This window comes from Phaenicophaeus curvirostris, chromosome 3 (assembly GCF_032191515.1).
Source record: "Phaenicophaeus curvirostris isolate KB17595 chromosome 3, BPBGC_Pcur_1.0, whole genome shotgun sequence".
Lineage (NCBI taxonomy): Eukaryota > Metazoa > Chordata > Aves > Cuculiformes > Cuculidae > Phaenicophaeus > Phaenicophaeus curvirostris.
The window spans coordinates 38,161,328-38,305,506 of NC_091394.1; the positions used below are offsets into that span (position 1 = coordinate 38,161,328).

Consider the following 144,179-nt stretch of genomic DNA (forward strand, 5'->3'; position numbering starts at 1 on the left):
CAGCAGCAGCATCACTAATGCAGCGAGAGCAACTCTAAGTGGACACCAGAAGTATGAAATTATCTGCAAAGATACTCATTTCAGCAAGATCAATTAACAGAGGAGCCAAAAGTTATTGCAAGGCAAGTACACTGGATTTCGTACCCCCTGCTTTCACCCCACCAGCACATCACCCTCCCACCTGCCAACTGTGTTGTACTCTGCTGAGGTATGTAAATATTTAGCAATGTATCTGCCTTGTCTGTCTTCCAGGATCTTGTCCCATCTCCCCTTGACCCACACAACACCATTCTTTGGCAGGAGATCCCCAGCTCTTCTCCCCCTCCTGTGAAGGAAGGGGAAAAGCAGCAGGTCAGGAACGTGTATCTGCAGGAGGGGTGGCTATTCTCCTCTTAACACTGCATGAACTGGCCAGTGTTAAAACACGTTACTACCATCCAATCTTCCACCCCAATCATATTGCCCTCCAGCATTTTTACAAAGTACTTTGCATCTGAGCACTATCATATAGAAACAGCTCACTATTTGAACATGAAACCTAGCTGAACCAAATACAAGCAAAACATTTTGTTTTAAATCCCAAGTAAACAGTCTGTATTCTAACACACAATAGGTCTGTACCAATTAAATACAGTATGGCAGTATATAAATTACAGTTCTTTACAGTAAATAGTAAAATATGAGAGTCCGCTTACTGTACACAACAATCAAAGAAAGAACAGCAGCTTTTCAGTAAGGTCCCAGGTATCTCAATCATTCACTTGCTAAGAAACAAAGAAGAACAGATACAGCAGGCCACTCACTTCACTCATTTTTTACCGTCTTACTTTACAAATATTCAGAATGCTTGTACAGGCATCTACAGTATCTACATGTGGAACAACCTTCTTAGGAATTCATGAGCACCAGACACAAATCCCTCCATTATTCCCATTATTAAAATAAACTTTACAGATTAAAATTACTTTAGCAAGTTCTATTTCATCTTGATAATAACCAGCAAGTAACAAGTGCAAAGTTTGCAGTCATGATCCACTTACTGCTGCTTTGATTCCCCATTTTCCCCCTATACCCAAAAAACACAAACCCACCTAGACCCCCCTAATGTTGTCCTCTCACACCCTTGCAGTAATACTGGTTCTGCAGTCAAACTGCCCAGCTGGCTTAGGTTAACGTACAAAATGCCAGACTTACGGCTTCAGGCATTGTTAGTCATTTCAATCCAATGCCAAGACAGCACAGTGGCAGGCCTCAAGGAAGACAAAAATATGAAACAGTTGGATATTTCAGTGTGCTTAAACACAGAACATAAGGCTGCACGGTGCCCAGTGACTAAAAGAAACGTGGCACCAAGTTATCAGTTAAAACATTTACAATAGAAAGATATAAAGAGCAAATGTGTCAGTCTAAAACTAGTTCTTTGGTAATGAAGAACAGCAAACTGTAGCTTTTTTTTTTCCCAAATATGGATTTACATCCTGTTCCCCTCCCCATAAAATACTTTTTGTTGTTTAAAATATATCTCCCAAGTTGTTGTGTAACAAACAGCTCAGTACCTCAGTTATCTACAGATCAGCTTTAAGTGTGTTTTAGTGTGCAGCCATATCTGCCCACTGGCAGACAAACTATAGGTACACATTCATATATATAATATATATATTATTTATAAAAAATTAGAGCATTAAGTCAAGGACTCTAGAGAATACACATTCCATATGGACAGATTAAAATGTACAATAGCTTCAAAAATCCATAAAGTTTTCTACACAGTGATGCGTGTAGTAAGTGCAAAAATACTGCAGTTTAGTTAATCCAAGATTTCCTGTTTTCTTGTTTCCTAGAAAAAGCAGAAGCTGCTGCATCTCCTGAATGGCAGAGGACTTCTCCTGTTTTCAGAGTAGATGATGAGCCTTGAAGCACAGGAATTTTCCGTTTCTCTGATGTGGAAGATGCCTGAAACCGTGAAGAGCTACTGCATTTCCTGTTGGAAGCTGGTGCTTTGCTGAGGCGCCCAGGACGAACAAAGACACCGTGTCGTGGTTTGCAGTGGAAGTACTCTTTGCCTTTTACAGTTCCATCATGCTTCCCTTCAAAGACAATAAATGCACAGAATTATTTGTCTGTGCTTTCATTAGCACATACAGTTGTGGTGTTGAACTGTAAATCTCTTTGGCTCTCCATTAAACAGTCAAGATTTTTAACACCGAGTGAAGAAGCCAGATGCACACCATACTAGGGAAAACAAAACCTGGAAATGAGGACTTGAATTGTGACCAAAAAGATGATTTCCTAAAATATTACTTAGTTAACTAATAGTTTAAAAAGCCAAACATTTGTTCATTTTACAAAATAAACTATCCTCAAAACCACCTGCTTACATATCTCAAAACTTAGCTCCAGAGAAAATTCCAGTATCAGTTTTGATATCTGCTACACTACTAAAACCACGATCTTTTTAAAAGATCTGAAGCGTTTCTGTAAGAATCTCTTAACATTTACAGAGCAGTGACTTTTTCTGGCCCCATCAAATTGAAGTGAAAGAAAACCTGTGCTCTAGAATTAAGCTTTCCTCAGTGGAAAAGAAAAACAAAAGTAATTTTGGGCTTTGCTTGTTTTTCTAGTTTATAAAAACAGATGGGTGCCAACAGGAACTACCACAACATGCAAAAGCATTACTCTGCACACACGCGAACAACAAGGCTTTAAGACAGTTAAAAAACAACCTATAGCGCAGTATACCTATAAACAGAAAGTCTAAAACTAGATGGATCAGATTCTAAGGCTACGTGAAATCTGAGGTACTTCCCAAGACTGAAGAGCACGTGACTGTAGTTTAACTTTAAAACTTGATTATACTAGCTGCACAGATAACTCAGACTATATTCAGTCTTACCTAGCTGTACATGTAGTTCAACTCCAACCCAGATTCCAGCTGAAAAATCCACTGTTCCAATGTATCTCACCGTGCCCATCTTATTACTTCCAACACAGACTTGTTCGCCCACTGCCACCCAGCTAGGCAAGTCATGGGCTTGATCTACAGAAGCACCTTCATCACAATCGGAACCATCCAAGTGGTCCTTCCCAATAAAATCATCTACAGAAGCATCAAGATAAGTCTTACAGTCTGAAGTTTCTTTTTGCAGTACAGAACACAGGGGGCTTTCCACAATGTCTGCAAGTCGGCCACCTGCAACTGCTGCTGCAGAGCCCAGCTGGCCCCCACACATGCTCTGCTCCTTGTCAGTGCCTCGGGTTAACTCTGAGATGCCCACTCCATTAGAGGACACAAGGGAACACGAGTGCAGAGCTGTCGAATGGTCAAAGTCCTTTCCATCTTCAACACCCATGAACTCTGTAAAGGAGTGGTCTTCCAGAATGTCTGTTGTGTGCTCAAATGTCGCTTCACGTGCAGAAAATTCAATTGTACGACAGCTACTTTTGCCATCCAAGGAACTTAAAGCTGAAAATGATCCATCTTGGGGTAACTGCTGAGAATCTCTATCCGTGGCGTTGAGGGACAGTGGTATTCGTTCTGTTAAGGCACTGCTTTCTTTCAGTGGTAACACCAGTAACTTCTCTTTCACTAACTCCTTTTCTGACTCTCGACATTCCTTGTTCAAAGTTGATCTTGAATCATGTGCAAGAGATGATCCCGAGGGATCATTAGAGTCCAGTTCCTTCGTATGACTGGCTAGCTGGTCTGTGCTATCACTACAGGGAACAAGCATGTCAGACAGAGTAGCGTTAGAGGCACTGTGGGAAAAGTAGCCACTAGTAATACTGCTAGTGGTGGGGCTGCGGGATACCTCTTTCTCAAGAACACGTGAACTCATGAAGTCTGATTTAGAAGAAAACCATTCCCTGTTCTCCAGGCTAGCATTGTAAACACTGAAGTCAGCAAACTCCTCCGGTATGTAAGGCCGGAAATGTTGAAAATTTTGTGGACTTATCAGCTTCTTATTAATGGCCTCCAACTCACTGTCTTCCTCCTCAGAGTCCTGCAAAGGAATAGAGCATGGCATGGGATTAGGAACCTACCACAGTAAGGATTTCAAAATAAACTAATCTTCCTTGATTTTTTCCTTTTTGAATATAGAGAAATAAATACCTTTAATATTCTTTAACTGAAGAAAGGAAGACACCTTTGAAAAGAGCTGCTGGGAACATACCCTGTGTAAACTGAGCTATTCAATTTTTAGAAAATAAAGATAAATTCTAAGTAGTTCAGAAAAAAAAGCAAGAAAGTTTAGCATAAGGAAAGCTAACATGAAAAAGCTGTGTGTACACATTTTCCTCACACTGAGTTTTTTAAAGCCACACTTTATAACCTTTTTTACCCCATGATTCACACAAATTAAACCTACTGAAGGTATTCTACGGAGCTAATTGACCACCTAACAAGATAAACATAAATATGAATGGAAGAGGACTTACAGGGTCTCCACTGCAATACTGATTATTAAAAACTATCCCGCACAATGGGATTTTCTCTAAATCTGATACCAGCGTGGCTAAATAATTTTGCTTACCCCTAGCTATCACTCATCAACACATTCACAATGTTTGAAAATAAAGGCAAAAGGATCATACATTACAGTGAATCTTCAAGGAAGCATTTGTATGCGTATATGTACGTGTTTGGATGGAAATAAGTGACACTAAACAGCCTGGCAGAATTTGGAGGTACCTCCATGATTTCCCTTTGATAACGAGTGGTGATGCACTGTAAGCAGCCCACAAATGTGGATTTCACAAAAACCATCTGAAGCTGAGGACTTTGGTTTGTAAAGACGCATCTGAGAAAAAACGCAGCAACATGGCAGGACTCTTCCCCCCAACATACAATACTGCAGGCAGGAATTCACATGGATGCTTTAAGTACTTAATTTTTCATATAAATATATGCACATATAAACATTAAGTATAGATATGCACACATATATTAAAAATTATTAGTTTACAGCAAATTCCTACCAGAAATAATAATATTTTCAGAAAAAAGAAAACTGCAAAAGTACTTAATGTTTAGAGGAACACAAGCACCTATTACTTGAATTCCTTTATCTGCATCATGAATTACAGCTACTGCCAGATCCAGTAGCTGGCAGATCCTGTGTGATGCCTAAAGTATTTCAATGCTTTCATACACCTGCCATGAATCACCGATGAAAAAGGAAAAGCACAATACAGATGATGAATGCATTGAGAACCAATACATCACATTTGAGAAACAGATCCTCTTGAAAATGTTTCCTGTACTTCATAATAACCAAGACCGCTCAAATAACTTTGTACAACAAATAACTGTACACAGCTTAAAATACATAGACAGCAAAACAGGTCTGTCCAGTTTGTATGTCAGAATAATCACAGAATTGCTTAGGTTGGAAGGCACCTCGTGAGTCATTTAGTCCAACCACCTCCGCTCAAGCAGGGCCAGCCAGAGCAGACTGGCCAAGACCACAACCAGTTGGTTCAGTCTTGAGATCTCCAAGGATGGAGGCTGTATAACCTCTTTGCACAACCCATTCCAGTGTCTGACCACACTCACAGTAAAAAAAAAAAAACTTTTCTTTTTTGTGTTCTGATGGAATCTCACGTCATTTAATTTGTGCCCACTGCCTCATGTCCTATCACTGGGCACTAGTAAGAAGTCTGCCTTCTCTTCGTTCCCTCCCATGAGCTATTTTTATGCATTGATAAGATGCCCTTGAGCCTGGCCTCCTCCAGGATGAGCAAGTTAGCAACCTTATTGTAGAAGGCAAGTGAGGCTGGTCAAGCATAATTTACCCTTTGTAAATCCACACTGTCTACTCTATTCACATTGTCCTTCAGCAGTATGGAAATCCTTTCAAGAAGGATTTTCTCAATCACCTTCCCAGAGACAGTAGTGAGGTTGACCAGTTTGCAGTCTGCTGAATGTTTCTTCTTTGTACTTCTTGAAAACAGGAGTAATATTTGCTCTATTCCAGTCTTCAGGCATCTCTCCCAATTGCTATGACATTCAAAGATAATTGAGAGTGGCCTTACAATAACATCTGCCAGCTCCCTCAGTACTTGTGGGTACGTTTACTTAAACAAACGTGCAGTTTGTTTAAGTGCTCCCAACCTCATGATCCTTGAGCAAGGACTTCTTTGGTTTTGGGTCTCAAGGGCTTGGGACTCCTGAAGGCTAGTATTACAGGTAAGGACAGAAGTAAAGCAGGTATCGAGTACGTTGGTCTTCTCCAAGCCCCTTGTGACCACTTCCCCTGCTCCATTCAGCAATGCATTAACTAAAATATTCCCTTATGTATACATTAGGAAACACATGTTTATGTGACAAGATCTTTGGGCTAATCTGAAGGTGGTTGTAGTTTCCCCACACACACACACAGTTCGTGGCTGATTTTTTTGAAAAGAGAACTGTAAGGACGTTCTAAATCACTTCACTTTTTTTTATATCCTGCATTTTTTGAAGGAATCACTACACCCTATGGTCCTTATTTATAACAAGGTCTCATTTTCATTCCTATCATGTTCAAGCTCAGAGCAGATACAATTCAGTCACATTATGCATGCAGAATGGCCTCCTAAGATGAACCAAGACTTCCAATAATATTATAACTTTATTGGCAGAGCAATCGGTACCCGAAGAAGATGCCACCACTTGTCTAAATGTATCCGACAAATTCAACCAGATTTCAGGTTATTAATACTCACTCAAGTAAAGGCTTGGCATCCTTTGCTTAGTAGTTTTTACAGCTCTGCTTCAGAGTTATTTCTCCTAGAAATTTTGGATGAAGGCTTTATTTTGCAATTTCTCTGCAGGGGATTTATAATGTTATGATATGTCACATGAGATTATTGGAAAAAAAAAATTATTGAAAATCTTGTTCAAAATCCAAAATCTACAAATATACCCTTTAAAAGTAAAGGGCAAAATTCATATCTGCTTTGAGACTATGAGTACCTTTCCATGCATTACAGCATTATGCAAAGCATCTTTTTTTGCACATCAGAGTTTAACCGTTGCTAGTTTCTGAGAGACCCTTTCTCAGTTATTCTGCTTACTCCTTTCCCTTTCACCCTTATTACTTATGCAAAAGAAAGTTTTATTCTATGCAGAACCTTGTAGTTTGTTGTTTTATAATATTACAGACTGTCATGTTTATCAAATACAGTGGGTTTAAGATATTACACAAACTCCAAATTGATAAGCTTCTCACAAAGGAAGCATTTTTAGTCGATAACAGCTAAACATACACTTGAAACTAAAATGCCTTTTTATAACAGAGTTCTTAATCTTTCTTTCAAAGCCTGCAAGATTCCTTACTTAACTGAAAAAAGGTCATAGGTCACACAGGGTCCCTGTTCAGAATCAGGCTGAAGAAGAGGCACTGTGACTGAGAAACAGCTCTATAGACACACAGACACTGGTGACTGGATTAGGAAAAGTCACACAGGGTAACCCCACTGCCAGTTGCAATGTCATTTCATGGTTATCTATCACTGTAAATACAACAGCTCAGGTAGAGAGAAGCAGTCTAAGAACATGGGTTGTGAGGAGTGCTGCACATACGCAATAAGGCATAACTTTGTCATAGACAAAAGGTACCACTTGTGAGGACAAGAAATAGTTCCTTTCAAAGCTCCTCTTGAGCTTCCCCATTGGGAAATTCCAGAAACAGAACCATTTCTGAGTTCTTCAAATTCCTGTGGATATAAGATGCGGAGATAAAAAAGAAGGAAACCACCTTGTACTGCTCAAGCTGTTGGTAGAAATAAAGACAAAAATCCTTGAATGCTTGAAGTAAAGAAACTTCAGTGACTTCCCCAGAAAGTAACAGGAAGACTACAATGAAAAACAGATTTAAGACCTGATAACAGTAAGAATATGCCAGTAAGAACTAAGGAGACAAGACTACACATCAAGATTTAGCAATAACAGAACAAAAGTAAGCAAGAATGCAGAGCAGCTCCCCTACACCTGCTTTAAAACCAATACACTGCACAGTTAAAAGTTCAAGTATCCAGGTTTTCAAATCCCTACATTGCACCTCTCAAGGTGTATATATAAATTATACCTCAAAGATGCTACTTCCCATTTTACTAATTTAAAAATCAGTAAATACTTACTTAGTGATTGCACCACTTGTGCCTCGATTTTCATTTCACTTCCCACTAGGAGGACTCGCTCTTAGCCAACCCCGCCTTAGATGTGTTAATTACAGGAAGTATTCAAATACACTCAATACGAAAACATTTCATCTGACCAAAATACATTCCACTGTACTCACATATGATATAAAACATGCTTTTATTTCATGCTGTTTTGAAATAGCTGCGATATTAAACACAGGTGGAAGTACCATCTGAAATTATAGGCCAGTGGAGTAAAAAAAAAAAAAAAATTCAGTTTCAATACACGATGGAGGATGTTGTGATTGAGAGCAGCCCTGCAGAGAAGAACTTGGGGGTGCTTGTTGATGAGAAGCTTGACATGAGCCAGCAGTGTGCGCTCACAGCCCAGAAGGCCAACTGTATCCTGGGCTGCATCAAAAGAAGCGTGGCCAGCAGGTTGAGGGAGGTGATTCTGCCCCTCTATTCCTCTCTCGTGATACCTCATCTGGAGTACTGTGTCCAGTTCTGGAATTCTCAGAATCACTAGGTGGGAAAAGACCCACAGGATCATCGAATACAACCATTCCTGTCAATCACTAAATCATGTCCCTCAGCGCCTCGTCCACCCATCCCTTTTACACCTCCAGGGAAGGTGACTCAACTACTTCCCTGGGCAGCCTGTTCCAGTGCCCAATGACCCTTTCTGTGACAAATTTTTTCTTCATGTCAAGCCTGAACCTCCCCTGGCAGAGCTTGAGGCCATTTCCTCTTGTCCTGTCCCCTGTCACCTGGGAGAAGCTCCCTCCCTCCTTCTCCACAACCTCCTTTCAGGTAGTTGTAGAGAGCAATAAGGTCTCCCCTCAGCCTCCTCTTATCAAGGCTGAACAACCCCAACTCTCTCAGCCACATCTCATAAGACTTGCTCTCCAGCCCTTTCACCAGCTTTGTTGCTCTTCTCTGGACTCGCTCCAGAGCCTCAACATCCCTCCTGTGGTGAGGGACACAACATAAGAAGGATAAGAAGCTGTTGGAGTGGGTCCAGAAGAGGGCTATAAGGATGGTCAGAGGGCTGGAACACCTCTCATACAAGGACAGGCTGAGAGAGTTGGGGTTGTTCAGCGTGGAGAAGAGAAGGCTCCGAGAAGACCTTATTGTGACCTTCCAGTACCTGAAGGGGCTACAAGAAAGCTGAGGAGGGACTGTTTACAAAGGCTTGTAGTGATAGGACTAGGGGCAATGGGTATAAACTGGAGAGGGGCAGATATAGACTAGACATAAGCAGGAACTTGTGCATGATAAGAGCGGTGAGACACTGGAACAGGCTGGCCAGGGAAGTTGTGGCTGCCCCATCCCTGGAGGTGTTCAAGATCAGGTTGGATGGGGCTTTGGGTAGCCTGATCTAGGGGGATGTGCTTATCACAGGGGAGTGGGAACTGGATGATGTTTAAGGTCCCTTCCAACCCAAACTATTCTATGATTTTTTTGTTAACTGCTTTTTCTTTTTCAACAGGTGTCTTTTGAGTACTCAAGAAAAGTTAAGGACAGACCTTCGAGAAACATGAGAAAAAAGCTAAAAATCATTCTCACGTCTCCTTAGACACAGAATATTAACCTAATTAAAATTACTGCCTTCCTGTATGTTTAATTGCTTTAATTCTATGGCATATTTCACATACTGCAAGATGAAATTGGTCATCACACAGAGGCAACACCAATCCTACAGTGATTAATTACAAGTATGAGGCCCTGTAACTTGAAGGAATCATCTACAAAACTGATTAATCATGTGGAAACTTCACTATGAATCAGGAGAGAGAAGCAGGCAACTGAAGTTTCATGTGGAGCCACGATGCTGCCCTAGTATAATCTCTGAACTCATTCTGAGAGCGCTTTTCATCCAAACGTGACACATGTACAACTCCGGCCTTGTTAAAACATAGACTCAGTCCAGCTCTGAAAAATGCAGGGTAGACGAGGAAGCCTACACCTTACAAAGGCTTCCTTCCCAAAGTGATGAAACACCTCAGAAGCTATCATTTTGGTAAACCTGATATCATAAGCTGGCAGGGCTATGCAAAGCAGCTGTTTAAGCCTCCTCCTGACTAGCGGCTGCTAGTTCTTGCCTGCCTCCCTGGCACTCACTTAAGCATCAATAAGGTGATCAGACAGGGAAGTAGGTCCAAATGAAACGTAACTCTATGGTACTGTAGCCACCAACCCAATGGATCAGTTCCCTTGCTCTAAGTTACTATGCAACCAAACAAAAAGCTATGTCAATGCAAGGGAGAAGTCAGTGCAAGAGTAGAAGCAAGCACCTGCGACTTGAAAGAACAGGACTTTCCAGGGCCCCATCGGCCACAACAGGTTTACAGTGTTCAGTGAATTTGTTCCATTCTAATTGGAAAAGCCTGGGTGCAGCATGTTGCCCTTTTCCAGCTCTAAAAGCTTCTTATCTTTGGAAAACAGCACAGGTAAACACCTGCATTAATTCAGGGCACGCATGGGGTAGGATCCTGTTTTTACTACTAAAGGGATTAAAACTGCCCTGAAGCTGCTATGAAAAATTTTCTAACAATTCAGCTTCCAAGAGATGTTTTGCAACCCATTAGAAGATTGTGTCTTACAAATACTTCCATGCTATTTGTATCAGTGACTCCATGTTAGTCAGCATGTAAGCTACCTTATGGAAAATTAAGATGATTGAGAATGAGACAGCTGCTACCCAAAACCAGCAGCCAAGCTTCAAATACACACCAGAATGCCCAGGGTACTTTGGTATAACAACATACAGAATAGCATTAGAAATTCAGAACAGATTTTTTAAAGGTTTGGCTATTTGGAAGGAATGAAAATAACAAGTGAACAGGAAGAATCTATCACTAGCACATTATGGTAAAAGAAGCCTACAATACTTAACAAAAATAATCTGAAGGTACTGGATTTTAAATCTAAAGCTCTGATTAAAGCAAGTATTTACAGCCATGTTCCGCAGCCCCACACCAGAGTCCATCATACAGCCAAAATCATGATGCACCTTTTGTTGAAGCAGCAGTGAGAAAAGGCAAGTGAAGAGAAAAGTAAAAGCCCTCTACCTCAATTCACTGCCTGAATTATGATGAAGACATGATGGAGGTTAATTAAGAGCGGCAATCTGATTTTAGTCATATTACTGCCACATCAGGCACTGAGAAGCTTTTATAGTGTACCCACACCTAAATGCATGGTTACTTACACCAAATGAGATCATTCCAATTACTCTGGGGTATAGTCACAAAATCTGGGTAACATACAAGGTATATTAGAGTGACAACAACATGGTTCACTAAACCACCTTTTACTTGATCATTTGTACCCTGTAGCCTCCCCTCTCCCATCCAACCCAGAGGACAAATCACATAAATATTAAAAGAAGAAAGCAAAAAGCAAACATAAAAACAAATAAAACCCCCCAAGAAAAAAAAAACCCAAACCATACCAAACAAAAGCCCAAAACACAAACCCCCAACTGGGTTAGTTCAAATGACAGATTGCATTTGTAAGCTAGGCAAGCAACTGTTTGTTATAACCACGAGTTACAACCAACCACAAGTGATTATGTCCACATTACACCTTTTTTTCTGCTGTGGAAGCTTAAGCGCCTTAAGCCCATCACCAGGCCTGGTAACAGAAAGTGGCATAAAACTTACAATCTTTTCCTCACGTGCGCTATTGCTTTCTACAGGCACGCTGCTGGCATTGCTTCCTGACGGCACAACACAGCCAGCACAATGCACATGAGACGAAGACATGCTCTGCAAAGGTTAAGACACACAACACATCACACAAACCACAACTCTGACCACAGCACAATGCGTGCGAGTTAGGAAGACGTTAAAAGACACAATGAAAGCGGAACGCCCGTGCTGGCCATACGTACAAAAGAATAAAAGTTAATAGGTAGAGAAACTCAGGTGCTCCCCCCAACAGACTTTTAGGCTGAGGAATAAAGGTCAGAATTATAACTGCCCTAGAACATTGTTTCATAGAATTACTTTTTGTCTTTGTAAAACCACACCAACATCTTGCTGGAGAAAAAAAACACAGATTACTGTTATGTTAAAATAGAACAGAAGTACCCTGTAGGAATACTTACCAGGAAGTGAAAAAAAAAATCCCCTAAACTCAGTATTTCAGGTAAAAAAACCAAACACCAAAACCTCACCACACAAAGAACACCCAGCAGAGAATTGCAAAATTCTATTGCATCAGATGCATGCTTCAAACAATTTTCCAAGTACACAAAATCACTCCATCTCCATTTAAAAATACAGGTGGTTTTCAAAGATTACCTCTTGACTAAGCAGAGGTCGACTTTCAAGTGGAGTCTTCCTTTTATGTTCCTCTTTCACTGGCATTAAGGGTTTGAAAAACTTTGGTGTCTGAGGAGGAAATGCTTTAAAAGGGCTGGCAATTAAAGGATGGGAATTCTCTGATACAGCACCTAGGAAAAAATCAAAAATACTATATTTCTTTTCTACACATCTTGATCACAAAAGCGTAATTAAAAATAATGGAAGGTTAATCCATGCATTTTGCAAGCTGACAGATACAGAAACAATGCCAATATTTCAGCATCCAACCACTGGCCCAAGCATAAGAATCCTCCCTCATAGTGCTCTGCACTACGTCCCTCTGAGGAGCCAGGAAACAGAAAGAAAGCAGTGAATAGCAGTATTTGCCCCCTATTTTCTGAGGCTCCAATATTTCACCTTTTCATCTCAGTCATAAAAACACTGGGAAGTGTCCTTGAAACTGGAACTGATGGCTTTTGCTTCCTGTGCCTCACCTGGCCTCTGCCCACAACACTGCAATTCTGTCCTGGAACCAAGCCAGCAATCCTCCATGAACAGGATGATCAAAAAGGAAATTGTAGTCAAGAAAGTGATGAATGAACTCTCAGTCCCACCTTATAAGCAGCAGCGTCTCTACCTGTACTGCCTGTTCATAGAATCATAGAATAACCAGGTTGGAAGAGACCCACCGGATCATCGAGTCCAATCATTCCTATCAAATACTAAACCATGCCCCTCAGCACCTCATCCACCCGTGCCTTAAACACCTCCAGGGAAGGTGAATCAACCACCTCCCTGGGCAGCCTGTTCCAGTGTCCAATGACTCTTTCTGTGAAAAATTTTTTCCTAATGTCCAGCCTAAACCTCCCCTGGCGCAGCTTGAGGCCATTCCCTCTTGTCCTTTCCCCTGTCACTTGGAAGAGTGTGTTACAATTCAGCATAAAGAAAATAAGGTACCTGTGACACACTGACATGGGAGAGCAAGTATTCAGATCATGTAAAGAACCTCAAAAGGATTTGCTTTAACAAAACCATCTTCATTTTGAAATTAATGAGCCAATAGCAGCTCTTCTTTTTTTTCATGCTCCTGTTTTGATTCACATTTAGCTTGTTCTGCCTTCCTCTCAGGTTTTTCTGGACACCCCAATTCCTTATCCTTTCCCAGTTTTCTTTGTGCATTTCTCCCTTTCTCTCCTATTTCCAGATAATGTTCATCTGCTGAAGAAATAAGCTGGATAACACATTTAGTAAGAGAAGAGCACTGAGAATTTAACTTTCAGTTTAATGCAGTAATCAAAAAACCTCAAACGTTGTCATTACGATACACTTCAAAGCCTCACCGCTGCCATCTTTGCCTTTGCGAGGTGACTCTCTGGGTAAAGTACCATAGCATGATACATCTTGATAACTGGAAGAACAGTCAGATATATCTAGGTGACTTTCAGACCAACCCTAAGAAATAAAAATACATAAATGTGCACGCTCATACTGGCAAACACAGAAAAATTAACAGGTAAACTCTAAGGCACGGGTTTGTTTTTTAAAAAAAGTCAGGTTACTGACCTCAAGACAGTTTCATCTCACACAGATGGATTATTCAAAAGCAAATTAGCTTTTCAGTGAAGTATATTAAGTTTTGCTGTAACCTCCACCCTCTTAAATATTAGTTTCTGCAATTCAAATATGAATTGCAGAGCAGACTATGACAAGGTTTAATTCAAAATAATACGTAATTAATGCAACAGAGTTATAAATACTGTTTTTCTATTTTTTTTTTCAATTTTCAAATAAATCTGACTTCAAAGAGGGAATGAATCTAAGAATGTGCACCATTTGTTTTTCTGAACTTCACATTTACGTACCTTATCATCATCATCACAGGCAGAAAGATCTAGTCGACTACAGGACACCTACAAAACACCATCAGGTAGAATGACAAAATGCATATGTTTATTTATAAAATAAACATATTTGAACATATTTATAAAATATAACATATTTGAGGAGATAGTATAGAGTTTTTAGGACTAAATGATCACACCATCTCTTTTCAGGTAAGATTATAAGGACAGCTACATTTGATCTGTATAAGTGAACGATAGGAGAATGCATAAAATACACAAAAAATACCCCTTACACTAAGAAAAAATGTTAAAGGGGCTTTGAAGCAAAAGTAACCTTATTCAGAGTAGTCATCATTCCAAGCTACCTGCAAAAACAGGAAGTGTTTAGACCAAACCACTTGCTTCCCTGTCAATTTTTTCATCTCTTAGGATGGACAGTTGTGGGAGGGGTTTCTATTAAATGACTGATTCATTTTCATTCAAGATAACTTTTCTACAGGTTGGTTAGTCCTTCCTCCAAAGAATTCTTACGATATCACGTTGTACAAGTATTACAGTAGCAAACAGACACCACCTCCCTGCCCAATTAGTAGTAGTTTAGCAGAGTGCAAAGGGGCCTTACATTGTGGACATTTGGAGTGCTGATGCTCCTGCGGATATTTCTCGACTTGGTAGAGAGTGCTTCTTTGACTGTGACTGCCTGTGTAAAAAAATGATTACACTAAAAAAGTACTTGTATCAAAGATGGACAATGCCATGGTGTGTCCTCGTGAGAAGTAATCAAGCAGTGTGGCTAACAGAACTAACTTAGTCATATATCTATCCATCCAACACCCTCGCTCAAAAAAAAAAAAGCTAAAACCGAAGCAATATTTAATACTTTAAAAATATCAATCATCTCTAATTTCCATAATCCAGTTCAAAAAGAAATGCCTTTTCCTTGCCTGTCTTAGTCGTTCAAGGCTCAAAATGTTCTCCACTTGCAGCACACCACGTGTGTATTTTTCAATGTACGTCTCACCATCAGATGTGCCCTCATTCTCACTCCTTGCGGCCATTAGTGCTAAGGTCTCGCGATCCTCAATTTCTTCTGTAGCCTAAATTACAAGTTACATTATTGAAATTTTTAGATGTTAAAGCATATTGGGTTTAATACATTGATTCACTTATTTTGACGCATCTTAATCCAGAAATTAATTTGAATCAATAATCCTTAATTTAATCAGTAATCCTAATTATAATCAATGATCCAGGACTTTTGAACACAGATCTAAATGATGCTGAACTGTGAAGAGGTGATGCTTGGGAGAAGTTTTGTACATTTATTTTTGCCAATGTACTTTTGTGAATAATGCCTGAACATAACCTGAAACTGCATTTGGTAAGGATTAACCAATGACAGCTTCCTAAGCAAGTAAATGCAACATCCTTCCCAAATCTTAAGATATTCTGTGCAATTATTTTTTTTTAAGTACTACTGCCAAAAAGTGACAATTACATGGTGACATGACTATTCAAGTTTTCGTTTATCCAGTTTGTTTACCTTTAATATAAATATTATAGAACACATGCAATTTGTACAATCTTTCTATAAGAAACAATTTACATACCTGCAAACTCATTTTCTTGGCTATTCTGTTTTCACTGACCTGAACATCTTTCTGAGTACCCTCTGTATTCTCTCTATAGACACTATCCTGACTTCAAAAATAGCTCCACTAGAAGAACTCAGTTAAACACAGTAGAAAAGAAAACAAAATCCCCACGGTTTTCAACTGTTTAAACAAACACAACCTCAACACTGAGCTTCAGGATATACACTTTGGCAAGCTGCCCCCTATTAGCAAAGCACATTTACTTTCTAGTCAGTATCATCCACTGCAGTAGGTCATTCTGTTCCTTTCAGTGAATTTACCAGACATACATGGTAGAATTTACCTTTGGTATATTGGATACTATTTCATAGGTCACTCCACAGGCATAATATATATTTTTCAAGGATATTCTCCTTTTCAGGCTCTGGGTAAAACTCTAGAAACAAAATAATTTTCAATTACTGTTTTGACAATGACTATCTATAACATTCTAAGAAACATAAGTTCACAATGCAAAAAATTATTTTACCACAAAAGCACATTTTTCAGGACTATAATTTACTGAAGTTCTTTTTCACCTTAGAAGATCCTTTAAGTACTCTTTGCAGCCCTGTGCTCAATACACGAGGCTACTAAGTTCTGTCAGTAACATTTTCCTCCTATTTTGCACTGATGCTCTGTACTTGTGTAGTAACTCTTAACTGAGAAAATCTGGCTGTAAAAAGTCTCTAGTGTACAGATATGAACATTTCTCACTTTGTCAGCCACCTGCTAAACAGGTAGAAAACTCCTTTTACAACAGGAAATCATAACTCTGTTTTCTAGCCATAACTGAAATAGTAACCAGAGTTTTCATTGTTGTAATCACAAGCTTAGCATGTTTCACTGCTAGTAATTCTGCCCTTAAAACACTAACTATAAACTTAACTTTCATCTAATATGGGATTTCAAACAATCAAAACTAGCAAAGGGTAATATGCCAAATGCAAAAAGGCATGGAATTCAGGTTGAAAAATGGACAGTTCAGAGGAAAATACAAGAAGTGCACAGCTTCACTTCAACCTGTTATCATTATTTTAAATTTGTCTTTCATAAGACTAGGAGAGACCAAACTTAGATAAAATAAGGCAAGCAGCTATGAAAACACACTCATAAAATTAAGGATATGAAACAAAATTATTAATAAAATAATAATACAGAAACTTATTACCTGCTTGTTATAAATATTGGCTGCAATCCTTTTGCGTAATACCAGTTCCATTGCAGCAGGATGGCTAAGCTGCACAGTAGTCTTCACTATTAAGTAAATTCTCTCATTTTGAGGAGTTATCCTGTTCAGGTGCACTGAATCATGAACAGAAGAGTCCCAAGCAGCAGTGGCTGAAACCTGTACAGACAAAAGAAATGGCAGAAGGAAAGAGAAAATAAAAAAATCAATTAATCTAGCAACAGGTATAATTTGCAATGATTTAACATGGAAGTAAAAAAATTCCTTAATGAAAGAAAAATAAGCATCACTGAACAAAAGTGGGGTCAAACCACTTTTCCATAGTAAGGAATTTATCAGAAGAAGCATAAAAGTCTTAAGACATTGGGAACAAAATTGTGAGCACAATCCCTGAACAGTGCCAACCCTGCCCCAAAAGGAAGTTTTAACACAGCTGGAGACAGAAAGGAAAGTAGAAGCAAGACTGGAGGAAGGAATAAAAATCCTATTGCAACTGTATTAGAAGTTTATTAAATTCCATGACAAACTTTTCCCGTGTTGGATTAGGTTATAACGGCCTATACAGAATAAACATGCTCTCATCATGCAGAACATCTTTTTGATTCCCCCCTACTTCCTCCCCAACTTCAGCATCCCATTTATTCTGAATATGGTCTCTTAAGCAATGGCCTGGCACTGAATGTGGAAGAAATGAGTTAAGAGATTCCAAAATGGATTCAGAACTATAAATTTCCAACAATTCCCAAACTATATATTTAAAAAAGTAAATATGTACTACAAAGAAAAACATTTTATTTAAATACTAAGCTTTGCCTAGTGTGCACAATAAATGAAGTAGTTTTGTCTGAAGAATCAAGAGCCTGAAAGAGGAATGATGAAAGGGTGAAGAAAGAAGAAAAAGGGATTTTGAGTCAGGCAGCTGAATTATTCTATTTTGACAGGAAGAGCTAAGGTTTGTCACTTCAGAATTAAGGCAGAAGAGCCAACAAGTCATATCCTCTTAAATTCTAAATAAATAGGCCAGAAAATGAAGGCAGCACTAGATACAGATGGCACTTCAAAGACAAAAAGATAATAATAATAATAATTAAATACATTACAAATAGAAAATAAAACATAAGAAAGTGTTAACATTAACTGTGTTTGTCAAGAAGGAGGCTAGCTAACAATTTACCTCATCATCACTGTGTTTTATGATCGGCAGATAAAAGAATGGACTCCCATGCTCCTTTGGTAGTATTGAGTTAACTCCTGATGCATGGGGACCTATAAGTTGTTCATTGGCACTGAGGTCATCAGCTAATGAAACAAATGTGCAAAGAATGAAATAGTTTTATACCAAAGGATATTAATATATAGAGGCAAAGTTGTAACATAAAGTTGTAATAAAGTCCTACTCATATTTCATAACACATTTAATCCTGACTAATCTTACTACTATGCAATACTTTGAAGATGATTTCAGCATACAAAAGAAGGGAACCAAAAGCAGGCTAAGAATCAGCCTGAACAAATTTTCACTTAACCTAAACACAATCCAAAATTATTTGTAGGTATTCATGATATTAACTTACCCAGACAGAAAATTTCTGATTTATCCACCTGTCAGCCTAACCAGCTCATCTCTTAGTTAAATCACTTTTGATGTATCAGGAATCTTTAAATTCAGATTAGCAGTTCTGGCTACATTAAGCTTTTAGCTAAACAATAAAAAAGTAGTGCCATGATCCATCGGTGTGTTTAAATAAACTATTCAGTCTTCTGTATGCTAATCACTGCTGATAATGAAAAAACAAATAAAAACATTTCTTGTGAGTATAGGTTAAGAAAAGAAACCTATACTCTTGTGAGTATAGGTTAAGAAAAGAAAAAAAAAAAAATATTAAAAAAATAAATATATTAAAAAAAAATAAATATATATTTTATATAAAGTAGCTCACAGAAGTGCTGGATGCTGCAAGGCCTGTGGATCCTCCTATGTTTTATGTCCAAGTTTATAGCTGGAGATTTGCTTCCTAAACAGCTGTTAAATTGGTGCTAACTCTGATCTCTTGTTGTTTATAGTGTATCTTTGTTCTAAGAATATATCCCAATAGTTTTCTCACATGAAAAACTAAATACCTTCAGAGGCAGAAAATTGAGATTCTGTAATAAAATGCTCACTGTAGTCCTAATACTCTTCATTAAATTAGTTTTTGAAAACCCTACAGATACCTCAGTGGAAAGAGGCCTGGAGGTGTTGGGAGATTCTCCATCTGTGCTTTACTGACAGGCAAATTTGTACATCAAAAAATGAACACAGGATTTTCTTATCTGCTGTTCAATTTAAACAAAGCTTGCCCTCTTATGCTATTTCCTGTTGTATAGCCTATCCCTGTACTCATATGTTCCCCAATTTTTATTTTAAAATAGTTGCGCTTAATTATTCCAACATACAGAACCAGAATGAAGAACATTTCACAAGACATATTAGACAGTGTCATTGCCAGAACTTGTTTGATTTTTCAGACGTTTCAGATTAAGTCTCCAATTTATCAATTTATTGATCCAAACTAACCCCTGCTAGCCAAGTTTCTTAATCTGCTGTTACAACATACCATTCAAATCAAGAAAGAGGACAGGAATATGAGTTTCCATTCCTGCAGGTGGAATCCTGAAACAATACAAGGAAGGCAAATTCATACGTAAGATAATTTGGGCAAACAGATCTCTACACAAGATTCATATTAACTGCAACCAGTGACTAAAGCTGACATTTTGATGGCCAACTTGAACACCCATGTTGCACAGACAACACTATCTGCACACACAGCTAACGTCGTGCTTTACCAAAATTCAAGTCTCACTGCACAGCACAATTCAGTTGCTGCAAGGATGGCAGTTCTAAACATCCTGTTCTGCTCCTTATACGATTAACTGGTTGTAGTCATCTCGTACATAACAGTTAGCAACCTTTCAAGGAATTGGATATGTAACTACTGGCAAGGCACAGTCTTTATATAAATAAACACGCTTCAGGTGGATAAGGGAAATAAAAATGGCAAGGAAAGATTATCATTCATCCAATGAAGAAGAGATATTAGGTATTATCAACGACACCAGTGTACACTTGATTAGAGACATTTTTGTCCATATTTTCCCACATAATATGTTGCATTCCTCATTTTTGCATGTCAGTTCCAATGACCTTAGTTAAAACACAACTCTAAATGAAAGTAAATGACAAAAGAGAACACATCCTTTAAAATCAGAATTTCTTCCTTCCCCACCTCTTATCAATGAAATGAAAATAAGTTCTACCATTCATTTTTCAATCATCTCTTCTTTTTGAAAGGAGCCAAACTACAGGAGAACTCTTAGAATCTTGAAAAAGTGTAAAATACTATGTTAAATTGAAATGTGATTTTCAAACCTTGAGAGCTGTCTCAAAGCTACTTTGTGCAAAGTGTTAACAAACCTTTCTTACACACAAATCAGCACTTCGCCTTCTAGCCTTCTGCCAGCTGAGCATAATCAGCAGTGTTACAGGAAAACATTAACGGCTCTACAAATCCTCAGATTTTTACCTTGCAGCGTACAATGTTCACAAAGGAAAAACTAGCCACTCCGATGTTTTTTCTGGACATACCAATTTGCAGGGGCACCAGGAATTCCGCTGCCTGGTGCTGGAACAAACACCGCATTCCTCTCTTCTGTTAGCCCTACCCACTGTTCAACCAGCCGGGCTTCTCGTTCCAAATCATCCTCAGATTTTTCTGCAGTAAAAGGGATTAATATTATAGATCAGATACATTCTTCATGGTATAGTGTTTAAGTTACTCATGATAGGTTCTTCAGATGTCTAACCTTGTTTATTGCTGATCTTTTGAATCTGCTCATCCAAGTATTCTCTGCGTTTTATCAATGCATCAGACCACCTTTCTCGTACACAGTTTAAATCTTCTTCCTAACGTGGAAAGAGAAAACAAAATTGTAGTCTAAGATTAAAGGGCAGTGAATTTTGTGATAATTTCATCAGAATTGGCATTAAACAGCTTGCATGATGCAGAAAACTTTCTTCCCCGAAAGACATGCACACTGATTCAGTACCTCATCACCCACGAATGGAAGCTTATTTGCTTTCAAGTCTCAAATTCCAACAAGAAGAAAAGAAAATGTGACTGCCTCAGTTGCTGAACAGAATTATATGCCAAAGACTAATTACTCACACAATTGGCAATCAAACTTTTCAACAGCGTATGGAATAAGAAATGGAATAAGAAATATGGAATAGGAATAAGAAAAACAGGTAAGTTCTTCTGAAGATCAGACAGGTCAGTATGCCCTCAAACCTGCATAAAATTCTACAGCTAGCAGTGGCTGTCAGTGCAATTAAAAGATTTTTCATGCAACCAAAACCCATCATGCAATCATGCTTTGTGATATCACAGAAAATCTGGTTCATTCTTCGCTGTGATAGGTCAGGAAGCACATAAACAGCCTGCAAGAAGTTAGTACCTAGCTGGTATCTGAGATTGCTTGTAAAACCTAACACATTATCTTCAGAGATGTCAGCATTTTCACCTAACTGGTTTTACTCCTGTAAAGCTTCCTAACAGAAATAAGACTTGCATGCATAGATCTTACGTGTTTTTACTTTTTTTAGGCATATCCTCTTTTGTCTTTCATTGTCTTATAAGCAGTTCTTTTGTTACGTTTTCTAAATGGTGACTGTCCTATATGGACTTGTCACACAAAAAAGCCAGGCTCAAAGTCTGGTTTTGTGTAGATAAAAAACCTGCTCAACTGAAGCTTCTGTACTCCCCTCACTCACTCTTTCCTCTTTCTCCCACTAGCACCTCAGAAAACTGCACAACTTGCAAGGTTACAATGCTTTCTTTAGCAAACAAACGAAATCCTCTATGCAGTATAATTTGTTTGGGAAAGATGCCTGCAACTGCAGGTGGCTGTTCTTTTCCCTATGATAATCACTAGATACTGTTTTCATTCTGAATTTCTAGGCTTTTATTCACATAGCAATTCATGTAGCCAGTTAGGAGCGCTGACTGCCAGAGAAGACAGCACACTGAAGAGTATGAAGATAAACCGAAATAGCAGTGTTTTATAGCCCAGCTAGCCTCTTAAATGCACAGCGTCTATATATTTCAAAGCCACTTTTGCTTGCTCCAGTTCACTTGTTCATTGGAAAGTTGCTGGCTATTAGCATTAGCTGTGCCCCATGCCACAGGATTGACAGCAACAGCAATACCTGGTAACTATCCATATCACCACCATCATCCTCCTCCTTCTGGTAGGAGAAAATAAATGTCGTAAAACACAAAAAGAACATGCATTTCTCTTAACAGAAACTCACAGAAATATCCCCAAAACATAAATGCAAACATTTCTGCACAGATTTGTAAAACATTAACATCACAACATTCAAAGTCTTATTGACAGGTAGAAACAGACTTTTTTTCATTACAGACTATAGCCTCTCAGCCATGGTTTGAGTATTAGTGAATACACTTATTAAAAAAATTAGCTAGAATACAGCGCCAGAAAAAGAATCGAGCAAGCATATCACCCATCTTCATGTTTTACACTTCTATCTGTATTTAAGGTTATAATTACTTGGGGTTCTGAGTGCAACCCCTCTGTCAAAAGGCACCTCACTTCCCTGGGTGGCCCATTCTGCTTGTTCTTTGCCACTGCCATTAAAAGCATGCTTTATTTCCAATATGAATTTTCCAGTATCAGCCTGAAGCCATTTATATTACTTAAGAACAACTTCTGCTAAATGAAATAGCCCATCCACATTCAGTGATGGCTATTTCTGACCCTCACCAAGTAACAGTTCAGTCCTTTTTGAAAAGATAAACAGCATCTTCACTAGAAGACATTTTCTCTCTTTTTTTTATTCCTGCTTTTCCCCTCCTCATTTACCATCTTTGTAAGAGAGGGAAACTAATAGAGCTAGGAATCTATTATTAATCATCACTACACACAAAGGTAAAAACAATTTCCATATTGCTACTGCTTGGCTCTTCTTCAGTTATACACCGATCTACAAGCCAAAACAAAAGCAGATTTAGCACCCTATGCTCACATTACACGAACATTACTGAAACTCTTGTAAACTGCAATATTATGTAACTGCAATATTATGTAATATAATGTACCAGTGAGCTAAAGTCCCTTATGGAACTATGGTTGGGCTCTAAAACAGCAAAACAAAACGCCAAAAAAAAAAAAAAATTAAAGCATGAAAAAGTAGCTGTCTTACTTGGTAGCTGTCCAGGCCCCTTTGCAGTTTGGTTGATCTGGCAGTCACACCACCTATAGAGACTGAAAGAATTGCTTCTACCATGAGAGGTAACGTTCCCGAATGTTGTACAGGTTTCACAGTCACCTGAACTCTGCGAGAATGACCCTAAACAGGTAATTGAGTGATAAGAAGAAAGATAGAGAGGGAGAGAGAAAAACAGAGAGAAATTAAGAATAAAATCAAGAATAAATTAAAGTATAAATAAGACAACAAGAAAAAGATACATACCTGCCTAAGCTGGAAAATTCCCCCTGTGTTTACATCTTTTGCCTGATGGAGTTCAACTGCAGTATATTCTCCCATTTCATTCAATTCTTGTATGGAAATCCACATTTCTATTCTTCGAGTTACTTCATTCCACCTAAAAAGACATCCCCACAAAACCCAATGGTTGCCTCACCAAATTATATTTTGTGCATCACAAATATTAGAAAGCCTTTGGAAATCTGAATGAAGCAATCATGTAATTTATTTGTACCTGTCTCTCAGCGTCCTATTTTTAGCATGAAGAGAATCAACTTCCCAAGCGGAGTTGCCATTGCCAGTACATCTGTGACCCCATACCTCAATAGCAAGAGCTCCTTCTGAAATGAACTCCAAAAATTCCTCTGTAACATTCACCACATAGTCCTGGCAATAAGAAAAACAAATGACACCCAATCAAATGAAATAACTTTATCTCCTTTACTAGTTTCTAAGGTCACACCAAACAACTAACTTCCTACATGGCAGAACCATACAGTTTGGATCACAAAGCTCAACTCTTGTCAAGGAAGCTGTCAAACATCACAGGAATTCCTGCTTCTGCATACCACATTTCATGCTTTGAAAATTAAAAAGGATGTCACAGCTTCAAGGACCATTTTTAAGCTACTGAGCTTACCAAACTATAAATTGTCATAACCTAAACTATAGCTTCCCCCATGCATTAAAGATGACATCTGAATTTAAAAGACCGCTAATTAAAAGATTTTTTCATTTTGCTGCAGTTTGAAGAGGTGATGAACTATTATGGCATCCTAAAATATGGTCAAACATCATTAGTTATATGACTTGATTCCTTTCTTCACCCAGTGAAACAAGGCTCAAGTTCCAAACAGCTCATCTCAACCATAGCATCCTCCTGGTAACACTATTTCATAATAAACAGTTACCTGACAGTGAGAGAAGGTCACTGTAAAATGGGCATCCTTGCTCTGAGGTGAATGCACATCTGGATCTACCACTGGTGCTGCTACTGTTGGCTTGCATTGATCCCAAAATGTATATTGACAAAAGACAAAGTTGGAGAGATTGGGTGGCAGTCCGGTTGCTTCTTTTATTTTCACCTGAGGAGATAAAACAGGTGTTCTTATAAACACGATTATTTATTCTTCAATTTTAAATCAGTATAAAATTAGTATTTAATCCGAAAGTACCAACAGCCAAGAAAAATTTTTAAAGGATATCTCCAATTGCTTTTTAAGGATGTAAGTATTCAGAAAATCTTATTTTGCATATACAGAAATGCAAATGCAAGGAAAACAGTTAACATGCACCTAACTAGTCTGCCCGTGTACATATTCTCTTTGATGAAGGTGATTAACTGAAGTGAAGAACGAAGCATCACTTCATCACAGCAGAAAGGAAATCCAGACACCACCCATAGATACTCTATTAGGTGAACAAACAAACCACAGGACATGGTTATACAGAAAAAATGTTTTCCCTTATGTGTCTGCCAAGAACAGTCCTTCTAACATCAATATTTATGATGTAGACCTGCACGTAGTAGAAAGTAATGTGAACTCATTCAGCCCCTGCCAACCACAGCCAGACTGACCTACGCCGAACCAGATCAAGAGAATTCTCTCTCTTCTCACTAGAGAATTTTAAGCAAGCAATAATAAACTACGTAGCTTATTACTGTACATCAGGCTGACTACATATTTATGAAGGCCTGAAATAGTTTACTTCATCATGTGTTCTCACTTACCCTGCAGGAGAGCTTTTTCGCTCTATGAATAATTTCTCCATTGTTATCCATGACTTCCAGACTCCCACTCTCGCTGGAGTTCTCAGATGAGTCATCTCCTTCTACTACACGTTCTGGGACAGACCCAGTGACTCGCATTACTTCAACATGCAACCGCCCTGCAACCTAAAGCAAGACATGCACTAAGAACCTGCACACAAGGGACTACCTGAAGCTAACAGATATCTAACCCTAGGAGGTGTGCATAAACAGAACTGAAGAGCTCTAAACCAACAAATGAAAAGCAACAACGTCAAAAAAAGAAAAGAAAGGAATAAAAAAATTGTTTGTATGCAGAGCTACTGACCTTTTTAATACGCACAACAGAAAAGGCTGATGATGTACAGTGTCGCGACTGTACATCAGAACCTTAACGTGTTGGGTTCTGCTCAATTACCTACACGATAGTAGGAATTTCATTCTATTATTTTATTAGGTGGGCAATTGTCAACAATTAAACAAAATACGCATGTAACAATTTGCAGAACACTTACTCCCTGGGAAACAAGATGACCAAGCATCATTTGCTTCTTAAAAATTATGAGCATGCTAAGCCTCAGAGCAAAAATACCCCGGGACCTGTGAGGAATGTGTGAGCACGCAGGAGTGACCAGCCCTGTTCAGCTTTACCTCCCCCTGCTGGCTGATGATGGGCACAGCGTACTGCAGCTTCACATCATAGAAAAGGCACTCCAGAAATACATTGGCAACACCAATTAAGTTGTGATTCTCTTGCGCTTCATAAAATGGATCACCTCTTTTCCCAATCAGCTTCCTTATCTGTTTTAAAGATCATAAAAGTTATGTCACAAATTGTAAGTGTGGGAATCAAATAACCAAATAGTATAAGATTATAGCACAAAAATTACCAAATTTTTCTATTCCCTCCTGTTGCACAAGTAGGAAAAGACTAGAAGCATATCACAAATCTGAAGTGAAATCTTTGAGATGTCCAAGACATTGTGCAATCCTTTCTTTACTATGGGACATAGTAAATATTATGATCTACATTCCATAATGATGCCAAGACAAAGCAGATTTTACCTTGAGCAAGCATGGTGGACATTGATTTCAAGAAATTTCACCTTACTTTTCCGCCCTGTTTATACTTCTTCAATGAGAGGGGAAATCATCTCTAGGTTTAAAAGGCGGGCTGGCTGCTGGGTACCACTAAAAGGGCAAAAGGGAAGGTGCAGGATGACTTCCACTTAAGCCTACAAGTGTTGTAATCATTCCCACGGAGCTGAGATCCCATCTGCAGTATTTCCTATGCGAGTACTCCATACACACCCACAAAGAATTCATGCAGATTCCTAGCACAAGATGCACTCTTCAGTGGACTTGTTAGCTCCTTCTTTTCTCCTCCTCCTTTGTCTTCAACACATGCATTTGACTTACATGTTTCTATGTAGTACATAGAACACATGCAATATGGATGACATGGGTCATGGCAAGGACAATCCTGGCTCAGGCAGATGAAGGATGTGCTATCAGTTCTTACTAAACTTAGCAGCAAAATCATCGTTGTCTTCAATGGGCACAGATGAAGTGCTTGACCTCCCCTGTGTTATGATTTTAGAGATTCCCATTCTCCTGTCCAAGGCACGTAACAAAGGTACAACAGCTGTTCAAACATAATTGAGAATGATTCTTGATATAAGTAATGTAGGTGCTCTGTATCAGCCACGAGACAGCAAGATATACCTTCTACGCACTTCTACCTCTATACTCACAGTATGTCTTCTAGAAAACTAAATCTCATAAGCTTTTGATGAGTCTCACTCTTTTTTCTCAAAGCTAACATATCACTTGAACTGTCAGGAAATTCCACTTAGTTTTGATGGAGATGCTTATGTAGACTAAGTAGCTTAATTGATTTCTGCACCACTTTAAGGTTGGGAGATATACAATGAAATTACAGGATGTTTCAGATTTTAAGATCAAGTTCTACCCCACTAATGTGTTCTACACCTTGAGCGTATCTAAGCAGTGTCCTTGCTAGCTTTGATATTGACTGCAATTTAACCATTTTATTTCTTCCACAGTTTGCTGCTTCCATTCAGAGCTGGTGCCTATCTGCATAGCACCTGTATTATGCCAGCTAAATACACGCTCTTAGTGGTATCATGAGTCACTACCTCAGCACAACTATATCTGACCCCAGCACACTTATATCTGGGAATACAAGTGATAACAGGACACAGTTGTGTTCTATTCTGCATGCACATTTTGAATATTTAGTAGTATTCAGAGTTTGGGGAGGTGAGGTTGCTTGGTTTTTTGGGGAGGAGGGGATGTTAGGGGGTGTGGGTTTTTTAGTGTTTGGGTTTGGGTGTGGTTTGGTATTTTTAAACCACAGCACTGTACGCTTTCATACATGAAACCATTGCACTTTCTGTACAACATATTAAAGGCAGTTAAAATAAACTCTGTCTCTGATCCCTTTCAGAAAACATACACAATACCTCAGGAATTTTCTCCTTCCACTCTTGATAGAGGTCTCTCATGTCAATCAATTTATTCTCTAGTTTCTCAATAGTCCACACTTGAGTACCTTTTCCTTTTCTTCTCACTTGAATGGCAGGCTCACTTACTATCGCACCCCTCTAAATCAAAGGAAAAAATAATCACTGCAGGAAAGGTGCATGTAAATTCCTATAAAGGAATAAAATAGAGAACATACAGCTTTCTTCTGCACGTCAGCCATACTAACTCTGTTCTCAAACACAGCAGACCTTACACATCTCTGAGGATCCAGACTTCTTGGCCCTTCTGAGGCAGCCACCATTCACACAGGGACATCAATACTCTCAATCAAATCAATTATGACATGCATATTATACTAATTGCTATTATTATATTTAAAGCAGCACTACAACTAGAAAATACTGAAGACAAGGAAATCGTAGACATTTTTTAACAAAAATCAGTACATCTTGCAAACATAACTACATCTAAGTTTTACAGCAACAGAAAACAAATGTCTGTTCACAAACTGCATGCACATATGGTGATCATACACTTCAAACAACAGTAAGTGCCTCTACTTAACGCTATGCTCCCACTTTCACTTAGAATTATTCACTTCCAATATATTACAGTCAGGTAGCACCCATATTTTGTCTACAGGTAATGTAACCAAAGTAACATTTTATGTTACTCAAGTTAGATGAATGTTATAAGTATCTACATATTTTAGATTAGCCATGAAACTGCATTTTACAACATTCTTTGCTGTTGTTACCTTTTTGTTGGCACTGAGGTTTTCAGCTGGGATCTGAAGTGTTACTTGATAATCTGTTAGTTTACTCATTTCTTCTGCTAAGAAATTTGCTTCTCTCACCAGTGTATTTGCCTTTACTATCTGCTCACGGAGTTTAGCCAGGCTCTGTCGAAACAATTCATCCCTGTGGTGCAGTAGGTAACATAAAAAATACACAGAAACCTATTTCTATTATTGGAAAGCTGCAAACAGAGGTGCTAAAAAGACTTTCCTGAAACAAGTTGAAGAAGAAATGCTGTATAGCACTATGTCAGCAAACCCAAAACAGTATCAGACAATTTTATTGAGGAAAAACACTGGTCACATATTAAACTATTGTTACTGTTGAGGTAAGTTTGGGACAGTAATGCCCAAATAAAACGGCACAGCACTACAGGAGCTGTTGCAGTGATGATGTGTTAAAAGCCCTAGGGATATTCCTAATTTTCAAAAATTGAAATTAAATAGCTGCTGCTGGTTTTGTTTTTAATCTGGAGTCCTGTTCCACAGAAACTAGCAGTCCTGACATGTGAGACTTCATCTAGATAAAACCCACTTTTCCTCAGATTGTGATGTTGGAACCTGCATTCACTGCAGGCCACAGCTTTACACCATAGCTTGGGTTCCGCAGTGCTACAGACCCCTAGACCTCCCTCCATAAACTTCAGCCATCTCAAGTGTACACATTAAGTAAAAATCTTAAGTCCTATGTACTCAAAGTACCTTTTAAGTAATAGACGAACGTGCACAAGTTAAAGCTTGTGCACTCCATACAGTTAACAGTCTTTGGACAAATCCCAAAAAGATTTCTAAGGCCTGTCTGAGCAAATCTATTCTAGTGTAACACCTGGCAAACCTGCTAAGACACATACTACCCCTACACCTGTGATACTAAGATATGCTCTCACCTGGGACTCATCTTTAATTTGCTTTATAAAAGTATCACGATTATCCACGATTATCCTCTGAGCAAACACAAAGTCACCCTGTCTGCCTTTCTTCATAATCCCAATAGCGGTTACCATGTCTTGTCATCTTCATAAAAACTCATGATCAAACTTCAGATACTTCAGAGACCAGCACTGCCCTGTATGATGTTTCAGCTTTTCTATGCAAAGGCCTATTGAAACACAGTACAGATTGTGCACATACACTTCTCACATCTACAAAACACAGCACATTATGGACAAACGCCGGAGGAACAAGTAAATCCATGGGCTTTGCAGTGAATACAGGAGAAGTCTGCCTATTTGCCTTTATTCAGGTAAGCTTAGATCTCTTGTACGTCTTCACAGCACAAACCTCAAGCAACCGTTAATGTGCCTTCCAGTCCCCAACAAAATTCTTCTGGAGCAGCTATCCTTTTTCAAAGTATCCCAAATAACAGCCTGAGTAATTCAAATTGCACTCTGCTGGTTCCCTGATACCATATCAAAGCGGTAAACAACCAGTATTGGAAACAGTCCTGAATTTTAGTGCCTTCAACATGCCAAAACACACAGCTCCATCTTTCTCTCCTATCCATCCTAAGTTTGCAACAGTGGTGGGTTTGGTGGACCTTAAATAGCTGCTACTACCAGCAGATTTTCAGTCCACTTTTTCCATATGTGCCCTGACGTTTACATGGAAAATTCTTCACCCTCAGCCTCTTGCTTGTGTTATTCAGGCCATCAGGATGAGAAGCACCTCTCTTAGGGGGAGAGGCTGAGTGAGCTCAGTCTGTTTAGCTTGGAGAAGACTGAGAGGGGACCTTACCAGTGCTTATAAATATCTGAGAGGCAGATGTCAAGAGAATGGAGACAGACTCTTAATGGTGCCCAGCAACAGGACAAGGGGCAATAGGTACAAAGTGGAACACGGGAAGTTCCACCTGAACATGAAAATGAACTTTACTGTTAATGTGATGGAGCACTGGAACAGGCTGCCCAGAGAGGCTGTGGAGTCTCCTTCTCTGGAGGCGTTCAAAACCTGCTTGGATGCATTCCTGTGCAACCCACTCCAGGTGAACCTGCTTTAGGAGGGAGGTGGACTAGATCTCCAGAGGTCACTTCCAATCCCTACCATCCTGTGATACTGTATGTAATTCTAGACCACGGGAGTGACACATGCTTCAGACAGCTACAATTGTGGATTCACCCAGAAAACCAAAGTAGAGTCAAGAATTAGCCACTAAATAGGACTTAATACTGAGAGTGCATTACACCTGCAACCACTGTGAGACACCTGCCTAGCCTGAGAAACAGAAGGCAGCTTTGATCTGTAAGTGCTGTAAGAGCCATGGGATTCAGCTACAGCCAGTCCCTTCCTTGATGCGGCGCATCTGGCAAGCTTTCTGGGGAGGCTCCCACAGAATCTAGTCCTAGCTAGATTCTTGAGAAAGGAACGATTTAGGATCATAGGGAGGAGTTGAGTAACTCAGCCAATTACGATAGGCAGTTGTCATTACAGCTGCATTTTTCTGTGTATATAGCTGTGCCAGCACACTTCCAGAAACTCATGCAAATAAATAAAGTTTCAGATAGGTTTTCTCAATTCTTCCCACACAAAACGTATGACAACCTCCATCAGGATATTAACTGCAGCAAATACCCACTGAATGGGAAATCATAAAATAACCATTTAACCCAAACACTTAGAGAAACTTACACCTGACACTCAGGAGATGTCTTTGCAAGCTTTTGGAATTCCTTGTGTCAGATGCAAGCTGAAATGAACATCTGTTCCAAAATACTGCCACTACTCCTCACCCTAACAAATTAAATTTGTGCATAGTTAGAATGGGATACAGTTACAGCAGGTTATAACACCAGGTCAGGCATCATCTGTCCTTCCATAGTCAGCACAAAGCCAGAATAAACTCTGTGCAATGTGTTCTAGCTGATCTGACAGATACAAACATATGCCTACATCTGATACCTATCAAATTCATCTTGCTGGCTGATCTGGTAAAGCTCAGCTTCATTTGAAATGGCAACAGTGTGACAGATAAAACTGCACTCATCAGGTCCCATGCAATCCAGACACTTGGCTTTTTCGTGCATTTTTCACATACAGTCTTCCCATTTTTTTCTGCATTTCTTGCCCTCTGCCCAGTTGGCTGGTAAACACCCTCTCAGCACCACGTTGCCGTGCTTTTATACCAGAAATTCCTAAATAATTTTTCTAGTTTCTTATCTAAGAAGATTTAAAATATTTCAGAAGCCCAAATCTCTCCTAGAGCTATAAATGAATTCAAAGTATACCCAAGAGGTTCTTCTTGAGGACAGGAAACCAATAATTCGTTCTTCCAGAGAACTGCTCATTCAATGACGGTGCCACAAAAACGTTACCAGTCTCCTTACTGATCGCGACAAAGAGCACTCATTCTCCTCTTTTTTACAATGCAGCTAAGTACAGTTTTCAAGAAGTTCAACAGCTGCAGAGAGTAAAGCATTCACCCATGAAATCCAGAGGCAAAAATGCTTGTTCAAAGCACAGCTCCTCCTAAGAAACGTCATACAGTTGCTGAGAAGAGAAGGCTGGCACAACACTTGACCTTGATTTCACTCACGATTCTCATTCCTCTGTGTCATTATATGCTTGGGCTGGTTGGTTAATTTTAAGTTGATCAATTACCATTTTTGCTTCTCAACTCTCAAGGACAGCCTGGAATTTTTTTGTTATTCCCTTTTCCATTCCGTTGCATCTTCTTAGAGGCACGGCTTCCCTTGCCAGTAAGCCCAGTTCTCGCGTCTGCTACTGAAGTAGGTTATCAATGATTTCTTGATGGCCTTGTTGTGCACAAAGCAGTTCTTAATAGCAACAATATCAACTAGCATGTTTCTCATTTTGCACTCCTCCTGTAGCCCTAAAAGAGCCTGAAAATCCCAGTCACGGCTCTGCAATGCTTTACGTTCTGTTCCCAAAGATTCTGTTTTTAGGTCTTACAGGCGCAAACAATCATTTTAATTGAAGCTGAAAAACAGCACTACTTCTTCCTGTGCTCATTATGGAAAATATTCTGGTCATCCCTGGTCAACAGTTTGTTATTTGTTTAGGGTTCCCCCCCCAAGTCGAAGTGGGCAGAAATTACAAAACAAACCTTGCACAAAAACTAAACCTGGATCTATTCTGTTCTATTTCTAAGTCTCTGAATTTGAAAACTACAACACAGTCTTGGCTATCTTTCGTTTAGACCCCTCTTTTGTTCACACAGTTTTTTTAAGTGGTGGAGAATAAAACAAAAATTATCAAAATAGGAAAGAGCACTCAAACACATTGCATATAGTAAAAAGGCTGAATGAATAATAAAGCTTCTGTTTTAAAATAAAATAGATTAAAAAGAAACTTAAAAGAAATTTGTTATTACATCTAGTCATCTTTTTCCCACTGAAATAACCCAATACTCATCTGCATGCTGAAAACTTAAATCATCTCCATTTGCTGCCCCTATAATATCTCTGCACGGAGATGACATCCTTCTCTCCCCAGTGATACTAAGAGCAAATATCTCTCATTGTAAAGATGCAAAACACACATGCTGCTTAAACTCTGCTCACATCTTCCTAGTCTGCTTTTTTAACTCCCCTTGCAAATCTCAGGACAATCTTTCACCAAGGCTGCATTCAGATGTCATGCTAGTCCTTTGTACGGAGGCCTTTTCATCTCATGGCAAGCCTTTTATTTTCTAAACAGCTAAAAAACTCTATTTGACTATTTTATAGTACTGAAATACACAGCAATCCTCTTCTAAAGCTGGACTTACTTTTAGAAACACATACGACATTTATGGCCTCCCATTTCTCTATGGTTTATGGTTTTAGATTGCAAAATACCATGCTCTCATTGTATACCCTCACCACACAATACTCCTTAGTGCACTCCTTAGTCTGAGTTGACATATTTACCTCTGCATAATCTTTACCTTTTTCTGCAGAAGTAGCTTAAGCAATAATTATTAAACTAAAGATTTCAGAAGCACTCTTCTAGTTAGAAAAACCCAACACAACTAAAAAATACTTTTAATCCTAATAAATAAAAGCTAAATTCTTATTTCATGTGTGTTAAATCAAACAGGAAGATCTCATACCCATGTTATACATCAGAACTTAGTCCTAAATGAAATACTAATGCTTTGGTGCAGGCAGATCTTGTACTGCATGTCAACTCTACCAAAAACTATTACCAGTTTCTGACAGATGGTTCAAGCCCCATCTTTCACGTTTAGTAGCTCTTACTGATTTATTTGTTTTAACTCCAGTATTCTCACCTCTCTTCTGTCCAGAGATTTACTTTCTGCTGTGCAGTCTGAGCAGTGTAGGAGAGTCTGTCACTGCCATGCTGATGCTGCCTTTCTGGAGAAAGCTGCTGCCGCAACAGCTCTAACTCACGTTCATACATCAGTCGCTGCTCCTCAAGAGCACTCCGCTTCTCTTCCAAGTACTGTTTCTCCAAGATCTGGACCACATTGTGTACTGGGTCTAAAAAAGAAAGGGAAGGGAGGAAATATTAAAAAAACCTCAAAACAACAGAAAACAAAACAGAGAAGTGAGAAAATGCAATTTTAGCATTACAGAACATGGATTATTTGTTTGGCAACAGCAATCAACATATCCCAGAGTCTTTTCAAACACAAGATGGCCAATCTCCCCCAAATCAAAAGCCAGAATAACATATATTGCATTAAATAAATAAATCCAAACAAGAAAAAGATACAGCATGCAAAGCAACTAGAACAGTGATCAAGAGCCTCATCTACTGCAAACTTCAATACTGTGAAGTTATAGTATTTTCCAGAATCACAGATGGAAAAGGGGACAAATTAGTAAGATGAAAACAAAGCAAAATACAAGGGAAGATGATGCTAACCAGAAACGGAAACAACTAAGGAAGTAAAAATCAATTTGTTTTGTCCATTTTGGCAGAGAATGAAACACGTTGGAGAGTCTCAGTTGAAAACTGAGACAAATAAATTGTCTGAACAGTCACACATTGCACTGCACCGATGTGCTTTACAGCACTGAAGCAGACAAAGTATGTTCTGGAGGGGCCTTCTGCATGTAGCTTTACAAACCAAATTTCACCTCAGTATCAACCTGGAACAGTATCCATTTGGATACTCTGTCCGGAAACAGCAACTGCTTGTGTCAATCAAATTAAAGGAAAACTACTGTCCTTTGTCTGTTCTTGGGTTTAGCTCCAATGCCAGCCTGTGCCCCTGAAAGCAATTCAATGGAATAAGCTCCTTCTATACACATCTGAAAGCCTAACTACAGAAAAGAAGTGGTTTGCAAGAGGCCCAATCTAGATATATATCTGAGTGACACCACATCACCTAACAAACTGCTGATTTCATATATTGGAAGGGGAAGAGAGAGGAGTTCCACAGCTGGAGTGGTAGATTATTACAGGAAGTGACATTACAGCTCTAGGACATGCAGGATTTTCAAATTCAAAAAACTCTTTAAAATAATTGTTTGTGATACCTCTTCCATTCTGCAAATATCTATATTTTAAAAAAGCTGCTGTGACTTCTAAGAATGCCCATCTGACACAACGGAGGCGGAAAAATAAACCTAGATTTAATTACACTTTCCCACTTTGGAGCTGGAAGTGTGCTTCTCAAAGAAAACCCAAAACCACAAAACAACCAAAACCACATTAGTCTGATTTAGTTACGAACCATCTTGTCTTGACCACCAAGACCAGTCCTTATAAGATTTCGTACAAGTTTTCCTGAACACTACTGCAAGTTGCTACTGTGGCCCTGGCCTTTTCCATGGAAGAAATCACTGGCTTCACGCAAAGACAACACCACAACAATGGTTAATTATAAGGCACAAACTTGAAAATCAGTCAGTATAAATAGCAACCAAGTAGCAAACCAGTGATGCATAAAAGTGTATTAAAATAACCAGAAACATTTCGTTTTAGTCCATGACATTCTCAGAAAGATGGTTAGCTATTTTTAACTTTTGAACAGACAGTACAACAAAACCAACTGACTGAACCAAGTTCTAATATCCTAAACTAAACCCCAAATTATTCATGTCAATCTGCACCCTCCTCCTCCTCCTAACTTCTCCAGATAATACCGGAATTACCTTCATATGCATAGGTTTTACTGGATAATCCCTAAAATCATTTTAGTAATATGTAAGAATGGTTGAGAAATCAGGTATTACTCAGAAGACAGAGAAGTGGCATGGAAGAAATTAAAGCCCTCTACTATGTTTGCAAACACAGGAAATGAATCTAAAGCTCACTCATTAAGACGAAGCATTCTTAAACTGCTCGAAGACCTGCTCCAGGTTCAGGGAGCAGATTTCCTTAATAAACATGACCTTTCCAGCCACCTGGATTTACAGGATGACAACCACCACAGGATCAAATTAAATTATGGACAATGTTTGAAACAAGATGCAAGAAGCTAATTTGAATATTCCCAATTTCAACAAATTCCACTACTGTTTGAGAATAAAAAAGGTGGGTTATGCTTGTATCGAAACATAAAAGGTGAAGTTATATTTTTAGAAAAGTCCTCAATTTAACTTTTGAAAGAGTTTACCCAGAAACCCCCAGCTTTTCAGAGCGAAAAAGCAAAATATGGTGTGAATTACAAACCGTCTATAGCTAAAAGATGAAAAAATAGTGTTTTTCACAATTCAAAACAACTACAGTAGTGTTTAAGTTAGATTTAAGCACCATGTTGCACCATTTCAGATTTCTCATGCAATGTCAAACATTAGGGAAGATAATACCCAGTGTCTACTGAACACACAGCAAATTCCATTCAGTGTCAGAAGTCTCAGGTCCCAGTCCTTCACCCATTTACGTGACAAGAGTTCAATCGCTCTGAGAAGACCATTGCTATGCAGTTAATCCTCTACAAAATGTTATACTATTAACACTGAACCAAAAGAATGTACTTTCTCCACATGATGAACAGCTCTTATTACCTTGCTGCGATGTCACTTAATTCACATCTGGAATCTGTCAATCTAGTAACAACAATGCTGAATAAATTCCTTAAAATTTCATATATGTTCATTTTTTTAAGCATTCTAGAAGAATGCTATGATACAGGCTGCTTTGCTAAGTTTTATCAACATCCCCACCCTGAGCTCTAACTTGTTTGCTTAAATGAGAAGCTGCATAACCTAATCGCATCGTTTACTTAACTACTGTGCCATATACAAGAATAAAGTAAACTTCTTTGCTGCATTGTGTGCTTGACCAGCATCACGAGTTAGCAGTACAAAGCTGATCTGGCAGAATCTCACACAGAACATGCTGAAAGTAGGAAAGAATCTGAATGTTTTCTTTACAGCTGTTTTCAAAGTGACACATTTTCCCTCAGAGCTTCTCTGCAGACGGATGCAATATGTGACACTGTTGTTCTGGTTACATGCAATAAAAACAAATGTGCTTGCACCCTGGAGAAGCTATGATATTTATTTAAAGAGGGTTACTGTTCTCAAATAGATCAAGTGGGCAGGGGAACCCAAAATAAAGACAAACCAAAACTTCTTGCTTCGGTCTATATCAAACCACTGATGTGAAAGAAAAATCCCAAACCCATAACACACCTATATAATAATAGTTTTTATATAATAATAGTTTTTAAACATCCCTTTGCTTCCCTTCCAGAGTCTCTCCTGAAAATATGGATGATGGAAATAACTGTCTTTGGTTATTTAGTTATTTCTTCATCCACACCCATATTTATTTCTCATTTTACAGAAGAACAAATAAATGATATTGAAAAAAGCTGATTTACTTCTTCCCCAACAAACTGGAAGCCTGTCTGAAAAAAACTGTATTTCAGCTATACCATTGAGAAGAACAAAACCCGGAAGCACTACCGGGCTTCTAATCGAAAAACCAGCCTATGATCCTCAGCCTCTTGTTTAGTCGGGGTTTTATTATCACTTACTATTCCAACTTACTTAAGCAACACGTATGTGGGAGGAAGCAGAAGATAGAAAAAGCAGAAGAATTTGGTTATGACACGTCTGAAACTGTGCAACATACATGACTGCCAACATTTGCTGCGCATTAGGGAGGAAAGAGTTCTAATGGAACAGTGAGGTCTGTACTGTTCTTGAGCAAAGACACAGAAAACAAATGACCAAGACTAAGTGTTATGGACCACAATCAAAAAAGCCTACTGAACTAAAATGTAAAGACACTTGAAATACTGTAAAGAATCATTTCCATCAGCTAGATAATAGCACATGAAAACCAAAAAATGTGACCCTCCATTCAGAGAACACTAACTCATTGTAGACTGCTACAGTTTAGTCAAATCCTTGGTTAGTGACAAGCAGATCACGCATCAATTAATGCTTTCACATTTCTCCAGCAGTCTCATGCATGAGACATTGAGTTCAAAACCTTTGTCCCAGTTTTGGCACAGATATGGGACAGTTCGAGGCCTTAAGACAGGCAATAGAACCTTCACAAGCGATGACAACACTGAAGACCACCAGGATGGCAGATTCATCTGAAATTGGTCTCCTAGTATGAATGAACCATAGTGAGAATATTTCTGTTATCGAACAGTAATTTCACATCAACTTAAATGACCCAACCATGTAACTCACTCACACAAGCATCCCACTAAAATCAAGCTATAAAAAAAAAAACAACCAAACCCTGCAAACTATTGCTAGGGCATCACACATACACAACCATCATGCTGTATTCAACAGCAAAATAGAGAAAATTAAAGAATAAGGAGAGATGATGGAATAGTAAATACTGCATTTCAACAAGTAAACCATAGCAAACAAATATGGAAATACCGCAAAGATATGAAAAAAAGAAAACAGAAAGCAATGAAACACTATCTGCTGTGTCTTCTTGGTAGCCACCAAAACCCAAGATATTTGCCTCTCAAATGTTGTATATTAAAAAGCCTGCACAAAGCATTCAGTAGACTCCCAAGTTTTTCAGCATTTCTTCATACCATATTATATTGTATGAACCATGAGTTGCTTTCTGGAAATCATTAAAATGCCATATTGTTTTATATATACACCATACCATTACTTTATACATACTATATTTTACTACAGTGTTCTAAAAAGGCATTGCAATAGATTTAACAAAGATTCAAAAAATATTGAGAGCAATCAAGCATTAAAACCAACACTAGCAGACATTTGACTACTGGCTTGTTATCATTTCAGTGTTTTTCTACTTAGGCTAGAATGATGTCAGTAATAGTTGATACAAAAGGAAGGATGAAACTAATTGAGCCATATCTGGAGCACCCTTTTGTCTGCAGTAACTTGGAAAAGCAAGAGGCTGGTAGGAGATAGACAATTATTTGACAGGCGTAAGATTACAACTCAGTTGCACTATAAAGGACAGCAGATGCAGATAGAAAATCGTGTAGTTGTGAATAAACCAACTACCAATCTGTGTATTTATACCCAAATGTAAAGTATCTTTTTCCAAAAATGCTCCAAAGTCCCATGGAATAAATGTACTGCTTGTTGTTTCACATATAAATTAAGTTCCATGTTGAACTTGTTAGACAATCCAAAAGAACATTTTTATCTGGCAGTTGACTTACCATTACTATTCAGTGTCTTCATAATAACTTCCATTTGTGCAAACTCATAGTTGTAGTCTGGTTCTGAAGAAGCTTCACTAGATGCATCCAGATCGTGCTCTCCTAACGAAGTTTCTTTCTCAAGGTCCTTGAGCCAATCTCGTCGTTTCCTCTTTGGCAAATTGATTCTGTGTAAAAATTGAAATTCAGTTTCTAAAAAGTTTATGCAGAACATTGGAAGAAAAAAAAACCAAGTTGAATGTAAAAAGGCTGGAATGTAAATATCGACTATTACCTAAAAAAGTGGTTGTTGCCCCATAATATTCTATCTCCATGCCATAACTGAGTGACAGAACACACCAGTGCACCATTTACACAGGATCTGAAAGCAGAAAATACTTCAGTGAAATCTTTTAACATAAAAGGTTAAAAAGTTACTGCAAGGACTACTGTTTCTTGCATTTTCTGGCAGTGATTTGTATCATATGATGCATAAATCTGCTATGCTCTCATTAAAGAATCAACAGGAAAGTTATGGGTCCAATTTCTACGGCCAGAACTAAACAAAAGACACCTTCCCCGGCTCCAGCTTTGGCTGGAACAACTCCTCAGTAAACATACAGACAAGGCTGCTTTTAGTTGTACAGTTTTCTTTAAATGTCCATTTCTCAAACCGGGTCACTGCCTGTTTCTTATAAACCATCTTCAAACTTGGTTGCATGCAAATCCTACTGATAAAGCTCTCCAAGATATAAGTAAGTCAACACCCGGTCGAAAAACATACTGTTAACATACTCAGCATTCAAACATGAGATAATACCCTTAGATCCAAGTTTCACTCTTTCAACAAATGGAGTCTTTATTATTAACAAGGGTCTATTTTTATGAAATTCTGGCATACTGCTACTCTTGCATTTAGTTTTCTTTGTTTTTAAGTTTCAATCACCAAAAAAATGGAGCTGTTGAATTTTTGTACATGCAAGTCACAAACCAGAACATTTTATCTGAAAGGGGAAAAAACTTAAGTTAAAAAAAAGTCTTTCCAGATGCAGTGTTCTGTACTTCAGCCATCTCTCTCAAGTAAGTGAACACAAACATATAAGAATTTGATTTAAAAGTAGGTCTTTATTTTATTTCTTTTCAATGAAATTCTGGTAACTGAATTTCTGTTGACACTAGCATCTTACGAACAACTACTTAGGCACTGCAGGTCAGGCACGAGTAAAACAAAATGTTTTTTTTTTTCCCACTGACATGTGCCTTTGCTCGTGACAGTCAAAATGACTGATTCCCAGTACAATAACTCCACTACCACAACTGTGAATTCCATGTGTTTGAAATTTTGTACTGCAGGCTGAAAAAGAAAAATACAAATGCCAAGAGGTATTTTTTGAAGGCAGAATGGAAGAGATCAGATTTTTTAAAAGGTGTGTCTCAAACTTACTTTTCTCATTCTTATACTCATCTGTAGATTCAATATGCAGACTTGAGTCTAAAAGTGTGACTGTTAACTAGGACAAAGGCATTTCTCATCACATGCCATTGGAGATGAAGTGACAAAGACATTTAAAATTCTATACAAGAAGACACAGTGCCCCCCAAATGAAATGTAATTAAAGTACAGATGTAGAAAGACAAAAGGAGAAATGTGACCTCACTGCATATTTACTAGATGCAACAGTAATTAAAGACTTAAGAAAGAATTTAAGGATCTTCAGACACCTCTTTCTCACAAAATGCCGAGCTTTATAACAGGAACTGCTCAGAGGCACAATTTATCCTCCCCTATCAAGACACAGTCTACAATCCCATTGCACAGGTTGAGATTGCCTGCAGCATCTCACTGATCCTACTACCACTCAAGATAAAAACAAGGAACAGCTCATTCCTACTGAATACCTTCTTGCAATGGTTTATTCTGAGCCAAACCTCTGGGAATCTGTTATGCTGCAGAGTGGGTGGTTGAATACGTACATGTGGGGGGAAATCTCAGTTTTATCACTGAACTTCACTTCCAAGTATCTGTTTAAGTCACCTAAACTGAAGCTCTTTATCAATCAGAAACTAAGCTGCTCCTGACTATGTAAAATAAAAATGCCTGCAAGTTATCTTCTGGTAAAGAAAAGCAAACACTTCACTGGAAAGTGCTGCTGATCTTCCTTACCTTGCATTTTCTTTGGGTGTGAGCGTAACTTCTCCATCTAAAGCAATATCAATCTCACAGTGTTCTGGTTGGATTCCTATACCAAAGAGCTGTATATCCTGAGAGGTATCTGCACCAACTCTTGTATGATCCTAGAAAATAAGTTGTTACTAGGAGACAAGAAAACTATCACTATTTATATAACTAAGAAAACATTAGCTAAAGCGCAGACTGTACAATCTATGTGTTCTTTGCTAAGCTCTTCTACAGAGCAGAAAAGGTGCCACAGCAAATTTGAAGATAGCAAAGGTCCCACAAACTGTTCTTCTGCCCTGAATTTCACCTTCATATAGTTTTAGATAATGCAAAATGAAACAGCTGACATACAGTTTCTGATCTAACAATATTCCCAGACTATTCTTGCATACAAGCAATAAATGAAGAAAACTAGCCATGTCATATAGGCACATATAAGGAAGGACAACATAAATAATAAAACAAGGTGAATAGAACTGGCTGCTTTTCAGAAAACAGCTATCATAGAATCATAGAATAACCAGGTTGGAAGAGACCCACTGGATCATCGAGTCCAACCATTCCTATCAAACACTAAACCATGTCCCTCAGCACCTCGTCCACCCGTGCCTTAAACACCTCCAGGGAAGGTGAATCAACCACCTCCCTGGGCAGCCTGTTCCAGTGCCCAATGACCCCTTCTGTAAAGAATTTTTTCCTAATGTCCAGCCTAAATCTCCCCTGGCGGAGCTTGAGGCCATTCCCTCTTGTCCTGTCCCCTGTCACTTGGGAGAAGAGGCCAGCACCCTCCTCTCTACAACGTCCTTTCAGGTAGTTGTAGAGAGCAATAAGGTCTCCCCTCAGCCTCCTCTTCTCCAGGCTAAACAACCCCAGCTCTCTCAGCCGCTCCTCATAAGGCCTCTTCTCCAGCCCCTTCACCAGCTTTGTCCCTGTTCTCTGGACTCGCTCCAGAGCCTCAACATCCTTCTTGTGGTGAGGGGCCCAGAAATGAACACAGTATTCAAGGAGCGGTCTCACCAGTGCTGAGTACAGAGGGAGAATAACCTCCCTGAACCTGCTGGTCACGCCGTTTCTGATACAAGCCAAGATGCCATTGGCCTTCTTGGCCACCTGGGCACACTGCTGGCTCACGTTCAGTTGGTCGACAGCCAGGGTTGTTGTGCCCTAAGTGCAGGACCCGGCACTTGGCCTTGTTAAACCTCATGCCATTGGACTCAGCCCAGCGGTCCAGCCTGTTCAGATCCCTTTGCAGAGCCTCCCTACCCTCCAGCAGATCCACACTTCCACCCAGCTTAGTGTCATCTGCAAACTTGCTAAGGGTGCAACCATTTGCTATGTAGCAACTCAACTATATATACTAATCTCTACATAATTTCAAGTCATATTGTAAATTCTGCTGAAATACTTTCCTTTCCTGATGTTAGAGAAGCTGTGTTTTTGTTTGGGTTTTTTTTTTGCTAATGTACAAATATAGAAGCCCTATCTCAGCCATTGAAGCAGAAAAGTAACTGTAAGTCGGGATAGTGTTTCACATCTTATTGACAACAAGCTCGCATTTTCTTACAAACTTATTAGGTTTTATTTGACATTATTTCATTCTGATGTGAGACTATGCAAAACAGAATGGTACAAAAGCTAGCAGCAGTAGGAAAATGTATTTCTGAAAAATTAACAGCACTTTTTTCCCCCGCCTTTGTCTTTTTCTTAAGCTTTCCTGTCATTGAAGACTATGTTTACTCTTACTGATGACTACTAAACATCATCTCTTTATGATAAACCCACTGAATATTTAAAGCAATCCTCAGTGCAGCATCTAACATGAAGCTCTTGCTTCAAGTTCAGCCCAAAAGGCAATTCCATTCATAGCCTGTCTGGAAAAGCAAGAATTTATCTGAACACTGGCACACACTGAGCACTTCTTGCACTGCTGACAACCAGGAGATCAGTTAGGAAAACAATGAAGCTGAACTGCAAAGGGAGAACAAAAGCTTAAACACTAGGAGGACATCTACCCTATTTTGCTGCATGTAGGTCTCAGAATCTAAATACACTCTGAATAACAAATTAAGCCAAGAATTCCAAACAATAAACAAGCGTCCTTTCATGCTGTGTAAACATCCTTCTGTATTCACATTCTTACCTTTAAATAGTAAACCAAAAGCTCATTGAGCGCAGGGTCCGCATTCAGGTTCACCAGGTAACACTTGTCATCCCCAACCTTGATGCCTGAAGACTCAAGGGAAATTCCCATGCTCTCTAGCTGTCTTTGCCTCTCCTGCAATTACAAAAATATGTTAATCTTGTCTGCTGCAATATGGAAAGTATAGCAAGCAAATAAAAGCAAAGCAACTAAAGCTGAAGATGCACACGCTTAACATGCATCCTGTATACCGCTATCAGAAACAGAACTTAAGGAATTGGTCAAGTATGATATTTTTAATAGCTTATGTTTAATATAAAAATAACATTTAAAAAATATCTTTATACACCAACAGTAAAAAATTAGATCTAATCCTCAAACACCTGTTTCCCCAAAGTTGAACTTCCTTACCTAAGCGGCCCTACTGATTTTATGAGAGCTACTCATAAGTAGCACAATGTGGCTTTGAGCGTCTGTGTTAGTTAAAAACTAGGCTGCAATTACTCAGAGAACTCTAGTCATAGAGAACTTGGAAAACAGCATGCCACAGTGTAGGTTTATTGTTTTGCAGTATTAATTCAGATAAAGCACATACTAGCTCACAGGTGTCTTTTTGCTTTGCTACGGTTTGCGTTTTTTATTTGGCTGGTTGGGTTTGATTTGGGTCTTTTTAATTTAAACAGTGGTGGCACCAAAGGAGGCTTCTGGATCATCAGGATGAGAAAGAGAAACCAACAAGACTCGTTCTCCAAGCTACAGATGGTGAAAAATGATAGAGAAGTACACTGGAATCCAGAAGTCTTATTTTAATAATCATCATCATCATCAAACACTATTGAACATGTGTACACTTTTTCCTTCTCTGGTTAAGAAGTCATTAAAAGCGAAAGTAACAAAGACCACCCGAAATTCTGATTCTTTTATAATTCTGAGTTTTCTTAGTCACTTCAAGGGAAACACATCCTAAATCCCACTGTGGTCTTATTTATAAAGTGAACTACCCAAACATATTTTGATGTTTCATTTTAAAATCAAATACTAGTTTTTAACAATGATATCATGACACAGCTACATTTATTCTATTGAAATGTAGACTTAAAATAAACCCAAACACACTCCACCAAAAAAAAACCACCTTACACCCCTAAAATGAGAGGAAATTACAAAGTCCAGGCAAATTTTAAATAGCTGGTGGGGGATACAGCACAGGCAACTAAAGCTCATGAAATTCAGCTTGTTCTAAATGAGTATCTGACCTTTCCTCCTAAAAATTTCTGAAATACCTGTGCAATTTCTTCTGTCTTCCTTAGCTTTTCTTCCCAGGTGACTGTTAACTCTTTTATTAGTTTTTCAGATTCTTCCAATTTTTCCTTCAATTCCGGTGCCTTCATGGCCTAGAAGATAGAAATTAGCAAAAACTTACTCTTCCCACTGCAACGTCTACTTGCACGAGGAAACTGAACACAGCAACATAATATGAAATGCAACCATAGATTTCAACTATACCCCCAGGTTCTTCATGCCAGAAGATAAAGAAACAGGTCACTTGTAAAGGGAGAGGACAGAATCCACCAATCATGGGGCCAGATCTGAAAGATCAACATAGCTCCAGAGGCCAATGGAAACAACAAAATCTCTGCGCCTGACCACTCAAGCTTCAGTGTCGGTACAAAAATATCTGAATATATAAAAACTTAAGTTTTAGATGTGAAGTTCAACTGCAAACTTTCTTCATATACAATTTCCTCTCAATATATAGCCTTCCTATCCTGGTTCCATAAGTGTTCCTAGAGTTGCATTACAGCTTTCAGACTGACCCTGTTGATTATCTTCGAAGGAAGGCATGCTCTGAAGCTAAGAGAGGCTGCTTATTTCACACTAGGAAACAAAAGCAAAGGGCTTGAATGTGTCAAAGTGCCAAGTAAAAATTCCACAGGTTGACCTATAATTCTATATAGCTGCTTTTAACAGAAAGTATAAGAGAAAAAACTTTTTAAAAAACATTAGTAGGACTGTGGACACCTTCCTACTAATTGGGTTCAGCCACAGTTCACCAACATAATTAAGAACATGCTACAATAGTATTTTCTGATCTGAAATACAGGATTAGAACAGATATTTATGAAGAAACTTAATAGCTCCTTTTTCTTAAAGCAGATTTTCCCATTTCAGCCTGTAAAGTCATACAAGGCACACTATTTCTTAAATGAACATTAAGTTTAAACACAACACAAATTTACCCTCAGGCATGGTTCTGTTCTCTTGACAGTAGTATTTTGTGTTTTGCCTTAAAAGATATAAACATTGTCCTACAGTGCAGTTGGATATCAGCACCTATCCTACCCAGATAAGCAGCAATCACACAGTGTTAAGACAGTAAAGCAAATTGCTGATCAGTTTTGATAATTTTTTTAAAGATTTTTCACAAATTTCATGGCTTTTCATACTTTTTCTATATGACATCATTAAATCATATAGTCCAACAACGCAAAAAAAAATCTGCTAATAAGTCTACAAAATGAAGTTGTGCTTTAGGTCTTATCTGTGCTGCATCAATTAGTACTTGAAATGAAGTTCCTCAAAAGGAGTCTATTCTGACAAGGGTCATCATCAGTACAATTCTGTCATTAAAAAGTTACTAAAAAGAAGCAAACGTTTTGTTGGATTTATTTCAGGAAGCAAGGTTTTTTTGGGGAGTTTTTTTTAAAGAGCAAGACTCGACTCTTCCTTATTTTCTAAGCCTTACAAAGAAAGCTTAACCTTCCAGCCAGAGTCTGACATTTCAATGTAAAACTTTGTTTACATTGTACCATGAATAATGTTACCTCGGCTTGCGAGAGCTGCTCTTTCAGTTTTTCAACTTCTTCACGTAATTCCCTGATGACCCTGGCATTTGGATCTTCATTCACCACAGCATGATTAACTATCCTTTTGGCTCTGTCTGCATATCTCAGAGTAGAAAGCGTTTCTTCATAGTTGTCTGCTGCTGGACTAATTGTGGCAATCATGGCAGTTTGGCTGTTTCCTCCCAAGTTGTCCTGTAGAGTGCACCCACAGAAAGTTTGAGGGAGTTCTCTGCTACACAATGTCTTTACAAATATACTTAAAATACAAAGCTTACCATTTGAACACTGACAGGTACTCTGGATATAAACTAACCAGTATGATTTGTAAACATTTCCAGCCACACCCATCAGATTTGATTCCGCTAAGACTGAAAGCAGCCAAATAGCTATTTACATAGAGTAAATTAAGAGAAAATTAACACAAGATACACTTAGCTGTCCACATTAATTGGAACAACTTATAGCTATGACAGCTCCTTACCTCAACTCTTTAAAAAACAGATTATAAATCCACGTACACAGAGGTATGCCACAATGATCCTACAAACTATTAAGCTGACATCTTGTGAACAGAATGAATGAAAAATATTAATTACCTTGAGAAGCCAAGTGAGTACAGAGTCTCTGTAAGGCACAAACTTGCTTTTCCCCTTCCCCGCTGCTTGGTCAGCGAGTGATGATATAACCAAGCCCAGTGTTGAAAGTGATCTATAAATGCAACACAGCAGAACAACTTCAATGCATATTCCAAAATTACAAATCTAATAAAACACAGAAAATGGAATTTGCTAAAGAGTTTAATCTATTCTCTGCAGAACGTCACATTCAATTTTTAAATTATCAGAATAATTTAAGTCGTAAATGGCCAGAGGAGATCAACTGGCCCATTAACCTGCTCCAAACAGGGCAATCTATTTATTAAAGTTACCTATTTGCAAGAAAAAAAAATGGTATCTACAGTGTTTCATCTTATCTGGTACTCAGACCAAGCATCAGGAAGACTAAGTTGAAATATATAGGTATTTAAAATAGTTCAAAAAGTACTGCTGCAGCACATGAGGATCACTGCCTTTGATTAGGCATCTACTTTTTCTCAGAGACTAAAAAAGTTTCTGTCTCCAACACTGATAACACTGTCAGGAGTCAGCAATGGTAACACAGGGAGAGACTCTCCTGTCTCTAGGAACAATTTTGTAAACACTGGCTCAACAACAGACTAAAACTGACCAATTTTCTAGTGATAGGAAGCACCCTCAAGACAAGGTCAGCTAAGGCCCAGGAGAACTAGACTGCCTGGTGAACCAGTAACTAATCAGCCACCACACAACACCGGAGGACTCCTTATCAGAAGAGACGGATTAGTAGGTTCCTTGACAAATGGGTTGACTTATAATTGAGTTGTAGCCTCACTAGCTTCTTGGGAGGGAGGGAATAGATAAAATCTCCCAGTTACAAAAACATTGCACAAGTATGAAAGACAAAAGCACTCCCCCCAATCACTTAGAAGCAGCCAACCTCATCTCCAACACCATTCTAGAAATATGAAGAAAAACCAGACAACTCATCCATTTTGGTACATGTACTGCTTCTACTAACAGGGGTAACTGTATTAGCAATTTGTGCAAACATCTGTGTGTTTTATTATCCAATCACGATATAACCCTGTGACAATTTTAAGTCACATCGGGACTCTTGGGGTGAGCATGTTTAAGAAAATGAGCTGGTTCAGGAGCCTGAGAACATTAAACAGATGCCTAAAGGGTTTTAAAACAATGAGCACTGAAGCCCAAGAGCACACTGGTCCATCATGCTCATGCACAATTATCCACCTACTCTTTATAACTACCATGGAAAACTTCAGTAGCATTGCAATTACATAGTCAAATAAATCTCTAATTTGCTTGAAACTACCAGTGGGTCACAGTTAACATGTAGAAAACAACAAAAATGTTAGAGGAATATTTCAAGGAAGATATCTGAAGGTAAGGGAACAAGAACCATTACATGTGTCACAAAAGATGTCCTGTATTGAATATGGCACAAAGTGGTATGAAGGCCTGAAAGCAAAATTAAAAGAAAAAGTAATTTCAGGAGAGGACAGGCAATCTGTTCTCCCAGGAATGCACTGTTCTGTGAATTTGTCTATAGGGTAACTTTCTAATTCACCTCTGAAAAATTCACAGCAAAAAGGACAGTTTTATCTTGTGACCTAAACAAAAGCCTAACAACCCCTGAAAGCTTGTAGGGGGAGAACAGGGGAGGAAGAACTGGTTCTTGCCTCCAGTCTTCACTGACAGCAACATCAGCATGCTAAACATGTGAAAGCAAACAGCAGGATGCTATGTGCTGCTCTGTAGCAACCTCCTACAACACAATGTTAAAGCACCACCAGCACACTTCCAACGGAGTCCACCTTCAAGGAGCATTCAAGTTAAAAAAAACCCACACTTTGGCCTATTTTCCTCCAGTTTCTCTTTCCCACTTTAAATAAAGGGAAATATGAAAATCAAGGCAAAACACTGAGGGAGAAGGAAGAAAAGGACACTCAGAAAGCGGATGGCAAGAACAGAGATTCTGAAAGGCCTGTCATTGAAAACTGTTTCACTACAGGGCTGTAACAACAATTTGAGTTACAGTATTTTAATGAGCAGGAAATTATAAGGTACAGCTTTACACAGTATTAAAAGATGTAATAATATTTTTGGTCCTCATAAATACCGCTTTTATTTTAGGACTAACTGTTAACACCTGCAACGAAAAACAAACTGGAGTTATTAATGTATTCTGCTTGAGATTTCTTAATACAAAGCCATTTAAAGACTTTAAGGAAAGCAGTAAAATAAATGGCTGCCCAACAAAATAATTACAGGTCTCATCAGCTGCTTTGCTTCATGCTAAATGATGCATCAGAGACCCGTCATTACTTTGATCCTATCTCACACTACTTATATAATGAATCAACCAGAAGGCCTAAGTGCCTGGCAGACTGAGGCAGTTCAGAAGCAGCAGAGTGAACTTAGATGGTGCAAGAGCATGGGAAAATGCCGTTTCTGCACACTTTCTGTTCTCCTCGTTCCTACTCCTCAGGCAGAACCAGGCTGCCCTTGCGTGCAGGTGGCAGGAAGCTCACGCATCCCCATCACAGGCCTGAGTCAGCAGCTTGCGAAGGGAACTGGTGCTTCCTCCCCACAGGGGCAACTCTGTCTCTAGGAGACACCCACTCAAGCTCCTTCTGCACAATTTACAACCAAATTCTACAATGAGCAGAATCAACCTTTCTATTAGCTAAGTCTGAATACAAAAAAACCCCAAACCTCCCTCAAATCTGCTTGGAGCCAGACCTGTCCCAACCCATTCCTTCCCCCGCCTACATTTTAAAGGCTTCTTTTTGCATTCTCATGTTAAAATGACAACAGCTGTGATTTTACTCATCAGAGTTAAAATTGCAGACTGCTCACAGAAAGTATTTTTCTTAGCCACTAATTGACAGCTTGTTTATTCTGCTTCCTCCTACTATTGTATTCTAGAAATTCTTTGACTACACCACAAAGAGTTGTAAAGCAGCTATGTTTCTATGGTCTGTATGGGAACCAGCACATCCTGGGGAGGAACAAGCGCATCCAGCTTTCCTATGAGGTATGGCAAGTACTCCAAAAATCTCAGTAAGTAAGAGAGCAGACACCCCACACCCTCATCAAAGCAACTCTCCACCAGCTCTGAGAAGAAAACTGAAGTAACAAATATTATAACTTTATGAAGCTGTAACAAAAGGACACACTTCTCCCTTGTTCCACTAAGTGGGAGAGCAATCACTTCCCTTCTGCAACATGCTGCCCCAAGATAGAGAAGTGTTTACAACAAGATGAGTTGTGGGACGAATCACCTCCCCCATGAGATTAGCCTAAGAGAGCCAGGCTTGTTCAGCTTAGAGAAGAGAAAGCTGCAGGGAGACCTTAGAGAAGTCTTCCAGTACCTGAAGTGGACCTACAGGAAAGCTGGGGAGGGGCTCTTTATCAGGGAGTGCAGTGATCAGATGAGGGGGAACAGTTTTAAACTGAAAGAGCAAAGATTTAGATTAGCCATTAGGAAGAAATATTCACTGGAACAGGCTGTCCAGAGAAGTCATGGATGCCCCATCCCTGGAAGTGTCCAAGGGCAAGCTGGATGAGGCTGATCCAGTGGAAGGAAGGCCCATGGTAGGGGGTGTGTGGAACTGGTTGATATTTAAGGTTGCTTCAAGCCCAAACCATTCTATGATTCTATGAAGTGGTAGCTACCAGAGCCCTAGTTGGGTTTCATGCAGAAAAGAGCAGAGAAACCAGCAGAAACTAGCTGAATCTCCCACTATACAACTTTGGTATGCACAGATGACTGTACATTTCACCTGCCTTGTAAGTAAAAACCAGATACGTTATTCCCACATTCTTCTTCAAGATAAAGAAACACAGTGCAAGCAGCCAGTTTATTTGCCAGGTAATTTCTTTTTTTTATAAAAGAATAAAAAATAATATAAAAAATAAGCTTACATAGCAAGGCATATGGTCTAAGTAGACTGTATCACTCTTTCCCTATTTATTAAGTTGCATCACACCCAGAAGAAGATTGTACATAAAGTTCTCTGAAGAATTAGTCTGATAAAACATATATTCCAATTTTGAGGCTTCCAAGACAATTCAGACTTCACTAAAGCTCCAAGCAACAGCAAAAATGTACCAAGCACAGAACTAAGAATTCTCTTTAGCCTACCAGTTCCAAAAGAGAGTTCAAATATAGAATGCTTAATAAGTGGACTAAGTAATACAGATTTATACCACATAATCATTTCACTGATTGGAATATGTAGAGCTGGTTATTTTTTTTTTCCAAGTATCTTTTACAGAAAAGTTCAGTCCTTGTATTTGAAGTGCTGTGTTATTAAAGAGGTTCAGAATAAGCAGAAAAAATTTCCCCTGTTGCATCTGAGTAAACCTCCTAGTAGGAAAAAAAGGAAGTCAGTGTTTATCTATAGCTACACTTGCTATTTGTGAATAGCTATTGGGAGAGTTGGTATTTGAATTGTTCCCAAAGAATTAGAATGAAACATTTAATTTCACCTTTGTTTATGCAAAATACAAACACAGTTTCTAGTAAAACCAATCTGAATTTACCTATTAACCTCTGGGATAAAGGTAAAATACCTGCCATTAGGCAAACAGAGCCATTTTGTTTCACAAGAACTATGCCTGCCTGGCTACCAGTATGATGCATTAAATAAAAAGTAGGTCAGAAATTAAGCTAGAAAAACCACACATGTTCAGACTCTAAAAAGAGGTAATTTTAAATCATTTTAAGTATGTATGTGGCATCATCATTACCTTAAAATACCAAAATATTTTGTAACATTTTAAAATTAAATTGGAAAATCAGTACCTTTTACTGTAACGGTTAAACTCTTTCCCAGGAAAATTAGTATATTTAAGACAGCAGTAACATTGTGTTAAATTCTTGCTTTTGGGCAATAACACAGTAATTACGGTAAAAATGTGCCTTGAACTTGTCATTGCTTGAGTAAAAATGCCCAAGGCAATACTAAACTAATCTGATCTGGTTTTCTTAAATTGTGAGTTATACTCTTACATATTTTAATATGTGTTGGAACAAAGCCATTCAACTCTGCAACTTTGCATTCTTCTTTAAGCTGATGATGAGACAAATACATGAGCCTGGGGACAGGGTGTATAAACGAATCACGTAAGGTATATGCTTAATTAAAAGAGTGCTGCTGTCACTTTTTCCAGATAAAATTTTCATATAGCCCTCATCTGAGTCAAGTATGATTCAGGGTCCCTATGCCAATGTAAGGAAACACATGGTGTTTAGCACAGAAAAGCTGAAAGAGCTGTATCAAACTGCTTCTGATGATCCATCATTTGAACTGACTCATGAGAAGCGTACCAAGAGAGGAGGTCGAGGAAACAACAATTCTTACGAGATGAAGCTTTGCAACCTGCATACGCCAATGCCTTACTTGTTTATGTTGCTGCCTTCCTTCAGACGTTCTCCTGCAGCTCCTGTTTTGGATACTCTCTCGCTCCCAGCCAAATCCACCAGGCTGACCTTGCTGACCTTCTCTCCAGAATTCTGTGTAGATGGAACATAGGAGAAAACAGCTAAGAAACATGGGCACAAAGTGCTAACACGTCTGACACTGGCACCATGAAGCAATGTTGTGGGCCAAAGTATCAAATTCAAGATCTGAGAGAAGAAAGAATTGTCAAGAGTTTTTATAGCTCTTCAAGGGAGACTCCTGTATTTTATAGTAAAGCACTAATGAACCAGAATCAGCTGTGTGTTAGCATCAATAACCTTTGCGGCAGAGCAGGCTGTTAAAACATATCAACTTCTGCAACAGTTAAGACCTAAGACAGGTTTCACAGTGGCCATATAATCTTAAAAAGTGATCCAACTGTTTGATTTAACTGGTGTGCTTCCTTATTCTTCTAGGTTTCTCTCAATCTTATGGTCTTGCCAACATTACTTTGATTACTGGACCCCATGGCATTGAAGGCAGAAGCACAGCTGAACAGATAATGTGCATAGAACAGGAAGGAAGAAGAATAATTTAACACAACTTCATAAACTAATCAATTAATTTATCAATTAATAAATACATACACCAGAATGCAGGTCATAAAGTGTCTGAGTCACTATAATATTGAATACAGCATGAGAGCGGCTGCTTTCCTCATTCATGTTGGTTGCAGCAACTGTTCGTGATTTATTTCCCTCTGACATCAGTGACTCAATATCCTAGAGCAAAAAGTGTAAAAAAAATTATGCTAGGACAAAAGCAAGTATTGTGCTTGCTGGAAGGGGTGTGTACATGTGGGAGAGAAGAAGACAGGAAGGCAGAAGTAATAAGACAATTCTCAACACATTTTCAGGTGTACTGGTACAGTGGGTAAGTAACTCCACAAAACAATGTAAAAATCACATCTCTGTTTTAAGTATCGCACTTAAAAGCCCAGCAGCTACATTCCATGCACCTTCTCCTTATCTGCTACTTGAAATACGTTGGCAACATCCACTTTAGAAATCATACTGCTTAATGCCAGTAATCATGTCAGCACAGATCTACTTACACAAATGAACACAACGCGTCTCTTGACTGAATTGCACTAATACTATCTCCACTAAATTGGCTTAAAGGGTTACCTCACCCTGTACCTTCCCACATACGTAAAAAACAAAGACAATTATGCCAAGTCTCATATATGTGCTTGCTGAGTCTTCCAAGAAAGTTTAATGAAAGTAATCATTCAAATACTAGGTACAAACAATTTCTCAGAATTTTAACAAAGAGGGTTTGCTTTCCAAGTCTGAAATCCACCATAAAAGCTGCAAAAGCAGTTTTTGTAACTTTCTAATACACACATGTCAGGAAAATAAAAATCCCCATAAAAAGGCAAAATGGTCCCCACATAATATTATACATAAAATGGACTTTTTTTTTAAAGCAGCATTTCCAAACCAGCTTAATCATAAAAAAAAAAGAAAGGCCTACAAAATTTATATAACTGTATTACATTCATTATTTCTATTGGAGCTATAACAGTTCAACGGCTTCTACAATTTCAATTTATTTGAATGTTTTGGTAACACAACTGGGCTCCAACATTGTCATGATTTAGTTTAGGAACTAAATTAACTGATGTTGAAGCTCCTCATGCAATATACCTATACAAAATAAGAGGTCATATTCAACAACAACATCAAAGGAATTCATGCTGCAAGACTAATATTCCTATTTGGGAAGCCTCACATTCCCTCTGTCAAGGTAACATTGTGTTCTTGGTGTATACTATATGCATTGCAAACTGCATAATAAAGAGATACCACTATTACATCTTTAACCAGCACAAAGGAAAGCCCAATGCTTTTATATGAAATAAACACTCTTGAAGCATTAGAGCAGACCTTTGCAATTGCCAAAGACCATAAACACTCAAAATCAAAAATGCTTGCACAGACACTAGTTTATTAAGATTCCTACTGCTTACGTACATAAGCATTATTTGTAAACTTGTCGTTGTTTCAGATTTACCTCAAAGTTTGTAACGGCCAGCTGAGACAGGCCATCTACGTAAGGTCCCAACACTTTGTGCTCTCGAACCTTAAGGGACTGTCGACTCCTGTGGTATAAAGCAAACTTTATGCACAATCCACTACTGTGAACTTTATTGAAAAACAAGAATTATAATACAAAATCATACCAGTGAAAAGTTAATTTATGTCTTAATTGTAACAGGAGAAAAAATGTCTTCCAGAATAAATTTTAAATCAAATTAACAATAAAGACTGAAATTAGTCTAACCGGTTTTAACCTATATAGATAAATTATTTGTAATGCATCTTCCCACACCAATATTTGTGGCTGGAACAAAACTTGAATTTCCTTATTTGGCAGAGAGAATGCTGACAAAAAAGGAAACCAAAAATCCATGCCCATCTTCCTCCTGTAATTTACCAAAGCTCAATTTTTTTTTGCATTCTCCACACTTTTTTGACAAATATCAAATCTCAAATCTACCTTTTTAACTAAGTTGCATATGGCTTCGCCTAGTGCAATTATGCTCAAGAATCAAAACAGCTACCACATATATCAATGCTCAGCTGAAATAAATATATCGAAGTACCTCTTGTCTAGACCTCTCCAAGCCAGAGAGCGTAACCAGTATTTTTGTGTAGACAACAGGGAATAAAGAGTGCCACAAGATTATTCTGAAGTGTTACCATTCCATATTCAAGAAGTTCAACATCTAACCCAGGAGAAACAAGTTGTAAATAAGCTTCAAACTCCTTCTACTTGATAAAAGTTCTTACCTGAATACAGTCTGGATTGTATGGCAAAAATATCCCTGAATTTACTTGTACATAGTCTTGCTTTCTGGTAGTAAACTATTCCATACAGTATTTGTTTGCATCATTATGATGGTATCCTAACATTTAAATTGATCACATCATTTACTACTTCATATAAAAGCTTTACATGGATATTGTCTTCTTTCCAGTGTATTTGTATCTATCCTTTCTAAAGAAGTCATATAAACATACATTCCTAAAAAGACTTCTCCAGGACTTCAAAAAGCGATTTCCTACTTTATAGTTTAAGACAAAAATAAGGAAGACTGTGGGGCAGAGTGAAGCTACTCACCCTTTTGGGTCAAGCAGATCTCTGACTTTCTCATTGTAGATTTCCATATAGGACACTTCCACTTTAAAAGTATGAGATTCATTTTCTTCCACAGAGATTCTCTGAAATAAAGCACAACAGAGCCGTGGGATCAGACCCAGCTGCTCTGCATTGCCCATCATTGAAAAGGACTTTCCCGAACCTAAAGGAAAAAAAGGAGAAGAAAATGCTTTAGAATGTAGTTTCTGAGCCACTCATTTATTCATGAAGCGCATGTTTTAATTCTCTTTTCATTCCTACAGTAGTGCATATCAGAACAACATGACGTGCAATTCCAGAACGTTAGCTCGCTTGCTGTTCAGAATACAGGGTACACGTAAACAAAAAGAGAAATTATCTTAAAGGTTTCTTTCAGCAGGAACACTACTTGGGACCCTTTTGAACATACTCATACACAACAAAATGAATGAGCCTTTGGTACGAACTACTCCTTTCAGGCTGTGAAAGCAGCCCCCACAGGTAGTAACTAGGAACATATTTACAGAGCTGATTTATGGACTTTACATTGTCACTGTCTGTGCTAAATGTTTTATATTTAACATTATGATATTTCAAAATACAATTCCAAAATATTATCTAGCTTAATATTTATGTTTTGTTCTTCCCACTTCCCATGTGCACAATAAGTCTTCCCCTTTAGCATAGAAGACTCACCTGTCTGTCCATAGGCAAAAATACAAGCATTGTATCCCTGAAAGGCCTTTTCAAGAATTCCTTCTCCAAGGCACTTGAACACCACTTCTTGACCTAGAAAATAATTTTTAAGTTTATTTTAAATTGAGCAACAGACTAAAAATTACTGAAAACAAAGGGAAAAAAAAATGTTTGCAAATTATTTTTTTTTGAGTGCATTGATGAACAAATGATTTAACGTAGAGCTGAATAATAAGTTCAGAACTGTTTCCCCAAAGTAGTGTAGCAGCTACCACCGTGTTTAAATATATTGCCGATTCTCCTATGAAGGGAGCAGTTCTTCAAAACATGCCAGGTAAGTGGAATGCTTAGAAAATGACATAGATGGCTAAATTTTGTGGGTTTTAAGTGTAAATTTTGCAACTAGCATGTATTCCTTAAAAACAAACTATATCAAAAGAGTACTGTAACAGAATTGGAGTGAAACCTGTCTGTGAACTAGGATATTAGAGGTACAATACATATAATGCTAGAAATCATAGAAATCGTGTTGTTCTCTTGGAAATTGTCCTCAGGTTTCACCATAAGCTACCATGATTCACCTCTTCAATCTTTTAGATGTAGAGGGGAAACAGTCATAATGGTTGGATTTTTTTTTTAGCAGCAAAGCCCAGAATTTGTACACCACACAAAGAGGCAATGGGTTTTCTGCTTTGAGTTCAGATCAGATCATTATACCGGTTGTGTGTACACCCCAAACAGGCAGAGCTGAGCTAAAGACAGTATTTACACACCTTCTGGTGTTTGGTTTTAAACCTATTTTTACTGCCTGGTGACCTTCCTAACAGCTGCTTCTCCCATTTAGGTAAGTTAGTTTCAACAGCTGTCAGCTGCAAAAGATTCCTTTGTACAGTGGATGCAACAGTGACTTCCATAATTCTCAAAATGGAACGTACCGGCATAAAAAGCCCCTAGCTATACACTTATACACTGCATGAGAATAGTTACATTCTGTTTTCTGAGAGCAACTGGTAGCCCAAAAAATTCTGCAGAACAACCTGTGGATTGATTGTGGAACGATTTACAGGGATGTAAGTAGGACTAAAAAGTACTATATAACTTTTATTTTCCTTGAACTTGAACCTAATTTTTCTTCTACTATAAAGGAAAACCAGTGCATCAATGCCCTAACAAATAGTCTTCATGTATCTTTCCACTGGAACTGCTAAAATTCCAAAGTTCCTTGAATTATTAATACTGTTTAGATGCTGAATACAGGAATTAATACCAGAGGAGAATCTGCTGTACTCTGGAATAACTCCATCTCCTTCCCATGCACACTCATCCTGTTCTCATTCACTCAAATTAATATCATCTGATCATTTTATGTCTATGTTGACAGCATTGTTCAGCCACAGAGAACATTAAACTACTGAAGAATGGATGAAGAAAATATATCAGCAAATATTTAAACAATAATGTACAGTACACAGAAAACTGCTTTCCAGCCAGCTCCTGAGGGCTCATTTTCAAGCTACCAGGTCTCAAAGAGGCAGGAATCTACTCACTATTTTGCTGAGCAAGAACACAAAAATCAAGCAAAGATTGAAGCTAAGAGTAATTAAGAGAAAAAAAGGACGTACATACCACAGTGACTGTGAGTGGAGAATAAAACAATTTGTCAGGAAAAAAACTCAACTTTTATTAGCCACTTCTGACCAGCAGTAAAACAGCAACCTCCTCCATGTTTCCCAAGAAAGTACAGCTATAAAGCAATGCTATACATGCTATAAAGCAATGCAGAGTCACAGTAATTGTAAGATAGCATACAGAACCTCTTCCTGTTAAATACCAGGAAAGGAACCCAGCTCAAATCTCAAAGGCAAAACTGGATTTCAACTTTTTTTCAGAAGAGATTTACACTGATAGGTAATTTTAAAATGGTGGGTTTATGACAGCTTAGGAGCTCAGCAATACAAACAGACAAGTGAGTCATTAAGGAGTGGTGCTCACAGTAATCAGTCAAATTATCATGGGAGAACATAAAATTTGTTTTAAGTGCACTCAAAAAAGGAGCACAAGATTAAACTTAAATTATGGGTATTTCATGAATTTGCTATTGTAATGCCCTGTTGATGGTAGCAGCATATTAACCATGAGCTTCTGAAATTTTTCATTACGTAACCTTACTTCCCCCATGAATTGTATGAGTGGGTATGCACACTGATTACAAAGTCTGCATTATATAGAACTATGTCTATGTGCACTTATGGTCAAAAGAAATAACCCAGTTGTGTTGTCCGCACTACTACATTTTTCTTTTGCTAAATAAGCCTATACTACCTGCAGTTAATACTTTTGCTTATTTACAGGGCTTTTCTTCCAGATACTTAAGTGTTTAAAAAGGTAAGCAGGGGTTTAAACTCAATTCTAACTGGCTACAACCATACAGCCTCTTAAGAGAGGCAACTAAAGGCCAGACACTGAAACACACCTGTCCTCTTTCTCATCTTCTGCTGAGAACATGGGCAAGCCTTGGGTGACTGACAGACATGCAGTCAACCTGGAGAAAGGACAGCCAAGGCTGTCAGGGATCCCAGGATGAGTGTATGACCTCCTAGTTCTCACAGGCCAAGATCTCCTGCCTGCTCTTCCCTTCGAGAAAAAGGGAGCAAGGTCCAGTGACATTCTAAATAATCTCATTTCCTTTACTTCAAGAAGCAAGAGCATTAACCTGCAATCACGCTGTGAGAAAGACTATCAGACAATGTTGGTGGATGCTCTGTAACTCCAGTTATGGTGCATGTGACAGAGTCCCAAATGCAGCAAGGGGAAACACTTGTTAACCCGCTGTTAGGGATGGGCTGCTAATCAAAACCTGAGAAACACTAGCATGTCCACTCTGTTCCGAAGACGTGCTGGAAAGCGATGTCAAGACAATATGGAAAACTTCTCCACTTTCACTGGACAGCTGCAACTGTCTTCACAGTTTCAAGACATTACCTGTGCATTTTGACAAGTGCAACTGCAAGCCAAATGCCAACAGCAGAAACATCTAAGAAGGATCAAATCAATAATTCTCAGTCCCTCAGAAGGCCAATTTCAGCAGGAGAGTAAACGAAGAATATCTCCACCATCTTTTAGGACTGAATATTTTTACACATTCACCACTCACACACTCCAACACTCTTCCATAAACAAACTGAGATAAGAAACGTTTCCTGTTGAGCAATAACCATACAAAAGATATTGAAGATGTCAGCATTCAAAATAGTATCTGTGACTTACCTGAAAGCTAAAGGAAATCCATCCTCCTCTTAGATTTACATTTTCAACCTATATGTACTCTTGGAGTTTCAAATGCTACGCTTGTGCTACTACAATTTGCCACAGGTGTTTAGTATGGCACTTTAAAGCTACAAAGCCTTTCCACATGTTCTCTGCCTACTGAAATGGCTGGGTATTTCAATGGCAAAAACATGAAACAAAGTAAAGGTAGCAAAGTATGGCAGTGCACAAGTTAATAGTGGCTATTAAATTATTAACAATGTTAAAATAAAACCTTCACACAGAGCTAATACAAAAATCTTAGTTGGACTCTCTGAACCTGCATAAATTATTAGAACACTTAAATTTGGAAAATATGCAAGATAAGGAAAAAGTCCATAAAAATACAAGACAAATACATATGCTGACATGCAAGCATATAACACACAACATTTTCAGAATGAGTTATGTAAGTATTTTCCCTTAGAAATCTATGTTCTTTCTCCTTCTCTTCCTCCAAATCAATCCCTTGTAGTTTCTGAAACCTTAATTGGAAGGTTTGATTTGAGTGTTCCTAGAGAAACACACACGTTGCAGAGGAACCCTAGGATCTGTTCTCACAACTGGTGAAATGAAGCTATTTACAAATAAAGTCTAACTATTCTCAAGTTCACTAGACTAGTGGCAGCAGACAGAAAAGAGGGGAAAAAAAAAAAAGAAGAGGAAAAAGGGCCACACCCTTTCCAACAAAACTCCCCTTTAAAAGGGAGTCAGTTAATTACTGTTTTGCCTAAGATCGCCTCATTTAGTGACAAACACATTCAAGATGTAACAAAAAATAGTTTCAGTGTCTGGTTTTTATATGTCTGGTATTTCTAGTTCACAACAACCTGTCAATCTGAAACAGGGATAATTATCTCATATTAGCATAGATTCATTCAGCCAGGTCATGACTGCAACGTTACGACACAACACTGCCCTTCCTGAAACCCTCTCCCTAACACAGCAAAAATAGCTAAAACTAAATAACTTGTTATGTACAACTCTGCAAAGTCAACTCTCTTACGGCTTAATCTCAAACCCAGAACATTTTAATAAACAAATCTTGACAGCAACAAACTGCAGTTCGTTCCATGATCTAATAAAAATGGTCTGCAGAGATCACAATAATTGAAAGCTCTACTACACTACAGTTTCAGAAGAATCTCTGTAAAACTGGAAGAAAAAAAAAAAAGACATGTAGGATTAATCTTAACAGGAACCTAGAAGCACAACAGCTAGCATAATCTACTAGCTACTGCAGCCTAACACTACAGTATTGAGAAAACACTGGAGTCTTTAATGTTCAAAACTTTAATCCACTAAAAGGTCTGAGTGCTTCAAATTAGATGCTGCAATATCTACATTTTAAGTGCCAGACCTGTACATTACTAATTGGAAGAGCAGTAGTCAGCGTATCCGTATCTATATATGTATGTATATATTTCCTATAAAATTCAAGTATAGCCCAAAGCTCAGTCTCTTGGGACAAAGCAGCCTGCAGAAACATGGATCTGAAATTTCAGGCCAAAAGTGATGCAGCTTAGGGAGTTTTATGAAAAATCCACAGCCAAGTCACTACAGTGTCAGGCCCTTGGAATGGACCTGTCTAAGTGCCACTGTAGTTATTTATATCATCTCTTGAATCCTGCCCAAGCTGAAAGGTTTCTTTCATAGAATCATAGAATCACCAGTTTGGAAGAGACCCACCGGATCATCAAGTCCAACCATTCCTATCAAACACTAAACCATGCCCCTCAGTACCTCATCCACCCATACCTTAAACACGTCCAGGGAAGGCAAGTCAACCACCTCCCTGGGCAGCCCGTTCCATTGCCTAATGACCCTTTCAGTGAAAAATTTTTCCCTTATGTCCAGCCTAAACCTCCCCTGGTGGAGCTTGAGGCCATTTCCTCTTGTCCTGTCCCCTGTCACTTGGGAGAAGAGGCCAGCACCCTCCTCTCCACAACCTCCTTTCAGGTAGTTGTAGAGAGCAATGAGGTCTCCCCTCAGCCTCCTCTTCTCCAGGCTAAACAACCCCAGCTCACTCAGCCATTCCTCATAAGGCCTGTTCTCCAGCCCCTTCACCAGCTTTGTCCCTGTTCTCTCCGGAGCCTCAACATCCTTCTTGTGGTGAGGGGCCCAGAAATGAACACAGTATTCGAGGTGCGGTCTCACCAGTGCCGAGTACAGAGGGAGAATAACCTCCCTGGACCTGCTGGTCACACCATTTCTGATACAAGCCAAGATGCCATTGGCCTTCTTGGCCACCTGGGCACACTGCTGGCTCACGTTCAGTCGGCTGTCGACCAACACCCCCAGGTCCCTCTCCTCCAGGCAGCTTTCCAGCCAGTCTTCTCCTAGTCTGTAGCACTGCATAGGGTTGTTGTGCCCCAAGTGCAGGACCTGGCATTTGGCCTTGTTAAACATCATACCATTGGACTCAGCCCAGCGGTCCAGCCTGTTCAGGTCCCTTTGCAGAGCCTCCCTATCCTCCAGCAGATCAACACTTCCATCCAGCTTAGTGTTGTCTGCAAACTTGCTAAGGGTGCACTCAACGCCTTCATCCAGGTCATTGATAAAGACATTGAACAGGGCTGGAACCAGCACTGAGCCCTGGGGAACCCCACTTGTCACTGGCCTCCAGCTGGATTTAACACCGTTTACCACCACTCTCTGGGCCCGGCCATCCAACCAGTTTTCCACCCAGGAAAGTGTGCGCCTGTCCAGGCCAGAGGCTGACAGTTTCTCAAGCAGAATGCTGTGAGAAACTGTGTCAAAGGCTTTACCGAAGTCCAGGAAGACCACATCCACAGCCTTTCCCTCATCCAGCAGCCAAGTCATTTTGTCATAGAAGGCCATCAGGCAAGTTTGGCAAGACCTGCCTTTTGCGAACCCGTGTTGACTGGGCGTGATCACCCAGTTCTCTTGCATGTGCTTCATGATAGCACTCAAGATCACCTGTTCCATGACTTTCTCTGGCACTGAGGTCAGACTGACAGGCCTGTAGTTCCCTGGATCCTCCCTGCGACCCTTCTTGTAGATGGGCACAACATCAGCCAGCCTCCAGTCCAGTGGAACTTCCCCAGTCTTCCAGGACAGTTGGAAGATGATGGAAAGGGGTTTGGCCAGCACATCCGCCAGCTCCTTCAATACCCTTGGATGAATCCCATCCGGCCCCATAGACTTGTGGGTGTCTAGTCAGGCTAGCAAGGCTCTGACCACCTCCTCTTGGATCATGGGAGCCTCATTTTGCTCCTCTAGCTCCTGGGTTTGTACACAGAGGGAACAACTTTCTTTACAATTAAAGACTGAGGCAAAGAAGGCATTAAGTACCTCAGCCTTTTCCTCATTCCCTGTCACTGTTGTTCCTTCTGCGTCCAATAGGGACTGTATGGTCTCCCTAGTCCTTTTATTGTTTATAGAAAGATTTTTTGTTATCTTTCACAGACTTTGCCAATCTGATTTCTAGTTGAGCCATAGCCCTTCTGATTTTTTTCTCTCACTTCCCTCCTGAAGTCCACCCAAGAGGCCTGTCCCCTCTTCCAGAGCCCATAAACGTTTCTCTTCTTCTTGATATCACTCAAGATCTCTCTGTTCAACCAAGCTGGTTTTCTCCCCTGCTGGCTTTTTATCCAGAACATGGGGATGGCTTTCTCCTGAGCTGCTAGGATTTCCTTTTTGAAGAGCTCCCAGCCCTCATGGGCTCCCTTGCCCTTAAGTATTGTCTCCCATGAGACTTTGCCAACCAGCCTTCTGAAGAGTTCAAAGTCTGCCCTCTGGAAATTTAATGCTACTGTCCTACTAACCACCCTCTTCACTTCACCTAGAACAGAAAACGCTATCATCTCATGATCACTTTGTCCTAGGCATCCACCTACTGCCACATCCCCCACAAGGCCTTCTCTGTTCACAAACAGCAGGTCCAGGAGGGCACCTTCCTTTGTTGGTTCATTCACCAGCTGTGCAAGGAAGTTGTCTTCCACACACTCCAGGAACCTCCTAGACTGCTTCATTTCTGCTCTATTGTACTACCAGCAGATATCAGGAAGATTGAAGTCTCCCACAAGAACAAGAGGCATTGATCTAGAGATTAACCCCAGCTGTTTATAGAAGAGCTCATCAGCTGCTTCTCCTTGGCTGGGTGGTCTGTAACAGTCTCCCATCACAAAATCTACCTTCTGGTGGGCTCCTCTGATTTTAACCCACAGGCACTCAATCTCCTCATTGCCACAATCCATCTCAATGGTGTCCAAGTCCTCCCTTACAAAGAGGGCTACCCCGCCTCCTCTCCTACCCTTCCTATCCCGCCTGAAGAGTTTGTACCCCACCATAGCTGTACTCCAGTTATATGAGTCATCCCACCACGTTTCTGTGATGGCAACGACATCACAGGCTCCTTGCCCTACGACAGCTTCCAGGTCTTCCTTCTTATTCCCCATGCTGCCTGCATTGGTGTAAATGCACTTCAGCTGAGCTGCCGAGCCTTCAGCCCTCTTAGAGGGAACAGAGTTCGGTTCCCAATTGCCTGGTAACTGGAGTAGCTAGCACCAGAGTGTCCTTCCTTTAGAAATGCTCTTCACTGCAGACTTCAATAGGCTCTTACTGTTGTTTAGGCTTATAAAAAGAACTCTTTGTTCTCATCTCTGAGAATTTCTTGGTACCCTCCCCTTCACCAAAATGCAGGGGTGTTGCTAGTGCCTGTGAGCTTTTCAAGGCAAGCAGGTGTGTCTTTATCCATGGACTGACTCTTAACCCATTCAAGTCAAGAAACAAATGGTAATAAAAAGTTATTTTGTTTACTCTCTAAACACCTCTCAGGCAAAGTTTATACCTTTAACGGATCAAGGGAAACTCATTCTGTCCTATAGTCAAATTCCCCTCTGTCCTCAAAAGTCTATTTCATTGACTCATTTTTGGTTATTTTTCTTCCTTTTGTTTAAGAGGCTCACACACTTGCCAAATACCCAACTTTTTCTTTTAGAAATTAATAATCAGTAAAAAAGCTCAGTAGCTAGTTTGGGATGATCAGCACAAACTCAGTATTTGTAATCATTCCTTGCTTGGAGTCACACAACTACAAATCGTTTGGAAACAGTTTTTGGAATAATCCAATTCAGAGGGGGTTCTGCATCTTGCAATCTCTAAGCTGGGATATCAAGTTGGTAAAGAGTCTCTGCCTTATGCAGTGTCTGAAACCAAAGCACCACTTCCACAAAGATCTTGTGAAAGAGCTTACTCCTCTCTTCTGTGCTCCAGACTTCCTGCTGCTTTCATGAGAGATACAGTCCTGTAAGGACAGCTGTAAAGACACCCTCTTTAGATATTTTCCTCACGTGAGAGTAACTTTCAGTATTTATGTTAGCAATATTGCTGGATCATATTTGAATTTAGAACCCAGTTTTCACTTCAGTGCAAAAAAAAAAAAGAGCTAAAAAGCAATCCTGCTACCAACAGCCTACTTCTGTACCATTACCATTAGGAAAAAAACAACCAAAACAGCATAGTTGTGGGGGTTTTGCGTACGGAATCACTGAACTAGAAGTCAGAACCTAAAACCACAGCACTAGGCCTCTCACAGCAACAATCCCCATGCTTTCAACGGCTGGAAAGAGAAGGTAACTTTCAAACTGGAGTAAGATCTCTCATACTTCCTGCACATGAGTTCCAAAAGAAATAAGCCTTAGCTTCAGCCGAAAAAAAAGATGAGAGCATCTCACAGCATGAGTTTAGCATAATCAAAAGAGAAGGCTAATCCCATTTTAGGGTCAGCCCAGCTCCCGCACAATCTGAGAATTATCACCAATTACCCATGTGATTAAGTTTATTGAAATAAGAATCTTGCTCTATGTTCAAACAATATCAGTAAGTGCCCGGAGTATTGTAGATCCATCAACAAAGTGAAAAATAAAACCAGACCATAACCATGTGCGACAGCTTTCAGGATCCTGTAACAAACATACATTTTGAGGAGAGCACAAAGTTTGGTTTCATTATGTCAAAAAAAAGCCCAAACCAACACGGAAGATTTATTCATGCAGGTCAACATAGAATTCAGACATATGTTGTCTGTGGTGCTTACCATTCTCTCAGTTTTCTGACATCCCATTTATCATTCAACCAAACCCAATATAGTATAATATACATAATAATAAATCTAGACAACATAATACAAGAAGAGCATGTTTTGGTTTTGCACTGAGTGTGATGACTTACAGGTTAGCCTAGTACCTGAGAATCTCTTGTTAAACCTTCCACAGACACATCTTCCACTGTATTTCTGTGATGCAGATAAAAGGGTTTTTCAAGTAAATAAATTTATGTCGCATATCTTTTTAAAAGAATTCTACTTAAGCTTGAAGCTTATATATTTAAATTTACAAGCACTCTGGACTTTCAAGCTCTACATGTATTTCCTTTTAATTCTGCAACCAATGACTGCTCTTGCCAATGATGTTAAACCTACACATCCACATAGAGTTACTTTGGGAAGGGAGTATCTAATGCACCTGTCTAGCTTACAGATCCACACCCCTTCTGTAGGCCAGTGCCCAACCAAGAAACTACAGTTTAGCTGAAAATCTCAGCCTGTCAGGTGGCTTGTTTGGAGTCTTAAGCTTGTTAATTCCATAACAGTCCCTGGTACGACCTCTGGACATAGACAACGTGTATTTGCAAGGAGCCTAGGACAACAGGCATTTGTTCCATGAGGCAAAGAAATTATCAAAAAACTCAAGCAAAACCAGTTATGGTTTTTTGTTAAGTACAGTAATTTAGGCCAAGATGTCAAAAAGACTTAAGTCACCTTAATACTACAAGAGTATAAAAACTGAAATTCTGCCATTTCAGCATTTGGAAGGTTGGCTCTAAAACAAGAGACACTACCATAGGATAGCATAGTATTAGTTCACACACAAGTGAACAAGCCAACAACCTAGTAAGTTAGGTCTGACCCAAAAACAGTGTCGGGTTTTTTTTTTCCCAGGCAGGAACATTATCTGAAATGGGCAAAAAGAACCCACCTTATATCTTTCTGCCCATAGATCTCAAACTTTGAGCTATCTAACCTTCAAGATTTACTATGAATACCTTGAATATCCAAACCGAATGTTGGGTTTGGGTTTTTTTTTCTCCTTTTCATGAACCACAGTCTTGAAATCCCAATGTTCAGAGCTGTCTCTATCAAAACAAGTACTTTTTATAAAGTATGAATATGCTAATACACAAATCCTGTTATGAGGAAACTAACTCCTGGGATTACAATCATGCCTGGATTATCCATCTTTTGAGAGGAAGAAGTCATAAAGCTGATCACTCAAAAACACCAGGGATCTGAACGACCAGACTGAAAGACTTGAAAGACCTGAAATAACAACAGGATCTGAGGAGAACATGCTTTTTTTCTCTGTCACGCACAGGAACGCAGAGGACTGAAACCACATGTCATCAGTAGCATTAGTCAGAAGTAATTTGTGATGCAGAATTGAAATTTTGTATTAGGTGACAAAACCAATTCTCTCAAAAGAGAATCTTCCAGAGAATAAAAAAGAACACTATAGCTTAGATGTAAAAGCATCCCTCCTGAACAGTGCACCAGGCACCTTAATGACTGTATACCTTCTAAACTGAGGCACTAAAATTCAGATGACTCAACTCCTGCAAAAACAAGAAGTCTTTCTGTGAAGAGATCACTTAACGATCACAGTACAAGTGCAAGAAAAAAAAAATTCCACAAAACAAGAGCCCAAGCTTTCCTACATTCTCAAATAATTCACACTGTTAAAAGTATGGAAAACAGTTTACCTGCATATTTTGTGGTGTTTGATTCATCCATGGACCAGAAGCAGTGATCAAAGGCAAACACCTGTAGAAGAACATAAAAAGACAAATCAGAAACTGTGGCTACAAGATATTTCTCTTAAAGCAGTAGAAATCCATGACTGTTTCATTGCAGTTAGGCTCTAGTGCTTCTATGAATCCTAAATCACAACTGGAAAAAGGCTTCATGAGCAGGAATATTTCTGGAAAATCCTGAGACTTGCAAAACTGCAATACTTCTTTTCTATCTGTATTATACACAATACAAAATATTCCTTACTGTATCCCTTAATGCAGACTTCAAAACACAGGCAAAAATCTAATAATTAGTTCCACTCTTCTCCATGCACTAATGCTGACAAAGTTTATGCCAACAGTAATAAAACAGAACTGAAAAAACTCAATATACAGAACTTGGCGAGATGACTGTTTAGCAGATGTGAATCCAAGGCACACAGGAGTTTTACCATGAATTTGACTTCTCAATGAAAAGCATTACTGCTTACAAGCCTTGAGGAGCAAATAAATAGTACCAGATTACCTGCCTAAACTAAGAGTACAGTACCGGATCTCAGTAGAGGAAGTTCAAAAACTACAAACAGAAAATACACCTCTAAGTCAAACAAGTTATCAGAGCCTGCTCTAATGAAAAGACTTAGTATCACTTTAGTCAAAGAGTTCCAGCTCAGTAGAAATCAAATGAGATTCAATATTGTGCTCAGTGGGTTTGTTGACCTGGAACAGTGTCTTGTAACTTAACACATGAGGATTTGATCCAAATTACTGCTTCTGCACATTTGAGAACAACAAGTATATATATTTAACATAGTTCTTTAGGCAGCTTTATGTTGCCATAAACACACCTTAAGATGCAGTATATTTTCCATATTTTACAATGGTGGATGAGTTAATAATACATATTCTATTTATTTTTTTCTTTTGTGATTCCAAGAGATGGCGAAAAAACCCAAAAAACTTTATTAAAACTTTGCCTGGGCCAGTATTTCCCTCTGCATGGTCTTCCAACAGCTGATCTCCTTAGTAAGACAAATCAAGCAGGTCAATGTTGAGCAAGACCCACAGGCTCTACTAGCAGAAATGCCAAATCCCCTGTGAGACAAACCCTGAAGTAAGGAAGACTACAGATAACTTCATTTTGGCTTCTGAGGATGTAGAACCTCTTGGATTCCCTGCTATTGCAGAACTGCTATGCAATCTACAGGTATATTGTAAGCTAACTACTCCCAACACGTCTGTTGCTGCAAGTATTTCTGAAGGATAAAACCAAGCAGCACAGTAAACTCATCTCCTTCCCACTCCCATGACTTAAGGCAAAACACATCAAATGGCTTAAGACAAGACTCAATACTGAGACAACACTTAGATCACAATGTCTGAATTCTGAAATTCCCTTCTGAAGGGAAGACAAGCAAACAAACAAACCCATCATAACAGTCTGGCAGGGAGGTCTGAGACACTTAACTGCAGCACAAACACAAAGAGACAACTTCATGAGTCAGGATGTTCCCTGCCGTGACTGAGTCAAAGGAGTAGATTTGCCACTGAACTGCAAGCAAAACGCAGCACTTAGTCCACCATAGCTTCAGATCTCTGTATCATAGCTTCAGACCTCCATATAAGTTTGGGGTGTTTTAAGTTACTTTTGTGCATTTGTTCACTGTGCTTCAAATCATCATCATGATCTCAGTCTTCAATAAGGAGAAGGGTTAGAGCATCAGCCTAAGAAACAGCATTCTCTCTTCTCACATTTCACTTTTACAGAAATTTCTCTCACAGAACTTGGTAACAAGTAGGTAACAACACTTAATCTTTCTACGATCAAAGAGCAAGCAGTTCAATTACAAAAGAAAACCCAATTGTAAGGATCCAAACGTACCAGATGCCCATTCTTTCCCCTTGAAACTAAGTGTTATCTGCAGTGGATCACAGAGCCCAGTCAGAAAGGTTACTCAGCTACATATGCTCATGTGTACTGACTTGAATGTCAATAAAGCAGTACTGTAGGCCAATTTAATCTATTGTCCTAAACATTTTCCACTTGGTTAACATGGAAAATCATGATAGAATTATTCAATTACTTGGAATCTGAACAATGATCTTGCAAAATGACTTCACAAACGAAAATATCTGCTCACAGCCAAGCATTTCTCCTAGAAAAGCAGTTCTTCTTTGGATTTTTTTTTAAATGGTAAATATTGGTCAGACTGTTTTTCACAAGTTCCACCATGATTATGCAATAGGAAGAGAAAATTTCTGTCTCAAGATAACAAAAATGTAAATATAGCTTTTCAGTATTTTTTCATACTCAATGTAAGAAGTCAGGACATGGACTCAGTCTGTTTATAAAATCTGTTCTGGAAAACTCCAAAATCCTTCAAACAGAAGTAATAAGATTACTTAAAAAAAAAAAAAAAGTCTGCAAAAAGAAGTGTAAACTAAAAAGTGTAAACTCCTGGGGCATGCACCATCTGCAAAACATGTGGAGCAGCTGCAGTAAAACTCCCTTCTCTATAGAACAACTGAGCGAAAACTTAAAAATTTCTTTGATCAGTGATGACAAAACAGTAACCTTGAACATTCCCAACAACAGCAGTTTAGCGAAGCACCCAACCAAAGCAATTTTCAGGACAACTCAGACTTGGGGGAAAAGAGATTCCAACTGCCAGAATCAACTGTCTAAGAAGTAAGGCACACAAGAGCAAGAAATTTAGACCCAAATCAGTGAGAGTCTTCCACATGTACATGACAAAGGTATTTTATGGGAAATGTCTGTAGGACAGTGTCCTACCTGAAAAGTGACCCTTTTGATCATCTTTACTGTATGAAGATGATTTATATTTTCCTGATTTCCAGCGAGTTTGCGGATGACACTAAGCTGGGTGGAAGTGTGGATCTGCTGGAGGACAGGGAGGCTCTGCAAAGGGATCTGAACAGGCTGGACTGCTGGGCAGAGACCAATGGGATGAGGTTTAACCAGGCCAAATGCCGCGTCCTGCACTTGGGGCACAACAACCCTATGCAGTGCTACAGACTAGGAGAAGCCGGGCTAGAAAGCTGCCTGGAGGAGAGGGACCTGGGGGTGTTGGTTGACAGCCGACTGAACATGAGCCAGCAGTGTGCCCAGGTGGCCAAGAAGGCCAATGGCATCTTGGCTTGCATCAGAAATGGTGTGACCAGCAGGTCCAGGGAGGTTATTCTCCCTCTGTACTTGGCACTGGTGAGACTGCTCCTCAAATACTGTGTTCATTTCTGGGCCCCTCACCATAAGAAGGATGTTGAGGCTCTGGAATGAGTCCAGAGAAGAGCAACAAAGCTGGTGAGGGGGCTGGAGAGCAGGTATTACGAGGAGCGGCTGAGAGAGCTGGGGTTGTTTAGCCTGGAGAAGAGGAGGCTGAGGGGAGACCTCATTGCTCTCTACAACTACCTGAAAGGAGGTTGTAGAGAGGGGGGTGCTGGCCTCTTCCCCCAAGTGACAGGGGACAGGACAAGAGGAAATGGCCTCAAGCTCCACCAGGGGAGGTTTAGGCTGGACATTAGGAAAAAATTCTTCACAGAAAGGGTCATTGGGCACTGGAACAGGCCGCCCAGGGAGGTGGTTGAATCACCTTCCCTGGAGGTGTATAAGGCACGGGTGGACGAGGTGCTAAGGGGAATGGTTTAGTGTTTGATAGGAATGGTTGGACTCGATGATCCGGTGGGTCTCTTCCAACCTGGTTATTCTATGATTCTATGATTCTATGAGCTGCAGGACATGCAGTCCCAAGAAGGGCACATAAGTCTACTTAGGGTCAAGATACAGAACCTACACTATAATGAAGACGACAAAACCCTCCAAGTCTCATTTAAGATGATCTGTCCTTTTCCCATCCTCACTGATTATTCCTCCTTAAAAACAAAAATTATGTGTATCACCTTTTCTTTCAACAGAAGTATGCAGAATGGTCATTTTCTTCTTAACATTTTTTTGTCCCAAGATCCATTTCCCTGAAGAAGGTATTAAGCCCCCTCTCGATATGACTATCAAAGCTATCAGAAATTCTGTTAATGCCAAAACCAGACTGCCCTAGTTTTGGCTGGGACAGGGTTAATTTTCTTCATAGCAGCTAGTAGGAGGCAAAAATTTTTTGTTTGAAAAGTTTAAAATTGCTATCTGTTATCTCCACTAAGATCTCCTGAGCTCTCAATTATTCTAAGCATTTTGAGTAAGTCTCTGCAACTAGTATTTCTGCTTTCCTGCTGCTCTGATGTCAATCCCATAGCCACCCTACCAGGAAGTTCAACGTATGGTCAGAAGGTAAGTAAGGTAAATAAAACTGGAAAACCACGGAAGACACATATACACCTACTTCAGGCGTCTGCATAGGTTGCCATTCAACCACAAGCACATATTAAATTCACACTGGTGTTGGACATTTCTCACAAATGGACACAAAATTATTCTGGTCTTTTAAATTAAAGAGGGAACTAACACATAAGTCTTAAAACTTTCTTATTTTTTTGCAAGATTCTGCCACACTAGGGCAGTAGCTTCTAAATGAAAAACTTTGGTGGAAGTAAGGGGCCAGCAGGGTGGGGGTTTTCCCAGCTATGTTATTCCAGTGTTTGACATCGCACGGTATTTTCAGGCTGAATGGTAGGACAGCTGGAAAAAAACCTTAGACACCACGTTTTAGACATCTAGAAATAGTCAGGTAACAGACAGGGCTACAAGTAATGGAACAGAAGTCACCAAGGCAGATAGTGCACTAGCGGAAGTCCATGATAAAAATTAAGTATACGAGCTTGAGTATGTACTCATTATATATTCATTATCAGATCTTAAACTCACAAACATTACAGCACAAACATACAAAGGTGGAAAGTTACAAGAAAGTCTTACGAGGTGATAGATCTTGGTACTTCTGTATCCCGATTTACTGTAAGTGTGCACACCACCGTATGAAAAACTGCATGAAAAACACAAGACCTACCACAAGCCTAAAGAAGTACGGAGTGAAAATGTGAAGGCAGCATAGGGCACAGCTTACAAAGCTCAGCTTAGAGCCACCATTCTTTATCATAAAATTACACTAAAAGCCCAAGACTAATAATAAACACAGCATTTGTAGAAACAGCAGAACACCCTAGTATCCTTACATAACTTTTCCTACAACAGCTTCTGAGCTACCAAGTTGAACTGAGATCACAATTCATCCACAGCTGATTGTGAAGTAGGTCACTGAAGAGAATACAAAGAAACTTCCAATATTGAAGAAATTTTGTTACTTAAAAAAAAATCCCAATTTGAAGACTATCAACTATGTGCAGTACTCTAAAAACATATAAAGCAAGAAACATCCAAATCTCATACCACATCTTTACAAACTCACAAAGCTTATTTCCACTTAGAGTAAGAATCTTCTTCAGACTCAAACTGATAAACATTTCACATAACATCTTTGATTTCAGTGTTGTAGCTCCAGTATGCTAATGGCCACGTAACTACATCTAGCTATGATTTGGCATATATGCACAAGCGTGCAGCTGTTATGTTTTTGTCAAAGAAATGCAAGGCCATAATTAACTTTTCACAATGTCAAGAATAACTTCACCTGCCAATAATAGAACATAAATGATGTATTACACAAAATAAGGCTCTTGTAATAAAGGTTTTATGAAATTAGAAAAAAGCAGTTTTTAATAATGACCAAACTCTTTTGAATTAAATATATTAAGCAGGATTGATAGAAGAACTTCATTAAATGTTTTCAAAAAAACCCAAAAAAACAGGTTCATCATTTAAAGAAATTCAGTCCTTTGAGAGGAAAAGATAAATCAGAAAAGCATACCATTTTCAACTCTAACAGTGCTATTAATTTTCACATGCTGTGACCTTAAATTACATATTTTTGTTTGATTTCTTTTCAAATGTGACTACTTAAATTCATGTGAAAATAGCGTTTGATCTATTCTTCCATACCTATTGGAAATAATACATATCACTTAACCAAGCGTTCTCTTTTGACGCAAAATTAATCAAAACAATAGATACTTAAATTTTATGTATTTATGCATAAACATACATATAAAATAGCTGTCTGAATCATATAGTAAATAGATACCCATATAAGACAGATATATAGATCAATAGTCATCACAATTTCTATTCCCAGAAGGCCTACAGTATACTCTGCTACACCTCCAGAACTCTCATCAGACTTGTTTCTTAAAGAGCTACAAATCCAAGGAAATAAAACTCCATTTAGAGCTAACTACAGCCTTCTGCTGTGAAAGGTACCATTCAACAGAAAGAGAAAGGATAAAATTATCATTAAATATCTGAAGCAAAATACCAATACAGTGTTTTGTATTTGCTGACAAGATGTAGTTCACAGTCCTTATCATTGCTACCATCCTTATACCAATATACTATTGGCCTTCCCAGTAAAGCTCCTTCTCTACCCAAATAGATACATAATACTCATTCTCCCCCCCTTCCTTACATTACAAATAACAGAATATTTTCTAGGCCAATTCTGTTGAGCTTCGGTCACTTTTACACAAATCATTAATTCCGGAAGATCATCAGTTACAAACAAGAACAGTTTGTTTCTTACTAGATGTATTTTGCCATCTTTTAAAGACAGTACTTTAACTTTTAAGTAGAATTACATCAATGTTTTACACACAATACTTACCTACTCTTTCAAATGTGCCTATGACTGTACTAAAATCATGACTTGCCCTGGTCACAGCTTTAACAAGTCATGCCTTGCCTTCGTATTAGTTGGATTAAAATGTATTCTTCTGTAACTATGAAGTCTTTAACTTTGAATTATGAGGAATAGATTCTTTTATTTAATGTATTTTCCTGTATCGCATACCATATTGATCACATACTCCAGGAACAAGCCCAAGACTTCTCCATTGCTTGACATTTTCAAGCAGGTACAAAGGCAAAAAGAGAGAAAAAAAACTTACCTTAGGTGGTTTTCTAGATGATTAGCAAAAGGAAAACCAGCAGCAATGTTGCGAAGCATGAAAACACCATTCACATAAAGGGAAGGGAGCAAAGAAAAAGAAAAGAAACAGTCAGTGTACATCATTATGATAACCTGAATGTTTTTGTAATCCACAATGTATTTCAGAATAATCAGATCAGAAGATATTTATATGATAGACCACAAATTTTTAATCAGTAATTAAGTAATTAGCAATGCAGCCCAGCAATAAAAAGGAGGGAAAGCATCAGCTTCATCGTAGGTATAAAAATCTAACAGGGCTGAGTTGCAGAAGGAATACAAGTATCCATTTTCTTTGTTATGGGAGTCAAAACACAGCCCATCTTTTGGGGTAAGCAAACTGTGCTTGGCAGACCAAGGTGCCAGGGTGATGCCCCACAGACTTCACTGCTACGCATGCCAGGCCAAGGTAATAGTCAAATAATGGTTTCTTAAGAAAAACCTGTGTTTTCCCTAGCAAAGGAAGCCAACACAAAACCACCATTACCCTTCACGCACAATTCCAATAAGTGCTTTTAAAAAGAACGCAGAGGCAACAAATTCCCAAAGTAAAGACATCAGCTCAGAGTACTTCAACTTGTCCCTAAATACTTCGATGCTTATGCTGGCAGCCATATGGCCACACAGTTAACTAAATCAGTCTGAGGGTTTTTTAGGGGGATTGGTTTAAAGTCAGATTGCTGCCCTGCCTCACTGTGCAGCCCCCGTGCTTGCAAGGATTAAGTGCAAGGCAAGAGAGAAGTTCCTGCCTTATGTTTAAATTATGTACTGAAATAAGGCTGAAGTGATACTCAGAAAAATTTTCACTTGCTCTTCACCTGAAGGGAAAAAAAGCAAAAATGTGGATGAAGAAAAAACCCACACTACCAGAAAAGTCTGCAGACAAAACAGTGCAAGTAGGGAACGTAGTAAGGTTTTTAAAATAAGGACAAGGATGAAGGGTCTCTATGTACCCAGTAAGATACACTGCATGAAATTCAAAGATATCACGAGGCCACAGTCTCACTGCAGAAATACAAGGGACTCAGCAGTGTTTTCATCCACCCAATTACATTTATTAACTCCACAAAAGAAAAAAAAAAAGCTGGAGAGAAGCAAATCCACAAAGATATCTTATGCAATCTTTTCTGCCTACTCTCAGCTCGTACCTTAGATGACATGTCTGCCTAAACCAGAAGTTACATAGCTGGTACACAGCACTGGGTATAATGCAAACACACTTTGCCTCCGAGCAAAACTGCTCATTGCAAGCCTTAACCTTTCATGAACGGTGGTAACACAGGCTCAGCTTATAGCTTGCTTATGTCCAGGTGGCACATAACTTGAGTAGAATGCACTCTTATCTAACCGAAAAACACATTTAGCTTTACTTTGAATGTTTTTTGCTTTAATCCATTTATCCATTTTCAGATGTGATGAAAGTCAAACTTTATTAGCTTGTCTAGCCAGAGTCCCAGCAGCAGCTCTAAACTTCCTATTCCTATTTGGAAGAGAAGTTCCTATTGAAGGAAGTCGTTCAAGGTTTTTTGGAAAGCTTTTAATACACTCACACTTTTTAATATACTCAAAAAATAATTTTGGAACACATCAGCTTTCCTAGGGAATTCCTGATAGACTGTGGTACAGGTTCAGCAGAAGCCCTAAACAGTTTAATTGAAGTAAAAAACAACAGAAAGTTTATGAACTACTCTTTTCTGATATCATTCTTTAAGGCCCCAATTGGAAAAGATACAGAACATCATTGAAGTAAATAAATAGCCTGATGCATTTCTTAAGACATTTACTTAAGCAATCCGAGCCACTACCTTTTAAGAAGGCTGTTTTTTTCTGATGCCCATTTTAAGAAAAGCATAATAACTTTTTAAACCACTGGTGGACAGCAGAGCTTCCCAGTTGGAAGCAAGATGTTGATTTCTGATCTCCTGGATTTCAAAGCTCGAGGAGCTTGCAGCTTCATACGGTACATCACATCTACTGATCCAAACTCTTTGGCTCTTAAGACTGAACCAGCAACTTCACAAGACACCTGCTACCATCACCAGCAGCAACATGATCAAGGGCCTCTGGAATAAGTCAGCTATATTGGTTTACAGTATAGATTTTCTTAAGCTATTTGGAAATTCCAGTTAACCAACTCACTGTAACTACTATCCTGCCAGCAACGTGGCTTTTCTCCCTATTCCATATAACATAGCTTCATCACTCCACCCACCCCTAGTCAAGTACGTTCAGTAGTGACAGGTGCCTTTAAAAATTAGAATGTAGGTGTAAAATCAGGTACTCCACACTGAAGGCGACAGAGGAAAAAGGCATCTTTGAAAAACAGGTCTCATTCTTTGGAATTACATTTATACAGCCTATTTTGTTCCCATTTCAGCTGTGCTAAGCAGCAAAGTAGGTCATAATTGTACTAGAATTATTTCACATTTTGCAAAGTATTCCGTGCATTCTTTTCCTTTCTCATAATTAGCTACTGAAGACGAGACAACCTTAACAAGCAACACTAAGTAACCACACACAGTTTTTACAGTAGATGATGAATGAACCACATGGCTTCGCAGCTTGCTCTTCTAAGCTGACTACGCCAGAAATCATCATGTCAGACAGTGAGACTGAAATATCTTTTTGCTCTTGTCACATGTGCAGCCACAGCAAATTCGCGGTACTTGCTGTTTTCCCAAATATACAATTAAGTATTTACGTGTAGTGGCCACCTGGTCACTAAGGTACTCCTCAGGATCCCTGCTCAAAAGGATCATTACAAGCAACTACCAATATACTAGAAAAGGGAGAGAAGTCTTCACAGTTTTCATATGTTGAGGTTAAAAACCTTTCTTTCCTCTATAAGCATAAAAATAAACCAATTAAAAAATAATTCTGATAGAAAAAAAAATATTTTTTTACATTTATTTTTGAGCTCTCATTAATAGCATTTGACAGCCACAGTTTCCAAGATTTGGTTTCCATGTGCAATTTATTCTTTTTTAGAATTCTGCAGTACCAGAAAATGAAGGAGTTCTTCGTACAGTTCTACAACCTGTTCCCAGTTACACCAAGTCAGAACAGGTTATCGAACTCATTATGCTTTTACAGATATACAAAGACATAGTTTTGTGCTCCTCCCCTCCTTGATTTCAGCATGATCCCTTCTCTCACCACTGGCCCAGCATCTCTGGAATCTAAAAACCAGCTGTTTAAAACAAATATTCCAGTATTTTGAATGGGGTTTTTTATTTTATTTTGGTTGGGGTTTTGTTGTTTGTTTCTGTATTTTTTTTTTAAAAATCAGGCTACCTTACAACTCAGGCTGAGGCTATTGCCATCAGTATGTATCTGCCTACTCAAAGGCAGAGTGCAAGAGAGCAAACCAGTGGCAGGACCTTCATAATGAGTGCATCCTGCTTTATTCCACGGAGATAACTGTACTGCTTACTGCTTTTTTATCCAGGTATATAATGCTTTCAGAGTGGCTACAGCAGAGACGGCTGACATTCAGCACTCCTAACTGCAAACTATGTAAATTATGTAGAAGCAAAGAGATGATGTTTCTCCTATCCTTCACAGTAAGATCATACAGCTCTAGGACCCTTCTTTGTCTCATCGTTTATCACTGCAGGCTGTTACTTGTAGGCTTGATACCAAGCCTACAAAACAGCATGCCTATACATTATTGATGGGCACTGTGCTACTCAACAAAAGCACCTATCCAGAAAAAGATCGCAGTCCACCACAGTGACAGTTTCAGATGATCATGAACTGCAAACTACTGGCAGCACACCATTTTCCCTAGAAAGAACACAGAAAAAAACATTTATTTGGCCATTTCTAAATGCAGAAGAAGATCAAAGGAAATGATAGGGGCATTGCCCTGAAAGGGAACCGTGTCCCACCTTTGTGCTTGGCTGAGGCACCTCCTGTAGGGCTGACTAATGAAGCTGGCACCACAATTCAATACCAGGATTCCTAGAAGAGTTAACTTATGTACTGTATGAGCACACATCCGTATACAAATATAGACAATTAGTTATTTCATATTATTGCATAAGGTGGGCAGCGCACGTCCTGTATCTGTTTAATCCTTTCACCCAAGTAGAATATGTTCTATAGACAAAACAATCCTCCAAAAGACAGCAAAAGAAAAACATTTTAACAAGTAAAGCAATTTGAGCAAATGCCTGCATAATAACACAGTAGCTGATCCTAATCCACCACCAGAAACAGATGGATACTGTAAAAATATGTTGCTCTCTAGTGCTTTATTGGAATACTGTATCAAGAAGCTGTGCTACTCACTGCAGACCTATCGCATGCAAAGAGAGAAGAGTCAGACACTGAAATCAGAATGACAAATACTGCAAGTGCAAGTTAAACAAAACAGACATTACAGTAGCAGAGTGACTTCCATGACACAAAACTGTAGAAAATTACTAAATATATCACCATAACATGGTCCTATTCCAAGAACTCAAGTTCATTCACTACAGCAACAATGAACAGCCAAAAAAAAAAAAATTTAAAAAGACATCACAGGTTATGAAACCAACACAACCTCATTAAAATAAGTGAAAGGCATTATATTCTGCCATTTACAAGACAGAAAACAAAGTGACAACTGCCCTAGAACACCACTAGTCTCTAACTTTCCCTCACTCCAAGTTCTGCCTATTTTTACTGCCCAAGGCACTGTTATTATTCCAACACCAGCAACTTGTTGACATGAAGTTCCAAGTGCTTTTAATCTTTACACAAAAGCTTTGGTGTTCACATAAAAACAACTTCTGCTGACACCCTGAAAAAGGGCTGATACCTGTCCTACATGCAACAACACACCACTTCACAGTGACTGGCTTAGGAGAACTCACCATCCATACGGAGAAAAACTAATCTAACACTTTGCTAGAAAGTTCATTAAAAAAATGAAAAAAAAAAAAAAAATCTGTCTACCCTGCCACATAAACCAAGCTCAAAAAAAATGCCATTTCAGTTAATTTGCTTAGTTTTATTGAAAAGACAACAACTGACTAGAATCATAATTCTGCTAATGCCCTGTCCAGAACCTACCATGTTAAATAACCTATTTTCCAAAAGTCTTAAACTGTACTCATTCAAAGCTTATCCAAGACTCTAGTTATTGTAGTAAAAATCTGCTACACCTATCCAAAGTACACCATAACCACAATCAATAAGTATATTAAGATTGTTCTTATTAACAACCAACTAGCCTCGTAAAAAAATGCCAAAGGAATGCAATTCTACCTAATGATTCCTACGAGTGGTAGGTACTCACCAACTAATCCTAACATTTTCAAAACTGATTCTTTTGCTCTCCTTTTCAATAAACCTTAACACGAAAGAATCTAAATGAGGAGATATTTACTAATCAGGTTCAGAGGGATGAGGAAAAGAGGGAGGGGAAAAAAAATACAAGGTCTGTTCGCTCTGAAGACTAGTCACAAGTGAATGATTCTCAGCCTGAACGTAATGAAACTACTGTCAGGGAAAACAAAATATATTTTTTTGCAACTCTCATTCACCCGAACAGTCACTTGAATTAGCTACTCCCAGCTCTTAAGTACCTCATATGTCTCCAACTGTCAGTGGAAAACACTCCCTGTCAACACTACTGCTCCATAGAACTTCCTTCTAAAATGCTGTCTATAAGAACCACGAAAACATTAGGCTGCAGTGAAGACATACCACATGTGCCAGTGGTGCTCGATGCTATTTGAAAATGATACTGCTATTTTATCACTACATACAGCATTTATTGCAACACAGATCACCCGAAAAAGCATTTGGAAAAAAATGGGATAAACAACGTAGTATTTCATAAATGGAATCATAGAATCGTCTGGTAGGAAAAGACCCTTGAGATCATCAATTCCAACCATACCTGTCCACTACTAAACCCTATCTCTGAGGACTTCATCCACCCATCTTTTAAATACCTCTAAGGATGGTGACTCAACCACTTCCCTGGGCAGCCTGTGCCAGTGCCTGATAACTCCTTCACTGAAGAAATTTTTCCTAGTATCTAATCTGAGCTCCCCTGGCACAACTTGAGGCCATTTCCTCTCATCCTATCACTTGTTTCTTGGGAGAAGAAACCAACACCCACCTCAGCACAACCTCCTTTCAGGTAGTTGTAGACAGTGATAAGGTCTCCCTCTCAGCTTCCTTTTCTCTTGAATTTTACTTCATTAGTTTGCTCAAAACTCAGACATCACCATTTGCTATGCCGATTAGCAGCTTTGATGATGAGGATCAAGGCATATCTCTAGTCAGTGCAAAGACTATGTACTGGAAAGAACTAAACCATGTATGTTAACTGAATAACTGGATCTGAACCCTAACTTTTGACACCTTACTTTCATCAGTAAATGGAAAATAAAACCAAACCACCCCCAAAAAATCACTATTTTTGATGGGAGATAAGCATTCTTTCTTATTCAGTCAAGATAAAGATATAGTTGAGAAGCTTCTGAAGATGCACATGCAACAGTCCTGACCACATGTTCAGGATGGACAACATAAGAACACTCAAGTATCACTGTCACACTCCTTTACCACAACAGGGAAAACTATCTTTCAAATTTCATCTGGTTTATGTTACTAAGGAGATTCCAAGGAGATGATGATTGGACGTAACACTTCATCCTTTCACACAGCTGTACAAATGCATGTTAGCATTCCTTAAATGTAACTGCAGTACAAAAATGTTGTCTGAGATTCAGCAAAACTATTATTTTCATTTCATCCTAGCATGCATTTTTAGTGACATAAATGTTAAATTAACTGATCAGAAAGAAAATACTGTTCATTAATTTGTTTCCAAAATTAAAACTTTCTCCAGGTTTGATGGCAATACACATTAGCACAGCAATTTCCATTGTTTCACTGGAAAGATACTGCAGAAGAAAGTCTGTCTCAGCTGCTTGGGTGACACTGAGATGACATCATTTTCTTTAACAGGCAGTGTTAACACCTGCTACCATTTGCCAGAAAGTGGACACTATGCAGAGAAAGACTACAATGATTCATGTGATTAAGAAAAAAAAAAAGTCTACTGTGTGGAACAACATACCAAGAATGTAAATTCAAATCAAATTTACACAAACAGACAAAATTAATAAGGTCTCCCAAGTTGTTGCAGATCAACACCTAAAACTACTGACGACACTTTATTCTTGTATAGCATTCATTCAAGGGAGATCTCTCAACTGACTTCCACAAAGCATAGGCAGTTACCTAGTTAGTAGTTATCTAGTTATCCAGTGTGTGCTCCAACTTGATCAGTTAACAAAGAAAGCAACTGCCAAGGCAGCAAGTGGTCTTCACCAAGAAAAGACAACACCTATCAATTTAACTGAATCTAGCAGTGAAAATCTCAACCTAGACTCCTTTCTAGGATCTGAGAATAGGTAATTCCCAGCAAAGGAGGATGGCGACTGTAAAGGTGCTCATGTTTTCCATCCAAGGTCTTCACACAGAGGTTAGATGCCTTTCTGGTAGACACCAGAGGGATGAAAGAGTTACTGGGCTGAATATCTTGTCAGAGAACACATCCTATTCAACACAGGAGGTGAGACAACATGATTTAACAATTTTCTCAGTTATCCATGAATGTTGACAATTTGTATAAATCTTACATTACTTTGAGCCACAAACATTTCATTTTCTTATAGCAAAGCTCACAGGCAAGACTTCTCTAGCAGGCATTACATTATTTATATAACATGCACTTGCTTGTAACGACAACCACCTCCTTGCCACATGCCATACAGTGAGACATAAATGAGAGAAGCAACAAACACTCCAGACTTCCATGCAACCACTGTAATTAGCACTGTGGAAAAAGAAAAGAGTACCTAAATCTTCCCGGACTGAAAAACGAAGTACACACCACTTATGTACAACAAAATAGGAAATAGTTAGACCTGTAGCCACAATAAGAGTCTAACACCTTCACAGGGCTAAAAAAAAAGGATCATCTTATTTCTTATTTTCCTTATTTCCTTATTTCTTATTTTCCAGGCCAGCCTCTGGCCTGGACAGGCGCACACACTCCTGGGTGGAAAACTGGTTGGATGGCTGGGCCCAGAGAGTGGTGGTAAACGGTGTTAAATCCAGCTGGAGGCCAGTGACAAGTGGGGTTCCCCAGGGCTCAGTGCTGGTTCCAGCCCTGTTCAATGTCTTTATCAATGACTTGGATCATTGCATTGAGTGCACCCTTAGCAAGTTTGCAAATGACACTAAGCTGGGTGGAAGTGTCGATCTGCTGGAGGGTAGAGAGGCTCTGCAAAGAGATCTGAACAGGGTGGACCACTGGGCTGAGTCCAATGGGATGACGTTTAACAAGGCCAAATGCCAGGTCCGGCACTTGGGGCACAACAACCCTATGCAGTGCTACAGACTAGGAGAAGTCTGTCTAGAAAGCTGCCTGGAGGAGAGGGACCTGGGAGTGTTGGTCAACAGCCAACTGAACATGAGCCAGTAGTGTGCCCAGGGGGCCAAGAAGGCCAATGGCATCTTGGCTTGCATCAGAAATGGTGTGACCAGCAGGTCCAGGGAGGTTATTCTCCCTCTGTACTTGGCACTGGTGAGACTGCTCCTCGAATACTGTGTTCATTTCTGGGCCCCTCACCACAAGAAGGATGTTGAGGCTCTGGAATGAGTCCAGAGAAGAGCAACAAAGCTGGTGAGGGGGCTGGAGAACAGGCCTTATGAGGAATGGCTGAGTGAGCTGGGGTTGTTTAGCCTGGAGAAGAGGAGGCTGAGGGGAGACCTCACTGCTCTCTACAACTACCTGAAAGGAGGTTGTGGAGAGGAGGGTGCTGGCCTCTTCTCCCAAGTGACAGGGGACAGGACAAGAGGGAATGGCCTCAAGCTCCACCAGGGGAGGTTTAGGCTGGACATTAGGAAAAAACTTTTCACTGAAAGGGTCTTTAGGCAATGGAATGGTCTGCCGAGGGAGGTGGTTGACTCACCTTCCCTGGACGTGTTTAAGGCACGGGTGGATGAGGTACTGAGGGGCATGGTTTAGAGATTGGTGGGAATGGTTGGACTCGACGATCCGGTGGATCTCTTCCAAACTGGTGATTCTACGATTCTATGACTGGAATATATGACCATAACAGATCACAGATTAAAAGACTGAAATGATACATGTAGTATTAAGCAAATTGTTTTTCTAGATCTAACTGAATCCTAAATGATTGAATTCCCGTTCTTAAGGAAACATGGCTTTACATGCTGGTGAATAATTGAATCAGGAAAAAAAAATAAAATATTTAGAAAGTTAAAATTTAGGAACCAGAGCATTTTTCCTGTGAGGACAGCCTGAGAGAGCTCTGCACAGCCTGGAGGAAAAAAAAAAAAAAAAAAGAGCTCAAGGGGGATCTCATCGATGAGTATAAATGTCTGAAGGGAGGGTGCAAAAAGGACTGAGCCAGGCTCTTTCCAGTGATGTCCAGTGAAAGAAGCAGAGGCAATGGGCACAAACTGCAACACAGAAGGTTCACTTTGAACATCAGGAAGCACTTTTTCCCCTATTAGAGTGATTGAGCACCAGCACAGGCTGCCCAGGCACAATGTGGACTCTTCCCTCCTTGCAGATATTCAGAAGTTGTCTGGACATGGCCCAGGGCATCCATTTCTAGATGGTGCTGCTTGAGCAGGTAGGTTGGACCAGATGACCTCCAGAGGTGCCTGGCAATTTCAACCCTTCTGTGAAAAATGTTAAAATTAATTTTTTAAAAGATATTGTGTTGATGCTGTGGAGAGTAGTGTAAGAGCTGATCTGCAAGTTTCTGATTTAGGAATTTGCAGCCATTACTACCATTCTAGATTTGTTTTAATTTAAAAAGAGACAGTAAAAAATATCTCTAAACTCCTTAGATTATGTGCTCCCCACAACAATCCATATGTATCAGTTTAATTGAAAGAAATTTTCAACTCAAAATGTAAAATTCATGGCAGCCCAGCCATCTTCAGTGGGGTTCCACAGCTAGATTTTATAACTGAAATTTCTTCATGTCTCCAAAAATACAGTCAGTTTGCTGTGAAAAACACTATTCATTTTGCCCATAAAGTTACATTACCAGGCAAGGACTGGCATCCAGGTTTCATCTATTGATTTTTCAGTCAATGAGCTTGGACAGCACTACTTTAACACCGCAGCAGCAATTTTTGGTTTGCTCTGACAGATAAAGGAGGGTAATTTAATCTCTGTTTTCCTTAGTTCTAAGCTGATGGTCACAGTCATTTCTAAGAAAGTAACAGTTCTATCCATCTCCAGTGCACATGGAATACTTAAACAGGAACTCTGAAAGAAAACTACGAAAGAGGCAGAAGAATTAGAATAATTCTCCAAGAAAAAAGTTAGCGTGTGCAAGCCACAAATATCATAAATGGTTAAACCAGACAAACCTGATTTACTGCTGACTGTCTATAAAGTTGAAGGAAGACATATATAGCTTTGAAGTGCCTTAGTGAAGAATAAGTCCCCAGCTAAACGCAAGCAATTGTAGCGTATAATTCAAACTTATTATAGCGGCATAATTTTTTTTTTTTTTACAATAGACTTAATTTTTACAACACACAAAACAGTTGGCCTACGTCCCATAAAAACTGCAATTTGTTTGGAAACAAACAGCTATGCTGCAGTCTAAGTCAAAAGTAAAATTCCAGGTAAAGTATTACAAGCAATTCTCAGTATCAGAAATGCTGATTTCAAAGAGTGTGGACATATGAATCACAGAATCACAAGCACGGTAAGAATGCAGTTTTAGTGAGTAATACAAGATAGCATAAGAGAATAGAAATCATCTCAGACTCCACAGACATTGTCTAGACTTTCTTAAAAGCCATCAGAGATCACAATACTGTGGTGCACAAGCCATTAATGCAATCAAAGAATCACCTAAGAACTGAAATGGATTTTCAGTATTTCCCAAAAAGACAGAAACAGAGTTAGTCATACCTTTTCTTACAGTCAAAAAGTGAGATCACATCTCCCAATAAACATTAAGGCAAACAAACACAGAGTATGGATCTCCAGGTCATGTAGTCTGCACAGGCATCTTGGAAAAAGAAAAAGGAAAACTTGGAAATCAGAGATTGTATCTGTAAGTAGGCTGCAGGTAAAACACTTATGTCTGCAGGAGAGGGGGGAGGAGGAGACAACATATAGGGTTTCAAGTGTGCAGGTCTGAGGCAGAATGAATGAACTTCAGATTAACAGGCACTTGCAACAGTTGCCCTGAAAATAACTCACTGCAATTCAAGAAGCAAAGCCAGTGTAAGAAGTTTCTGCTTTTCTCCAGGTTCTTGTTCCCAGCTCCATGCCACAGCCTGTCATGTTCAGCTGTGCCTCTGACAGATAAATGCAGGATGAAGCAGGTCAGAGTATTGGGGGGAGTGTTAGTTTGCTTTCCCATTATTTTAAAAATTATTTTCACTGATTCAGTTTATAGAACCAGAAACCAGCTGCACCATGCAGGGAATGTGCACAGTAAACATCAATGTGCAACTGAGAACACAAATCCAGGGAAAGAGAGGTGAACATCACTGCTAGGTCACTGCCATATCACAAACTGGGCAGCCCCTGCCTCTGACACCCGTCAGATTCTTCACTGAAGCTACCTAAAAAACACAGCAGAAAACTCATCAACAGCCCAGCCCAGCTGCAGACCACAGATGCTCCCACCAGCATGGACAATGATAAAGTTCAGATGGAATTAACTGGTATATACATCAATGGCCTTTGATGATTGTTCTTCTATATTAATTTGCCTAACCACCTTTTAATAACAAAAAATCACTTCTAAAATTCACACCAACCTGTGACAACTTCCAGGGTTTAATTTTGGGCAAATTTATGCATTTGTTCTGAACCCACCTCCTGATAACTTAAAGTCCCACAGTTCCTGTAAGATTATCATTCCTCCTGCTCTTCATGGATGCACAGATCTCTAAACCACACCTTTCCTCTCATAGAATCATAGAATAACCACGTTGGAAGAGACCCACCGGATCATCGAGTCCAACCATTCCTATCAAACACTAAACCATGCCCCTTAGCATCTTGTCCACCCGTCCCTTAAACACCTCCAGGGAAGGTGATTCAACCACCTCCCTGGGCAGCCTGTTCCAGTGCCCAATGACCCTTTCCGTGAAAAATTTTTTTTCCTAATGTCCAGCCTAAACCTCTACCTTCTTCTAGACCAAAGACTTCTTGCTTATTTATTGACTCCTCATGCAAGAAGTGGTTCGTAAGAAGCTCACCACCCTTACAGCTATTCTCCACTTCTTCCACACCTTTCTGAGACAAGAATAAAACACATCAGTCAAGATCTCCTTGCAGCTGCAGAGACACAAAGCTTCCTCCCTCATTCCCAACATGCTTCCCCAGTAGGTTTTAAGAGTCCTTTGCCAGTTTTCACCCATTTGCTGAGCGCTGAGCTGATGTTTTCCTTGAATGGACCCAACTCCAAGACAAGTCTCTTGAGAACAGAGTCCAGAAAACATGACTGAGCTCAGAAGAGCTTTGTGTTTCAGTGAGCTACATGTACCCTTTTATTACTCAATTGCAACCTGTCTCAAGGTCCTCCCACAACTTTCTTACAGCAGCAGCACAGTGCTGCCACCACATTCTGTCATATCAGCATTCACTCCTTCTCCAGTTCATTTATGAAAGAAGAAATACCAGACCAAGCAGAGACCTCTTCAGGATTCAACACAACACGTGCAGAGGCGGGGAGAAGACTTTAGTTGGACACATCCCTACTGAGTCTGTGATTCTTAATAGCCAAGAGAAAGCAAAAGTCACAGCTTGTTGGTTGTGACTGGCTTCTTGTCCTCCAAAACACTTGAAGCACATATATCAGTGCCTTGTCAGTTTAAAAGAACTCATTGGAGACTAAGATTGAGTCTTTAATCTTTCAAAAAGCTTTTTACAAAGAGGCCAGGGAAACTCACAGAAAGTTTCTATGCCTTCCAAATGGAACAAAAACACACGTGATAACTTAGCTAAACTATCCAGCCAATAACATTCATGTAGGAAGTGCTGAAAAGCATTGTAGAAAATAATTAAGTCTGACTCTTAAAAACGCTATCAATACTTCTGCTAGACACTAATTTTTTTAAACTAAATTAACAGTGTTGGGAAGTTAGCTCCTTGATCAGTTAACTCCTTGATGCAGAACTCCTTGACCAGGTTTCTCCAGTTATCTGAAAAGATAATGCTATTACTAACACATCATTTAGTATTGCTTCAGAATAGAGTCGCAGATTGAAAAATGCAACAATTTGAAAAAAGGCCATACAGAAGTCCAAAATAAAAATAACAGTACTGAGTCGCAAAATACAATAAAAATATCCTTGTACCTTAGCACCCATCAGTAAAAACTAAAGCCTGGGACACGAAGCAACATTCAGGTTTTGGGCTTTTTGCTTTGTGGTTGGGCTTTTTTTTTTTTGTTGCTTTTTTTGTTTGGTTTTTGGTGTTTTGGGGTTTTTTTAATACATTGCAAACAGATTTGTGGCATCATCCAACTAAAAAACTGCATCTAAGAAATAACACTCCAGAGAAAAAAAAAATAAGTCTAGACTAGAGACAACATTTTTGCTTCACAACCTAAAGGACTAAAACCACTTGCTTTATTCTCAGCCGCCTCCTCCATAGGTTGCAATGGAAACTCTCACAGGCATCTTACCTTTTCTATCCCTCACTTTCCAAATACTGTGGGTCAAGGTAAATGTAAAACAAAAGCTTCCTACAAATACAGATACAGCTTTCATGTACATTAAGCTGTGAGCAGCTACATTTTGGGATTCCAAGTCTGTTTCTACTGAATGTACCTTGTCCTAGTCCCACAAGAATGCATGTTCTCTGCGGGTCTTACTGAACACACCTGCACCTACTTCTCTCTGCAACACATGTAGCTAACCATTCCACAGAAAAGCAGTTATTTCACATGAAATGTGTCCTTCCTAATCTAAACTCCGCCTTCTTAGGCAGTGGAGCCTGTCACCAACAGACAAAACCAAAACTCAGAAGCTCAATATAACATTTCCTTTAGTTATACATCAGTTGTATAAAAATTACCATCAAGCTAAGTTAAAAATAAATTAACTGCAAAAATACAGATACATAAAACCAATAAGCCTTTAACAGCAACCTAGTTTTTCCAAATGGCACTCTTTTGGACTAATCTGTGTCAAGCTGTTTAGGGTAAGTGCTTCAGTAACCAGGAGAACAGTAACCTCTGACTCTTGGGCTGTTACAAATAGATAGTTTGTGTAGAGCACTACAGGAAACATCAGGAATTTTCAAAATTCTCTCTTATTCAAAAAAATTTCTGAAAGATAACATTGCATACATTAAATTAAATGCAAACCCAGTCTGTCTAACTGAAAAATCATCACTACGATTCTACCTCTTTCAGGAGGAGGGATGGAAAGAATCCCTTCTACATCAAAAAGTCTCATCAGACCTTCTCCTGACTTTGTTTTGATACTGGGGGCCTCCACACTCAAATCTCCTTCTAAAATTAATTAATTCTTTATTTCAAGCATAGTGAATAAATTCCTCAACCTTTTGAGCAGGGATGAATAGGGGATGTGGAGAGTAGGAAGGCAAGCAGAACAGATTTTTTTTTTTTTCCCTTGGAAAAGAAAATTACAATCAGTGGTCATTTCTCCATGTATCATAGTGGCAGACAGCAGAAATTGACAGTGCTTGTTATCTCCACACGGGTATCACATCAAACTTTTACCTCAAGGGATCCCATTGGAGTAGCACAAGCGTTACTGAGCAAAGGTCCCCTGCATCTTCAGTTGAAGATATGAAGAGCCACGATGCATCAACAGCCCTTCAACTGAAGTCTCAACACAAGACTCCACATCGACAGCCCTATGGACTCCTGCTGTGTAAATGCATAGCTACCATCTTCTCCGTATCCCCCCGATGTGCTACTTCTGAGGACTACCTTTCCCTTTGTTAACAGAAGAGACATGTGAAAAGCAACAATAAAACAGTTTCTTCAAATTCTGCACTGACCAGCAATGCCATCACAGCAGTGTGATGCTAAGCAAATGGGAATAGAGCACCTAGGTGCTGCTCTGAAGATCCATAGTTGCGAGAAATCTTCAGAACAGCAAATGTAAAAGCCTAGGCCTAATTATAAATAAATTCCTTTTTTCAAATATCACCTCTACTGTTGTCCTAAGACAATTTGTTCAGTCTTGTAACAATATACCGTTCTAAGAATGGGGAGATTCTACACATAACCAGTAGGAAAAGACATCTCTTGAGTAACTGAGAGCTTAGAAAGAATATTCCTAGTAAAAGTGTGCTTTTATTATTTTTTTTTTTTTAGTTTGGGAAAACTTCTGAAATCGCTTTTGGAGCTTTTATAAAACCAGCTAGAAGAAACGACAGGAGATTCTACAAAAACATTCAACTCCTCCCTTCCATCATTTGTTACCAAGATTAACCTGGCAAGAAAGACAAATGCTTTAAAACAGAAAGTAAGTACTTCAGATTTAAAAGTTGACCAGTAAGATTTTAAGTTCAGTTTAAATTTTGAGAAAAGAACCAGGTTCATCTGCCTGTGAAGTCCATGTTTAAAAGCACAAAAGTACCCTTTGCTGTACATAGGTGCTTCTAGGCCCCTCACTGGGTTATAAATTAAACTGGTGAAATGATATTAGAGAATAAAACTGAAGTTTAGTAATATAGAAGGCAGAAAATTCAGCCCTGAATACTTTACAAGAAAAACACCAGGAAGCCATACCACACTTAACCAGCCAAAGTTCAATATCCTGAAGTGAACAGCAAGTAATTCAAGCCATTTAGAAAGAAGGGCAAGAAAATAACAGGATACACAGAAGAGAGACAGAAAATTCCATTAATCAGCTGACAAAGAAAACCAAAAATCCGGTTTTCACCTTTTTGCCTTGATACGTGTTATTACAACTACACACAAGTGTTACTCTTTTACTACTCTTCCTTTTCTACTGTCCTCAAAGTTGTTTGTTGTTGTTTTGTTTTGGTTTTTTGTTTAAATCACTGTGCTGATGAATTGGAGGGAACCTAAGCTAATAAAACTAAAGAACTCTCTGAAATAAATAGCTGACATATTGCCAACATAAATTTTGGCCTGTATTTTCAACAGGGTCTCACTAACCCAGCTCAAAACCATCTGTGCCTTGGACATTTTCGATTGAACTCCACCGTACTACATACAAACTGCAACACTTAGGTTTCGGTGTTCTGTCTATTCTTTGACCATTTTTCCACGGATATTTTTCAGATCCTGTTTTAACTTCCATGTGTTTTAACATTTGTTGTAGCAACGTGATAATGGAATACAGAAGTCATTACAATCACATAGCTCTTTCAAAAATATGAAGACAGCATTTTTTCCACTTGCAGAGGAGGTACATCCTTGATCTCCAAGCCATGCTTATGTTAAGACACTAGGCATAAAGCTTGGGAAAAGAATTGTATAATGGAAATACTGAGAAGCTCTTTGCCATAGCATCGCTGGCAATATAAATACCCAAGATTACAAACAATATCATTATGTGAGCATTCCAGGCGAGCCTAAAAATAGCAATTCAGAAAGAACTGGCCTCTCACAACTACGGTGCCTCAGGACAACATGAGTCTGCTAAAAATATCAACTTAAATATGTTCTGTAACAGCCTGCAATGAAAACAGGTCCGTTCAAATTTTGTCAATTAAATAGCTGTTTTACATACCATATCTGATTTATTACACTCATGATAATTCACAGGACTACTCTGATGGTGTTCTGATTGACGAAAGGCACACTTTGCACGTGAGTGCTGCCAGTATTTGATTGAACCAGGAAAATGCATATTCACAATACTTTACTTGATAACAAAGCCCTACTTCAGAGCTTCTTCAGAAACTGCATGACTAAGTGGCTGTCATCATATTGTGATCAGAATTTGTGAATCAGAAATTAACTTAGGATTCCAGCAACAAAAGCAACAGGACACAGGATGTTATGCAAAGACTCTTAGAGATAAGATGCTCATCTACATCTGCCTACACAGATTACAAAAACATAATTCAGAGAAAATTATTGCTTTGCACAAGAAAATACAGTTTTGATACTGTTAATTATTTTTCCAGAAAGAACAGCTGAGCAACAGACTCATATTACGGTTGCACTGCATATGTATACAATAGAGGGAGTGGACGCATTCCTCAGGTAGCAGATCAGTAGCATGCAAGGTCTCAGAAACAATCAGAACTTCCTGAGAGATAATGGAAAAGATAATTCATGTATTACACAGGATAAGCTTACTCATACTGCTTTGCCAAAAAAAAAGGAAGGTGTTAGATACTGTCAGGGAAGAAAATTTCAATTTACTTGAAAGTCTTAATGATTTCAAGTTTACCAATGGCCGCAACTGTTGATTTTAGAAATTTATATGGATATAGTCAAAGAAAAATAAAACTACTTGTGTCTCTGGAGCATGCCTCACCCCACTTAGTGTAACAGAAACAGCTGAAGTATAGAAACTATTCTACATGTTAACTGCATCACTGACCAAAGCAAATCAGTAGCAAAAAGAAAGTAAGCTGGATGAGTGAAGGAGGAAAGAAATTGGTTTTAGACATATCCCAAACTCCTTATCTTAATTTAGAGTGGCACTTATCAATCTGTTCCTGGGAACTGACTGCAATCAGTTCTCCTTGTATGCATGTCCCTCAGCTTTTGTCATTATCTTTAAAATTTTAATGGAAACGTGTATGCCAGGCCTTTTTAAAAACTTTTGCAGATCTATTTCTGATTTCACCTCCACACAGAAACAGGCATAGTAAGGAGTGCTCTGAGTGATGACACAGATGAATGCACACCCCTCGGCGAGCAGTGAGCAGCCCCATTTATTTTAAGGCCCAGATCAAGGGTAGATTGTCATAGCTCAGAAACTAGTTCCAAAGAGACTGCCAGCAAAGCACCAACATATGACTAGCAGCACACTACAGAAACCTGTAAGTGTCCCAGACTCACAGCTGAGAACCATGGAGACCGTCAGGGTCAGCTAGCTGGACATTCAACCTGCACTGCAGATGAACCATTGTGCCAGGGAGTGGTGGTGTCCCTTGCAGAGCTACTTATCTCCTCGGTGTTCTCCTCCCTCTCACCTCCAAGTAAGAATCACTGATCTGACTTGCAACCATTACACATTTCTAAATGTAATCTGTAGAGGTAGAAAAGTTGGCTGTTTAGAAAACTAGATACAGGGTAACCTTCACCAAGCAGTTTCTGAAGAGTTAAGGGGGGGATAAAAGACAAGGGATGCAGATCTATGAAACTATAACTCTGAATTCCACTTTTTTAGTCATTAATGAGTTTAATTTATTTACCATACAGCACTAAAGATTTAAACTTACCAGACAAGGTGCTAAGTGTTAACTGGGGAAAAAAAACATAATTAACTATGAAAGACAGAAATCCTTTGAGATCAGTAAAAATGTTGAGGCAATGCTAATGCCAGATAATTTTGCAGCATCCTGGCACATTTTTATAATCTTCTGTTTAGTTGCAGTTACCTATCTGCTTCAGAAACTCAAATATTATACAGACACTAGAGCAATAGAAAATAATTATTAATGTTAACATTAATAGAAAATGATCCCAGGTCATTCTCAGTATTTAAGACAACTTAGTAAGCCTCTGTATGGGACAAAGATAAGTGTAAATAGTAATTGGTTCTTCTTTGACAGATCCAGGCACAGCTTTTAATAGAGTCTAAACCAGCTATCCTTGTAACTACATCAGTCAATTACAGATCCTATTTACAGTAAACAAATAATAGCAGCTTCAAATTGTAGATTTTATTCCTGACTAGCAGGACAGACCTGTGTCCTGTTAGCAAAAAACGTTCTGAAGTAAAGAGAATGTATACGAGATAGTTTCAGTTTCCAAGTTGCATGTTGAAACAGGAATGTGCTCTTTTGTTCTATTTTTTTCCCCCTCATTTAATCATAATGAAGTCACTTGTGACATTACAACGGTTTCCAGAGCAACAGTCCAGTCAGATGCGATGAACAGAAGATAAGGGTGAGCGCAGCAGAGCTCCATAACCTACCAGTGATCTTGATGGGAAATTCAGCATAAATTTGTTTAGGCCAAAGAAGCAATTGGATTTGTCCTCTTCTATATGATACGTGAGAGAGTTTTACATAATGGGATCTCACTTTAGATCAACATTAAAGAAACAGAAAGTCAGAGAACGTTTTTCCCCAAAATATCTGAAAAGGATGTGGAAATCACCTGGTCTGCTCCCTAGGGAAAATACATAATGCATAAAAACAAAGCAGAAAAAGCTACTGTAACAGCACTTACAGTTGCAATAACACGAATGATAATCTAATGTCTGGCTAGACTCATGATTCCTTCAATATCTAGCTACCACTTTCCAAGCACTTGACATGATGCTTTAAGAATCCAGAGCAGAAAGGATAAGATCTAACTAACAACCCTAGATCAAGTCAGGTGCATGTGCAAATCAGACACTGTCAGAAATACAAGAAACATGGAAACTTAAGCATGAGAAACCAAGTCTGAATTTATCCAGAGATATACTTTATCCCATATCTATAGACAAATCACCTTTAGGTGTTTCAGAAGGTGTCTGTGATCTTTCAAAACAGAGAGCTCAAAATGCCATGGGTTAACAGACTCGTGTGTCTGTGTCCTGGGGCATGTTATGTATATATGCTACATATTAATCATTAACCCACAGCACAAACAACATGAAAACTGCAAAGTCAGCATCATCTAAATAAGCAAGGCACAGAAGAGGAGTTTTTCTTTCTTATACTGTAGCAAAACCTTGCAGGTGATTAATATTTTTCCAAAAGATTTTCCTCAGTAAAACATTGATAGACAAACTGTAATCACCTTCATCCAAGCACGCATCCACACCCCCCCCACCCCCCCCCACACCCCCCACCCCACATACCCCCCACCCCGCCGAAGGAACAGCCCCAAACAAGCATTTGAAGGAATCATTATCAGTAAAAGCAATTGTTTCCTTACTGGCTTCGTCTAACTACTGGCATGAGTGCTAACCAGGAATCCTGCTTCAAAAGCAAATCAGTCCTTGAACAATCCTCCAGACCTTTTTCTCCCATGAGAGCTTCATACTTCAGGTCAAACATAATAACATTGAATTGTGGTAAAAGGGAAGCTCTGTGGAAATAGAGCAAAGCCATGAAAAAAAAAAAAAAAAGAAGCCCTGAGTATATAAACAAGTGATGAAATTCAAGTTTATTTATTATTCTAATTAAAGACCAGGAAAAAAATATATATATTGTTAATTTCTCTGTTTAAAAAGTAGAGAAACAAACAACAGATAGCTTCAGAAAAATATCTAAGTTCTGAATAGTGCAATGAGCATGGAAACACAACATTATTTTCTGCTTCTGACGGTACTTTTACCCTATCGTGCAGTCTTCCATTTTAAACAGACACCCATCTACAAAACCAAGTGGCTGCTAGAAAGGGGTGAAATTTCATGTGCCATATGCGGTCCCAAACCAGCATGAACTTTAACTTGAAGTCTCATTTTAACTATTTCATGTTTGGGCATAAATAACTACAACAGACAAGTGACAGAACTCTTGGTATCTAGGTCATTAATTTCCCAAAGGACTAATAAAACCCACCCAACGCTAGCCCTAAAGAGCAGCACAGTACATCTGAAGTGAACCTATCACTACTGCAACATGAGTAGCTAGCTTCTAGCTAAGCTTTCAGAGGGGCATATAAGCAAACCATTGCAAAAGAGGCTGTGGAAACATGTTTTCCTTTGGGGAAACAGTAGCAGGGAAAAGAATACAGTAAGATCTGTGTAAAGTAGTTGTTTCCAACTAACTGAACAGCTTAAAAGTTTTCAGGTTTTTTTTTCAAACTTAAAATCTCTCTAAGCTTCTTTTCAAAAAAATTAATTATATGGTCCATTTGAAGAGCTGTCTCAAAATAGTTTTTTAGAGGTTTGCCATCATCCAACAGCAATTATCTTCCAGAAACACATCTCACATATAAAGAAAAAGGAAAAAGAAACAATAGGAAAAAGAAGCATACTCTATACACGCACAACATCTGGCAATCTGTGAGTTCCCACTGCACTTTCATAGTCAGACGTGAGTTGTCCCCCAGGAAGCCACAGTGAAATACACCCCAGAATTCCCTGAAAGACTGCTCTTCCCACACACCTTACCATGGTACGAAACCTGGCACAACTTGGGACATAAAACCAAAGTTAGAATTCAATCAGTTCACACTACTCGCCTCCAGAAGTGAGGCACAATGTGGCAACGTTCAACAGAGACCCTGCTACCCAACAGCAGCAGACACACCTGCACCCAGCCTACCTTCACTCTTCTTTCATTGCCAGCAGCAACTCTAGAATAACAAGTGGCAGAACTGCTAAGAATTCTCAAACACCTTGTTCTTAAAACTCTCCCAAGATGTCATCCGAACCTTATGGGAACTATTGCCTCTCTATCCCTCTCTTGTGAGACCTCATCTGGAGTACTGTGCTCAGTTCTAGAATCCCCAACATAAGAAGGATATGGAGCTGTTGGAACGGGTCCAGAGGTGACTACAACAAGGATGATCAGAGGGCTGGAGCACCTCCCATACAAGGACAGGCTGAGAGAGTTGGGGTTGTTCAGCCTGGAGAAGAGAGGGCTCCAAGGAGACCTTATAGCGACCTGAAGGAGGCATGCAAGAAAGATGAGGAGGAACTTTTTACAAAGGTTTATAGGGGCAATGGCTATAAACTGGAGAGGAGCAGATTTAGACCAGTCATAAGGAGGAATTTCTGCACGATGAGGGAAGTGAGGCACTGGCACAGGTTACCCAGGGAAGTTGTGGCTGCCCCACCCCTGGGGGTGTTCAAGGCCAGGTTGGATGGGGCCTTGGGCAGCCTGATCTAGTGGGACATGTCCCTGCCCATGGCAGGAGGGGTGGAACTGGATGATCTTTAACCTTCCAACCCGAACTATTCTATGATTCTATGAATTAGAATTCAAAGCAGTGCCACATATAGATGCTTATTCCATTTTACCTGTAGGATTGTGTAAGATGCTAAAGCTTCTGAATGCTGCTTTTTAGCAAGGAAAGGCTTGGTGATTCTTTTTACTGGGAACAATGAAAAAACCCATCTTTGCTTTCCTAGTCTTGCTCAATTGTTTCCTTTCCCCACATCCTGCAAAGAGCTCCACAGTCAAAGCAATTATTTACTGGTTTATTCTTTACTGTTTTATTCTTCTCCATGTCAGAACCGAAAACCAGTTATGTCTGGAGGGTTTTGCCTTAATGAGTTACTACTGCTGCTATGCTAGTCACTTGGTCAAGTGACTAGCATAGCAGCAGTAGTAACTCATTAAGGCAAAACCCTCCAGACATAACTTGGTCAAGTGACTAGACTCTTGGATGAGGGAAAGGCTGTGAATGTAGTCTTCTTGGACTTCAGTGAAGCCTTTGACACAATTTCTCACAGCATTCTGCTTTGGAAACTTTCAGCCTCTGGACTGGACAAGCGCACACACTCCTGGGTGGAAAACTGGTTGGATGGCTGGGCCCAGAGAGTGGTGGTAAACGGTGTTAAATCCAGCTGGAGGCCAGTGACAAGTGGGGTTCCCCAGGACTCAGTGCTGGTTCCAGCCCTGTTCAATGTCTTTATCAATGACTTGGATCATTGCATTGAGTGCACCCTTAGCAAGTTTGCGGATAACACTAAGCTGGGTGGAAGTGTCGATCTGCTGGAGGGTAGAGAGGCTCTGCAAAGGGATCTGAACAGGGTGGACCACTGGGCTGGGTCCAATGGGATGACATTTAACAAGGCCAAATGCCAGGTCCTGCACTTGGGGCACAACAACCCTATGCAGTGCTACAGACTAGGAGAAGCTGGGCTAGAAAGCTGCCTGGAGGAGAGGGACCTGGGAGTGTTGGTCAACAGCCAACTGAACATGAGCCAGCAGTGTGCCCAGGGGGCCAAGAAGGCCAATGGCATCTTGGCTTGCATCAGAAATGGTGTGACCAGCAGGTCCAGGGAGGTTATTCTCCCTCTGTACTCAGCACTGGTGAGACCGCACCTCGAATACTGTGTTCAGTTCTGGGCCCCTCACCACAAGAAGGATGTTGAGGCTCTGGAGTGTGTCCAGAGAAGAGCGACAAAGCTGGTGAAGGGGCTGGAGAAGAGGCCTTATGAGGAGCGGCTGAGAGAGCTGGGGTTGTTTAGCCTGGAGAAGAGGAGGCTGAGGGGAGACCTTATTGCTCTCTACAACTACCTGAAAGGACGTTGTAGAGAGGAGGGTGCTGGCCTCTTCTCCCAAGTGACAGGGGACAGGACAAGAGGGAATGGCCTCAAGCTCCGCCAGGGGAGATTTAGGCTGGACATTAGGAAAAAATTCTTTACAGAAAGGGTCATTGGGCACTGGAACAGGCTGCCCACGAGGTGGTTGATTCACCTTCCCTGGAGGTGTTTAAGGCATGGGTGGATGAGGTGCTGAGGGGCACGGTTTAGTGATTGATAGGAATGGTTGGACTCGATGATTCAGTGGGTCTTTTCCAACCTAGTGATTCTGTGATTTCTCACCTTTCAAAGATAATGGGAAAGGATCTTTTCTGCATAGCAGTCCCACCACAAAGGACAGAAAGTTATTTGAATTCATGGGATTACTGTGGATCAAAAACAATGCTAAAAAAATACTAAGGTGCTAAATATGACAAAGATACAAAATTTAGAATACAAACCCCAAAACTTACTAAAAGCATAAAAGCATGACTACAATGACCTACTTTCTCACATCTTAGAGATGGGGGGCGGGGAATGGAATAAACTTCAAAAAAACAACACACAAGCAGGGGCATTTTTCAGAGAACACTTTTCAAATGGTTTTGCAGTCAGGGTAACCAAAACAGACAAGTTACCTTTAGGAATTTTCTTTTGCAAACAAATTCCTAGAGAGCTTTTAAAAGCCATCTATTCTTCATTACCGCAAAATACTTCCATAATCTCAGAAAACTGTGATAAGGGATAAGTTTACCCTTCCCGAGAGAAACCAGTGCCTTCTGATGCAATTCCAACTAAATCACCTCTTCTAAGCTTCAGTTTGGGTCAGGGGATTTTTTTCTTCCAATGCCAAACACAGACAATTCTATCTGCAACTTCCTGCAGTCCCTATGTGAGATGTTGCCTCCACTCTCCACCTCTGCCACGAGCTGAAGAAAAGTTTCCCAACAATTCCATTTCCACTTTTTCCTCCAAATCAAAGACATAGATGATTCTAACTTACATATACACCGGCTCATTCATTACATCTCATCTTGTTACAAACGTTTCACTTTGTCATCTTGAAGTAAGTTTGTTATTTATTAAAAAGGTGCTTTTCTTAACACCAAGATTGTCCATAATAATGAAGTTCACAGAAATTTAACACCATTCGTTCCTGGACTTGGTCTTACAGCTACTCAACGCATCTTAATAAAAAGCAGCAAATGCATTACTTGGGATTTCTGTGAAGCTCTCCTTCATGTTTACAACAGAACAACCATCTATCTTTGTCCAGTGATGGAAACTATTACCGCCATCTATGCCAACTCCAGCTAGTATAAGGCTAATATAAAATTCTGTTAGCTGCTTTGAGCTGCTTATTCAACTGCCAATAACAAAAGTCAAGCTCTGTAACAGTAGCCTTGTATAGCGAAGTTTCTGCTTACCTCAGAGAGCCGACTAAGCATCTCCAAGAACCTTTTCACCATTTAGACAACTCTATATTTATTTGACATCTGGTTTTAATAACAATCTCAAAATGCAATACAATTACCTTTTCGCCTCCAAACATTTCTATCAAGTGGGCTAAAATTACTTAAAAAACGAAAAGCTGCTACCGTCAAGACAATATACTGTTTCCTGTACACAAACTGAACTAAATGCCTAAATCAGAGGCATCCCTATTGCTTCTAGAGGCAGTTGGAGAAGGAGCACCTCTGAAGGAAGAGGTTAGGAAACAGGTATTTCTATCTCTCAAACAATATTTAATTGAATACTGATGAAGATTTTACACATCCTTTTGTGTTTTAAAGAGATGAGACCTAAATATTGGAGAACAAGCAATCTATCATTTTAAACACATACTGGGGAATTTTATGTTCACCTGCTTGCAAATTGCACAATTTTCTGGGGCTATGATCTGGGAGATACTAAAAATGAAATTTAGACACACTTTCGGTGGGCTTCACATCTTTCCTCCTCCCTGAAGTCACAGCTATGTTATTGTAAACATTGCTAAGCATCAAAACCAAGGAAACAACTTGAAACGTTTAATTGAGCTTGTCCAAATTTTTGGTAATTTCTTTTTTATTAAATGTACACGTGCAGTAGAAATTCTCTTGCGAACTGTCACCAGCTCTTGACTCTATCACGCTCATCCAGAAACTAAGCAACTCTTCTTCCTCATCTATGTATTTCATAACAAACCCTTTTGACACAGATCATAATCCATAATGCTCTTTTGTCCTTTCTACAGTTCCTGTCCAAAGCAGTACTTGTCTCAGAGCAGTCAACATTTTTCTGCCTGCACAAGGCTTCAGTTTTACATATTTCCTAGTAATTTCTGATTCTTAGCTTTCAGTAAACTGTTGAGCCCAAGTACATAGCCAGATAAATACCAAAGAGAAAACCTAGTTTTGAAAGATAGTGGTCTTAGCTGATAGACACGGACAAAGAAAAAAGGTTAATTAATCATCTTATGTTTGATTATCAAAATGTGTTACCACATACTTCTTCTCAAACCTACGAAGTCCCATTCTGTGACTCAGACAAAACTGTTCATTCTTTCATACTATCCTCCTCTTAATTTGACAATACGCACCCCACCAGCACTGTGAGACACAATATTAAAGAAAGAAAACTTTAGAGATGTAGTTCCCGGTACACACTTTGAAGACAAAAGGCATTTTCTGTGACAGCAGAAACCCAGATGACAGCAACCACCTCCCCAGCTTTGTCCAAGGCAGCAGAAGGTCAAAGCCACCTACGTTTCAGAAAGGAGGATAACTTATCTCACTCATCATACAATTCAGAAAAAGGATAAGCAAGAGACGGTCAAAGGCAAAAGGAAACACCTATCTTGTTTCCTCAAGTTTGCAGCTACATTCTTTCTTTCCTTTTGCAGTTTCTTCCAGTAATTAAGTAACCATGCACTTCTGCTCCTCCTTCACAGGCGATGAACTTTTAGCCATTGGTACATCAAGAAACCTTCTGTTCCCAGTACCTTCTGTTCATCAGTGAAGTTATTAATTTATAATTCAGCAAACTAAAATACCTATTTTTTATTTTATTAAAACATTTTTTAATATCACAGTTGAAAATAAATTAATTTAAAAGCTACAAAGCACCTCTTCCAGGGGAGAGCTACTTAACACTGAAATTAACTCTCAGGGTACAGTATGAAACAGCTGTAGGGTAGTAATATCTACCATCGCTTCAGCTGATGTGCAGTCATTACCTGATCACACCCTTGAGTTCAAGGTCAGTGGTTCATCCAGCCTAAGTTAGCTGTCTACAGTTTCAATCACTTCTCTGCAGAAAAAGTTTGAAATCCTCAATCCTCAGCAAGTTGTGCAGTATTTTATTTTAAGAAGCTAAAAGCAAGAAGATGCCCAGAAGAGATCTAGCTACTATGACAATTTAGCTGCTATGACAAAGGAATCCAGCTTCTCATCAATTCCAAAGAATTCACTAGCAGTGCACCTTCACATGGACTAACTATATGGAAAAAAGGTACAATACTGAAGGAAAAGGTAAAGCTTTTGCTAATAAATGAATGTTGTCATTTACTTTTCTTCATGTGTTTCTACTTTGTTACACATATCTCATGCACCATAATAGATTTGTCAGCATTTTGCTCCCATTTACAACCAACTTATAAGGTAAATACTATACAGAGGCAACTGGAACATGCATTAGGAAAGTGAAAACACTTAGGAAAGTGGTAAATACACTAACTATGTGTTTACCAGCAATAAATATCTTTCAGCCTTTGAAAATATGCCACAAACCAAAAGCAAGAGTCAGATCGTGTGGTTTTTATTAAATGAAAGTTAAATGAGTGTGGATTCTTCTCTATTTTCAAAGGTTTTCCTTTTTGCATTATGAAATCAGAATGTTTTTACTAGTTACTAATACACTGACAATTACAGAATAAAGTTAAATACAGGGAAATCTTGTGGCTAGGTTTAAGAATCTAAGTTGATGAACACACTAGAGAGCCACCATATCTTATAACTTCAGTTATGTCACACATTTAATTCGAAGCTACTACATCAACCTCCAATAAATCTGCACTGATATTAAGGACTGACTTCTCACACGGCAATCCATTGTGATGCCTTGTAAAAATGCACCTCCCCCAGCTAAAGTATTGCTGCTAACACCACAAAGAAATGTCAGTTAAAACTTAAGTGACCGATGAGTCTTTTTACATGCCTAACCAACACAGGTGCAGTGCAGTCTGAAAAGTAGCTGTGCACTTTATTTTGTAGGTATGGAAACTGAAAGAAGGCAATACCACTACCAGAGGACTAACCAAGCTTGCCAGCTTCCATTCATATATATTCCTCAGTGCCCAAGTTAAATGACCACACTCCCAAAACTGATACACAATAACCTGAGCAAGAAAGAGAGAAACTTTTATCTAAAGTCACTGTGTCAGCAACAACAGATTTCAATAAAACGTCAACATAAAGTGTGATAAAAGAGGAAAGCTGTGATTTTAACAACTGAGAACTCCAACACAATAGAATCTAATATTAAACCTCTGTATTATGATTTGGGGAACTATCATAATCATCTTATTAAAACAGGAAGCTGCATTACCTATGGACATCTAAAAGGGGTCAACAGAAATGAGTGAGGAAGAGGAAGACTTCCTTAAAACAAATTTAAAGATTTAACGCTACGCAAAACTAGTGCTCAGTGCATAAACTGCCTTCAAAAAATATTACCTTCACAGATATTCTGCATAATTTAGTATACACTGTAAAGTAATGATCGTAAACAGCTATTAATTGTCTGTATCTCAATCCTTTTAATAAGCTCAGACATGATGAAGCTACCAACAGTAAGCCAAGCCACAGAAGCTGCAAACAGTAATTACAAGGTAGCAAAGTTTGTCTGGCTCACAGATACATAAGACACCTCAAAGCACATACTGTGAAATTGTTGCTTTTGATTGTTGTTTTCTGTTACATTTTTGCTAATTTCTGCTTCTGGCAGCTTTAGAATTTTGGTTTAGCAATGATGCACAAAAGAGCTTGGAGGCCCAGGCTTCCTTCCAGTTTTGCGTAAACTATAAAGCTACAGCTGTATAACTAAAATTAGTTGTTATCTATTCCCCCCAAATGGTGTTATTTTATACTCACTGCTATTATTTTATACTCACTGCTATTAACATGTTGCAGCAAGAAAAGAGCAGGAAAAAACCTTACTGGATTGTTGACATGTGCCTACCAGGCAAGGCTCCCATAGCAATTTGTGAATTGAATTAATTCCCAAGAGTACAGAGTATTTTACCTTCGCAGGTTCCTGGAAAAGAATTAAGCAAATGGTTCTCCCCCATAATCTTGCAAAACATCCAGAGGATGCCACTTTGACAAATCATTTTAAGCCCTTAAAAATGCCATATTTCTTATTTCAAGGTCACGTGAAAGACATTGCAGTGCATAGGGCATAAATTATGAGGAAAATTTTGAACAGATTTTTTTGTTAAATTTCAGCACTCATTCACATCTTGATCTTCTTAGCTCTAATGTTCAACATGAAAAAGCATCCACAGCATGTTTTTCATCCTCAGAAACAGAACGTTAGGTCCGATCTGCCATATGCAGCACTATTAGACTACAATAGATGTTTTAATCATCTTAGCTTTCAAAAACAAAACCCGCAGATCATAATCTGATTTGCCCCATTAATTACTTGTAATTGACGGTATCTTTACTGGATAAAGACAGCTGGAACACTTTGCCCAAGGAAACAGGGAACATGATGAAAAATACTCTTCTAAGAGCAAGAACATGCTCAGAACTGATTATTCTTCACCTGCCTTTGAGTGCTCAGAAAATGCAGTTGTAGAAAAGGGGCAGAAAATAGGAAGTATTACTTAAGGAAAAAAAAAAAAAAGGAATGCCTGAATGCCTTGTTTTTACAATCTTTTGACATCAAAACTTGTCTAAAACCTACAGAGACCACTAAAATAGTATTACATTTTTTTACTACAAATCTCTGGATTCTTCTTTTTCAGTTTTGACCTGCAAGCTTAACAACCCTGAAAAGAAGTATATAAGTCAATTAAACATTTGATACCAAAACCAGTTCAAAATGTGACTTCAAGAAAAACATTAAAAATCTATTTTAATTTTGAACTCAAGCCTGTCCCATTCCCCAAAACTCCGGCATTTTCACACAAGCATCCCCAGCCCAACTACTTCTGTAACTCCTTTCACAGGTTTCATCAAACCTCCATTCAATTTATTCCATGTATTGCTCCAAATAAAAGCACAGTAATGTGCTTGAAACAGGCATGCAGCAAATCAGCTTGAATATAAGTTTTGCTCTGAAAACTGTCCGAGATAAACAACTTCTCTCTCCACAGAATTTTCCCAGTGAGTTCACAGTCATAGGCTGACTTTGGTAGCAAAATTACTATTCTCTTACTCAAAGCCACTACAGGAAAGCTTGAAAGGTCTACACCTTTCCAATACAACAACTGGTTTTAAGCCCCGAGAGACACAATGATGGACAATTAACTGACAACAGAACACAAGGAGATTAAAAATCTAGCCCCTGAAATTCCTGAGGGCTACAATTATTAACAAAAATTTGATTTTGCATCTTTTCAGATATTTTCATAGTTTAAAGGACATATTGATAAGCTAAGCAACTTAGCTACCAAATACTTGAAACAGTTTAGTCAAAGATTGCAAATCATCATAACCACCTTCCCAAACTGACTTCTCAGGCTATGTGACTCTTACATTTATTGTTGGTAGACATCACACAGGAATCTTTACAAGATACACAAATGGAGACATCCTGAGTTCGGACTAGCAGCCTACACAGTGTACTGCTGGCAGACAATAGTGGCTTCCTTAAACTATTTTTTTCTTTCCAGATACACTTAAACATTTAAAAACACAACATGTTCAAACATGTGGTATTTCTCTGTGGATTTTTACTTGAATGCCCCAAAGTCTATCTATCTATAGATCAAATATTTTCAAGATATGATAATCCTTCCTTGAAAAATTTTTCATTGCTGAAGTCCTCCCTGAATTTTCTTCCCTTCCTTGGCTTGCAGCCAACAATATCCCCTCAAAAGACTTTTTGAGCTGTGGTATCAGACTGCAGAGCCAGGCTTACAACTACAATTCATTTTATGAACATCTGCTTAATACAGTGGTGTTCCACTCTGTATTATACCAAAAGGTATTAGATGTTTTGAAATATTTTTCCATTGCCACTATCTGTGAGAATTTTATCTATGTGCAGCTTTATTGTGTAGACAAAAAAAAAAAAACCAGACAGTGACCCCAGCCAGGCTTTTATTAGCTCAGGCAGAAAACAGAGCAAAAATCAGTGAAGCAACAAGCCAGTGTCTAAAAATACAAAAGGTGCATGGACACTTTCAGGTGGTGGAGAGCATCTGATCAGGTACTAAATGAGCATAAAGCTCCAGCCTGGACACATTGAGCAAAGGAGAACTCCAAGTTAAGGGAGAGAGAGTCTGAGAATATGAGTGTGCACCACCCTGCAGAAATTCACTGAGGTCTTGCTCAGTGTTTTAACACCCATCCAAAAGCAGCAGGCTACACAGTTGCATTGTGAAAAAAAAAGATAAGTTATTCCCTTATAAGATTTGTCTTATTGCAGCAGAAAAAAACACCTCCAACCAAACTCTGAATTAGAAAACATAGGTCATCTTACAACAAAACAAAGCTGCCAGCCCTGACAAGTTTCAGAGCAGGAGAGAGATATTTAGCAATTAGATATTTAGCACACAGAAACATAAATACAAAGTAGCTGATAACAGGATTAAAAAAAACCCAAACCAACCACTGTCAGTGAGTACTACAAGTTAAATTACTCAGGGGAGTGAGACACACAAAGCAGACAAAGGAGCTGAGGCACAAGCAACACACATGCTACCACACCAACTGCAGACGATTAAATGTAATCAAAGCTTCCGATTTAGGATAAGCAGCAGAGCGCGGCCAGGAGCTGCTAACAACACTCAATCTCTTTATTCTAAAAATATATTCTTTATTCCATCATTTCTGGAGATAACACACTACCTTCAAAAGCATAGGAGAATGCAGGTAGAAGGTCAAGAGGATGACAGAGGACAACGATAGTTAAACTGGAGAACAGAGAAAGGCATATATTTTATCTATGGGTATGCTTGCACAGAAATCATGGGATTGGGTATAAAGATTAGCAGTGTGTATTTAAAAAGCCTCCATCCTGGTAAATCAACCTTGGCTGCAGCTAACCCAGAGATTGCCATACAGTCTTGTGGCCCATGCTGGCAACTACTCAGATGCACTTAAGAAGGGAGATCCAGGTTCCTTCCCTGGGATAAGAAGTGTGCAAAAGTGATTCTGCACTGTAGTCACACAATGAAAATATTCTTTCAAAGAGAGAATAGTGAAAAACTTATTCTTTCCTGGTGAATGCTTTTCCCGGTACTGTAAATAAGATTGGCTTTAAATTTAACATTCAGCTCCATCAATAAGGTCAACAGGTATATTTAAATCCAACAGGGAGTAAAGTATTTCAACTGCCTGTAAGATGTAATGAAGTACTTTAAATTCAAGTTAAAATGATCATACACATCTTTACAGTCCCATTAAGTATCATCTGTGTTGTGATCTGCAGTCAGCACTACTACTCACCATGAGTGCAGGCTGAAACATTCTTGACAATGGAAAATCCCAGATAACAGAGTATACGCTCAAGAGTATGTTGCACATACTCCCAAGCACCAAATCAACACTGTGGAACCAATTTATTATCTCTTTAGAGCCAGCCCCACACTGTGTTTTAAGAGACCTCATCTGCTTGGCCTCTTTACCTAAGGATGTGCTCATCCTGCACTGCATCTGAGCTAGGGCAATGGTCACACCCACCTACTGGTTTTGTCCTTTCTCATCCTTGGCACTGCTCTCGACTCCATCACTGACACCTACTCCCATTTTTATGTTCCCAAGGACAACCACAAACAACAGGTACAGCACGGACAGCACAGGCTAACAAAGAAGCCTTGCTGGGCACCCAATATTCGTGCTGTGCCAGGAGGCTGTAGGACTCCAGCACCGAGACTTCTGGTCTGACTGCACTGGAGAAGGTGAGGCCCTGCCAAGCTTATCAGCTAAACTTCCGCGACACCGAGGTGCAATTCTTCTGTTTCAGGAGCTGCAACTCAGCTGATTACCTCTGCCATAAATAACCCACAGCCTAAATCATCTACCTAGAGATCTCCCTGCATAGTGAATAGAGTTACACAAAACGTGCCAGAAGAAATAAAGCAGAATTACACGTGGTTTCTCAAAAAGTTGACAAAAATCCTTCGAAGATAACAAGAAGTCATATTAAGGAAGAAGACTCAGAGCATGCACACCAGTCTGAAACACCATGAAAAGTTGTATGAAAGGGCACACAGGTTCTGAACTGTGATAAACAGTACGTTAATTAGTGATCCAAGAAGGCGAATACTACTGAGGTCAGCATTTTTTGGTTACTAATATTAGGATTAGAATGTGAAGGAGCAAAGTAGGTGAGCAGCAACACTGCAAACAAAATTCAGGTTTGACAAATACAGAATTAAGTTCAAAATTATTCAACGAGTTTATCACATTAATTTTTCAGTATAGCTTCCCCACTTCGACCATCACCACTAACATTTAAATAAAAGTGATCAGCAGCACTCAATTCTCAAAAATGTTCAATGTAATACAGAGTCAACTGTTCTCTTTGTGTTTAAACAGCCATACTCCAAAAATGGCTAAAAGTCATGTTGTTTGATTAGTAACTCCCGACCAGTTAAATTTATTCACCTACTACATCTGCAAATAGACATGAAAGCAAAAGAGCATGAGTAGAAGGATCTGCTACAAGAGAACCTGCAGCTAAGGCAAGCATCCCATTTCAACTGATCTTAGATAAACAGCAGGGCAAAGAAGTGACCTGTTTCATCTGCAGAATCAGCTACAGGGAAGAAAAACAACAGAAAAGTAACATGATTTTTAAAGGAATCACTAACTAACCAATCTAGATCTTTAAGGGAAAAAACAACAAAATCCACAAAGCACCCTTTGCTCCTTCCATTCACAGCAAAAGTTCGAAAAGGAATTTATAACTTGTATTCTACTTTCGATGCAAATTAAAATGATAATTAGAAAAGTATTTCAATACAAAGGCTTTCCATTATTATTAAGAAAAAAACATGCAAGTTTCCTAGTCTAATCAAATACTGACCTTGAGCTCATCAAACTCAGACACTGCTCACGACAGCTACCAGTCAAAAGACTGTCACACTATCATTCCTAAATGTTTCTTGAAAATACGAAAATGAGCTAATTCAGTTTTTCTTTTCCTAAATACCTGCATACGACCATTAACATTTCTACTTGCCCTCATTTCTATGTACTGCTGATAAAAAACTCCGCCCTCAAAATTCAATCCTGCAATTCCACTTTATAATATCTCATTCTTAAGTCAGAGAAAAAGAACTAGCATTTACTTTCCCTTTTTAACCACAAAGTCAAGCAGGCTAGAGGTCACTTGGGCGAGTCATTCACCTCTGTCTTTTCCTGAACAATGATGAAAATGCCTTAAAAACATAAGCATTTAAACATTTGAACTGTGAGATCCTCCAGAAGTCATTCTACAACACCCTTCTTGATAAAGGATGACAGATAACCATCAAGTTGGCTTAAAAGAGATTTTTGTGAAACTCATACCTTAGTCATGCAAGTACAAGAGTATTTTCAAAGTCTATTTGATCTGTCTTACACACAAGCCATTAATTTCCTTATTCAGACCAGAAATCCTAAAATACCAACCAATTATATTGTCAGACCATGTATCAGAAAAACCATAACTCAGAAAACACATGAGCACTGCAAAATACTAAAAGCAGTCAGTCAGGCCAATGCCGCAGATCTGCATTTCTGGGTTTAAACTAGCACCAAGTTGCAAGATGCCATTCTGAAATGCCAAATAAGAGTACAGCACATTCCTTGAAGCACATGCAAAGCTACCTACTCTGTCTGTTACTGTAGATGGCAGTAAGGACAGATTACACTAAGGCACAAAGCCTGCACACCGTTAGTATTTCTGAAAAAAACCCAAACAAACCCAAAAAAACAACAAAAAAATGTTTCCCATTGCCACATTCACATCTCCAAAACTGAAACTTCAAAAACTACTTGAGAGGATACAGCCTGCCCCAAAGAGTAATTAAACAACAGAGGAGAGATTAGACTGATGTCTGTCTAGGTTCAGTACTCATCCACTACGCCCAGCTGAGCACTTGAAAAACAAGTCAGAAACCACAGAAAGTCAGGCATCCCTGCTTTGGTACAGTTACTTCTGATAATAAGAGAGAATCCATCCATGGAACTGGGATACTAAGAGTGACAGAACACCTTACTAAATTTATTTAAAAAATTCAATACACTGTTCCATTGAAAGAGACCTTAGAAGAACACATAAATGTTGCATCTTCATACACATTTTGATTAGCCTTTTGATAGACACAGAAATGTTTCCAAGTGGATTATTTCACAGCCAATTTACACAGATTCTCAATCACAGCAGATGTTTAATATAATAAACAGTAAATATTCCATGTTAAAAATACACATTACAACTATGAAATGAAAATTAGGAATATGACATGAACTTAGCTACAATGTTATAAACACCTCAAATAATAAACACAATAAAGACTTGGAAGCTCTTGGCAAGGAAACTAGACAGTGTTCAATGGTTTGTTTACAAGAACTGATTTTTCTTGTTGTTTTAACTTGGATCACAACCAGAACACACATGAAGACTGTTGTACCACCCCAGAGAATGCCAGTTTCTCACACACATTTTCAGTAGGATGGAAAAAAGCTTAGTGGATGCTGTTGGGTTTTGTTGCTTGTTTGGTCTTCCTCCAACAAGTAACTTTGAGGAGTCTCATAATGTTGTTGGGCATCCACTTCCATACCTCTTTTGACTTTCGTTATCCTTCCAGTCCTGATACCCAAGTGTCCTTTCCCTATATTCTACCATGTCAGCAGCAAATCCATTAACGAGCCATCTTTCGTATTTCCTTGTGTGTCAGTTTCTCGGCAGGCACGGAGGCAGCATTTCTCAAGGGCACTCCAATCAAGAATGCAGGTACAAGGACTTGATTAACACCAGAAGAATAGGAACTATTCAAAACCGTCTTCTTTTTTTAATGTAATGAGCAGTACAGAAAATACCAATTTGTTTTCTGGACAGTTTGTTTCAGAATAGTGTATCCAGTGTGGTCATGGTAAGAAGCTCCAAAACAGAAAAACCCAAGTGCTGGATCCATGATACACTTCTAACCAGAACTTAACAAGTGTCTTTTTTTATCCCAGTGCAGTAAAACAGCAAAGCAAAGGAAGGCTTAGTAAGTTTTCTGCTCTTACTCCGCGCAAAGTTCAAATATGTGCAAAGTTCTTTTTGAAAAACATACTCAAACTCAATTACATCTTGCTGAACATTCAGAGGACATATAAGCATTTCTTTCTTTTGCCAAAAAGACAATTTCTGTTTCAGCCTGATTCTGTTAGATAAAATTATCTGAAAACACATTTCAAGTCTAAAGGAAATTTAGAAACATCTCAAAATAGGGAATGACAACATGCTATGACAGGAAGGAAAAAAATACCAGAAAGTATCAAAATGCTTTGGACTTGTATCACTCAGGGAGGTGGCACTACTGAGCCAAAACATGTCTGGAGCACTGCAGACTTACATCACATAAAACCTTATGTCGACAGACGCTGACAAAGAAGCTTTCCAAAGCAGACCAGAACACTGCTCATTCAGGGTCATAAAGCAGCTTTGCTAGTAGAAAACTTCCACCGGCTCTGTGCCTCTACTGGAATGTTCTGTTGACTTATCTTTAGCAAAAGCTTACCTACTGTAAAACAAACCTTGGCTTTTGAATCACAAAGTAAAAATTAATTTCAAGTAACAATTCAGCAAAATAACTTCAAAGTATTAAAAATAACATTGGACCCATGGCTGGTCACCGTACACTCAATCCATTTTCCTTCAACTCTGAAAGAATCAAATTTGTGAAAGGCATTTTCAGCTACACTGCATATGATTTTAATCATAAAGTCAGACAAAAAGTGGAAACAATGTGGGAAGAAGTACTTCAGTTTCTTATCTAAGATCTGCTGTTTCTTGTCATCATGTAAGAAACATTAAGCAAAACAGACAGCTTCACATACTCGTATTTAATATTAGAAAAACTATTCCAGTAGCTTATGACACAGATTCAGAATTTTGAAGCCTTACACCAGAAGAAAATTCAATCTCGTCTAGAGACTTTGGAACACTATTTAAATGGGATTGACATTTATGTTTAAAATGAGTGCGGAATAAAATATGAAAATGTAAGGTCAATTAATATGATATCACATACATTTTTTCATTTTATTTGCAAGTCTAAAATATCATCATACCAAAAAACGAGAGAAAAAATATTTAAATGTTGACAGTTTCAGCCATATGTTTTTAAAAGAAAGTTTCAAATTACTTTACATAAAGTAACAGCTAACAATGATTCCTGGTCATTTTCTTAAACATATTGAACAGTATCTTCATAAACACGTGCAGAGATAAGCATGTCATTCCAGCCACAGCAGCTGCTTTGATTCCTATGTATGAAATGCTTAAAATTCTTGGAATATGTATACCCTGCAAAAAGAAGATGGTACTAGCCTACCACCTCTGCTGTCACCAACCATGAAAAGGCAGCAGCACTGGCTTGGTGTGGGCTTGCATCTAGAAAACAGACTGTAAGTACAGACCCTGTTGTCAGAGGCTCACTGTGTGCTAGCAATCTTCACCATCATCATTAACTGTGCTAGTTACCATGCACTTACACAAGCACACAGCAATGTTTCAGATACACCTTTCTTTCACTGTGCTGACTGATATGACCCAAAATAAGAGCTGTACCATTAATAAGCACCAAAATATACTCATGACTTAATCTGTCAGAAGAGTAATTTTGGTATAAATCTTTGTCCCAAGTTCATAGAATGGTTTGGGCTGGAAGAGACCTTAAAGGTCATCCAGCTCCAACCCTGTGCCATGGGCAAGGACACCTCCCAGTGGATCAGGTTGCCCAAAGCCTCATCCAACCTGGCCTTGAACACCTCCAGGGACAGGTTATCCACAGCTTCTCTGGGCCACCTGTGCCAGTGACTCACCACTCTCACAGGAAAAACTTTCTTCCCAATACCTATTCTACATCTCCCCTCTTTCAGCTTAAAATTGTTCCCCCTTGTCCTGTCACAGCACTCCCTGATAAAAAGCCCCTCCACAGCTTCCCTGGAGGCCTCCTTGAATAGCAAATAAGTTACTATAGGATGATAAATCACTAGTGACTTCATTAGGGCCAGTTACCATATAGATTTCCCTATGGTGATGTGTGTGAAATGAGACAGAACATTCAGGTTACCTCCTAATGAAAAAGTCGCACCTTACAAATCAAGAACTCCTCATTGTGCAAGGAAGATGTAGGTATATTTGGTAAACATGTACATGCTTCAGGATGTCTCTATTTGAGATATAACAAAATGCCAAATGCAGCTAATGACTAAGGAATGCATTAGTTCAAGATGTGGTTATGAATTTCATTAGATGTTTTGATGACTGAGGTTTTTTTAATTATTATTTTTACATTAAAAGTCAACTTGCAAAAATAAAAGCCAGAGCTGCAGACGTTAATTAACATTATCCAAGTGCAAGAGCACCAGAAAGCCATTTATTCCCATTTCCCCAAAAAGGAAAAGTGACATAAAGGGACACCCTCCCACGGAATAGGAAAACAGCTTGTGTTACTCCTACTCTTCACCAACATGGATACCTTGAGCTCATGTCATTAATTTTCGGCTCCCATCAGCAATGTGTTTTTCTGCTTGACCCTCACACAGAAAATTTTCTATCTGCTTGTTGTTAACAACTTAACAAGCTCCTCTCTCAGCTCCCAGTGAACACCCATGGCAAGCCACAGAAGAACCTAAAGACATACACAAGCAACTGATGCTCCAGCAGACCTCAAAGTGATGACAGATTTCATATCAACATACAAAGTCAGGTACTGACTCAACAAGCTTACAGTCCTACTGTCTCTCAAAAAGACACACAGCAACATCCCTTCCAGGCAACAGCATGACTGTTCTAGTTAACTTGGTGCTTTGAATCTCAAGTTAACTCAATATCAAGTCCTGTGGTGCACATCATTGCACAGCAGGGGACTTTTCTTTGCAGGCTGCACTTACTGAAGACATAAAACTCACTGTCTCTAGACAACATGTTTATAGTTCCTTTAAGAGCTTTCTCCACACTCTGCCATCAGCAACAGACATCCTCACAAAATACAAGGAACCTAGCAATCAGAGAAGTTATTCAGTTGAGCAAGAGCATCTGTGGAGCATTGCTGCAGCAGCTGGCATTTCACTATAGTAGGCAGTAATTGTTTCCATTAATAGATTCAAAATCATGCCCAGGGTGGACCAAATAAGCAAAGACACAGCTTTCCCACCATTAAGGACAGACTGTCCATGCAAGAGACACCAGCCACACAGCCACAGGCAGCTCCCACTACTGCTACTCAGTCTGCAACTGGCGGTAGAGGAAAGAAGGACTTTCAGTCTGATAACGTCTCAAACACAACAGCTACAAGCACATTTGTCAATTTAAAGATTTAGCTCTAATCTTATTACTAGAGGTACCACCACACTGACACCCTGAGCAACAGATGCCAGGCATTACAGGTCTGAGACCAAGAAGAGATACACATTATCTCCAAAACTTTGTATTCAGATTTGCACCCCAGCTCTGGGTGATCAGCTGCCCTGCTGTGCAGGTCCGTGTGTGTGCACTGTGCCTCTCTGAGCTCAGGGGCTGCAGCACAGGGACTTCTTCAGCACTTCTTGAAGTACTTTGAATTTAGCCCACACCTGGGTCACTACAACGTTTACAAGTATCATTTAATAGTTTAAAAATTTAAAGTTAATTGACAGCAAATCTAATTAGAGGTCTGAAATCTTACCATAAGTACATTTAATAAACCTACTCAATGCCAACAGAGCAAAGATAATCTTGCTTTCAACACAAGAAAATTGTCTCAACTACTTATAACTAAGGGGGCAACGGAGCTGCAAATAAAACTTTTCCTTTCACCCTGATCTCCTTAAAGAAAAGGAAAAAAAAAATCAGTTTAAAAAGTGCTGTACATTTTTTAAATTCATCATTCATTTCAATAAACAATGTATTCAAGGTGTATTGACGAGTGATCCAGATCTCAAAAAACAGCTCTGGTTGTAGTCACAGGTAAATGCATGCATACCTGCCTGTTCTAAACAAAGAATCTATGCAAGTCTAAAGGCCTACCAATCTTTTTAACAAATCCATTCATGTTCCATAGTGTGGGCATTTATAACATTGTAAAACAGAAAAATTCAACAAGTTCAAAGTTGAGCCTCATTTTACTATGTTTTACTCACAAATACTCGAAAATATCACTCACTAGCCCAAAAGCAGACAATGGCCACAACGCAATGATTGCCTAAACATGGTAATACCAAGCACAGTTTTCCTCCTCTTCAAACACTTTATTTTCGTTCTGAAATGCTGCCAGCTCAGCAGTACTAGCTGCTTACCCACAACCCCAACGGTCTCCAACAGTTAGTTTCCTCTAGCAATGCCATTTACAGACCAAAGCACATGTTCCCAACAGCTGTCTAGATCTTATAAACATGGTAAAATAATGGATGTTCCATGCACTTGCAGTGCAGGCTACCTTACGAAGAACTGAGAGTCATGCCACAAACCTGTAATTCAAAATACTATGTCTCATTTTGCTTCAAATTACATGGAATTTAAGAAAAGTGATTTCAAGGAACTGCATCGACTGTCACAGTTAGTGCATCAATGAACTAAAGCAGTGCAAAAATAGCTCAGAAATGCCATTTTCCAACCACACATTCCACAATGCGAATACACCTCTTCTGCAGCAGTTCAAAGCTAACAGCTCATATCCTGAACATTGATGTCTAACAGGAAAGTTAAGAGAAGAGGTCAAAGTTGGATTACTTTTACAATTTCCTGCAGACAAAGATGAAAGTTGCTGCTTACTATTATTTTATGATCTACCTCAGGTGACAATTTGAAGTATACACATCAAAGACAATCTCATTGATCATTCCTTCAGAAATGGAAATAATTAGCAGCTGTCCTATTTCAGCTTCCAAAAGTTCCAGTCTGAAAAAGTGACCATTACCAGAAGTACACACCTACAACTGTGCTCTTGCCTCACCTCCGATGCTATTGAAAGCAACATACCAAAGTACCACCACAGGAAGGACTAAAGACCATCCAAAATCATGTTTTCTCCAAGGCAGGGGAAGCAACAGCTGTTTTCTGGAAACACAAATTTTTAGGATAAGCTGTCTAGGGATGAAATCTGTGCTTCAGATATTTATTCATCTTTGAAAGTATCATGACCTACAAAAACCAGACAGACACACATCTGTTCCTAGATATTTATTTTATTAAAGTCCTTAAACCTACTCAAATAAGCCCCCATATATTCTGGAATCTTCAGTCATGTAGAGTTACCAGAAGAGTTTTAACTACATAGAGTTGGGCCTTGGTGCCACTTCTCCATTATCAAAATAAGGATTGAAGAGGACAGAGCAAGTCATAAAACGTTTTTCAGAAAGAGTTAAGCCAGGCAAGAAAGACACTTTCAGAGTAAAGCGATAATTATAAGTTCAGCTCCACATACTGATGATTTCTTGCTTATTTTCTGCTCTGAAATTTTTCAATAAGGCAAAGTTTGCACAAGGCTACTGTACTTTAATGCCACAAATTGCCCAATAAACGATTTTTTGTTGCAGTCAAAACTACAGTTGAAACTGTATTTCAGTGCTACTGTCTCCGTAGTTCCTTGTTTATTTCTGTCAAGACAAATGTTTTGCTTACTAAAGGAAAAATCACGTCAAGAAGAAATGTTGTCAGGGAACTAATATAAAATTTTTCAGATCCTACACATTGAAAAGCGTAACTGAAAGGAAAGGTTGGAGGAAAGCATATTTTAACACTCGAAAGCAGAGGAGGAAAATGGCAAAACCTAATTCATCCCAATAAAAATCATCCCTAATGCAAAGTCAAATCTTTCACACCTCTCTCTAGGCTTATGAAACTTCCATTGTAAAGCATTACTCAAATATTTTGAAAGATTGTCTGTAGCTCCATACCCTAATTATCTTGTAGTTATGTTTTAATACTGCACCTTATCGTTAACAACTAAACACATTTACAGAGAAACAGCAGGATGTGTACATAATATCCATTTCTTTGAAATATAATACCCATCTCCAAAAGACTGCAAGTTAGAACAATTTTTTTCAGGAACAGTGCCTTTTGAGAAAGGAAATTCAGATTCCCAGGTGAAGACGGAAAAATCAGAGCATTGACAGAAAGATTTCTTGGGGAAATTTATATTGGTTTGGGGAGGAAATGGATGAGACACAGGAGAGGTAACTAAAATGACACACAAGCACAGTTATGCAGATATAAACTCAACTACTGCTACTAATAATAGTAAAACAAGGGTTAAAGGTATGAAGTGCAACAACGAAGTTACAAAAACTTCTCCGGCACAAGAGCTTATACGTGATACCAGCTAATGAAAATCATTCCATTCTGAACTTTGCCTCCTATTATTTCAGTCAATAAAGATATTCCTGTGCCTTTCAGGCTCAGACTGTTCAGTTTTACTATGTCCTGGTTTTCCTCCTTCGTTAGTTTATAACACTAGAACTTGTGTGCCTGTGGAGAACAGCAGGCCTGCTGCTTACAAAAAATAACAATGACTATTTTGTAGCTGTATTTGTTAAGGTGAATATGCTGTGTGGTCTATTACTTAGAATTAGAATCCTGTTCTAATTTATGGTGATAACTTACTGCTTTTCCTCTAACGCAATAGTGGAAATTGGACAAATGAGAGTACTGCCAGAGATTTTAGGCTTTTTTTTTTCTTTTTACCACTTGTAAAACTATCATTATTTGATCATCTAAAATGCTTCAGAAATAACCTTAATAAAACCTAGAGACTGATTAACTACACGCATCTGAACTTAAATTTAATTTGAAAACTCCATACAAAGCTAGTAAAATTACATTTTCCTAGCCTCAGATATTCTTCCAAGAGCAGATATTAGAGTATTATAATTATTGAAGAGTTATCTAACTTTACTTTAGAAGAATCTATCAATATCTTTAAAATTATAACTGAGAGAACAAAGCAAATAAAAAGCCTGGTCCTGAATTCCACCCCAACACCCTATAGTCTCTTGGCTTTAGCTCAATTAAGAAAAGCAACCCTAGAAACCAAGTTTGCTTTAGAAGGCTACTTTTTCCAAAGTGCAGTACAAGCTTGTACTTTCATTCAGCTAAAAAAAGGAAAATTCCATATAAAAAGATAAAATGTAAAAAGAGAAAGATAAGACTAAACAGAATATTACAATAACGCAATACAGTAGAGAAAGACCAATTAATCACCTTAACAAGTGAAATAATTTTTGCAACTACATGGTTGCTCTGAAAGAAAAATCCAGTTGAGCTACATAAAAACAAGCTGCACAAAGAAAACCAAAAATACATTTGACACTGCTAACCCTGCCAAGGCATCAATCCAAGTACAAGCAGCAACTACTCAGCAATTCAGAGCCAGTTTATACAGACATTTTATGGTGGGTACCCATAGAAGAACAGAATCCATTCTTCATCATGAGAAATTAAGCTATTTACCTTGAGTAAAAAAACTAGAAATCAACAGTTTAGCACTGAAAACAAAAAAAAAAAAGCATAAGGATCTTCACAAGGCACTAGAAAGTCTATTAGGCACCTCAACAGGTTACATACAGCATCTGCCATTTAGAAAGTACCCAAACTCTATCTGCACTCCTGTGAGTGACTTCTGATCAAAATTCCTCACTGGTATCACCAATCCACTCACATCTGGCAGTTGCTTCAAACACTTAAGTCACACATCTAACTGCTGGCCAGATTCCAGCCTCACACGGGGCTGCAGGGACGACAGCTATCACCTGCCAGCAGTGAAGTCACACACAAGTGTCACAGCTCACCTGTACAGCTCCTGGTGCAGAACCAGAAGTCAACTCCAACCATGCAAGGAACATATATAAATTTTACAGGTATTAAAGCCAGATAAACACAAGCTCTCACAAGACAGAGTCACTGCACATTCTCACTGAATACCTGCAGCCAATGTGCACAGCAAGCAAAATTCATATTACAGGCTCTTTATTAAACCATCTGGCCCTTAAGCTCTTTAGTCTGTTGAAATAATGACTTTAAAAATCTTCATTCTGTTCTTGCTTTGTAAACTCTGTTTGGATTTCACATTTTACACTTGTCAAATCTACTCTCTTTAAAGAGTTAGCATTATTCTTACTACAGCAGCGTTCTGATAGAGGCCATACATACGCTTCAATAAACAGGAGGAAAAAATCCCAATACTTTCTAAAGTACAATAGTCTCAAGAAAAACAATATTTCCATTTTACAGATGGGATGCTGAGACCTACAGAGGCAGCGTGACTTGTGGAAGACCACACAAAGATCTGTGAAAAGGGTAGGAAACAAGTACAGATCTTTCAAGATCCAGACCAGCACGTTCACCTCAACAGTAGTTCTAAAGAAAATGCAAGCTGGATTTAAGTTAAACTGGTGTGATTCCAGCTATCTTCCAGTACGTGAATTAACATAAGAAGCACCATCACATCTTGGACATGTAAAAATATAAAGGGTCTCAAACTCTTCTGTTGGAAAACCTTAGAAGCATGACATACCGCCTTTGAAAAAATCCCATATTCTCACACTACACTTCTTCATAACTATGAACTCAAGCAAATATTTTCTTAACAAAACCTTGAGTATGAATGAGTTGATTAATATCTCTGTAACTACGTAAATTACATCACACTCCTTGTCATGAAATACATTGAAGGAATCCACTTGAGCAGTCAACAGGTAACTGAGCAGATAAGCATACAACGTAGCTATTCCCCTTGCATCTCCCTGTCTTTCCCCACGCTCCCTCAAAGGAAAGAAATCTTTTCCTGTTCTGATCTATTTTTACAGTCTAGTGCATTGGTATTTTGGATTATATCCAAGGGTATTCTTTACTGGGGCATCACAACTAAATGCCAGTTTTCAACATTATTTTAGCATATTCTCATAGGCTACTTCACAGAACAACATTGAATTAATAAAGGATCTAGCAATTACAGCCTTTTCAAATATAAATACATTGAAAAACGGTAAACAAATTTTATAAAAAAATACAATCACTAGCATAAAATTCATATTCTCATTCTCCTACAGGTTACATCAAGTTTTTAGCAACCTGCAGTCAATGGAAATGTCCGAGCACAGCACACAGTCAGTTTAAGTCCTTACCTAATCAACAGCTTATTTTTTTTAGCAATTAATGAAGAACCAGGTTTTAAACCTGGGAGGCCAAGAGGCCTCCTGTCTCCACATCGTAATCTGGGTACTTCCAGGAGAGGAAGGTTTGGTGCTCACCTTCTCAAGGATGTAAGCCCAAAGGCAGCAACCCCTGGCTGGCGCTGCCCCTGAACAAGGACCTCGGGACCCCACTGCTCTCCTAACAGAGCCAGAAGAAGCATCTGGGAGGGTGAGGCAGGGGAACCAGGGTTGGATTTTTACCTGGGGCATGGCAGCTAGGATTTCTGATCTCTTGAAGACATCCCCGCTCACTGCAGAAGGCTGAACTAGGTGATCTTTAAAAGTCCTTTTCCAACCCAAGCTATTCTATGGTTCTACGGGTTTGTTGGTTTTTTTTTTTTACCTTTCTCCCTGTTTGGTGTTGGAAGGCGGAGGGTGAAGCACGGTCTGGTTCCCTTCCATCTCCACGATGCACTTGGTATTCAGGTCCAGCTCTGCAAGGCGACAGGCAGGAGGGATGTACCCAGGGGGGGCTGCACCCAGGGCAAAGGGGGGGGGGGGGCTGAACCCGGGATAAATGGGGCAAAGTGGGGGGAAAGGAGGAGGAAGGGAGAGCTGCAAAGGGAGGTAAAAAGGGGGACAAAGGGGGAATTAAAGGGAGGGTGCAAGGGGGGGGCAAAAAGGGGGGATCGGGGGGGGCAGAGAAGGGGGATCGAGGGGGGGCAGAGAAGGGGGATCGAGGGGGGGCAGAGAAGGGGGATCGGGGGAGGCATAGAAGGGGGGGAAAGGGGGATCGGGGAGGGAAAAAAGGGGGATCGGAAAGGGGCAAAAAAGGGGGATTGGAAGGGGGACAAAAAGGGGGGATCGGAGGTGGGGCAAAGAAGGGGGATCGGAGGGGGGGAAGGGGGGATCAAAGGGAGGGGATTGAAGGGGGAGGATAAAGAGGGGGTAAAGGAGGGGACTGAACCTGGGGCAAAGGGGGAAGAAGAGGGGGGCTGCAAATGGGGCGAAGCGGGGTTCGCACCCAGAAGGGGAGGCGGCAGCGCCCGGGGCGAAGGGCCCCCCCCGCCTCCGTCCTTCCGCGGGGGGAGCAGCAGGGGTCCGGCCGCCCGCTCCCAATCCCTCCCCCGGCGCTCACCTCTCCGGTTCATGGGCCGGACCCTGACAGCGACTTTCACCTTGGTGCCCGACATCCTGCCCTGCCCCGCGCCGGCGGCGGCCCCGCTCAGCGACACGGCCCCGCGGCGGCGTCCATGCCGGGGCGGGCGGGGAGCGGGGGAAGGACGGCGGGGGAAGGAGGAGCAGCAGGAGGAGGAGGAGGAGGGGAAGGAGGGGGGTCCGGCCCCGGGGCGGGGCCTCGGCGCCGCCGGAAAGCGACGGAAACAGTTGAGCACCTTCGGTCCCGCCCAGCCCGACATCCAGGCTGACTTTGGGAAAGGAGACATAGAATGTAGAGTTATAGAATCATAGAATTACCAGCTTGGAAGAGACCCACCGGACCACCGAGTCCAACCATTCCGATCGAACACTAAACCATATTCCTGAGCGCCTCGTCCACCCGTGCCTTAAACACCTCCAGGGAAGGTGATTCAACCACCTCCCTGGGCAGCCTGTTCCAGTGCCCAATGACCCTTTCTGTGAAAAATTTTTTCCTAATGTCCAGCCTAAACCTCCCCTGGTGGAGCTTGAGGCCATTCCCCTTGTCCTGTCCCCTGTCACTTGGGAGAAGAGGCCAGCACCCTCCTCTCCACAACCTCCTTTCAGGTAGTTGTAGAGAGCAATAAGGTCTCCCCTCAGCCTCCTCTTCTCCAGGATAAACAACCCCAGCTCTCTCAGCCGCTCCTCATAAGACCTGTTCTTCAGCCCCCTCACCAGCTTTGTCCCTGTTCTCTGGACTCACTCCAGAGCCTCAACATCCTTCTTGTGGTGAGGGGCCCAGAAATGAACACAGTATTCAAGGAGCAGTCTCACCAGTGCCGGGTACAGAGGGAGAATAACCTCCCTGGACCTGCTGGTCACGCCATTTCTGATACAAGCCAAGATGCCATTGGCCTTCTTGGCCCCCTGGGCACACTGCTGGCTCACGTTCAGTCGGCTGTCAACCAACACCCCCAGGTCCATCTCCTCCAGGCAGCTTTCTAGACAGACTTCTCCTAGTCTGTAGCACTGCATAGGGTTGTTGTGCCCCAAGTGCAGGACCCGGCATTTGGCCTTGTTAAACCTCATGCCATTGGTCTCTGCCCAGCGGTCCAGCCTGTTCAGATCTCTTTGCAGAGCTTCCCTGTCCTCCAGCAGATCCACGCTTCCACCCAGCTTAGTGTCATCCACAAACTTGCTAAGGGTGCACTCAATGCAATGATCCAAGTCATTGATAAAGACATTGAACAGGGTTGGACCCAGCCCTGAGCCCTGGGGAACACTTCTTGTAACTGTGCTCCAGCTGGATTTAACACCATTTACACCATTTAGCACCATATGTCCTGAGCTGGAAAGGGAATCCACAAAGGTCATCTTGTCCAGCTCCTGTCCCTGCACAGGGCAACCCCAACATTCACGCTGTGTGTCTGAGGGTGTTGTTCAGGCGCTGTCAGGCTTGGTGCTTCTCTGGGAGCTATACCGGGGCTCCACCACTCTCTGGGTGAAAAGCCTTCTCTCACCTCTGTGCCTGAGAAGATTGTGGAACAGATCCTCCTAGAAGCCATGCTAAAGCACATGGGGGTGATGAATGGCAGCCAGCACAGCTTCACCAGGGGCAAATCTTGTATGACCAACTTCATGGCTTTCTAGCATGGTGTAACCCAGCAGTGGACACGGGAAAAACAGCAGATGTGGTCTAACTAGACTTCTGTAAAGCCTTTGACACGGTCCCCCACAACATCCTTCTCTCTAAATTGGAGATAGATGGATTTGATGGGTAGACCATTCAGTGCATAAGAAACTGGTTGGGTGGTCGTATTCAAAGAGTAGTGGTTAATGGCTCCAAGTCCAAATGGAGACCTGTGACAAGTGGTGTCCCTCAGGGATCCATACTGAGACCGGTGCTGTTTAATATCTTCATCAGTGATATAGACAGCGAGATTGAGTGCACCCTCAGCAAGCTTGCAGATGACACCAACCTGAGTGGTGCAGTTGCCACACCGGAAGGACAGGATGTCATCCAGAGGGACCTGTCATCCAGAGGGGCTGGAGAAATGGGCCTCTGAGAACCTCATGAGGTTCAACAAGACCAAGCGTAAGGTCCTACACCCGTGTCAGGGCAATCCACGGTTTTGATAAAGGATGGGGGATAATGTGATTGTGAGCAACCCTGCAGAAAAGGGCTTGGGGTGCTGGTTGATAAGAAGATCAACATGAGCCAGCAATGTGTGCTCGCAGCCCAGAAGACCAACCGTGTCCTGGGCTGCATCAGAAGAAGTATGTCCAGCAGGTCAAGGGAGGTGATTCTGCCCATTTATTCCTCTCTTGTGAGACCTCATCTGGAGTATTGTGTCCAGTTCTGTAATCCTCAACATAAGAAGGATATGGAACTTTTGGAACGGGTCCAGAGAAGGGCTACGAAGAAGATTCAAGGGCTGAAGCACCTTCCATATGAGGACAGGCAGAGAGAGTTGGGGTTCTTCAGCCTGGAGAAGAGAAGGCTCCGAGGAGATCTTCTAGCGACCTTCCTGTACCTGAAAGGGGCCTACAAGAAAGCTGGAGAGAGACTATTCATAAAGGCTTGTGGTGACAGGATGAGGGGGAATGTGTATAAACTGGAGAGAGGCAGATTTAGACTAGTCATAAGAAAGAACTTCTGCACGATGAGAGTAGTGAGACACTGGAACAGGTTGCCAAGGGAAGTTGTGTATGACCCATCGCTGGATGTGTTCAAGACCAGGCCAGATGGGGCCTTGAGCAGCGTGATCTATTGGGATGTCCCTGCCCATGGCAGGGGAGTTGGAACTGGATAATCTTTAAGGTCCCTTCCAACCCTACCTATTTTATGATTCTAATAATTCCCCTGGCACATCTTTCTGCCATTCCCTTGGGTCCTATCTGGCCCTATCATCTGTCACCAGAGAGAAGAGATCAGTGCTAGCTCCACCTTCTCCCCTTGTGAGGAAGCAGTAAACTGCAATGAGGTCTCCACTCAGTCTCCTCCAGGCTGAACAGACCAAAGTGACTTTAGTCACTCTTCATTTGGCTTTCCCTCTAAACCCTTCACCAACTTTGTGGTCTTCTCTGGACGCTTTCAAGCTGCTTGATATCCTTTTCATACTGTGGTGCCCAAAATTACACACAGTACTTGAGTGGAGCTGCACCAGCGTGGAGTAGAGTGGGACAATTCCCTCGCTCAACCGACTGGCAATGCTATGCTTGACGCACCTCAGGGCATGGCTGTCCCTCTTGGACAACAGCAGCAGCTATTGCAAGTTTGCAACAGAAACCCCAGATCCCTTTCCATGGGGCTGCCCTCCAGCCTGTCAAGAGAGAAAAGCCCACAAACTGTCCTGGATAAAATGTCATGGCTCTGGGGGATTTTTTCTGGCAAATGATGCACAATGCTCCTTTAGGAAATATTGACTTGCCTGGTGTAGACCTGGTGCTAGCACAGATGACCTCAGTGATCCGTGTGTGTTTAGCAAGGCCAAGTGCAAGGTTCTGCACCTGTGTTTGGGCAATTCCAAGCACAAATACCGTCTGGGAGGAGAATGGATTGAGAGCAGCCCTGAAGAGAAGGGCTTGGGAGTGCAGGTGGATTAGAGGCTCAACATGAGCCAGCAATGTGTGCTTGCAGCCCAGAGAGCCATCCCGTATCAAAAGAAGTGTGACCAGCAGGTTGAGGGAGGTGATTCTGCTCCTCTACTTTGCTCTTGTGAAACTTTACCTGGAGCCCTGCATTCAGTTCCGGAGTCCTCAGCACAGGAAGGACGTGGATCTGTTAGAGCAAGTCCAGAGAAAGTCCATACAAATGGTTAGGGGGCAGGAGCACCTTCCATGTGAGTTTGGCTTGTTCAGCACAGAGAAAGAAGGCTCCGGGGAGACCTTAGAGCACCCTTCCAGTACTGAAAGAGGGCCTCCAGGAAAGCTGGGAAGGAGCTCTTCATCAGGGAGTGCAGTGATAGGTTGAGGGATTATGGTTTTAAGATGAAAGAGAGGAGATTTAGATTAGATATTAGGAAGAAATTTTTTACTGAGGGTGGTGAAGCACCGGAACAGGTTGCCCAGAGAAGTCATGATTGTCCCATCCCTGGCAAGGCTAGGCTGGCTGAGTCCAAGGAGATTGGAACTGGATGGTCTTTAAGGTCCCTTCCAACCCAAACCATTCTATGATTTCAGGATAGCTGTCTTTTTGAAGGGTCCTTTTAAAACTTTGTTTTCTCCCCAGAAGTGTTTCCTTAGTCCTGTTAAAACTTTGTGTTCCCACAAGTGTTTCCTTAGCTTCAGTAAAATGTCTTACAAAGAAACAGTCTTTATCATCGACGCAGCTAACTTGTCAGGAGTCGCAGGCACAAAATAGCAATGTCTGTAACATTTTCTTTACAGAAAAGACAGGCTTAAACCCAAATGGGATCATTCCGTCTACTCTGGGGCTAAACCACCATAGGGAGGATGGACTAAACAACCAATGATAAATAGATAGCTCTTCTGAGGAAGAGCAGACCTTTCAAGCAGAGGTGAAAATGGTGGATAATGCTGAGAAGACCAACCCCTCGCCTGCCCGCACGCCACCTGGAAAAGTGACTGAGAAGAACATCTCTGTAGGAAAGTGAGATGCCCTAAATGGCCATATCTTGCAGGAATATTGAAAGGAAATGAGAGCCAAGCTTAGTGCGGCAGAAGAGAAACGTTACCAAATAGAGATGGGCATCTGGAGAATGTCAGCAGCAGAAGCTGGCACACGTGGATTTCTTGTCTGTGGAAGTAGGCCTAAGGAATGAGGTCCGTTATGAAATGCATCATAAGCATGTGGCTCAATGAGTAAAGAAAAGAAATTATGTTGAAATGGGACATCCTAATTATGACTGTAGACTGTAAGAACCCAGATCAAAGTAAGTGCTGGCTCAAGATAAGGTGTGAAGTCTGAAATGGCTGTGCAGAAAGGGAGTTGTTCAGTGAAACTTGGACACTGTTAGGAAAGAGAAGACAGCCAACAGATGGAAGGGGAAAATATTTCCTTCCGTCTAAATTTTCCAGCTCTTTGTGGAAAAACTGCGTCATTGAAAGATTAAATATAATAAAGAAATAATATTAGCTGAATAGAAACTAAAGAGAACCTTTATGAGATTGACTATGGTTTTGGCTGTGGGACGAGTTTTGGGAAGAAATTTTCACTAAAGACTGGAACAGGATTGTGAATTATATTCCACCATTTTCAGATACAGAAAGCCGGCCATGCAAGAGCATTTGAAAAGGGAGATGTGACCTAGTTTGTTCTAATATAGGCTGTAGCTCTCCTTTTCATGTGAAATCTGATTTCTCCTAGAGTCAAGTAACCGGGAAAAGGATTTTTGCTCTTTTGTTCACATTAACGTGCCCTGAAAAATAACTGCCAAGAATGAGACGATGGTTGCACCAAATTTTTCTGTCCTCTTGAGAAAGGACTTCTGGCAACATCTGCACCATGATCTGACAACCTCTATTAGGCAGCATGCATGTAGCAGAATATATTTCTGGTAATCCTCAAACCTTTGGCATTATGGCACAATAGGAAGAGAGTTAGGTTATAGGGGGCCCATGAGGTAGCCCAAAGAGCAGTATTCATGGGAAGTGAGTGCAATTCAGGCCAATGAGTTTTTTCTCTTCTGGCAGTTTATCTCCCCATTGAATACAGCTGCCATACGGAAACCTTTACAACTCTGTCTTTGCTACCAGTAGCAATCATGCCTGAGTGTCTCTCACGTGTCAGCATGTGTTAGTATGATCAGTTTACATGCCCCATGGGAACTGGCAAGGGATACTGATGGGTTGTTCACCCGTCAGAATTAGCTGCTGGCTATCCCAGACATGCTGATGGGTGGATGGATAGGAGATGCTAGATGAGAAATGACAGACTACTGCTTCAGCAATACACAAGGATAAGAGCCAGAGAAAGTGGAGGCTGATGGTGGGTGAGGGGAAAAGGGATGGGAACATGGGAACAAAATAATCTGAAGCTATCCTTCCCTGATTTCCTTTCCCTGTCCCCACGTTCTCTACCTCCTGTTTTCTTCTGGTATTGAACCACTGCAGTCAACAGGAACTTTGCAGCTTCACTAGGGCCAGGATTGAATTTTTATCTGTCTCTTGCTTTCCATCGGTTTCATCTTTTTTTCTTCCCTATCAGCATTTTCATACGTTTGTCTGTTGACCTATAGTTCAGCAAAGAGCATAAAGAAGATATCACTCCTTATGTTAGTCTGGTGGGAAGTTCCAACTGCTCCTCATCTTCTGAAGGCATAACACAGATATTGTGATTTGACATGAAGGCATGCCCACGTCTTCCCATGTATTCTGAGCAGGAGGACCAATTTCTCTGCTTCATAACATAGAAACAGGGGAGTGATGCTGTGCACAGAGTTGATGCCTGAAGCCCTGCCAGTAGGCCAGAGTGTTCCACTGACCTTTCTTTGGCGAAGGGTGGGGAGAAATGTCACAGTGCTTGCCGAGAATATCCATCCTGTCAGCAGTGTCCCCAGCTTGTATCTTGCTGTGCCTGATTGGTGCACACTGTCATCTGCACATCTAACTTCATTTCGCGTCACAGGAGCCAGAGAAAAGGAGGAGCTGGCAGCAGTGAGAGCATGGGAAGCAAAGCAGTGTTTTTCTTTCAGTGTTGAAAGCGTGAAAAGAAAGACAAAGTGTTTGATTTTATGGCACCTAAAGTCCCGAAGATTCTTACAATGGAGGGGTTTTTTAACTATAAAATTTAACCCAAGGTACATATTTTATCAGATTGACCAAAATAAAAGTTTTCTTTGGGTTTCCAAATTTTTACTGAGCATTTTTTGTAATTAGTAGAGAAAACAAAACTTCCATTTCAAGCCAAACACATTACATCATCATTCAGTCTGAGAGAAAGAGGTAAAATGAACAACTACTGTATAATGAAACCAACAGATATTTCTAAGGTTAATAATCTAATAGATTACTCTTATGTTAGGAATAAAAGCATACGAAGAAATTGTAGCTCTAACAAAATAATTGATAAATATTCCACTGATGATGGTGAAAACCAAGATTGGTTAATAATTTGCATTTTTAAAAAAATAGCATTTACCATAAAGGAAGGAGGCCTGGACATTGTTGAACAGAGAAATATTTCATATTGGAGGGGTGGGATAAAACACAACTTTATATTTGTGACAGGACGCAAATGCATGAGCTGTTATGCACATAAACATGTAAACTTCACTGAATAAAATGCACTTAGAGAACACCTAGGGAAGCAAGTGGCTGCCCATAACTGTACACTGGGAACCAAATTTCTGCCCTGCACACATCACTAGGCTTTGTGAGCAATCCCCCAGGGCAGGTACATTGAATTTACAACAGAGTACATGAGAGCAAGATTTTACCCAGTGCCCACAGCCAGGTTTTCAGGCTGCTTTTCCATGTCTTATTTGCTCTAAATTCAAGTGGGACATTAGTCCAGCTGGATGTTTGCCACCTCTGTCTTATCAGAGATCTGGTTTTGACTGTCTTTAAAGCTGTGCGGGAGGCATGAAAATCGCCCTCTATGTCCAGCATGTTTATGGCGACACTTTGGGCCCAGAAAGGGGCTGTGATGACAGATGCTCTTCTGACACTCAGGAAGAAAATAAGTAGCTTTAATTGCCAATGTTAGGAATAAATGCAGAAAATATGCACCTAAATGTTATCCTGCCTTAGGTATGCTGCTCAAAGATACATGAGGTTGTTGACAGCTATGATTCCTGTGTAGTATATTGCTTTTAACAGGCACTGCAGTTTAAACCTACCTCAGCTGTGAATAAAGCTGGCTCACAGGTTCTTTCAACCCTGAATAGACTGAATCTGTTCTTACGGGCTAATTTACATATGTTTTGAACGACCTGTTTGGCTTTACCTGGATGGGGTCCTCACCTCTGCCAGGACCCTACCTCTGCCTCCACACCCACCCTGGGTGCCTGGGAGTAGATTCTACTCTGTGATCAGAACTGGACAATCACAGCGAATGTCCCTGGGGCAGGCGCAATTGCATCTCCATACAACTGAAACATTCCTTGCTGTAGGGGGAAGAGTATCAAATGCAATTTCACCGATCAGATCTCATGTTTTCTCCCTGCCTCTGGTACAATATTGCAACAGTAATCAGATACTTCAGCCTGCTAAGCCACATACTGGATGAGACAAACCCCTCTGCGAGAGGAGCTGCTCAATTTTAACTACATTTAACTACATGACTATTCTGTAAAGGATAATCCCTTCACTCCACTCACTGAAGAATAGGGGTTAGTGACCTTTGTTGCCCATTTCCACTTAGCAGGAAGAAATAGCTTCAGTTTACATTGGGAATTTTAATGGTCATGGCTACGCACAGATGAGAAGTCTTATTAATAGAAATAAATGAGCTTAGAAGCAGACTAGTGCAAGTATAGCCAGGAAACTGATAGGATGCAAAGAGCGGGGTGGGGGGGGTGGGGGAAGCAGCATGAATAATTCTTTATATTCCTCAGCTACATTTCCCTACACATTGAAAATCTGGCTGAAGTTTTTACTGAATCCAAAGTGAACTTTTCTGTCATCTCAGGAGGGATTTCATTTCCAGCAGGGAATTTCACATCCCTGCAATCCCAACCTCAGATACAGGCAACAGTTCCGTCCTTCTTCTACAGCAAGTTGTGTGCTGTGTAGCACATTCCTTAGCTGTCAGGTAGAGAAATGATACGCTGATGTATTTATTTACATTGTTGTTCCTATTGATGTTAATTACCTGCATGCCATCCCTTTTTCACCTCAGGAAACACTCCACTACTGACTCAAATACCTTCCTGAATTGGTTTATACTGGGGAAAGCAGGGCTGTGTGTATTCAGCCTGGATTCACAACCGAGTGGTATCATAATAAAAGCATATGTAGCTGGGGCTGCTATCACTTGAGTTACTTCCAACAGTGAATAAGAATGCTTTTTTGTAAAGCACATCGCTGAGACTCCACCTGGAAAACAGTGCAGCATCTAGGGAAGAAGCATTCAAACTGAGACAGACCCACAAAAGGTTTACTGGGAGGATTGTGGAGTGGTAAATATCATCAAACAAGAGCAGACTAGAAAAACTCAGTTTGTTTAGTTTAGCAAAATGAAGACTGAGAGGGGATATGGCTGTTTATGCTTCCTTTCAGGCCAGTTGAAAGCATGGTGCTTCTCAAGTTCACAGTAAACACTAGCACAAAACCACATTAGTGTAAACTGTCTTTCCTACAGCCCTTTTATTCTGGGCTGCCAGCAGGTCGAGGGAGGTGATCCTTCCCCTCTAAGTAGCACTGGTGAAGCCATACCTGGTATACTGTGTCGAGTTCTGGGCTCCCCAGTAGATGAAAGGCATGGATTTACTGGAGTGAGACCAGTGCAGGACCACGAAGATGATTAAGGGTCTGGAGCATATCTCCTATGAGGAGAGGCTGAGAGACCAGCCTGAAGGCTATCCAGCCTGAAGAAGGCTCAAGGGGGAATCTTATTAATGTGCATAAATACCTGCAGCGAGGGTGTAAAGAAAACAGTTAGGCTCTTTTCAGTGGTGGCCAGTGACAGGACCAGAGGCAAAGGGGAAAAAAATTGAAACACAGGAGGCTCCCTCTGAACATCACAAAATAGTATTTCACTGTGAGGGTGACCAAGTGCTGGCACAGGTTGCCCATGGAGGTGGTGGAGCCTTTATCCTTGTAGATGCTCAAAAGCTGTCTGGACATGGTCCTGCACAACCTGCTCTATGTGGCCCTGCTTGAGCAGGGGGGTGGACCAGGTACCTCCTGATATCTCTGCCAGCCTTAGCACTTCTGTGATTGTAATTCTGTCTTGAAGCACACACACTGGAAATGAGTTGACTTCTACTCCAGAGGCATATATGGCCTCTTAAACAGAAAACTAGAGGAGTAGCTAATTTTAAGAGTGAACTTAATTGTTATGAGGTGACGTGATAGCAGGGAAACTGCCCTGCTGACCCTACTAGGCACATGCCACTGTACAGTCTTTAAACATCATGGTGATGATAATAGTCTGTGGTAGGGAAAAGGAAAGGAAAAGGAAACAGTTTTGTACTATTAAAAAAGCAGGATCACAGGGTCCCAAAGGAACTGACCTGTGGTTACTAGAGCTACTAAGTTATGAAAAGAGATTGATGTTAATTTAGTAGAGATTTATAATTTTTCCTCCCCTCCCCTCCTTTTCTGCTATCTGTTAGTAGGGATCAGATGCTTCTCCTAAGAAACAAGAAGCTATCACAGCTGGTTTGTAACATTATTTGCAATTTAAATTAGTAGGCAGGCCCCAGCAAACTGAAGGAAAGGGCAACCCTCCCATTATCCCCCTTACTCAGAAAGCTCTCACCCCTCTTCATCTTTATAATAAGGAATGTCTGGTATGCAAGCATCACTCCAGCACATCCCTGCAATTCTCTTGTGACTATGAATCCCAAATTGAGACTAAGGGCACTTGTGAGCAGGGAGAGAGCTCACAAGCATTGCCTGGTTCATGAACGCTGGAGCATCACTAATGATTATGCATTTGCTACGCACAGGTGTGTGCTTTGCCACAGGCAGAAAAAGTGAGACTGCAATGTCCAAGTCTCTTCAGTTAGCAGTTAAATTCTACGCACAGTCTGCCTAACATGCAGTAACACTTGGATTTCAGAGGCCAGCTTTTTGCTCACTAGGGATGAACGGGAAAGCTGTAAATATAAGCAGCCTGATTAGTGGCTGCAGCCTCTTGGAACAGAAGTGCAGCATACCTATTAACTCTTTTGCACTCCATCACAGTCCCCTTGGTTCACTTTCGGCTTTCAGAGAGAAGCTGAACTTTGCTGAGTTCAAGCCCCTGTGTGAGATTTGGAACCTGGATTGCGCCTGGAAGGAGAAGGAGGGTGGGGAGGGAGGGGTGCATCCACCAAGCTTGCTTACTAAGTAAGCTGAGCTAGTCACCATGCTGGCCAAGCCAAAATCTCTCCTTACGCAATTTCTTTTTAGCGATGCCTGCAAATATGTGCTCTGGCCAAATGTGAGTTATCTTTCTAAAGTGTGGAGAAGAAGCTATTGCATGAAATACATTAGAAAGGAGAAGAGTATGTGTAAGGAGGTCAGCATGGAAAGAAGCTGAGTGAGGCAAAGCATTGAGAGATGAGGTGAAATTGTGTTTGTTAAAACATACAGAAGTTACCTCAGCACAGATCTTGCATCTGTTCTACTCTCTGTTGAAGTCAACAGGAAGATTCACATTAAGTTCAACAGGCTCCATCAGTTCTCGTATAAGGTGGAAACCAGTGCTGAAGGTGCTAATTAAGGTGCATAAAAAGACTCGTGATCTTTTATTTAGAAAACAAAACACCCAATCACTCCCCCTCCCAGTTCTTCTCAGCCTGAAGAAAACATGCCAAAAATAATCATCAACACGAGATTATCAGCAACAGATCTCACTCTCATTTTTAGACTGAAGACTGTCAGATACTCCAACCACTGGGTGTTCTTTGTTGTCATGTCACTTTGTATTTCATCCTCTCTGATCCATGGCAAAAAGGCTTACTCTTTACAAGCAAAAAATTAGAGGAACAGACAGCCTATGTGGGCTTCCAAGCTTCTTGTAGTTTGTCTGCACCAGCATCTGACAGGGCAAGGCAGACTATTTACAGGAGTCATCCACAAAATCCAGTATAAGAGGACCTCTGGGTCACTGGGACCAGTCTGCTACTATTGGAGAGAGACACAAAAAAGCCAGTGACTTGCATGCTAGTGACTTCTGAATTAGTTTCTCCCCCAGTCACTATTGCAAATGAAGCTGCACAGGGGGAGCTGGGGTAGAAGGGTTCCCAGAAGTGTTAGTCCACACACAGTTTAAGTTGTACAGTCCTTCACCCTTTTCTCTCTTGTAGTAAAGCTTGTGCACCTGCCTCCCAAATGCATTCCCTGAATGACTTAGAATCATAGAATGGTTTGATTCGGAAAGGACCTTAGAGATCATCTAATTCCAACCCCCTGTCACGGGCAGAGACACATCCCACTAGACCAGGCCCCATCCAACCTGGCCTTGAACTCCTCCAGGGATGGGGCATCCACAGCTTCCCTGGGTAACCTGTGCCAGTGCCTCACCACCTTCATTGTGAAGAAATTCCTCCTTATGTCTAGTCTAAATCTGCCCCTCTACAGTTTATACCCATTCCCCCTAGTCCTATCACTACAAGTATTTGTAAAAAATCCCTCCCAAGATTATAGCCCCTTCAGGTACTGGAAGGTTGCTATAAGGTCTCCTCAGAGGACTTAAATCCTTTCCCACCATTTATATTATGATCTGAGGTTTTGTCCCTTTAATCTGACAGTAAAGATGAAAGGCTGTTTAGAGAAGAAACAGCAAAACCAAAACAAGGACAGAACCTCTTTCTTCTGAAGTCAATATAATGTGAATACACATATAGATCACGCAGTGTGACTGAACAAGAGCTAATGAGAAATACAGTTCTGGAATGGATGAAGCACCCAGCTGAGAAGAACAGGTGAGGGCTGTGCAAAAGGCACAAATAGGAACAAAGTGGCTGAATTTCAGAAATCAAGAATTAAGGCTTACCATCAAGAAAATTGACTTGAGATTCAAGTTCAACATAAGTGAGAGGGTTAAGTCCATCACTAAATACAGACATTTGAAAATAATTCAGTTGTATGGCTTTTATTTCTCCAGTGAGAGATTCAATAAGGACAAGATTTAACTCTGCCTGCGTGATACATTTCTTCTAATGTTTGTTTTTTATCTCAGTAACACCTACACAGTGGAAATACAAGAATAATAATGGTATCTGCTGCATTTTAGTGATATCACCACTCAAATACTGAACAGCTTTATGAATATCACAAAATAAATGATAAACAGAACCACAGCTCTAATCCTGGGCATGGGGCAACTTCTGTTTCCCTTTGCCATAGGAGGGAAAAACACGTGCACCTGGGCTTTAAAAGCCAGCATTCCTCCAGCTGAAATGAAATAAAAAGTGGTTGATTACTCTGCAACCTTATAAATCCTTTCAGATAGTCTTTTTGGGAGCTAGAGCCTACAGTGTCATCTGTACCACAGTGAAAACACTGTAACATATCCAACCTGTTGGCTAAGATCAATAACCTCCTTTTCAGGATCTGCAAGAGCAGTTCAGGTACGAGGTCTCCTCTGATGCCAGTCCAGAGTGAGTCTTGCCCCACATTGCTGGTTACTGAGCAATTGTGTGTCCTCAGAGGGAGGTGTGGCACCAATCCACTTAGCCTGATGGGTAGGTAGGAGCCAGGTAGGGGTTCAGTATGTTATGTAGGAATAAGTAAGACAAGCTAGATTGTTATGTTACATTTGTTTCACAGAAGACTTAGAATCATAGAATCATAGAATCACTAGGTTGGACGAGACCCACCAGATCATCGACTCCAACCATTCCTATCAATCACTAAACCATGCCCCTTAGCGCCTTGTCCACCCGTCCCTTAAACACCTCCAGGGAAGGTGACTCAACCACCTCCCTGGGCAGCCTGTTCCAGTGCCCAATGACCCTTTCTGTGAAAAATTTTTTCCTAATGTTCAGCCTAAACCTCCCCTGGCGGAGCTTGAGGCCACTACTGATGTGGAAAGTCATAATTATTTATAGTATATTTTAAAGATGCACAGAGCTTTTGGCACATAAAAAACCCAAAGCTGCATTCCCAGAAATTGTCATAATAAAGTCTTCTGTAAAGACTACTCCGGGGCAAACCTCTGCAGCAGCCTGAATCTTCCTGACTTCAAGCCCAGTTCTGCGGCATTTATTTATGTGGACAATTCCATTTGTAGTACTCATGACTGCACAGATAAATTGTTTATGACAGATCAAGCTTCAACTCAAACAAGTCACTTTAAGGAACAATAAGAATAAAAAAAACTAACACACATCTGAAATACCTCTAGCTCCATAATATCATGCTGTAAATTGAGTGGAAGCTGGTGCAGAACTCACTGAAGAGCCCTATTTCCTATCTAATTAAGGACAATGACAACTAAGGAAGCCAGGCATATCCTTTTCCTATGAAGATGATTATAAATTTTTAATACTTAATCTGTCTGACTCTTTTTCATAGATTTCTTATAAAGCATATCTTTAATGCCAGTATATTTCTTCTCATGCTATCTCCTTAGTCTGCAATAGTAAAAGATAAATTTGATCTTTGATTCTTACTTTCAATACAGGTCAACAGTTACTAAATACCGGTTATTTAACCAGTTATTAACAGGTAACTAATATATCAATTCCAGGTTAAATTTCATAGTCGTCATTATTCAGGAAATCATGCTAGGTGAGCATACTTTCCTATGGGTTTTATCTATTTATATTTCAACAAAAACCAGTAAATTAGTTACCTCCTGTGATTATGTAGGTGTGATAGTTCTTTCAAGATCATCTTCTTTGCATCAGGAGTTTTAAAAGCAAATTTTTATAAAGGACATCCTACATTTCCTCTTTGTTTTTCTACATCTCCACAATTTTCTCAAAATATTTTTTCATTTTCCCAGCTATAATTTTATCCCTTTGATCCTATATCATGTTTTAAATTGCCTACTCTTTATTCATTACAAAGCACATAACTATAATTAGAGTATTTAAAACAGTTTACAGAATCTTCTGACTAGCAATATTTTCCCAATTTAAAAAACAATATATTCCATGAAAGCAGAATTTTTTCTCACCTCACCTCACTGCCCATGTAGTGCTCACCTGTGAACAAAGAAGAAAAATTTTATACATTGAGAGGGATCTTCACAAAAATGCAATGTATGCATCCATTGAATTATTCAGAGCATACTTTTCTAAAATGCTTAGTTTGTTCCAGATCTTCATTTCCCACAGATTTTTGCTACAACCACAGAGCTGAAAGTAATAGATAGCTTCCTAAGGACTACCATGTGAAAAGTGCCTAATTGCAGCTGCAAAATTTGTTCAGATGTCAGTTATTCTCCTGCCAGAGGCCAGTACTAATCACAAGGTGATGCGCCTTATCTTCTAGTGCATTTTCTGAGCTGAAATGCTTCACCTTATAAGAATGCATTGCCTTTACTGGAATGATGGGTGTGCTCTGTCTTGGTGGAGTTCACCCTCTGCTTAAGCTATAGACGCCTTTCATTATCCTTTTTCTCCTTTTCAGATTCAATCTCTTTTCCTCCTTTCTGTCCTCAACATGAAATAACACTTGATCACCACAATGGGGCTTCACCTCCTTACAGAGCACGCAGAACCACACATCTTGGTGGAGCACCCTGGAAGCAATTATCTAGGAATACGTTATGGTTTAGAAAAGTATTAATTTCCACGTTCTGTAGGAAATAACAAAGGAATTAGTAACAAGATCATCAGTAAAATGTCAAAACTTCTTCCAAAATTAGGAAGGTACCTCCAAGAGAAGAGGATAATTAAACACAGACTCTCCCCACTTTATTAAGAGACCCGCTTTACAACGGAAAGCCTGAGCTCTATTCTCAAGTCTGCAAAAGGCTTCCCTTGATTCTCAGCTCTCCTCCCTGCAGCTACAGGGCCAGGTAATTTATATAGTGTTTGCTACCAGGAGAGGCTGGGGTGCCAAATTCAAAAATATTTGTAAATCTCCTGGAAAGTAGTCATGAGAAAAAGAAAAAGGAGTAAGCGCAATGCACCATCTGCTGACCAAGAACCTCTCCAGTGTTAGGAAACTTCGAAGCTGTCCAGGAGAACCGGGCAGGTGATACTAAGGAAGCACTCTAGAGAAAGCCTGTATGTTTATATAATGGTATCAAATATAAACATGTTATTATTAGCACATTTAGTTGCAATAATTAAGTTGAAACAGGCCTTATGAGGAACGGCTGAGTGAGCTGGGGTTGTTTAGCCTGGAGAAGAGGAGGCTGAGGGGAGACCTCATTGCTCTCTACAACTATCTGAAAGGAAGTTGTGGAGAGGAGGGTGCTGGCCTCTTCTCCCAAGTGACAGGGGACAGGATGAAAGGGAATGGCCTCAAGCTCCACTAGGGGAGGTTCAGGCTGAACATTAAGAAAAAAATTTTCACAGAAAGGGTCATTGGGCACTGGAACAGGCTGCCCAGGGAGGTGGTTGATTCACCTTCCCTGGAGGTGTTTAAGGCACGGGTGGACGAGGTGCTGGGGTGTATGGTTTAGTGTTTGATAGGAATGGTTGGACTCGATGATCTGGTGGATCTCTTCCAACCTGGTGATTCTATGAAAATGAGAAGGAATGGAGTTACGGGCAATGCTTGCTTCAATGGAGAAAAGCAGAAGTTGTAAATAGTCTCCCTAGATCCACAGAAGTACATGGCAAAGGGAAGAATGCTATGTTTAATGTATTTCAAGTTTAAAGATGTACATATTTTGTACATTTGAGATTTTTATATGCAGCTAATCATAATAATTCCCCATCACATTCAGTAGCATAAGGCGTTTGCTGAAGAGGAATCAAGAAGACAGTGTATATTCTTAGCTCATCTCCAGCAGGGCTGAGCCAACCTTCTCCAGGCAGTGGCTGGGCATTGAGTGGCAAAGGCAGACCAACATGTTACTTCAGGTCTGCCTGGCCTGTTGCTACTCATAGTCAGAGACTCCATGAGTGACATGATGAATTTTTAACTCTTTCAGCAGTTTTGAACGGTGTACATACCTATTTCAGATTACAATCTCTGCTTTGTTTCTAAAGCCTCACTTGTGCCTTCATGCTGGCTCTGCAGCCTTCATGTCAAGTTAAAAGAAGGAAACAAGGTCAGGAGAAATTCCTTCTGTTGCTGAGGGCTATGTATTTGACCTGGGAGATCCTTGGTTCAGCTGGATGCACTTCTGGACACAGCTGGCCAAACTAAGAGAGCCTGCTGCATTGAATGAGCTGGCAACTCAAAAAGCAATTGCTGGTGCTGAGGCTGATCAAGAAACTGCATGATAGACCTCACGAGGTTACAAAAGCAATCTCTTACAAGTTATTTCCCACTAGACTTTTCTAGAGTAGGACAGTGGATTCTATAGAGAGGCTTCTGGTGTACTTACAGGGGACTGAAGGCTATTAGAGGGGAAAAGTCAATAAATTACACTGAAGCTCTTGCTGCTTTCTAAAATGATCTGCCTTTTGTCCTGAGATGTCTGAATGAAGTGTAAGATTTAGAATAATTTTGTAAAACCTGTGTTTTTTTGCTTTATTTATATTATACTCCTGTGAAAGCAAGCTGTGGTGCACAGGTGACTTGTAAACTATAAGGATGGGCCTCCGAGCAGAGTCAGGAAAAAAATGCCCGAACACTGAAGAGAAAGCAATTAAGGTAAATTCCTTCTGTGTAGGGTGCAACAGCGCCATAACCCATGCTTCTAGGGCTGAAAGCTGCTTTGTTACCTCTGTCAACGCTTCCAGAAAGGAAAGCTCTCCTGTATTGAATGCCATCATTTTCATGGACCCTGGTCTATAAAAGTGTTAGTGGTTTGGGGACTGGACATTACAGGAGGCCCCTTCTTCACCTGAAATCAGACCATGTTAAGAAAAATGCTATGGTGGTGTTGCCTCCACACTTTATGAAAATATAAACATCAAACTTATGTGCACTGCAATTCGGCTGGAGGGATCAGACAGATGGTCAAACAGACAATGGCCAAAATTAAGTATATTTACCTTTCCCCCCCCTCGTATTTCTTTCTTCTTTTTATTCACCATTCTGGAATATTGATTATATTCTTTATCTAAAATTACTTTGTTCACAAGCTCTGCTATGTTACATGACATGATTTTGATACGCATTTCTGAAACTCCCCTGCCTCTTTTATTCCTGAACACTGTAAACATGCCCTGGTATATTTATATGCAGGGGTAGCAACGTGAGATCAGTGCTTAAAAATAAACCAAATAGGAATTGCAGTGTGTGTGTGTGTGTAACAGACATATATAGCAGGGGCTAAAGAGGTGACATTAGGGGAATATTCTGTTATATTTGTTTGGTTTAAATCCAAATCGTCGAAGCATGAGGTGCAGACATTTACACAAAGTTTAGTATAGATATTATTTTTTTTTTAAATAAAGACAATGGTAATTGTGACTGAAGCAACTAGATGCAGTCACCATGCTATGTTCTAGATGAAATGGCCAGTGCTCTTTTCCAAAGGTAAGCACAAATCTAGCTATCCCTATTTGCAGTATATCCAGTGAGACTCCAAAAGCACCACCCACTCAGTTACAGGTGCCCCTTACCCTTTGCCATTCCTCCCTTCAGATGCCAAGTTTCTGTTCTGTTAAAATCTGTGACTAAATTCTGGAATCCCCAACATAAAGATATGGGATATGGAAATGTTGGAACAGGTCCAGAGAAGGCTACAAAGATGATCAGAGGAATGGAGCACCTCTGCTATGAGGACAGGCTGAGAGAGTTGAGATTGTTCAGCATGGAGAAGAGAAGGCTCTTGGGAGAACTTATAGCAGCCTTCCAGTACCTGAAGGGGCTACAGGAAAGCTGGGGAGGGGCTTTTTACAAGGACCTGTAGGTCCTTGTAGGTCAAGGAGGTATGGCTTTAAATTGGAAGGGGGAAGATTTAGACTAGACATTAGGAAGAAATTCTTCACAATGAGGGTGGTGAGGCACTGGCACAGGTTGCCCAGAGAAGCTGTGGATGCCTCATCCATGGAGGTGTTCAAGACCAGGCTGGATGGGGCTTTGAGCAGCTTGGTCTGGTAGCAGGTGTTCCTGCCCACGGCATGGGGGTTGGAACTGGATGATCTTTAAGATCCTTTCCAACCCGAACCATTTTATGATTCTATGAATTGCAATATGATTTGCAGATGGACAGGAGCCTCTGAAAAGCAGATGGCATCACATATCTTCCTAAAGGCAACAGATATCTACAGTAGCTATAGGGGAGATGTGCATATTTGCATGAAAGAAGAGGCAAAGGTAAGTAAAAATGTCAAAGGTTTTTTAGTTTATCTGCGTCAGTGGATCTCTGTCTCCTGTTAAGTCCTCCTGTGTGACAGAAGAAAGATTTCAGGTTTACTGCTGGATTTTCCCTTACATGCTGAAAATCTCAGAATTTTTAATATGTGTTTTTAGACAGTTCTTTATGGCTCCTTAGTTTGGGCACCTGCTTCAAATGAATTAAAGACAGAATGTAACAGTCTCTTGGTGCTGTAAATCACCAAGCTTTACAGCAAAAGGAAAACAGCTGTTACCATTCACAGAGAAAGTCTACATTTGCTTTCAGGAGGCAGGTAAAGCAGAGACTGCAGGAGACAGTATATGTCAAACTAGGTATTAATAGAATAAAGGCATAAAGTTTATTTTGCCTACAAACCCAAACATCAAGCAATTTCTGGAGACAGGAGCATAATGGGTAATAATGAGAGGTTTTGTGGATTTTAAAATAGCAGGAGTCAAATATTTAAATATCAGCATTTGAGCTGCTGAAAAGTTGCTTATGTGGCAGCAGGTGCTCGGAAATCTGTGCATCCATGAGCTCAGTAGGAGAACCAACCTCCTGGTAGCAAAACCAAGCTCCTCAAACACAAAGGTTTGAGGAGATGAAAGCTCACAGCCCACAGTTCAGAGGAAGGGTCCAGGTCGCACAAACTCTATTGAGATCAACTTTAATTATGTATGCATAAACCACTGATGGTACTGCATGTATCAGCAGTTCCCCAAAGAGAGCGCTGTCTAATGTTTTTATATCCCTCAGACAGGGATATATACAGGAGGCTGCTTCCTGACCCCTCGCGAGGGCTCCTGGTCAGTCAGACACCTCCTACTGCAGAATAGGCAAGAAGCATTTCCAGTCCCACCAAAGGCTGTTCCTGTGGAGCCTGGCAGTAGAGAAGGTAGAAAAGACCAAATGTGCAGGTCTATATATTTTTCAATAGCAACAACAACTTTAGCAGGATATCTCCAAATAAAAAAAAGGAAACCATCTACAGGGCAACCAAAATAGATAAATTTCATTGTAACCCATGATAAAAAGATATGAGGTGTTTTTCAGTATAGCAGCAGGCAAATCACACTTTATTGGCAGGTCACTGTTCAATTAACCTTTACAAACAGCTGCATTTAGTTTTTGTTTCATTTATATGAATGTTAACATAAGACAGATTGATACATTGTCTGGACTAGAGGGCAAAACCACTCCAGTCCAAAGCATTTGGCAAATCACTGGTGCAGCAATACAAGCAGTTATTGAATGCTCTAAAGTCAGGCCAAAAGCCAGATTAAAAATCTACCAACAGAAAGATTGCCAGTGAATTTCAAATTACATTACTTAATATTCATTATTTCAGTGACTAAATAAAAGAAACAACCCCAAAAGTTTCATACCGTTTTGACTGACTAGCCTCTACCTCAGACAGCATTTACTTTGATATCAAACTCTGCTTTAATACTGAACCACCTAGACAGTCGCTTTAGCAGCAGGTAAATGTCTGAAAATGCAGCAGTGACTTCTAGTGGGAATCTTAAATCCTTCTCAAAATAATTCAGCTATATCTTAATTTCTACTGTGCAATAAGGCAACAGAACTCGTGTCCGCAGTGAAACTATTTTTAAGGAAATACAAACTGCAGTAAACCTTCTGTGTACTCACAATCAACAAAACCTCATTTGACATAAGGAAAAAATGAGGCTTATTTCCCCCTTTCTCTATTATTTCTCACCAACATTTCAATTTCCAGTTGAATCTTGGGAGTTTGTGGCACAGAAGTACCATATTAATGACAAGACAGAGGCAGGCGGTATTCGAAACATCCCCCCACGTAGTTATGTTAGCAGCACAGCCAACTCGATTTTGTACGTGTAGAAGTATTTGTGGTCTAAATACGAATACTTCAAGGGGCTTTTAGGGAAAGCTGCCCATGCTGGTACTGCGCACCAAATTATCTCTAGGTAAAGACACAGAATTGTGCATTATACAGGAAGACTAGGTGCTCCAGTACAACTCCAATAAAGGTGGGAATAAGCTAGAACAGAGTGCTCCCACAAGTGCGTTTCCTTGGTATGGAAAAAACAGACTTTGAGCACCAATTCACTTCACACAACTCACTAACCAGTGGTAGCTCTTCCATCGCAATGATCTTGGCTGGATTCAGGTGACTGAAATGAAACTTCCATTTATCTTATCATTTTGTCAATCCAGTCTCCTTCCTTGTGCAGAAATCCTAGGAACAGAAACCACTTTGTCACTTTGGTGAGTGTATCTATGCTTAACGAAGAATAATGAAAACTACGTGCTGGGAAAGGTAAACAAACAATGCATCACTTTCTCTCCCAGACGCTGGTCTTTGACTACTCCAAAGTTGCTTTGACTATTCCACTTCAAATATCGCTGTCGAAAAACACCAAACCCATTTGGTTGTCAAGGAATTTTAAATGTCTTAAAATGCCAAACTATTTGCTTCGTTGGTTCCTTGTTGACTATGACCTGCAACAGCTGGGTCTTCTGCAGACAGGCAAGAGATTTGCTCTAAGTTTAGGAGGAAACACAGCCTGTTAGTCAAAGAGGGCAATTTCATTTAAAGTAAAGCCCAGAAAACGCCTCCTCCCTAAGCGCCTACGAACACCAGAGCTTTGCTTGCTTTGTGGCCAGCTTAAGCTTATAGCAGTAAGCATCTAAGTGCATTCAGGTGGAGCTGTATATTTTTATTGAATGATCACCACCGTCTAAAACGACGAGTGAATTGTTTACCGTGTAAGTGACTCCTATGGGATAAGAAAGTCCATGACTTATTAGAGGGTTAAAAATGGGAAACTCCTCAGGTTTCCCTAAGCATATTACGGCCTGGCTACAGACATCCGTTACGATAACACGTCCCTCTTTGTCAAAGGCCACAGCTGTGGTATATATTTTGGAGGGGAAAATGAGGTTCAGACCGAAGCTATCCATCTGTCCAACGAGATCCATCTCTGTATTGAATATCTTCACTCGGGTGCTGCTGCTGTTGGGTCCCTGAGCTTTCAGGTGCTCTATCACCACGACAGCCCCCGAGACCGGGGAGACAGCAACCCCTCTCGGGCTGATGAGCCGAGATAGGATCATCTGGCACTTCTTCAACTCCCCGTTGGCGAAGTCGGCCGTCAAGCGGTACAGCGCGCCCGCCTCCGAGTCTGTCACCATGACTTCACCCTCAGGGGTGGCATCCAAGCCCCAGGGCAAGCGGAAACCTTCCCGGACAGCCAGGACTCCCCTTCCATCAAAATCAAACACCTTCACAGCGCAGTCCCCGCCGTCGGTGACCACCACGTGCCCGTCCGAGGCAACGGCGACGTCGAGGGCGTACTTGATGTCGTTGCCCGCATCCCCTCGCTCCCCGAAGCGCCGCAGGCAGGTTCCGCTCGGCCCGAAGACGTGGATCCTCTTCTTGCCGTCGTGAGCCACCGCCAGGCGCCCCGTCCTGGGGCAAGCGGCCACCCCGGTGGGGTTCACCAGCGACCCCCATCCTCCCAGCGCCAACCGGAGGCCCAGGGCAGCGCCGGACGCCCCTCGGCTCAGGGAGGCCGTCCCCAGCACCTCCAGCAGCTGCAGGAGCGGGAGGCAGTCGCTGGTGCCGGCCGAGCCGCAGGGCCGCCGGCAGAACGGGCACTCGAGCCTCCGGCCGCCGGGGCCGCCCAGGGCCGCCAGGCAGGCCCCGCACAGCACGTGCCCGCACGGCAGGTTCCGCGGCCGCCGCGGCGCCACCGGCGAGAAGGGCTCGAAGCACACCCGGCACTCCAGCAGGCTCAGCTCCGCCTCAGAGTCCGGAGGAGACGCCATCCCAGCGGGGAGGAGGGGCGGAGAGGAGGTGCCGGGGCGGGGGGGGGGGGGGCGGGGGATGGCGGTACCGCCATCCCCCGCCCCCCCCCCCCCCCCCCCGCCCGGCACCTCCTCTCCGCTTAGCTCTTGCCAGGCTGCCAGCTGGCCGTTCTATGACATTCTATTAATCACAGAATCACTAGGCTGTTGCTCCAGAGCCTCAACATCCTTCTTGTGGTGACGAGCCCAGAACTGAACACAGCATTCGAGGTGTGGCCTCATCAATGCTGAGTGCAGGGGCAGAATCACCTCCCTCGTCCTGCTGGACACACCGTTTCTGATACAAGCCAAGATGCTCTTGGCCTTCTTGGCCACCTGGGCACACTGCTGGCTCATGTTCAGCCACTGTTGACCAACACCCCTAGGCCCTTCTCCACTTTTCCCCAAGCCTGTAGCGCTGCATGGGGTTGTTGTGTCCCAAGTGCAGGAATTGGCCTTGTTGAACCTCATCCCGTTGGTCTAAGCCCATTGATCCCAGCCCATTGATCCAGCCTGTTCAGATCCCTCTGTAGAACCTCTCTATCCTCAAGCAGATCAACACTTCTTCCCAGCTTAGTGTCATAAAATAAAATAAAATAAAATAAAATAAAATAAAATAAAATAAAATAAAATAAAACGTACACACAGATAATAATGTACATACAGACTGGGGAGCTAGAGGCTGGAGAGCAGCCCCGTGCAAAGGGGTTTGGGGGTTCTGGTTGATGGCAAATTGAACATGAACCAGCAGTGTGCTCCGGCAGCCAAGAGGGGCAGTCGTGTCCCAGAGTGCATCAAGCACAGCATTGCTGGCTGGCTGATGGAAGGGGCTGTGCAATCTAAGTGACTGGAGGTGATAGTGTGAGGCCAAGTGCAAGGTCCTGCCTCTGGGTCAGGGCAATCCCAAGCATAAATACAGGCTGGGCAGCAAATGAATTATCAGCAGCCCTAAG

At 40.1% G+C, this 144,179-nt stretch overlaps 2 protein-coding genes across 2 annotated transcripts; both read right to left on the minus strand.

Annotated features, from left to right (window-relative positions):
• Positions 1-408: 408 nt before the first annotated feature.
• On the minus strand, positions 409-120,549 carry KIF13A (kinesin family member 13A). Its single transcript, XM_069853707.1, has 40 exons — positions 120,421-120,549; positions 119,686-119,776; positions 74,363-74,375; positions 67,367-67,427; positions 56,279-56,371; positions 55,586-55,766; positions 54,476-54,563; positions 53,047-53,181; positions 52,400-52,512; positions 46,989-47,100; positions 46,372-46,584; positions 44,830-44,940; positions 43,547-43,681; positions 41,392-41,522; positions 39,523-39,609; positions 39,249-39,415; positions 33,936-34,146; positions 28,670-28,832; positions 27,891-28,031; positions 26,056-26,205; positions 25,387-25,551; positions 24,566-24,739; positions 23,890-24,041; positions 23,640-23,772; positions 23,370-23,516; positions 22,353-22,391; positions 20,951-21,050; positions 20,733-20,859; positions 19,702-19,757; positions 18,279-18,403; positions 17,087-17,263; positions 16,220-16,312; positions 15,226-15,378; positions 14,904-14,981; positions 14,300-14,347; positions 13,778-13,889; positions 12,435-12,586; positions 11,793-11,897; positions 2,894-4,001; positions 409-2,087 (listed from the first exon to the last, which is right to left on the minus strand). The coding sequence occupies exons 1-40, from the start codon at positions 120,473-120,475 to the stop codon at positions 1,804-1,806; spliced, it is 5,979 nt and encodes a 1,992-aa protein (XP_069709808.1). The 5' UTR covers positions 120,476-120,549; the 3' UTR covers positions 409-1,803.
• Positions 120,550-141,608: 21,059 nt separating this feature from the next.
• On the minus strand, positions 141,609-143,208 carry NHLRC1 (NHL repeat containing E3 ubiquitin protein ligase 1). The gene has a single exon (XM_069853720.1). The coding sequence runs from the start codon at positions 143,206-143,208 to the stop codon at positions 142,078-142,080; it is 1,131 nt and encodes a 376-aa protein (XP_069709821.1). The 3' UTR covers positions 141,609-142,077.
• Between the last annotated feature and the right edge of the window lie 971 nt (positions 143,209-144,179).

Bases quoted from the DNA above. Each gene is read 5' to 3' on its own strand.
- KIF13A (XM_069853707.1), bottom strand. From the start codon at position 120,475: ATGTCGGGCACCAAGGTGAAAGTCGCTGTCAGGGTCCGGCCCATGAAC. The intron at 39,416-39,522 runs GTAATAGTCGAT...ATTTTTACACAG, and splicing joins GGCAACAACCACTTTTTTAG to AATCAATTTGCCAAAGAGGA. The intron at 17,264-18,278 runs GTAAATTGTTAG...TTGTCTGTACAG, and splicing joins TAAAACACAGTGATGATGAG to GTTTCAGCCACTGCTGCTTG.
- NHLRC1 (XM_069853720.1), bottom strand. From the start codon at position 143,208: ATGGCGTCTCCTCCGGACTCTGAGGCGGAGCTGAGCCTGCTGGAGTGC.